At 37.8% G+C, this 144,179-nt stretch overlaps 5 protein-coding genes, 2 long non-coding RNA genes and 3 pseudogenes across 16 annotated transcripts; 7 read left to right on the plus strand and 3 right to left on the minus strand.

The window, feature by feature from the left end:
* Window positions 1-2,750: 2,750 nt before the first annotated feature.
* Window positions 2,751-68,684, plus strand: Rhogap100f (Rho GTPase activating protein at 100F). Of its 5 annotated transcripts, XM_071776543.1 has the most exons (22): window positions 2,751-3,202; window positions 6,354-6,461; window positions 12,271-12,514; window positions 43,120-43,233; window positions 43,893-44,075; window positions 44,813-44,971; window positions 45,389-45,618; window positions 45,953-46,214; window positions 47,187-47,198; window positions 48,566-48,821; window positions 49,183-49,443; window positions 49,824-49,982; window positions 50,061-50,224; window positions 50,696-51,044; window positions 51,128-51,346; window positions 51,563-51,951; window positions 52,090-52,222; window positions 52,315-52,434; window positions 52,508-52,668; window positions 52,798-52,990; window positions 53,179-53,438; window positions 55,490-68,684. In XM_071776543.1, exons 3-22 carry the CDS (start codon window positions 12,296-12,298, stop codon window positions 55,814-55,816), a joined length of 4,170 nt encoding a protein of 1,389 aa, XP_071632644.1. In that variant the 5' UTR covers window positions 2,751-3,202; window positions 6,354-6,461; window positions 12,271-12,295; the 3' UTR covers window positions 55,817-68,684. The 5 variants fall into 5 exon arrangements, with proteins under 5 accessions (XP_071632644.1, XP_071632645.1, XP_071632642.1 ...); XM_071776544.1 differs by lacking the exons at window positions 2,751-3,202; window positions 6,354-6,461; window positions 12,271-12,514 and adding an exon at window positions 41,221-41,329; XM_071776541.1 differs by lacking the exons at window positions 2,751-3,202; window positions 6,354-6,461; window positions 12,271-12,514 and adding an exon at window positions 41,342-41,875.
* Window positions 68,685-69,259: 575 nt separating this feature from the next.
* On the plus strand, window positions 69,260-76,934 carry LOC139811974 (pancreatic lipase-related protein 2). The gene is made up of 8 exons (XM_071776546.1): window positions 69,260-70,258; window positions 71,207-71,287; window positions 71,560-71,825; window positions 71,964-72,438; window positions 72,833-73,084; window positions 73,284-73,398; window positions 73,710-73,910; window positions 74,459-76,934. Exons 1-8 carry the CDS (start codon window positions 70,171-70,173, stop codon window positions 74,541-74,543), a joined length of 1,563 nt encoding a protein of 520 aa, XP_071632647.1. The 5' UTR covers window positions 69,260-70,170; the 3' UTR covers window positions 74,544-76,934.
* Window positions 76,935-79,184: 2,250 nt separating this feature from the next.
* Window positions 79,185-83,777, plus strand: LOC139811462 (uncharacterized). Its single transcript, XM_071775746.1, has 8 exons — window positions 79,185-79,367; window positions 80,607-80,710; window positions 80,863-81,237; window positions 81,340-81,441; window positions 81,552-81,674; window positions 81,751-81,952; window positions 82,036-82,182; window positions 83,369-83,777. Exons 1-8 carry the CDS (start codon window positions 79,185-79,187, stop codon window positions 83,540-83,542), a joined length of 1,410 nt encoding a protein of 469 aa, XP_071631847.1. The 3' UTR covers window positions 83,543-83,777.
* Window positions 83,684-117,876, minus strand: LOC139811178 (calcium and integrin-binding protein 1-like; annotated as a pseudogene).
* LOC139811179 (uncharacterized) lies at window positions 86,050-88,018 on the plus strand. Of its 3 annotated transcripts, none has more exons than XR_011731566.1 (4): window positions 86,050-86,225; window positions 86,699-86,890; window positions 87,018-87,189; window positions 87,269-88,018. It is a non-coding gene; the product is annotated as an uncharacterized lncRNA (long non-coding RNA). The 3 variants fall into 3 exon arrangements; XR_011731565.1 differs by having other exon boundaries at window positions 86,051-86,225; window positions 86,715-86,890; XR_011731564.1 differs by having other exon boundaries at window positions 86,053-86,225; window positions 86,732-86,890.
* On the plus strand, window positions 88,749-94,003 carry LOC139811176 (retinol-binding protein pinta-like). Of its 4 annotated transcripts, none has more exons than XR_011731563.1 (7): window positions 88,749-89,455; window positions 91,687-91,846; window positions 92,090-92,192; window positions 92,292-92,661; window positions 92,913-93,062; window positions 93,286-93,433; window positions 93,536-94,003. XR_011731563.1 is itself a non-coding variant. In XM_071775300.1 (7 exons), the coding sequence occupies exons 2-7, from the start codon at window positions 91,548-91,550 to the stop codon at window positions 93,366-93,368; spliced, it is 918 nt and encodes a 305-aa protein (XP_071631401.1). In that variant the 5' UTR covers window positions 89,313-89,561; window positions 91,521-91,547; the 3' UTR covers window positions 93,369-94,003. The 4 variants fall into 4 exon arrangements, 3 of the variants coding, with proteins under 3 accessions (XP_071631400.1, XP_071631401.1, XP_071631402.1); XM_071775300.1 differs by adding an exon at window positions 91,521-91,599 and having other exon boundaries at window positions 89,313-89,561; window positions 93,286-94,003; XM_071775301.1 differs by adding an exon at window positions 91,521-91,599 and having other exon boundaries at window positions 89,314-89,455; window positions 93,286-94,003.
* Window positions 96,904-103,879, minus strand: LOC139811469 (terpene synthase-like). The gene is made up of 7 exons (XM_071775750.1): window positions 102,858-103,879; window positions 99,266-99,417; window positions 98,541-98,682; window positions 97,957-98,077; window positions 97,710-97,849; window positions 97,394-97,487; window positions 96,904-97,298 (listed from the first exon to the last, which is right to left on the minus strand). Exons 1-7 carry the CDS (start codon window positions 103,050-103,052, stop codon window positions 97,030-97,032), a joined length of 1,113 nt encoding a protein of 370 aa, XP_071631851.1. The 5' UTR covers window positions 103,053-103,879; the 3' UTR covers window positions 96,904-97,029.
* LOC139811180 (uncharacterized) lies at window positions 114,122-117,555 on the minus strand. The gene is made up of 5 exons (XR_011731567.1): window positions 117,103-117,555; window positions 116,780-117,029; window positions 115,311-115,471; window positions 114,864-114,979; window positions 114,122-114,750 (listed from the first exon to the last, which is right to left on the minus strand). It is a non-coding gene; the product is annotated as an uncharacterized lncRNA (long non-coding RNA).
* Window positions 117,877-126,584: 8,708 nt separating the features above from the next.
* On the plus strand, window positions 126,585-129,114 carry LOC139811753 (BTB/POZ domain-containing protein 7-like; annotated as a pseudogene).
* A 2,790-nt stretch (window positions 129,115-131,904) lies between these two features.
* On the plus strand, window positions 131,905-133,668 carry LOC139811780 (uncharacterized; annotated as a pseudogene).
* The last annotated feature ends 10,511 nt before the right edge of the window (window positions 133,669-144,179 follow it).

A 144,179-nucleotide genomic window follows, 5' to 3' on the forward strand; every position in this document is an offset into this window, starting at 1 on the left:
GTAAACGGGCAGAAAAAAATCTTACCCGAATTAATCCATGCACCGGGGAAAATCCGCGAGCGAAAGCAGTCATGTGTATGACATTCGTTGGCCCCATTCTGCGAGAATGTGCAACACAATTCTTGTCGGCTTGATTAGCATGTCTACCCGCTTCGCGCTCAAGTTCCGTAATGTTTTGTTGTTGAAACTGATATACTCCCTGAAACGTAAGTAAGTGTCATCGATCTCTCTGAATAATCCCCGCATACCCCGCGACGAAACGGAGTCTCGTGCTCGACTTCTCTCTTCGCTATCGCCGGACGAATCTAAATAAAATTCGCAATGTTATACGCTTTATTTGCGCGTAATGTATATAAAATATGATTTTATATACATTACGATGTATATAATCTCTCAGGCATATTGTCCGAATAAAATAGAGATGTCTCGCTGAATAAAATATGACAGAGAGGTGCTTTTATAAATTTCATGCGCGAAGGACAAGGAAATCTCTTATTTTCGAAATCACATATTAGGCCAGTCAAATTAGACATTGAGGTCGAAAGTGATGCGAACTTTTTTATTCCTTTTTAGGCGTGTAGGGGGTGTTTAGAAAAGCTTATTTCTGAGTTGTCGGGGTATTTGACCCAGAGCTTTTTGAGGGGGGGGGAGGGGAAACCAAAATTTTCGCGGTTTTTTGCATTTATCTTGTTTCGATTAATAGATAGCACTTTTTCGCTCGTGAGAAAGTTGTAGGGCTTGAAAAAACGAAGAAAATGAGCGGTGATTCGTTCCGATTCGTCAAAAATTGAGCCCAAGGGAGCCTCTGGAAGTCGCGCGTGTCGAGCCGAGCGTTCGGAACTCGGCGCGTTTTTCGCTTCTGTCTCTTTTCTGATAAATGCAATCGAAAAATGACTAGTATGAAACTTGTAGAGGATGAAAATACCTACCATTTGCCGCATATTACATCAAAATTCATTGAATTTTTGGGGTCCTCAATTTTTGGAGGCTTGCCCAGGGGGGGGGCTCAATTTTTGACGAATCGGAACGAGTCACCGCTCATTTTCTTCGTTTTTTCAAGCCCTACAACTTTCTCACGAGCGAAAAAGTGCTATCTATTAATCGAAACGAGATAAATGCAAAAAACCGCGAAAATTTTGGTTTTCTCTCCCCCCCTCAAAAAGCTCTGGGTCAAATACCCCGACAACTCAGAAATAAGCTTTTCTAAACACCCCCTACACGCCTAAAAAGGAATAAAAAAGTTCGCATCACTTTCGAGCAAAGGCCTTTTTTTTGTCTAATTTGACTGGCCTATATCGATAAATTGTGAAACGGGGCCACTCTCAGCACGCGTCGTATTGTTTTCTGCGGGAGACATAATTTTCGGAAGTGTAATATTTTACGTCCTGTAACTTCCCTGAAAGTTTGAATTTTAAGCGCTATAGTCTCTCTCCTTCTCTATCGAAGGGGAACGTCAGTTATGGTGAAAACTTGGAACACCCCCACGTCGGGAGTCTATTCGGCAGCCCTTAAAGTTTCTTTAAGCATCCACCTTAGTAGTGGGCGACCTCTTAATAAGATGCTCCCGGTAATCAGTATGCAATAATTGACGCTGCGCTTCTAATGTCTTTCCGCGAAGGGAACGTCGAAAATTTTAAGTCGCTCCACACGAAGGTGTAATACTGTTACCCTACTTGTTTCGCAGTGAAGCGCGAACACCAGAATATAGAATAGGAATTTATCTCTGTAACACGATCAACTTAGATACTGAGATCCTACCAATTTTAACGACGTCTATTTCTTCCCTTCCTCACACAGAGCGCAGGAGCCGTGATCTTAATATTACGTCAAAATCTGGGGAAATGTTCAGTTAAATCTATTCTACAGATTTATACTCCTCCTACTAACATATAGGAGACCCACGAAACTCTCCTCCAACGACGCGCGAGATCGATAGGGTTTTTGGCACAATTCGCGATCGAAGGTCCGGCCGGCGAAAGGAAGAAGACCGGCGGCGTGTCCGACATCTATATACGCTACTGCGCGCGGCGACGGCGACGACGACGACGACGAAGACTACGGCGGTGGTAGTCGACGTCGTCGTCGCACCCGTCGCCACCCTCGCTCGTACGTTCGCTCGCCTGCGCGCTTGCGTGCGTATTCGCAGCCCTCAACATGTCCGCGCGACGGCGGCCGAGCGTATAGTCGTGGCTATGCGGCGGGGCGCGTTGCACCCCGCGAGCCGGTAGTCCTCCAGTTCCCTGACGCAGGGGCGGCTCGCAATTCCCGCGCGAAGCGCCTCCACGCGCCCCACGCAACTTTCACCCTCGCCCTCGCGTCGTCGCCGTGCGTGCGTGCGTGAAAGCGTACGAGCGTGCGTACGTGCGTGCGTATTTGAGCGAGCTCGTAATCACGGTCCTCGTGTCAACGCCTCCACCGTCGTCGCCGACGGTGTCATCATTGTCGTCGTCGTCGTCGAGGTGCTATTTCGTTCGCCGACCCTCCACGAGGAGGAACAGCCCCGTTCGAGGTTCGTGCTCGTGGCGAGGAGAGAGAAAGAGAAAGGACAAGGACGGACATACACGGTGCACCGTCCGAGTAGCAGGGGTAACGGGGAAGTGAAGGGGTGCTGCTCTTCAGCAACGTACGGCGGAGTGGCGTATACGAACACGAAGGGTGCGCTCGCGCGCGAGGAAGAGAGGAGAGGCGAAGGCATCGCGGGACGGAGTGCGCGGACGGTCGGCGAGGGTGGCCCAGCCGGAGGGTGGGTGACAGAGAGAGACGTGCGGGAAAGAGGGAGCGCGAGTGAACGAGTGGGCGAGAGGGAAGGGGGCGAGCGAGTGCGAGAGGGAAGAACAGAACGGAGGGTTAGTGGTTAGTGCGCGAGCGACAGGAGGCGAGAGCGAGCGAGCGAGCGAGAGTGCGCGCGAGAGAGAGGGAGAGAAAGAGAGCCAGGAAGAGGAAGAGAGAGAGAGAGAGAGGGAAAAAGGCTCGAGGCAGGCGCGCGTATTGATTCCCGCGTGGCGTTATACGGTGAGGTGAGAAAGCTGCAACCGGAAGATTCCTCCTGCCTCCTTTCGCCGCCGCGGGAGAAGCGAGCGAGGAGAAAAATAGCCGGAGAGGAGAGCGGGCCGAGTGTGAGGAAAGGGGGAGAGGAGAGCCGCTCGCGCCGGGACACACCGCTCTCTCGCGTCTCCCGCTCTCGTGCTCCCGCTCTCGTCAGGTACGTTTTACGCGCTCGCGAGAGAGGGACGTTCTTAAGCGTTACGATTTATCCGCGTTTTTGTGTCTCTCCCTTCGCGTTTTCCTTCAGCGGCGCCAGTCCTTCGCTCGTCTTTCTCGTCTTGGAGAAACGAGCAAAGCAGACAGGCAGGCAGGCAGACGGGTCGTCGGACTCTCTCTCGTCCCGAGGGTGAGGCGAAGTTCGCGAGCGTGAGCGAGAGATCAAGTGAAACGGATGAAAGAGAGACGGAGAGTGGCCAAGAGAGGGATAGGGAAAGAGAAAGATAGACGGACCGAGAGAGAAGGCACTCTCGAAAAAAGGGTATATCGATCGGGTTGGTCCGGGACCATCGGCTGGCACGCCACCACACGATTTTCGTGGTGGCTCCGTTCTCTCTCTCTCTCCTTTCCTTCTCTCCTCCGCTTCCTCCTCCCACCTTTCTCTCTCTTTCTCTCTATCTGTCTCTCTTTATCCAATATACCACCGGCATCGTGTGCACATCGCTTTTTCCCACGCGCCACCGGCTCGCTTTTCCTATTCGACCCGACCTCGAGACGGCACAGGTGTCGCTCGAAAGCTCCTTGCGCGCTTCGGACGTCGACGCGCCGCGCCGGTGTCCTCATCCTCGCGGGACAACGCGGTCCCCGGTGAGTCCCCGTCGCACTCGACTCGGCGTGTGCGGTTCCCCTTTTCCGGCATGCTTCGCTCGTGCGCGGTATACTGTGGTTTCATCGACGATTCCTCCGTAGGTTCTCCGTAAGGACCGTCATACGTTATCCCGAATGTGTCATCTCGCTTCAAGAAATTCGTTTTTAACGGTGAGCGATTTTCCGTCAGTGCATGACTCTCGAAAACGAATTCGACAATCTCCACTTTCGTCCGGCGCGATAAAAAAAGCCCTTTCCGCGATACTAGCCTTGTGCCGGCAATCATTTCTGTGATAAGCGGGTATTGAGAGTGATATTTCTCGAGAAAGTCGGTCCGATTGTCGGCGGGTTCATCGAGGAGAGATTGATCGCCCCCGTTACTTCGGATAGGTTCTTGTTCTCGACAAGGATCGTCAATACGTCAGTTATTCGCGCAGATCGTTAGTGGTACACGCTTTATTCTCGCGTGCGTTAAAGTGGAATATAATTCGTTAGTGGGTAAGACGGGATAACGCGGAGCGTCAAAAATTCTTTCCGTTAAAGTCGTTATCCGAAACGTGTTACGCTTCTTCGCGTAACGAGACGTCTCGCGAGAAACATGATTGCCTTTCTCGTCTTCACGTCAGACGCACGCGTTAACGACGAACGCTCTTCGACGTCGCGAACAGCGACGGATCCTAGGAAATGTCACTCGCACGTTCTTACATATAGTGAACGTCGCGAAAGACGTGCGGTTACCCGTCTTCCTCGTCGGTATTCCTGAGCTACGTTGATCCTCGGGATTTCGAACGTGTGTTCTTGCGTGCGTCCGCGTGCTCCGGTTCGCCGCGAGTGCGCGTACAGCGTTGGATGGAAAAGAGAAAAAAAAAACAAATATACCCGGCGTGTGCAATAAAATACCCCTCGTCTTCTCCCCGCCGCCTCTTCCGGCTGTCGGCCTCTCCGTCTTGCACGCGCCGGCGAGGTCCCCTCCTTTCAGCGTGGTGGCCGTGGATCGATATAGCATAGGAGGATCGCCACGGCGAGAAAGGAATCGAAGAGCGAAGTTCAAGAACCAGTTGAATGTCGGTTATGTAAATGGTTATGCCGACGGCGGCGTCGTGGTGGTGACGCGGCGCCGTCGCTCGATGTGCGAGCGACGCCGGTGCGAACGATCTTCACGAGATTTCGCTACGTCTTGTCTGACTATGTCCGTCCGTTTCCACTTCTTTAGGCGTCCTTAACCCCCCCGTGCCCTACCTCGTTTTCAAAGAAATATTATCATAGGTTCAGGGAACGAGGTTTCGAGTCACCGCATCGAAACATTCGTTTACCCTCCCGAATGATATTCTTCAAAGAATATTTTCTGCTCAGTTTCTTTTTATAAAAAGGGATTGAATGTATCACGTTGCGTATGATCGATGTTACTCCAATTTTCGATTTTTATTTGTTGCAAAAAGGCTTTTACTGCTTTGCTACACTACCAGATATATAAAAAAATGTAGAAAGATATATTTTACATTGAAATATACGATTCTTTTACAAACGTACGATTGTACTTTCGCGAAAAATATGAGTTTCGGTGCGAAATCGGAGTAAATGCCTAAATTCCGATGAACGGTCAAACATGAAAGAATCCAATTAGATTCCCTCGGCGAGCGGAATGCGGGCGAGTTAGACGAGCTAGAAATTAAATAGTTTCTTCGGCTGTGATCTCTCCGTGTATCGAAAGTTTCTCCGGATGCCTCTGCCCCTTTAACAGAAGCGCTAACCAACGTTTAAATGTATTTATAAACAAACAAATGCCGGCGCGCGTTCTCTCGCTTGATCCTCATTATTCTTTCACGTTGAACAACTCCGCTTTGTCACCGTGACGTGTGTGTGCACGTGGTTTTTGCGTTAAACATCGCACCGAACAAATCGAGAGATCGTTTATTGATACCGCAAACAGCTAAGCGATTTAACTGCTTGCGCGTTCAACTAGTTATTTCCAACGGATTCCGCCGTGTTTGTTGAATATCGGGCAAATGTTAGATCTCTCTACTAATCTGCATGTCATGCGAGCGTAATGTTACAAGGAAATTAGCGCAAAGGAAGGGCGAAAGGGAGGGAGAGGCACGGTGTTGCCAGGAACGAGCCGAAATAACATTTGCGAGAAAAAAAATCGCCGGGCATCGTTAAGTGTTAAGTGGCGTGTGTAAGAGTATTAAGATAACCCGTGTGGCGTGATAGGACGTAGTTAATCTCACGTGTGCGTAGAAATGATCGGTTTGCTTTCTTTGCACCTTCGATACGCCATTAGCGGAGTGGCGCCGTTTAAACGCCGATATACTTACAGGGAAAAAATTGCCGTAGCACGCTCTCCCTTGCCCTCTGCCCGCCCCGCTCTCTTCTCGCGTCCACCCCCCCCCCCCGCCCCGGGGGTAATCGCGCCTCTCGATAACGGCGATAATTTATTGGCCGCAATCACGTGGCCCTCGCGACTCGCGTAAGCAATAAACGGTGGTCGCTTTGTGATCTTTCAGGAGGACGGAACAGGGTGAGAATCGGCGCCCGGCAGAATGAGAGAGATCGTCAGTCGCCGATCGAGCAGGGACCCGCCGGCCCTTCGCACGAGAGATGGTTTTTAGAAGGTACGTAAAACGGAGGATTCTCACACACTTGCTCGCGCGTCCTCTTATCTGTTTGACGCTTCGCTCGTCTAATCGCAGTCCAACGGGAAAATAAATTATCACAATCGACCGCTATCCGGCAAAACAACCTATAGTTGGAACTGATTTTAGCGAAAGAATAAAAAAGCATAGCAACTGTAGCGGAGTTGCCGAATTGTCGGGACTGTGAAACTGATAGAAATAGAAAAGATAATAGAAAGCCCAGACGCGAAACTAGATGAGCTAAATGTGGTAAAAAAATGAAAAAAAAGAGAATGCAATTTCCGATTTTGTATTTCTTTTTTTGCACCGTCTCGAAAGTGTAGCATGAATACCGAGATCGAGCACGTTATTTTACGGAATCATCCTCTTTCCGCGCCGTGTTACAATTCCGCGGCAGTTCAATTTCTTTCTCTTTCACTTTTTTTTCTCTACTTCCTTTCGCAAATCTTCTTCTCTGTCAGCCGGAAATCGTGTGCCCAGAGTTATTTGTTTCCGACTTACTCTGGAAATATGAATTGCATGTAACGTGTCGTGAAACTGTAATAACGCTCCTCCAATGAAATCACGTAGAGAATTGGCGATTGAGCATGACAGAAAATTCGTGCTGGTCGATGTTTTTTTTTTCTCAAATAAGGTGGCTGTCACGTGGCAACATCGAGATCTGAATACAAAAAAAAATAATTTCTCTCGCTCGGGTCGTTTCCCCGCTTGCAGAAATAAATTGGACCGCGGCATCAAATGAATATGGGCTGTGCCTGTCCGCAGAAACCATACAGGATGTTGACTACAATTTGATGATATTAATAAATTTACTATGACATTTATACAACATAATTCCAGCCCAAAATGCTTCAATTATAGTTAAATATATCAGCGGCGACACAATATCGCAGTAATAATATGCCTTTATACGTCGCGATAAATTTCGCCACTTGGCGTAATCTTGTCCGAGCTGTTACAACGAGGTGAAACGGGTATAACGGTAATATCTTTCTGCGCAATTATTTTTTCTGCGTGACGTGAAAACGCGTAAATCTCATTCTTTGCTCTGAATCGCGAGAAAGTGTCGGCTGACAGTAACCGTTTTAGGTCGCCGCCTTTATTTTCCGAAATACCGAAAGAATGATGACTTGCGTAATTCGCCGAGTCCCAAGTTTTTCTGTTGCCGCTTCCGTCGTGCATCTCCCAACGTTCCAACGTATAATCAGTATACGGGCCTCGAGGAGTGTTTAAGCTTAATCACGGGCAGCTACGGCGAGGCTCCATAAAGCACGAACGGCGCGTTCTCGAAGATTTACGCGATTGCGACGAAGGGGACGGGTGGCGGGAGGCGAAAGGGGACGGGGGATACAAAATCGGTGCACGGCACCCTCGGGAGCGCGTGACGGTTTATCTTCCTCCGTTGCATGTGCATTATTATCATTATACCGTTCGTTCTTTCTCCCGCCGCCGCCCCCCGCCGCCCCCCGCCGCCCCCCTGCCCCCTCAACGTCCCGTCGTCTTTCGCTACGGAACGCTTCCCTGCAGCGGCGCGCACCGACTCGAAAGAATTTCGCAAGGGAACGATTGGCCGTTTACTCGCGAACTATAGCGACACTTTTACGACTCCGCATTACGATGCATAGTGCAATAGCCGGCGGGATAAGCCGCTGCAGCCGCGACCTCTTAGCGGTTACGGCCTCCTCCTCGGTCAGCGTTCGTTGTTCGAGCGGATCTCACCGTCTGCGCGGCGGATTTCGCGAGAGGGAGAGATCGCTGATCCATCGCCGCGGCACGCGAGCGATAAATCGAATGGGCTAAAACGAGATAAGGAACACCGAGGGAGGGAGAACACGGCGGCATTGCAAAGTTCCACAATTCACGTGTCCGCAACTACGGTAAACTAATTTACGGGACAGCGACGCACGCAACGCACGTTTTCTTTTTAAAAGCGCTTACTTGATACTTCTTAAAAGTGCATGCAGTTTAACAATATAACGAGACCGGCGTAACAAGAAATTTTGAGCTCTTTACCACGTAAAAGTAAAAGAATACGTTTTAATAATAACGGTTGGATTTTTTTGAGGTGCGTTTTTTGAAGAGTTTTCTTATTTTTTCCGAACGAGACTGCATGATAATAATAACGCTCTTCTATTCAACGGTTCAATTACGCAAGTAACGCCGGTCGTTTCAAGCCGGGACGACATCTGCGTTTCCTCACAATCGCGCCTCGGCGTGCTCCACTTTTCCCCGACATGTGCTCGTTTCAAATAAGTTCTATGAATGAAGTTCGTCTGGCTCTAATTAAATTGCGTGAATGAGTGTAGGCGGGGTTGTCACCAAAAGTGTCAAGGATAATAAAGTTTACCGAAAAGATAAACCTATCATGTTAGAGGGAGAGGGGGGAGGGGAATTCGCAGGAGGATCAAACTTGAAAAGTATCGTCGATTTATTTGCGATGCGGGCGAAGTAATACCGTCAGGAGTTGGGACAGGAGTTTGGTCAGACGCTCATATATCACGGGTAATATATCATTGACTATTGACACGTGACAAAAACTTCGTTCTTTCGCTAATAATACAATAGTATTTTCCTTTATTCTTAATTTACCGCGACACGCTATCGTTGCACACCGTTAAATGCCAGTATTAATTTGCTCTTAATTATCAGTATTTGAATTTTATTCGGCACGATTATTTAAATTCTGCTTCGGACGGGCAAGATCTCTAGCAAACTCATCTCTACAGCAAACACAGCCCGTTAGTCTACAAAATGCGTTGACTTAGTAGAAGTTTTCTTCACAGAATATTTTAACACTTATTATAAAGATAGCTTAGATAGCACTCTATTAAACAATTTTTCAACGAAAAACACAGCTAGATTTTTTTTTAATTCTGTCGATCAATCGTCTTTTATATAAATATTGCTAGAAGTGATTTTGCTATAAATTCCACGAGAGAAAGAGCTGCAAAAATATTGTGCGAATTTTTGCAAGGTAATATTGTAGCATAACATTTGTTCGTTTTATGGAGGATGAGTGCCTTTGCCTTTACTTTTCTTGCTAAAGAGAATTAAAGAACAATTTGGTGGAATTATATGGAGGGTTCGCGAAATCTCCCTTGAACTTGAACGAGAAAGGACAAACGGAAGGGAGAACCTTTTTAGGGCGAGGCACCAATAAAGGGTCAAGGATTTCGGCGCGCAGAGAGAAAAAAGGAAGAGAAAGAGGGAGAGAGACCGGTCGACACGTGCTTCGGGATTTCATTGAATCTTAATGAGCGAGTCTGACACAGAATGTCGTTAGAAATAGTAATCCGAGCGGTTTGGCATAGCCGGTCGCGACTGACGTGGTTCATGAGATTCCTGTCATGCCATACTATGACCCCAGATCAACCGTGATCGCATGTCGGCATGTACCATAGATTATCCGATCATGTTCGATATATAGGTTGTCCGACAAATTGGGTCACCCATCTCAGGTTGCAAATATTAGAAATCCAACTCCGAGAGGAGCGATATCCAGTTTATAATTCTTTTCACCCTGAGATAAAAATAAATTAGAAATTGTAAAAGTCAATGAATTTTTGCACATAATCTGGATAACAATTAATTCAAAAAAGTTTCACCGCTTAATTAATTCTATGATTAAATGATTTTCTCTGTATAATTTTAAATAGTTCGGATTTTATTCTCTTTCTTCAGCTTCTCTTTTCCCCTCTCTCCTTTCGTTAATTAATGATAACGCTTAATATAGAAAACTGGAAAATCGTTAATAAATTAAATGTTTAATAAGATTTTCGATGAGGGGGATTGGGAAGATTAACAAAATTTACAATTGAATCTGTGACCCGGAGCAAAAAAATTCAGAGAAATTTTATTTCTGCAGTGCTCCGAATTACCTTATAAATTATATTGTAATAAATTCGCAAAATCAAATTTTTGTTTCTTAATTATGAAAAAACTGCTCATACTAGAGATTATTATTTTTCCTTTAAATTTGGCAAGCTGGATAAGAGACGATCGATCTTTATTATTACGGACACTTTTGTGAAACTTGTTCCGATGAAATTCATCCTTTCCATTTCCGTCCTTTTAAAAAAAGAAAGAACGATTCACAGACGAAAGATGTCACGTTTAATTTTAGACTTTCGTGAACGACGCAGATTTATTAGTACAGTAAGTACGTGCCAACACGTAATAGTAGTATATCGATTGTCTTGAAACAACCAGTGATGTTTGTATTTTACCCCGAGAATCGAAAGCGGGCGGCGTTTAAATATTTGACAGACGCGCGCTCTCTCTCACTCTATATCCTTTGACGAAATTATATTTAGCTCGATTCGTGTTGTGCGTACTAACATCGGAAATAATTATTAAATCTGAATGCGAAGTTATATAAGCAATATGCCGATCACAATTCGGCCAAAATGCTTAATTTATACATTAATTACGTATGCAATCGAATTACGTCGAAATTATATCGCCGATTTGGGGTCCTACAATTTAATATTTATTAATTTATTAATATTTTAATCGAATATACGTTTGCGCGAGTGTTATAATACATCGACGATATGAAATGCATTATTTTCTCAGACTCTCTATCCATAACGCTTGACGTTTATTCTAAATTTCTTCTGCGGTCTCAGAATTTCAAGTGAAATGGTTCTGTGCGGCGTATTAGTTTCTTTTAAATAATCAAGGTTAAGATAAAGTGTTCAACGAATTTTGACAAATTGGTTCTGTGCGGCGTATTAGTTTCTTTTAAATAATCAAGGTTAAGATAAAGTGTTCAACGAATTTTGACAAATTGCAGCGAAGTCAAATTAGAGGGTACTGACTGATGTGGCAAATTCAGGACGACGCGATCGGGCGAGGCTCGTCGTTTTATCGAGCGAAATCGCGACATCGATGTATCTCGGAGCGCGTATTCAATTATTAATGCCGACATCACGTGTCACGATTATTCCTGAGAGGAAAAAAAAAGATGAGAGACATTTCGCGTGGCCGGAGGACGATATAATAGAAATGTAGAACGGGAACAAGGGGGAGGGGGGAGGGGAAGAATGAGAGAAAGCGGGAGAGAAAGAGAGAGTACACACGTTCTCGTGGATTTATATAACTGTCGCCGATCTGCGGGGGGAAGAGAAAGGGGATGAGCGGACGCGGGGGGAATCATCTGCATGCGCGAATCGGTAATCGATCGCGCGCGGATACAGGCCGGCCGTTAAATTAAGATAACCGCGAATCGGAGAACGAGAGGGAAAATGGGTTAATGAGACGCGACGGAGGAAACAGTTTTGCGGCAAAGGATGGAGGCGAGGGGAGGGAGGCGAACAGGAAAATGAGAAGAGCGACACGTGGGGATTATTACGGGGATCCATTACAAGTTTATGATTCGTCCGTGGATAAAATACGAGCGCGCGCCTCAATATTAACCGTATATTAACGTCGCCGTAAATTAACCGCGCGCCGCCTATAAGAACGTCGTCTACATATTCGATACGCGGGCAATTATACGGAATATTCGCGCCATTAAACTATCCGAATTCACAATATTCCACCATTACTTTACATACTTCCCCGCGCCCTCCGCTAATACTTTCTACGCTCTATACTTGCTACATAAATTTGCGCAACGGTTACCGTTCTAAAAAAAATATATGTATATATTATAAAATTTATTTTTTACTTTCAAGATAAGGTAGAGAAGAGAACTTTACTGATCTTCTTCCTTTCTTTAAAAAAAAAAAGAAAGGTCTTTCGAAGGAACGGCATATTTTGACCCGACTTATCGTCGTGATTTCAGGAAGAGGGCATGACGCACCGAACTCATGCAGTGGCGAAAACACGTGCGCATCAAGTACGGTGGTCGAGTCGGTGTCGGTCAAGGACAGCGGGAGCGGGAGCAAGGGCAGCTGCAGGTGCGCGTGGTGCAGCTGCAGCGGGAAGGGGGCGCACGACTCAGCTACGTCTGTCATCAGCCTCAACTCTCGTCGACGGCTCGCCGCAGCTGCAGCGCAGCAGCCATGCTCTGCTGCGGCCGCAGGAAAGTAAGTGCAATAGAACGCACGACTGACGCACACGCAGACGTACGACAGGGCAGACCGCGCGCACCGCGCGGTCACGAATAAACGGCGAGTGGTACCCCTCGGAAACTCCCCGAGGGTCACAACCGCGAATCTCTCTGCGGGAGAATCTCTCTCCCTCTCCCCGAGAGAGAGTCGTAATCGAATATCATAGACCGCTTAGAGATGTCTCAGAGATTTTCCAAGTCGATTCAGCGAAAATATCGACAGGACAAGTTTAGCTAGCAACTTTGTGTGTGTGTGTATGTGTATGTGTGCAAGAGCGAGCTTAGATCTTACCGATAAATCTTACGATGGATTCGAGCCAAATCGGAATGTGCCAGAGTCCATTTCCAGTGATCGAACTGGGTTCGCCGCCGCGTCATCATTACGTTAAATATCATGTACGTTGAAGTCTTGCAGTGGTTTTAAAAAAAGGAGACCTTTGAGAACGCCCGCGTACACGCGTACACCACGCATCGTGGAAATGTCCCTCGTGCGTTTCTATCTTTGATTCCCGCACGAGGATCCCGACGTGTCATGCCTGAATCACATTTCACGTTAAAGGGCAAACGTGAATCGTCCAGCATGTCCATCACGCGTTCATATCGCAACTTTTATCCGATATAATATTGCGCGCTGCCCACGATGCAGAAGTTATTCGTATGTGAGCACACATTTAATTTTACATTCTACGCAGAGCGTCCCCGTCACTCGCCGCGTTCTACTTTCTGTAAGTTTATACCCGGTGGGAAAACTTGCGACTCTCGAATCTCGACGTCAAATATATGTAATTGATACTATTCAAGCGTTAAATCAAGTTTCCGTTAAAATAACTCGGAATCATCTGTAAAGAGCGAAATTTTATCTACTCCCGAAGTTAAATCCGTCGAAAGTTTTACTTCTCGATATTAGATCTTCCGCGCTCCGCGCGGGAAGCTTAATTTTGGCGAGAAACTAGTTTTAACAGATTTCAAGTGAGTAATAAAATTCAATGACACGTAACGCCACTTTCATTTACAATAAGAATAATAAAAATAACAATAATAGTCGCTAGGTTTGCTTTTAAGTATTTAATAATATTTAACGTACGCTTCGAATTGTAACATTAAAGTTTTCTAAAGGCTTTATATTGATTTATAATCGTGAAACATAAATGACTGTACCATCATGAGGGAGAGATTATCTTCTCTCCTCTCTCGAACTAAACTTACGTCTTCCGTTACCATTTTTAAAAGGTCGGATATATTCTGATGCAGTATTAGAAATGAAGAAAAAGTATATTTATATACACGCGATGGGGCGCCGGGAGCGAGGAGGTTAACCGAAGTCGCTTTCGAACCCATCGTCCCATCTCCTCATCGCTGTATACCGCGAATTCTCGAAACGGTGACGCCGGAAGCACGATGCTGAAGTCGTTCGAGTACACCGCCTGTCGAACGCCGGCTTCGCATTGCCGTCCATTCAATTTGTCTCGATAAATCGCCCGGTGGGTTTTCATCGGTCGGCCACGCGATTTTCCCTTTCACAAGATCTACCCTCGAACTTGAAGCAAAATACATCGCGTTAACACTAAAAAAAAAATATTACGCTGCAATTTAGCACATAAAAATTAATTCTCTCTTTCCTCGGAATTATTTGAGCAGTATGAGATATCGTTTTTAAAATTAACACCGCTACTCTGTGAAATATGTTGAAGCTCGGAGTTTCCGATGGATCTCGCTTCGATAACGAAAAGAACGAGGACGACGCGACGATCTAAAATTATCCGAGAAATGTGCAGCCGTTAGAAGAAAGTATTGTTGTTAATGTATCGATCGCGCTCCTATCACGATTTAGTGCGACGCCCGGAAACACGCCTGATTTATCTAAGATAGGTCGTGCCCTCTCGTCGCTTGCTTCTCGCGATCGAGTGCGACCGCGCTCGATTTACATCGCACGGGACGCGTCGAACGGTCCACATCGAAGCGAAGTAGAGATTAATCGGGTTAATGTCACGGGCTTTCACGTGCGCGTTTCGCAGGTCGCCACGTGTATCCGCAGACCTGATACCGGCAGACGTTCCCCTCGGAACGTTATCCTCATAGCGTTGCACCTGGATTTATCACATCGGTCGCGCCATGTAAACTTCACAAAATATAATACGTCGCATCATATGCACGATATCGCATTATCATATACCGTTATAAAGTCGCGGAATTAACGTCAAGAGTTTACAGATTTTGTCAATCGAAAAATTTTTAAAAGCTCAGGCTTTGATTCTTTTTTTCCTTTTTTTTTTTTAAATGTCTGATATTAGTATTTAAGGCGGATCACTCTTTTATAGTCCCCAGTAGTTAGTTATATGAACGCGAAAGCATTTGCATATATCATTCGTGATTGTTCCGTAATTATATAATGCACCATTTCGCGATGGCCCGACGCGAGCCGGCGCGGCGTAACGAGAATTTAATAATTTAATTGAATCACGCGGGTTTATTTCCGAATAAACTTTATTAAAATTTAACAATTATATACGGCAATCATTGCACAGCACGCGCATCTACCGTGGAAGCTGCGAGGAACGAGAGGGCGAGTGCGATGATTTAATAGGGGAGAACGATATGTTCCTATCAATCGGCTTGAAAGAGGCTAACGTTTTCCGATATGTCGAGGGTTAGTTCGAAAGTTCAATTGTGAATAGTGTCATATTTCGAAACGTATGCATTGCGAGTCTCTGCAACGCCACGCCACGCCAAGCAACTATTAATCTTACTCTAATTAAAAATTTACTTGATTTGTGGACAACCTCCTGATTAACCGTGCGCGCCGTTTGCATTGTGTCTCAGAACACATAGATATAAATACCGACTGTTTAAAATAACACAGCTATTTATGACATTAATCGTTTGCCGCTTAGGTCTAGGAATATACACATGGATCTATAATGCTTAGCGAAAAGTTCAGGTCGTTAATATTCCAGGGAATTTCACCGTGTTTATAAAAACGTTCGTTATTTTGCAATTTAGCAAGCATTTGAATCGCGATTTTGCGATCGCGTATACTACGGAATCTGACATTCTCCCGGAAAAAAATTCGTCGAAGAATGCAAAGCTTTTGCAGGAGTCACGTATAGAAATATCTGCATTCTTGCAAAGCAGTTGAACCCTGGGACTATACACCGTACTTTTGTATGCGCCGACTGCACATCGGATCTCTCAGTGATATCGTACGTGTATAGCTACTTGTAACGCAAAAACCTCGATATTAAACTACCCGAAATCCCGAGTCACGAATCGATACGCGACGCGAGAGTGCGTCCAAGAGTTTTAACCCCTCCGGGGGGGAAAACTCTTTACTCGCAATGAAAGTCGCGTAGAGAGCTCTCGTCGATGGCTGGCGCGGCGGCGTGCCGGCATCCTCGAATTGATATCATCGCGGGGTACGCGCTCGCGGGGATCAAAAATATGATACCGGCGGAGTATCAGTTCGCGGTAAATCAATATAGAGAGATACGGAACGCGGCACGGCGCTGGGACGGGATGGGACGGACCGGCGCGCAGGACGTTGGACGGGGGTGAAGGCGACGGCGGTGCGGGGTGGAGGGGGAGGGGGGGCTTTATCTGATATATTTGTCACAGTTGCGCCCGCAAATATCCGGCAGGTTGCCATTATTTTGCATTCTATCGGCGCCCGGAGCCCGGACGAAATAAACGCGCATACATTTTCTATCCGGGCCCCGCGCTCCCCGTTCTGTTGGGGGGGAAAGGAGGGTTAGGGGCACGGTCGACCGCGTTTTCGGTTAGCGCGGCCGGAAAGTCGGCGAAAATAGCGGAGAGGCCGGGGGACGGGAGAGGAGGAGGGGAATTTATTTATATACACGTACATGCGACGTGATTGCCGAACGCAATTAAAACACGTACGCGCGTGCGGATTATAGTCGTTTCGTAGGGGGAGGAGGGGGTCAGGGGGGGGAGAGAAAGGGATTGGCACGTCAAAATGCATCGCCGAGCGTCTCGTCGAGGAGAGATTGACTCTAAATTTGCATCGAAGAAGCTGACATAATCTGCATAATTTGTTCTCGTGCCCTTTACCATTGGCGTTGATAGCCTTTACCTTTCTCCTCATTTCTATAGAATAATATTTCACAATAGTTCTGCGACGATTACTCTTTTTTAACTATTTAGGAAAATCCTGGTACAGGTAAACCCTTTCTCGCGATAAGTTCCTCCCTTTACATATCAATTTTCATTTTATAACAAATTTTTTAATTTTTTGCTTCCTAAAAAATTTATTTTTCAAGTTTAGTATATGGCTAATGTGGGACGTACCTATATTTTAACGCGCTTAATGTGACGAGGGGTGTCGCAAAAAATAAAAGCCATCTATGGCAAACTATGCAGGTCTTAATAATAAGTCTGCACGAATAAAAAGATAGAAAGACTTTTCCCATGACACTTGATATTTTAAGTCCTTCATCAACGCGATATTTTTCATCGAACCGGTCGATCAGAAGGACTTATTACATTGCGAGCTCTCAATGCGATATTCTCTATATGATGTATTGTGTTTGGCGTACGTATGTATATTCGAGTACGGTCGTCGTTCAATAAGTTGCCTCATAAAATTCAATTTTACCTTCGCTTCGAAAGGCACTCGATCCTATATAAGAGATCCTCGTTTTGTTTATCGCCTCATCCCTCGTTCTTATTGTTCAATATAACGATCCACCAGAAATTCGCTGTATGAGTAAGGATGAGATATAATCTCTTTTTTACTTCGTAATCTATTCAGTAAAATTTTGTGAAAATTAATATAATATTATATAAAAATAAGGCCGAAAGAAAAATGATAAAATATGAAACGTTGCTCCTTGACACGATGTTATTTTCTCTGAAACAATTTTTCAATTTCTCAAAAGAAAAGACAAGCATTTCCCTGAAGTTTATTCTAAAAAAGAAAAATAATAATCGGACTACTAAGACGAATTTTCCAGAATTCTACACTTCTATCTGTCACAAGGTGGTGCTCGTTTAAATACGCGAGTAGAAGGCACGAGGGTGTACACTCGGGGATACCCGAGCTCGGATTATCGTGAAATATCACGGCCCTTGGCATACGCCCCCGTCGCTTTCCAGTTTCCACTGACGCCTTGCCTTAGCCGTGGAAGCCGGCGAGGGATCACTAGCGTGTCTTTTGAAAGTGAACTTTGCATCGTGCAAGTTCAAGGGATGCGAGAGAGGAGGATGGTCGAGACACGTCGCGAAAGAAACGGCGACGCCGGGCGTCGCACGCTGCCCTTTGCGTCGCCGTTGCTACGCTCTTTTGTTAAATACCCCGAGGACGCAGTGAAAAAAAGACGTCTTTTTTTCCTGACTGCTACGGTGATTTTTAACAAATTATCGATGATGCGTCTGTGTTCTCGACTGTCTAGCTATCGTTATTCTTACTTATAAAATAAATGTTTTATATTCTCTTAATTTTTTTGTGTATTGCGTTTTCTATTATATGTTCTAATCTGTTTCATTGTAATATGTTATACCTTTATTTTATAAATAGGTAGAGCAATAGTTTATTTTAAAAAAAGCAAATAGAACACATATATAAGTTTAAAACAAATTATAATATAATATAATAAATTGACAAAGAATACGCTATTTATTTATGTATATAAATAAATAAAAACTTTATTTTGTTAAGTTTGTGAGTTTTTTGTTAAATTTATGAATTCTATCACGTTCCTCTTCCTTTTTTTCCTTATCATTTCTATTACATTATAATTTCACGTGAAAATATCGATTTTTTTCCACAATATCATTTCTACAAATTTCATTATGTTTACTAAACAAAAGATACCCGTTTGTGTGAATTTTTACTAACAAGTATCACGGCTAATTTAGCTGCGAAACGGTTAAATCCAGCCGACCGTGTAATTACCGTTATCTTCGAGACGTTGCGTAATCAGCGGTCGTTTATTATCACCGATTCTGTTTCGCCCTCCTAAATCACTCTTATCGCCGCTCTCATCGGGTGGAAGAAATCGATTTAATAATTCGCAGTTGTTGCGAATCGTTATTAAAGAAAAAGACGATCACGTAAGTAGCGAAACTCTTTCTCTCGCTGAAAACAAATGCCGCAATTTCCCTCGTACGTTCCGCTCTTCCATCGTCGCTAATACATTCTTGAATAACGCAAAAAATATCAATTTAAAAAACAAACAAACAAAAGTAGCGTTGCATAATGAACTTATATTTTTCACGAGAAATGCCCAGATAAAATTACACCGGCGATGTGTCAACCAGCGCGCCGACACGGCTTGGCGAGACTTACACCGTGCCGACCGGACGAGGGGGCAAGTTGACAACTTTAACTTAAATTCCACTAATGACATCATTAAAATAATAAACGACGTCGTTTAGAAAGTAGAATGCGCCGGCTCGAGGCACGGTCGCCCGCGTATATATAGCAGCCTCAATCCTCATGACGTGGGAAATCCTCGGAAATCGAAAAAGTTCTCATTCGTCAACACGAATTCCGTCCCGGCCACCGCGTCCCGATTATATTGGTGTCCGATACTCGAACGCTCGACTCGTCCGGCGCATAAAGACAACGAATCAAATCGGAAGCTAGATGTGCACTTTCGACTTGCGATTACGCGACTGCCAAATCCAGCGTGAAGAAACGTTATGCGTTTCATTTTCTTCACAAACTTTTCTTCACGTTTAATAATTCTCAGAATCGATTCTTTGCTGAGTTTTTCAAATTTTTTAATAAACATTCGAAATACCAACGACCTCTCTGAGATATAAATGATTAAAGAGCCTTCAGATATTAATGTACCTTATCCCTATTTCCTCCAACCCGCCCTTTCGTGTCCCACGAGTTTCTAACACTCGTTTGTTGCGGAAAACAAATGATCGTGACAAACAATTTGTTTGTTCGTGAGTTATGATTTTTTAAATAAAACGAGTCGTAACGTGTGTTTGTCAACATATAGTTGTTGTAAAAAAATATTTAAATAAATGATTTCCAAATGTTATTTACATTGATTTTTAGTCGAAGGTACAAAGATATTATAATAATTTTTGGAGAATTTTTCAAAGCTGTTAACATTTTTAAAAACACGTCTGACTTGAAAGTGCATGGTTGGAGAATTAAAGGGGCGAAAAAAACGTTGGAGGAAATAGGGTTATAACTGAAATTTATTAAAAATATATATATAATTGAATTATCAGAGATATAAAAATATAAATATAGATTTTGCCTAAAAATCATTCAAGAAAGATCTGAAAAGTGAATAAAAGATCTAGGAGAACTTTATTCATCAATTACATTGAGTTTTTCTACGTTATTAATTAAAAGTTAAAGCAACTTAGTAAAATAGCATTTTCAGTCTTCCTCCGTGCAAGGCATGTTTTTCCGAGGAAAACAGTTCATGGATCTTTCCCAGTATTATTTACTTTCCAAGTAAGTAACTGTAGTATCTTCTGTTTTGTCGCGCCATCCACTTTTACCCGACTTCTCCCTTGTACAACTCGTTTCCGCTGTTAGCCGACTTTGTTCGCGGTCCTGACGAAATTTGGCGCCGCGCGCTAAATGAAGCACGATAAAATAGATCTTGCCTGAAACCGACGGATATCGGCTACGATTCCCTTTGTGTGTGCATCCTGCTTGACGGCGTGCCAAGGAAAGGGTCCGGCGCGTCGTAAAAAGTAACTTCCGATTCGATATTACCATAAGCGAGATAGAGGCGGAGGGGGCGGTTGTATAAGTTTCCGGAACTCGGCTTTACGCTCCTTCCGCGTATCACGCGTGTCGGCACAGCCGGCCGGATATTTTGCATGCTTCTGCGAAAATCGTTCCCCCCCTACGGAGAGTAAGAGAGAAAGAGAGAAAGATAGAGGGAGAAGGGGAGTGCATTACGTGCAATCGAGTCCTCTCTACGTGCACGCAAACCGGATGTTTCGGCAAGGACGACGCGGCGAGCCGCTCATGCATAACGGGTGTCACAGAAGCGGCATGATTCGTTGTTACAAGAGGCTAATTTGAATTGTAATTGTATCTCGCCCTTTCTCTTCCCCTCCTCGACTTCCGCGGAAACGATTATTCCGCGTCAAAATCGCGCCGTTGTTGTTCCGCAACGCTGCGAACGTTACCACTTTTCGGGAGAAAAGTGTCCCGATTGCGAGTGGAAGGCAAGTGGGGGTCGTGACTTTGATATCCATAAATAATTGCGAAAGTATCCTCTCGATGATAAATTGCGCGCCGCGACATATTATTTAATGAAGCTTAATGTTGTCTTTTTACTCTCTCAAAAGTTCATAAGACTTCCCTTGTTGCAGCTCTGCCGGCGGAAAGAGACTCTATCTCGTTAATTATACACCGATTAATTATTAGTTTAACTTCTCGTACACGTACACGTCGTTAACTTTCGAGCGTTAATAATCCGTTGAATACCGGTCGTGGAGAGCTCCGCTTCGCGGATGGAAAACGAAAACGTTTCGTCGATCCGGGATTAGCCGGCTATCGATCGCGTAAGCGCGCGAGAGCGACGGTTTCGCCCGGCGTAAAATTCCGAAATTCTCGGACGTTTCGTTTGGAAATACGCTTTCGAAGTGCGCTCGTAGTACAAACGGCATTTTGCAAATATAGGTGCGACCTACTGGATCGAATAAATCATTCAGCGTGACCCGAATTCGGGCTGACGTAAATCGAATGCTCGATAAGAGAGGGAGAAGAGGAATGGGGGAGGCCGGGGGGGGGGGAAGAGAGAAAGAGAGAGAGAGAACGCATTCGCGATTGTACATACGTTCGCGTCAATGTACGCGAGCTTACGCGAAGTTTAATTACGCATGAATCCGGCGCGCGGATTCCCGTCCGTGGATAAAACTTTCGCGCGGAGCAGCGAATGATCATTCAAACTTTAATCTCACGGTCCTCTTCGTTAATGCACAGCTCGTTAATAAAAAAGAAACTGAAAAAAATCGATGTAACTTTATAGCTTGATCGTGTGTGTCTGTGTATATGTATATACACATATGTACACTACATGTGTACATATATTAACGTTCATAGATTATTGATGATTAGAGAAGATGGAAAATGCAATTGTAAGCAATCTATAAATTATATATTACATATTTTTGTGATAGCTATACGTGTCACTTCAGTGGTTTTGCATAATTTAACAATTCGATGAATAACAAACGTCAATTATTCGGTTTCTTTAGAAATCTTTAAAATTAGAGAATTAAAACACACACACGCGCACATGTACACGCACACGCACAGTCGCGTATTCATTTCATTAATATTAAATAATTTGTTCGAAAAAACAACTTAAAAATGGCACAACATATTTAAATTTGAACCTCAATTAAATTATAGAAGGTTTTTCATTTTTATGCAATTTCGGTTGTGAGTATTCGTGTGTGTTTTGTATGTATAAATTAGTCGTAGAAATTAGCTTTAAAAAAGCAGGTGACTGTCTTGCGTCTATTCTCAAAGAAAATTGATTAAATTTTACAGATAAACAATCGCGATGTAATAATAACGGCAAAAAATCTGTTGAAATTCTACACGGATAAATATTCAACCCGGAGATGTAATTTCTTTACTCCTCCTTCGTCTCGAGAATATTTGTTACGCCTAGAATTCTCCGGATTTCTGCAGAAACATCGGCGGGAGACGTGAAAAGCGGAGCGCAATGTGCCTGTATTACATCCAGCGAATGCGAATATAATCGCGAGGAATCCCTCTTTCCGGCCGATTCGCACAGATTACGTCCAATTTAAAGTCCTTGAATATTTGATCGCGTGATTCGCGAACTCTTCCTTCCTTTGACTATTATTACTAACCGCACGCATTTCACGTTCGCGCTTTTACTGCTCGATCATTATTATTTCAATCTGCGGCAGAGCCGCAATAAACACTTATCTATTCACTTATCCCTTGTTCGTTTATCCGTAAGGCTATCTATCTCGCGACTACGCGCGCTCCGTGAGCGCGTAAATATTGAAATACCCTTCCGAGAACAAAGTGCAGTGCCCTACAAAATCAACGACTTTGCACAAGTTCTCGGAAGGACGGTGTAAAAGCGCGCAGACTTCTTTCGCCGAAACCAGTTACAATAGCAGTCGTTACGGCGCGAGTAAACGGTTAATGCACTCAAACTCTTTCATCTAGGTAAATTCGATAACTCGATTCTTGTAATCATCTACAGGGAGGATTCTAATTGGAAATAATCAGTCTACATCACTCCTAAGTGATCTAGAAATAGTACAAAGCAATAATAAAGAAAAAGAATATACCTGTTATATATACACGACACTTTATGAATCTATAATTCTATACCCAGCAGTTACATAAATAGAAAGATCAACAACTTAAACAGAAAGTAGTTGTAAAGGGCAAAACACTCGATTTCTCTCAGTTCAAGTCTCTAAAAATATTAACGGAATATAAATGTTTCTCTTGGCTATACTTATTAACAAGAAAAAAATCTTCGGATTGAGTTATAGAATGTATAAGCAGAATGTATAAATAGAATGTATAAAAAAAATATATGTCTCGAATATCCCGATCGCAATATCTTTCATGTTATATGTTAATCGCTAATTCTTTCACGGACTTCTAACCCATCTTATAAAGTAATATTGCATTTTTATATTTTTGTACGAATAAACGAACAAGGGATAAATAAGTGTTTATTGCGGTTCCGTCGCAGATTGAAATAATAACGATCGAGCAGGAAGCGCAAACGCGAAATGTATTTTTTTTAAACTTTTAACCATTTCAGATCGTGTCGTCGAGATATACGTGTAATAATTCTGTCAAATCAATTAGAGTCACAAAGACTTAATGAGAGCGGAGTGTCTGGTCCTTTCTTATTCCGGAGGAAAGTTTGTTGCCGGCGACGTGATCGCGACAGATCACCGTCTAGGTGGAACAATCGGGCGACCTCAAAGGGAGATGAAGAAAAGGGCGAACAGAGGGAACGGTCGCGTAATATGGCCAGGAGGCCCTAGCCGGTCTTTGATTTTAATGGATCGACCAATGAGCGACGGCACTCGTTACAACACGTTAATGAATGGTCGTTCTATCTTAGCACGCTCTAATGCAAAATCAATATTTAATTATCCCTCGCCATCTGCCTTTGGTCTCTCGATCAATCCCATGCACGGCGTTTACGCCGGAATTGCCTGGAAATATCATGAAAATAACGAGCGAGTTGTAATCGTCGATATTAAATACTCGATACCCGCGCCGTGATATTTGACTGCGTTTTACAAATATTGTACTCGTCAGAGTCGGCCAGCGTGCGAATAAATATTTGCTCTTTCTCTTAACGTAAATTGATAGAATGCGTAAAAATATTGTTAATTTAACATTCACGGTTTTCTCCTTGTACGCTGTAATTGTATGACCGTTATCAAATTTTTTTTCTTTTTTTCATGCTAATTACAGTCCTTTATTATACGCGCCGTGACGTTAACGCGATTTCGACCAAGATACGAAATGGCGTGACGATTATGACCGTCGGGGCCGCCCGACGTGTTAATACGATATTAACCGGCAATCACCCCCGCGTCAGCATTCCGCGATTAAGCGTGCAATTATCAGAATTATTTATAACGCGTGCAACGGAATTAGCCGCAAATATCTAGCTGTGTGTATATATACGTATATGGATAGAATCATCCCCGAGTGAGTTATGTTCGCGCACTTGCGCGATTAATCGCGTGGCAAGTGATACTCCACGAGGTTCCGCACGAGGCGACGATGTAACTCGCCAAATGAGTGGCCTATTAATCCCGCCTTACAACGCCACCGTTATTATCTCTTTTTCATCGTCCCCGCTCGCGGCGTCTCGTCTCTTGGCACTCTCTTTAATTTCACCTACTTTGAAACGCGTAAAATGGGGGATCTTCGTTCGTGAGAACAGTGAATTCTTCAATTTACATGCTTTTTCCAGAATTTCACGTCTTGATTTCCGAGCTTCCAAGGTAGTGCATCTCTTTAAGTGAGTCATCGAATATCCTCTCTCTCTCTCTCTCTCTCTCTCTCTCTCTCTCTCTCTGCCCCAGTTTGCCATTCTCTCTCTCGCTCTCTCCCTTTCTCGTCTTTGTGCGCCTCTCACTGCCTGTATGCCATTATATTATCCGAGATACATTCTAGGGCCTCTCCGGCCGAAGCGATGCAACGCGTCGCAGCTGCGCGGCGGTCGGATTAAAGTTTCCTGCCGCAACAATGCGACGTAACCGCGCAAGCACGATCGTGCTCGCTTGTTCGCATTCTTGCTCGACATTACACGCGTGCCTGAACGCAGGTGTAATACAGGTAACCCCGCCGCGACGGACCCCCGACGAGGCCGCGCTCCCGTGCATGTCAAATTTGCGCGTAATAATTCAGAATTGGAATCACGCCAGTCGTCGATGTAACAGATTGTTTCGCGAGGGCGTCAGGTAGGTGCCGTATCGTTCTGAAATCTCAATTGGGTTGAACGGCAAATAAGGCGAAGTAAGGAAATATATTCGTAAAAAAAAACAAGAACGCGGAGGGAAAAATGATTACGGAGAATTGAAAGAATTATGTAGGTCCTTCGAACTTTTCTTTATTCAAAGGATACTTGGTTCAATTCGAAGTTGGAGGGAACAATCGATTCATCATTAACTATTCACCGATGAAGAAAGTCGAAGAAGAATCGGCCGCTCGATACGCTTGGGACGATAGGCACCTAACGTCGACGACCCTCCATTAGCCGCACCACATCGAAAAGTGCATGCATTCGATCGGTTGCACACGCGCGTGCGACACATCCTTAAGCGGCTCTCTCTCTCTGTCTCTCCCTTAGGCCACCCTTTCTTTCCGGGTCACGCGTTACCGCGCCGAGGGAGGTTTCATAATTGAGGACTAATTGTCGCCCTGCCTGTCGGGGTTCGAACGAAGAGAGGAGCGCTGGGAATAAAAGTGAAGGGGATGACAAACGGGTGAAGAACAGGGGAGACAGATAGGGGGAGGCAGGGAGGGAAAGAGATACTCGAGAAAGCGGACGGTGAGATAGAGAGGCGCGCGCGATTATGTACCCCACGGGTACATATATATGTACAGAGAGGATACCGTTAAAGGTACCGTAAACGCGGCTCTCTCTTTGAGGGTAACCGAGGTGGGAAAAATGCACATCGCCGGATCCGCCTTCCCCGATTTATTTCTTTCCTTTTTACCGCCATTATCTGTTTTTTATCTCTTCTTAACGCGAAGGACCCGCAGCTTGTTTCGCGATGCCCATCCTGCGATACAAATGTATACCCTTATGTTCTCGTTACTCTCAACCGGATTCAGCCCGTTAATTTCGATGGCGCGCTTAAACAAACGGTTAGGGAAGTTATTCTTGGCGAAAAGTCAATCGAGGATACGCCCGAAAATCTGCTCTCTCGCAATAGAGAATCGAGGATTCTAGAACGTATCGTATTTAATTGATATCTCTCAACGAGCGTGATTTCGGGATAAAAAATAATAGCGGCGCGAGGATCGGCTGGCGGAAAATTCTGTTCCTCCGCTCGCTCGTCCCGACCGAAATACCTCTTCTCTCGACGAGAATGACATCCGTGGATTAAAACGTGGACATCATCCTGACAGGCGGAAAAAAATGGAAGGGGGGGGGTAGGCGCGAGACGAAGTAACGTCGGACGGAAGGGAGTGCGTCCCTTTGATTTTCAGAGAGACGGCCCCACAATTTTCCCCCGCGCACTGCCCCTGGCACGCCGGAACTGGAGCAGCTGGATCGTTACGATGCTTCTAGTCTCTACCTCTGCTTTAGTTTTCCCTTCCGTGACTCGCACCTTCGTAGCTCTTCCGCGAGAATGTACGAAAGAATCCATCGGTGAGAAAACCGAAGGAATTGCCCGTTCGCGACGAATGATCGATCCTTATTTCGACAACATGTTGCGACTTATATGTCTCCGGTAACATCGATTTATAGTCATCGAAAAGCATCAGTCTCGGTTATCGAGGGAGACAGCTGGACGCCACGATTTCCTCGAAGACTTCCATATCATTTTTTGATATCATCGGAAATTCGTAGATCGATTTCTTTCTATCCTTCTATTTTTGGTAAATTTGGATCTGTGAAACTAACAGACTGGGAGAACTTCATATAAGAATGTAAATCAAATCGAGAAGCGTACGAGCAAATTAATTATCGCTTATTGCGTTATTGCGCGCCTCTATGAATCAGATTCATGCGATAATGCGCGATGTGATTTGGATAAAATCGTTAGCTATATAATTCAATCTAGTAGCTATACCGCGAAGGACTCCATCGGGAATATTGGTGATAGCAATCGGGTCAATTGATAATATGAGAAGAACGAACCTCGCGTGTGCCCCTGAATTCTCCATAGAATTGCTCGTAAATCATTGGACGCACGGCGTTTCGCAGGAATTTTGTGCAGGCGGTTTAATTTATTACATTATTCGATAATTGCCGTCGCGACTTTTACAGGCTCTCTCTCTCTATCCCCTCTTTCATGTTGGTCATTTTCATAGCGTGCCTATACGTGCTATTCGATTACGGCATATATATATATATATATATATATATATATATATATTTAAATAAATTACGCTCTCCAGTTATTTCATTAATGTCGTCGCCGCTGCGTCGTATCGCCGCGATGATACATCATAAACGAGACGTATCGTTTATTCATCTCGAATAACGTACAATATTATAATCAGTATACGTATTAATTATGGATTATAATTATGCTGCTTTATACAAGCTAATTATAACTAATTACGATGATTGATGATGATTGATCGAGTTGATGTAAAACTCGCTCGATTTACGTCGCATAATTGGGACGATTTCGAGTACCGTTTGAGACACGAGAGGCTAAATTATATGTCAAATTTTATTGTTGCCAAAAAATTGCGCGGTTTCTATCGCGTGTGCGTGAATTACGTATGCATGAATGCAGAAATAATCATCATCGAAGCGGGAAATTGTTGTTAATTTGCCGCTGCATTGCGTGGCCGTTAGCCTGATTATCACGATTTACTTATTGCGTTATGCTAACTCATAACCGCATGAACAAAAATATTATCAACTTGTGTTAATTCACCGATTTATTTTGCCCAATTTACCAGATTGCGCTGCCACGGCCGCGCTAATTATGATCCCTGATGAGACCGCTTCCAAAACGGGACGTACGATATAACGATAACAATTACGACGTACAGATTGGCCGGAAGTTCCGGACATGTTTGACATTTAACACAGACAGTCGCGCGAATGTCAAGTGTACGTGTAGCCGGGCTATCGACTTTGGGAACCGTCAATCGATCCTCCGGCAACAGTCTATAACCTTTAGCCAAGGCATTTCGAGAGTTCACTTTACATTAGTTATGATTCGGCTACGTTATGTAAGGGTAAGATAAACGCGTAGGGAAAATGTACAAAGATCAACGAGAACTGAATGGAACATTTGAAGACGTATAGTCCGAGATACAGAAACTTTAACACTTGAAGAAATGGAGATTCGCGAGTTTCCGGCCATTTAATTAAAAATTCGAATGCGTCTAGCAATTCAACAAACAAAAATTTCGAGAGTTCTTGATTCTGAAAGTCTCATGTTGCCGGCATTCTGAGATTACGTTGCAGAAAGATCGAATTTCTGCAATATGGATTATTCACCAAACGCTGACGTGTGCGCTACGAGATTTCGCAGTGAATCCCGCTTTGTACGATTTATAATCCGCGACAGAGAATTTCGAATAGGATGTGGATCAACAAAATACATGGCTGTGTGCATCAAAAATACGTGTTTGCACGCACACGTTGCACGCAACAAATAATAATAAACGTATTAATATAATATCCCGATTTAAATATTGAAATACGTATATTTATACGAAATACGTTATTAATACGTATTTCACAGAAGCGATAACACGCAATAACTTTTGTTCTGTAAAAATATACTATATATATTAATAATGCATATTTTCAAACCCTGGTGGAGAATTCATGGAGCTCGGAAGCGAAATATACCTCGTCGCATATTTCAGTATACCGGTGTCGACGCTGCTCGTAATGTTTTGCATTATTTACATAGGGAGATCGAGAGGACAATCTTTTTAAGGGAGACAGATGCGAGAAAGTGGTTGATGGAAACGACGCGACGGGAGGGTGCGCGGCGTTGCCTCGCGTGGAGTGTAGTCGCCGCGCGAAATCGTTATTATGCCACCATGATTTTACAAGGATACTCGCGCCTGACCTGTATTTTCCTACCTGTCAGCGCCAGGCTTTCCCATTTGTTATTGCGAGACCTCGCAATCGCGGGGGTGATATCGTTCGGAAAAGATCAGATACGTCATTTACTGGGACCCGAATCGCGGACACATCAAATTTGTTTTTATGTTTCTTTCTTCCAGGCTGCCGTGTACCGTAATGTCGTGAATTCATGTACATACACTTACTAGCAACGCAGAATAAACTCGATAAAATTGATCGAAAAATTTGGATTTTCTAATGTGGATTAGTTTAAAAGTTCTTTACGCAGTTCGATACAGTAAACGATACAAGCTTCGTAGAATTCTAAACGCTTCTCGAAAATTTGCTTTTCGGCGGAAAATGCGTCTACCGTATACGCCGGTTCTTCGATCACAAGGTATACTACGGGTTATACCGAGGTAGCGCAGAGAAAAGAAGTTGATCGACAAGGAACGTCGATACCGAATGCATAATTTATAAAACGCAAAGGAGAAGAGTATCCGCGTCTTGAATTTCCGTTGCTCCGATTGCACAATCTTGATCGACATTTCGCTTCTCTCCATATTGCATCTCGGAATATTTGTTCTTCGCGGCCCGAATGGACTGATTCGAAAAATACGCGATACGCGAACATCATGGCTGCGGAGGCTGCGAAATAGTATACTTACGATTAATTTAGTATCGTCGTTTATTTCAAATAAAATGGCTGTTTAAACAATAATTTTTAAATGTGTGATTGCATTAGTCGATTGAATAATAATTACTCATTACGCACGACACAATCGTACGAGCATTATCCAAACAGTTTAATGTAGTTAACGTATCCAAATAATTATTCGACTATACGAGAGTATTTTCAAATCGCATGCACACATGCAAATTGGCACATTATTGAGATAAAACATTTTCATTGCACTCTAGTTTCTTTTAGAACGCAAGGTTTAAAATAAAACTTTTAAATCACTAATATATTACCCTTTAAAAAGCTATTGACCTTATCAGAACGATTTGAAATACAAATGCTCAATTTTCATTTCCAAAAATTAGATTTGTAAATTTATGGTATTCAAATGCGGCATGCTCTCTCATCGCGCAAAATAAACTCGACACTCTATGAATTACGTTACACACGTTGATACTCTCTCGATCGTCATGCGGGATGCGCATGGACGGGAGAGAGCGCATCCTGGATAAAAATATGCGTGTTTTATGAATTTTAATATTTTCACTTTTTATTTAAATTACCTGCCTTTACAATGGAAACATTGCTTTGATCGACGCGCGCTTCTATATGGCGTCTAGCCCATCAAATAAATCTCTTTGCCGCTCGAAGTAGAATAAATCGATCCGTATAGAAGGCCGATATGCCGTGTACGTATATTTTTGTCGGCCCCCGACAGTTTCATTTACAAATAGGAGCAATCTGTCGTTCTTAAAGAACGTCGTAAAATCATTGGTACGTAAAATTGATCGAATTTAATATATCGTATTTTTTTTGTTCACCGAAGTGAGCGATATTTTCTGTCAAATGAGGGATCGCAAGTGAAAGATCCAATTTTTTCAGTCTTTTCGAATAATGTTATCAAATTTGGAGTTAGTATTTGAGTCTAGAGCATTTCTGAAACTACAGTTTATTGCGCTGGTTTCTCGACACCAGAAGAGCACGGAAGAATCTCCGTTCAACGTTCTTCGGCTGTTCTATAAATATGAGAAAAGACGTACTACTCAAATTTGAATATTTCCCTTTTATTGGATCCCTTTATAACGGAAAGCTTTCGCCGGCGCCCTTTGAATTTCAATTCTTCGGCCGTGTCTCTGGCCGCGCCTCTCGAAGTATTATAGAATAAAGCGATCTGTAACGAGCGTCGGACTAGGATAGGATGGATACTCGCATATTTGCCTTTCAATACGATTATACGTGTACTTTGCGCTTCGAGTGGCCCGGGCGTGCCCAATATAAGCCGCGCGTTTCTCTCTTCGCTTCCACGGATAAAGCCCCGAAGAGAGAGCGTTATTCGATTTCTACGGGCGATGTCTTCCGAGTGACCGACTCGATTTCGCCGTTTTCCCCCGGACTCCTCTCGTACCTCTCGGTTTGCGCAAAGCTCATTCAAAGCTTTTTCTCTCTCTTTTTTTTCGAGTCTCTCTCTCTCTCTCTCTCTCTCGTTCTCTATCTATCTATCTCTTTTATCAGTATGCCGGTATTTGTGTGGGTTCCGAGATTGTGAAAAGACGAACGCTGTACATGAACGCGCCGATGCGATCGATCGATCCCCCTATACATACTTCATAAACTGTACGCGGTAAAATCCAAACAAGCGACATCGTTAGACGGATTTAGGATCCATGCTGCGGCTAACTGGGAAACTATATGGTTTAACCCACGCGAAAGGTGAGGGAGAGAGTTTCCTCGCGGTCCTTCGTTCATATTTCACGGCCGGATTAGAAATTCATGAAACGGAACGCAGGCACGGTTACGTAAGATTTAGGGTATATTTCACTCCGCAGTTTTATTGGAATACAAGATGGCAAATTAGTTTTTTTTAACGTTAATTTCAAGCCTCTCGAAATTTATCCTATAAGGTACTCTAGACTTGCAGATTTCTATTTATAGCACAGATGCGTCTGTATATATAGAAGCGCGTCCGCTTACTTCGTAAATTTTATTTCGCGCATGAATATAGGAGGAGAAAAAAATAAAAAGGAAATGAAGGAGAAGCTCTTCAATGGAAAACGATGTTCCCGGAGGATATTTATGGCTAACGACGTTCTCAAGAATACGGCAATCGGGGGGGGGGGGGGTAAACAGCGGAATCGATGAGTCGTGGTTTTCCGTTTCTCGAGAATCCTAAGACGAAGATTCTCGTTTGCGACGGCGATTCGTCGCGCAAATAATCGTGTATCGCGTATCGCGGAGAAAAGAATCTCGTTATATCGAGAAAGAGAGCTAGGGAGAGAACAGTAAAGAGCAAGTTTTTTTTCCTCCTCAATTATGGCCCCGACGCATTTGGTTAAAAGTTGTGTCGCCGAGACGGGCGACGATTCGCAAACTCGACCGGGCGCGTTATTAAATTATGAAACATCGTATCGCGAGAGTCGTATCGCACGCGCGCGGGATCGGGAGGTTACCGGCAATTTACTTTGCTAATTACAAAAGTTCGTGCGGCCAGGTGCCGTCCCGCCGCCCCTGCTCTCTCTCCTTGGAGTCGTCGTCGATCCTGAGAACGTCGTCCACTCTCCGCGCGCGCCCGCATAAGTACCGCCGCGCTGCGCCGCCATCCACCGGCTTCGTGCTGGAGCATATAACTCGCGTACAGCTCCGTTCATTAATAGCATCCCTAATGGCATCGCGCAATTAGCATTATCTAACAACTTTCTCCCTCTCCATTTCTAAACTCTTCCGTGTGTCGTCAAATGTCTATTTGTGCGCGTGTGGGTAGTTGGAAAATGGAGCTGAACAACTAAAAGTCTACTAAAGTCCGAAAGACGTCTGGAAGGAGAGACTGGGACGCGCTTTAAAGCCATTTTGGATGGCTTACAACACACGAGAGATCACACAACGGAATTCTGTCCATAAATTTACATACAGAAAACGCACTTGAAAGCAAATTCTGAATAAGAACATATATGCGTAGGATTTACACGGCACATATAAAATTATAAGTAGGATTCTCTGAAGAATTCTTGCAAATTGTAGATTTTCTAAAATGAGGCTTCTGATAATTATACGTTTGTTTTTAGATGTTTGTGGTTACCGGTTAATTCTGTGTGGTAACTTTTTCTAGGCAGTAATTACTTTATAAAATAAGCAAAAGTAATACATATATATTCCATTTCATTATATATATAGTTGCGATAAAAACAATACGCTAATTTTGGAAAGTTACGCTAATCCGATAAAATAAAAAGCTTCTGGTTAATTTTTTAGGAAACTGGGTCAATCGTACTACTTTTTTCATTCGCGGTGGTTGATTATTTTTTCATACATTTTTCGCTCAAACATACAAAAATACGTGCATTTATATGCACGTATGAATAATAGAAAGATATTACGGCGGTAAGATGGGGGTAATGTTGCCATTAATAAACAGTACTATACCACCGTGCATCGACCCAACGGAAAGTACAGGCAGACATATGAGAAAGTGCTGTAGCGTGCATATAGAGCATCGCTGAGAACGTACGTAGAAGATATTCAAAAATTCGTGCCACATATTTCCTGATGTTTCATTTTTTAATATATTTTGATAAGCGTCGAACTGAATAAAATCCAAGTGAAATACATTTTTTCGCTGATAAACAATAAAGCAAATTAATAGAGAACAATTTATAATTTATTAACTAATCTCTCTTTTAGTTTGCAAAGCTCACATTTCTCGATTTATTATCAGTACTTCCAATATATTTTTTAAGAAAAATGTAAAAATTGATGGAGAAACCTTTCTCTCGCTTTCTCTCTCTCATTTTATACACCGCATGGGCACGAATTTGAGCCATCTTTTATACACGTATAGGCGCTATACATACTATTACTGGTACCGTGCATTAGCACGTGTTTAATATTCCAACGGCGCATATAAATAAAAAGTTCCTGTTGCACGTGACGGGAGAGAGCCGCACTCGTTACACCCGAACGTGTAAAATTCTCCGCACATCGCTACGCACGTCGTTACATTTTGCACATGGGAACGCGAGAGACCGTACACGCTCGCAGATAGAATAACGTAAGAAGGAGCGCGAGAATATTTGCAGGTTGCGGGCGGTGTGTGACTCTCTACGATGTGCGAGGCTCACTCTGGGAACTTGCATACGTGCGGCAACGGTGAAACGTATCTCTCTCGTGTGTACGAGTCGAATATTACGACATGTATGATGTCGTGCGGTTGCGTTGGAGCGCAATATTCGTACCACCGCGCACGCACACACATACACACACGTACACACGGTGCACACACCGATATCACCGATTCCTGTGCACATATGGGACACGGCAAATATAACCACGGCGGAAATTAGTTTGACGGAGCGGCTTCTGAAGGCTCTCCCCGAAAAATAACCGTCCGATTATGGAAATCGATTTTACGGGACCACGATTTTATGTAAATCCAAATGACAACTTACATTAATTCTCGCTTTAATTGAAACGATTGATTATTTGAGATATCAACTCGCAATGCGACGTAAATCTCTATTTGACACTACGGGGTGTCTTATAATGCGATTAGAAAACAGATGCGCACCCTCTCTCTCTCTCTCTCTCTCTCTCTCTGAGAAATAATGGATATTCTCGAGAATATGTGAATGTTCTTCGGAAGAGTTATATTTGGCACAGAATTCTCATAATATCCATTCGATATTTACACTCGATAAATATACGGTTTAACTACTATTAGCCTCAAATAGCGCAACTCCTGCATTTGCATACTTATCGATTTCTAGCATCGATGCCGTTTACGGGAAACACGTTAACGTACTTTCATTTTGCCGCCTAATGACCTATATCACCGCACCCCGCACGATGTCACGTTGTTTTATTAGAGTCCGCGTAAAACAATGCGCGTTTCTATTTCCATTTAAATTCCCTTTCGGCCGCTATAAAGCCATCGCGACGCAATAACGCGCACATCGCGCCAAGGCGAGATGCATAAAAACCGGTCGATCGCTCGTCAGTTTTAATGCGACTAGCCGCGATAACCGTCACGTCGATTTCCGTCCATTTCCGTACGTTGGATTCGTGTCGCGGATTTACCAGGTCATTTAATTAAATTGTGGAAAACAAACAATTGCACGAACAAACGAGCCGCTCTATCATTTACACAGAAGGTAAAGAACACAACCGCATGCGCTTTATAAAAAAAATATTGCAATTATAACTGAAAATCTTAGGAAGTAATTTTTTATCGGAGCCACTGATATCATTCTACTCGGCATTCAATGTATTAAACAAATATTAGTACTTTCGTTTGCAGAGTACGTCACTGCACTTGCACCAAAATCGAGGTCGTATAACAAATTAAAACTTGAATTTCTTCTCTTGGTAAAAATTTGATAAATTCAACGTGATATAAATAAAATAAGCAATAGCTATTTTTATGCGTTTACCGTGATACTTTAGAGGCAAGAAATAAACGGAGCATGCAAAATGCACCTGTATATTTGCGAGGGGAGATAAAGTCCCTTCATTGCACCGATCCATCGTGTACTTTTTATCGATCGAGTCTATCGGCGTCTTTCGGAACTCCTTCACGATCTTTGAAACCGGTACGTACTGCAATTTACATTTGTTACGGTTCCGCACAAGCTGTGCGCACCACGAGCACGTTGTTGCAATTTATGGCGGCGCCGACGCTTTTTGCCCCCTTGAATCACGCGAGCACTCCGCCCCGCTGAAACGTTCGCCACCTGACACATTTAAGTCACGTACCCCCGATGCTACACGGAAGCTACAGCCGGTGGTAAGCTCGATTGCAACCCCGGTTAACTTAATCGTGATTGAAGTCTTGGTTATCGTGCAGTCGAGCCGGACGGCTGGATAAGTCAATAGGACCGTTTGCGGGGGTCAATTGTAACCGGGAACAATTGTAACACCGGCGATAATTGGAACCCTTAGTGGTTGTATATGTCGACGGGAAGCAGTATAGTTGAATAATCGCGTAACAAATATCATGCCTCTCCTATAAGATCTAATTGGATTGAGATATAAATTTCCCTAAAATTGTTGCGACTAATCTTGGATTTCTCTTATCGCTAATTGGGAAAGTTGATTATAAACGACAAGTATTTTAATGATAAAGACTAATCTCCATAAAATATTACTTATGCCAAATCTTTTATCGGTGTAGGGGACAATTTTATCACGCCGTTAATTAATTATTCATTAAAAATATAATTATGCGTATATGCGCAATCTGCTCAAAAATCACTTTCAAGTAGTAATGAAGAATCTTTCCTTTATTGAAATTCCGTATGTTCCGTCATTTTCGACGGAAATCGATCACCAGCGCATTACGATTTACAATCGATAGCATCGCGGTATTCTTACCACGAAACGTGACTCGTAGAATTATTGATCCCATCAAATTATTCAGTCCGTGTACCGAGGCAACCGTCGAAGAAAAATGAGACGCGATTTCGCGAAAGACAGCGATCGCGAAGACCATCATCCGCGTCGGGGTTACGAACGAAGGGTGCATACACCTTTCGCGGGCGCGTCTCCCAGACGCAGACACATAAAACTCACACCAGCTCACATCGATCTGGCCGGAGGAGGACACACGCGCGTAAAGCCGCGGAGATAGCAATGTGTGTGCGGTCAAGCCGGCGGGGACGCGCGAGCGCACACGCGAATTCACTTCCAAACCCGCTCATTTCGGGACCGCGAAACGCAGGCGCATTGAACGGTTATCGTATCGCGGGATCCAGGTGGGGTATAGCGGAGTCCTTCATCCACCCTCCCTCGCCGTTAGTCGCTCCCTCCCTCTGCCGTGTATCCCGCGGGTCGTCTCTTTCCCATTCCGATGTTCTCTCGTTCACCCCCTCCTCCCCGTCTCCTCCCCCGTCTCTCTTTCTCGCTCGCTTCCCGCATTCGTTCCTCGTCCCTTTTCTCCCCCTTCACCCTCAAATCGTTCCTCATCCCCCTCGGCAGTCGACCGCTGATACCGAACGTGCGTACGCCTGCGTACACGTCGTTACTACTTACTACTACGCTTTACTACTGATGCTCGCGTACTACTACGAGCAGTGGCGTATCGACGACTTTTCGTCCCGACCTTCGCCCCGCGAGCAACCGCGAGATTTCTTCCGGGGAATTTTCAGGAGGGTAGGAAAGGAGACGCGTACTCCGCGACGACGCGATTTATGTACGCTATTTCCTTCTAGCTTCCTCGCGAAGTTACCACTGCAATGCGCACCGAATCTCGATGGCGAGTTGTTACGTATCTATTTTATTTATTAGCTTCCCCAATCTCTCTATTCCCTTCACTGGAATTCTATCTAACTGTCAGATCCTCCTGTTCAAATTGAAAATGATGGTTGAAGAACGCATTTTAGTTTCTAACTGTGCAAATTTTTTTTTTTTTTTTTGATAACATAAATTTAGTTCAATCTTCATTAAAATTTAAAAGTAGCATAAAATTTTCATATATTCTCGTGGGCATGAGCATTGCATTCGTAATTAAAAAGTTTTGCTTGAAACCAAATTTATCTCGCGAAAGTAGGACGGCACCGTTATTAAATTATAGCAAGTATTGCAGCAGTGTGAAATTCGATGCATATTACGAGGGGTTAAAAGCAGAAATCGCCAGTCCTTTCATATCATCAAGATACGGTCTTATCGCGGTTTTCTATTTCTGAGAGAATCTGGGTTGACTAACGAAAACTCATAGGTCAAAATATTCGTACCAAATTGAAACGGAGATCGGGCAAATCGACCACTACGGATTCGATTCCATTAGGATATATTTCTGGACTGTAGGCCAGACTTCGCCCTCGTTCCTCATTCTTAACCCCTTAAGCAAAACTTTATTTTCTGCTTGGTTGCGAGTGTAATTTTTCCGAGCTCTCTCACGCGCGAAACGAAAGTAATTCATTTAAAGGACACAGAGATTTAATGAAGCGTACAAATTCGATAATGAGATCTTAATCGAGTTATTTCTTCGACTCACGATGTCAGATATGGTATGTTTTCCATTATATATGTACACTATGTACATATATCGAGGAATGTACTTGAGCATTGCGGTAGGGTCCGCAATATATCGCATTGAAGATATATTGATACATCTTCCGCATGCGTTTCACGTGTATTTCGATTTGTATCGGAAATAAGGATCTCCAGTGTGGCACTAGATGTACGGCGTGTGTACAAAACTCACGTCCGAACTTTCCATCCCGTAGCGGTAACGCGAGACACGAAACCGGAGCACGAATTTAGTACCCGTTGTCAAAAGTTGCACAATATCCATGCTGCCACTTTGCCAACGAGTAACTCGACAATACGAGAGTTTGGCGGGCACGTTTGGGGTTGCGCGTAGGTCGGGAAACATTAAATTCAAGCGACCCTTCCGCGAAGCAGATTACCGTTGACTTGCGCCTCCCCCCCCCCCGCGTAGGGAAGATATAAATTTGCGGGAATGCTCGGTAGGCCGCGTTTACAATAATATCTGACGGGATATTAAGAGACGACGTAACAGGGCAAGGCCGATGAATGATGATCATTATTCATCGTCCTTCGCGTGCTATCACGAAAGCGTGAACTACAGAACGGAAAGACATGATTTAATTTTGCGTTATCGAGATAAGATCGATTACTGTGATACGATATGAATAACGTTACGTAGTTGGAATCTAAATGTTAAAGGTGAACGTGATATTTGAACAGTATTCTAATAAGTGTAATATAATCTGCGATAATCATGAAAATTTTGAAAAATTATCGTCATTAACGAAATCATATAATTTTTTACAATAAATATAACTGTCCTTACATCGTGACAGATAATATTGGTATAATTTGAAAAGCGCTGCCATTCTTTACATGAAATTTATGACATCTTTCCGTAAAAATTTAAGTAATAACGGATGGCCATGCGACGGCGCGTATAAGTAGGGAATTCGCCGTATAAAGAAATCAATTTTTCCTCGCATTAAGGATCCGGCACATCGTTAAGAGAGTTTCCGCTCACTTTATAACGTAGGCGAGTGTACCAAGGGAGAAAAAGATAAGGGGAAGAGGAGAGAGAGAGAAAGAGGACGAGAGCACACTGAGGGTAGAAAAAGCGTTGTGGATTAAATTGAAAGCGGAAAGTGTGCGTGGAACGCGGCATTAATATACCGTGCATACGCCATTACAACATTCCCCGATGTCCACGCGTTACAACGCGTTACTACTGTTACTACCATCGCTATATTGTCACCACCGTCCATTACGCTCACGCCGCGCCGTACTCCTCGCGCGCTTGGTGGGGAAGAATCCGGTCGTCCGTCCGTTCCCCTACCTCGTAAATCATCGCGATGGGCATCCACGTAGGTCACTGGACACGTCGGCGAAATAACGACGGGGTGGGCGAGGGTGGTCCGACAAGGATGGAGATCCAGGAGGGGGAGAAGAGCAGCCGTTCAGTTCAACGAGAGGTCGTGATTTTCGAAGCGGATGTTCGAAGATCGCCGTAACCCAAATTATCGTAATGGCCATTACCAGACCTTCCGGAAATCAACGGATTATGTTGGCGGTGGAAATCAGTTTATTTCGCAGGGAGGTTTTTGTACCTTTCGATGGATTTTTATCTGCAGATTTTATCGCTGACCATTATTCGCGAAGTTTCAACGAGATCAATTTTTCAGCTCGTGACCTTTGATGTTTTCGACATGGAATTATTTTGCTAAAAGTGACATCGTTATTACATTGGCTTTTCGCTCTTTCAAGAGCAGATGAGATAAAATAAAACAATTAATATCAAGGGAAGCTCTATATAAAAAAAAAATCTTTGTGAGATATTTCTCGTATTTATCATTTTTCTACATTTTACCGGACTGCTTCCCGTATTCGTTTTGATATTTCGTTTTTCGCGAGAGAAACAGCGTAAGCTTGCTGCACAATGTTTTTCAATAAAAATATTATTGTATGTACATTCAATACCGGCGATCTGCTCTTGCTCAATGTCGCTTCACGTTCTACAAAGAGGTGACCCTCCGGCTGGAAAACGACTTGCATTATGTCAACGCGAGAGGATGATGATATAGACTACTTTGGAAAGTGCATTACTGGCGTTTCTCGCGTTTGTTCCTCGCCCGGGGCTTATTTATCGCTCCGGGGGCCGAGTCGCGCCGGCTTCAAGTCGCAGCTGCTGTCTGTAATGGAGTTGCGTACCGCCGTCATATGTGGAGCAAGAAGTTGAGCGCGATGGGGAAGTAGTAGCCGAGAACAGACGTGATGGAGGGGTGAAGAACCTCGAGAAAAAGTAAATACTCTGTATATCGAGCGTATACGGGAACTGCACACAGGGGTAGAGCGCAAAAAGAGCGAACGCACGTTGGGAAGAGGGGTAGGGAGGGAAAAAGTACCACTCGGGAAACACGCGAGATGACACGTGAAATAATACGGGAATGTGCGACGTGCAAACTGATATCGTGTGCAGAAACGTGTCAGAAAAGATGCAGCGATAAAACAAGGGGAAAAGAGGACGCGGTGAAGAGATACACGCGGAAATAACTCGGGACATTATCGTGGTAGAAGAAACCGGACGACCGGAACGACACTTTGATGCATGAAGGGTGAACGCGAGCGCGAGTACGGATCAGAAAGAAATCCACTCTCATGGGTTCGCAAAAATCCGTCGTAACGCCGAAAAAAAGTGCGAACGCAAGGTTGCCGCTGTCGTTTGAGGTGAGAGGTCGGAGGAGAGAATCCGCGCGACCACTGACACCCGTAAGTGGAGTGGCAGCGAGCGCAATAAGAAGTAAGCGAAACGGGGAAAATCCAATTGAAGGGAGCTGCGACCGCGCGGGCTGAGAACGGAACGCAAGTTCTTGGGGAAAGGGAAGAAAGAGCGACAGGGCGCGCGAGTGGAGGAGAGGGAACGAGAGCGCATCGCAAAGAAAAAAAAGAAAAGAATTGGAAGACATGCGCGAGGTGAGAGAAGCATGAAAAGCGACGCTTAAAGGGACATAGAGACAACGGCGATTTGCGCGCACGGTCAAGAAAAATGCGAGGAACGTGAAGATAGATAACAGGAGGGAAGGAGACAAGGAAAGAGGCTTAAAAAGAACTAGAACTACGCGAGTAGCTGACTCAGTTGCTTCAAAGAGCGTCCCGAAAGCAAAACGGGACAAAATGAGCTAGCAGGGGGTGTTCATGCGTAATTCAGTCCGAGTAAAAAAGGCGTGAACGAGATTGCCGAAACACCAAAAAATACCTGGAGAGAAGGAGAGCATTTTGTGGGGAACCGCGAATACGAAGAGTCAGGAAGCGCCGTCCTCGGGGGATGAACGATGAGAGAAAAGAGGCGAAGACAGAGGGTCAGAAGGACTACGCAGACGGGAAGGACCAAGATAATGAGAGAAGAGGATGACGCGGAAAGAAGCGGCGGGCGCGACAGAGAGAAATCGAATGGGTACACAGAGGGTGAGGGAAAGAGGGGGGTGAGGATGGCGGAGAAGCATTGGAGGTACATTGCGAGGTAGTAGGAGTGCTCGAGCGCGTAGGAAGAGGGGGGGGGGGAGGCAGAAGAGGACGAAGAGAGGCAGACCGAGTGAGGAGCGCGGTGAGATGGGGTACGTCGCGGTGGAAAGAGAGCAGAGGCAGAGGGAGGGCACGTCGAGGGAGGGGGTGAGGTGACGTCACGCCGGGTCGATACTCACTCATACTACTCCTCCGCGTGCGGCGACACGATAACCCCCCGGTGATGGCGCACGCGCGCCTTTTACCCCTTACTCGTACCGCCGACACTCGTACTCGCTCCTGAACGCCGCTTCCCGCCATATTAGCCACCATGGGGTAGGCGAGGATGTGCGACAGGGGTGGCTCGGGGTGCTTCTTCTTCCGCAAGGTAATCCACGCGTTTTCTCTCTCTCTCTCTCTCGTTCTTGCTTCCTCATTCTCCGTCTGTCTATTTATCATTTTCTCACTCTGTCGCACTCATTTCCTCATCGGACACCTACCTACTAATCATCCTACGCGCGCCCTTTCGCACCGTCCGGGCGTCCGCCAGTCATGAAATCGAGAAGGGGCTAGTGGTTTGGCGCTTGTGAGAGAGAGAGACAGGCCATAAGGGAGGAAAACCGGCCGGCGTCTTCTTGAACGGTGCTAGCCGAGGACGACTCGTGCACGTATGGGACCGCCGCGACGGGGTAGCGCGACACGCGCGGCGGCGTTCGCCCGGCAGACGGGTGAGACCGAGAGACGGAAAGAGAAGACGGACGGAGCACGGGGGTGGTGGGCTGCCGGCAGGAAGGAGCTCCAGGAGCCGCCGCCGCCGTCGGCGAGCGAAAGGGGCTGCAAATCGGCCGCGGCAGCGTGGATGTCCCTGCTGTCGCTCTGCGACCGGATGTGCGGCACTGCCGCGTGGCTCGTTCCGGTTACATGCCTCCGCGGGGTGCGTTTTTCTCACGGTTCACCCTTTTGTGCTAGTTCTTCCGTCGGCGTCGCGAACGACTATTAAGTGTGCTGACAGGTGGAATGAGCTTGCTCGAGGCAGGCGCGATCGATTAAAGGTTTTATTGTCCCGCAAAAATCTTAGTCCCCTTAGAAGCGAATAACCCTTCCCCCCCTCGGGTATCTTCTGACACCGCGGTTAACGAATGAGCGCGAAGATTTACGGTGATGTTCGTGACAGGTAGATGAGCTCGCTCGAAGCGCGCGTGGCTCGATAAGAGTACGTTTTTCTCGATAGTCTCAGTGAGGTGCGAATCTATCCGAAATCACGGTCAACGAGCGCGAGGATTTACGGCTGGTGCTTGTGCGTTGTCGAAGTGACAGATTGATGAGTTTTCGCGAGACGTCGCGTGCTTTGTTAGGGCTCCCTTCTGCCCCTGAGAGGATCTTAGTTTTACATTTACACGTCGTATTTGTCTCGAATAAAAAAGTGCTATTTTAGATAATTTTCTGTGGAATATATTCGGTAACTTTATTACGGTTTATACATTTTAATAATCAAGATTGATATGAGATATTCAAGAAGTAGAAGCAGAAGTTTAAGTGTGTCTGATTTTTGTCACTTGCTTTTATCAGATTGCACTTAACAATAATTTTATTGATCGTAGTAACAATTAACGATTTGAATTTTTCATTTTAGTAAATAATTTTTTCTTTGTGAATCCTTATATGAAATCTCTTCAATTTAGAAATAACATAAAATAAAATTTTGAATTACTTAAATAACTCTACAATTAAGTTTTGATTTACAAAACACAAAAAAAATACATAGATGATATTGCTACTTAAATTACATAAATCTATTATCAGTTATCATTATCATCATAATCGCGACTTTCTAAATCATTGCGATTCTATATGACGTAAAATGTGGGGAAGCCAAGTTATGTAATTGCCAATGGAGTATGCGATATATGTAGCTGACCCGTGACATATGTAGTTTGGTTGCTGTGGTTATCATTGATCTAGACCCTGACTAATCCGCTTTCGATGAGGGGCTACCACTCGGACGTTCAAATTTTCTCGATATCGCATGTCGTTGCCCACAATCGCGCCTAATATCTCGACGACCGAACTTACACGATCGTCATTTTTCATTTGTCGTTCCGTTTTGCAATAATTAATCCTAATCACTTTAGGAGTAGCCTAACCAAACGGCGAAAATAATCGGTTATTGCTTTACAGGAGGGCCGGGGGGAAGTGACAGACATAAGCGCAAGTCCTGGGAGGCAGGCACCTGCCAACCAGTTGCGCCCCAAGGAACCACCCCCCATGGTCATTCAAGGAGACTTCAGGAAGGTAGTGGCGACACTTCATTAACTCGTTGCCGACACAATGGACGAATTTAGTGTTGGTTGTGTCGGCAAACTTCAATTGCCGGACAACGCGACGATGGATTCCGAAACCCGGGACCCTATTGTGTTGCTCGTGAAACTGTCTCGACGACCGACAGAAACGTATCGGCGTGTGCTTTAATCGTCACGTATTGTTCACGTAATCTGATCGCTATTATATTAAACATGTCAAATTTAAATCAAACTATCCTAAATCTTTGCTTGAATAAGCAAAGTGAGTAATAAAATATATAAAATATAATAGCGATATCTTACTAATTGATTATTAATACAAAGCCAGAAATTAATTTTTGTGTGTGTATGTTTGTTTCCTAAAAGTAAAAATGTCTTGTTACATAAAAATCATATAATTAATAAAATCATATATATTTTAGAGTTGACATATTTCTCTATTTATTATTTATATCAAACACATTATTGCTATGTTATATCTTTTAATTAATGTTCGTATATTTTGCATGATAGAAATGATATTTAGTAAATAGCAATAAATGTGAAAAGCATTACTTATTTCGTCATCGAGACAATTCCACCGGTCCATGCAAACGACGGTAAAATCTCGCTATGCGTTTTCTGAAACGGAAGGCTGATGTACCGTTACAGGTGAGCGGGATCAGTACAGAGATCTTCAAGCAGATCGAGACTGTCGAAAACGATCATGACGCATCGACAGCGGCGGCTCTCGAAGCTGTTGAGCGGAGAGGCGAGATGGTCGTGCGTGTCATTGAGCCTCGGCAAATGGGTAGACAGGCTTCCGAGGCGGCGAAAAAATTCATTGCTATGCAGGTACGTTATCGATGAGCCGTCTGTTTCCGACAGATTGTGATTCATTTGCGTTGGAACGAAATATCTCGTCATAAATTAACACGACGCGCAATTCTTTCGTTATGGTCAACATATTAACCCCCTGTTTATCGTATATATCTCCTTGCTTTTTCACATAAATCTATATTCAATTATAGAATAGCATTGAAACCTTTGGATATATTTTATCGTTTTTGTTTTACTAGTGCTTGGGATATATAAAAATGCACGAATATTTATTATTTTACTGAAAGACTGAGTTATACAGATATAATTTCAGAAACTTGCTAAAATCCAATATAAAGCAGGTCGCATAATTTTAATATTAAACTCGACTGTTTCAGTTAAAATTAGATGGATTTTGTGCGATGTATTTTTTACTTTATTTTACTTAATTTTCAAAATAATCCTTTGCTACGTTCGTCATGATTGTAGAAACTGATACTGTTGTTAAAACTATCGAGCAAATTATCCAGATATCGAGAGATAATAATTCTCCGCGAATTTAACTTTGCCACACAGAGTTAGACGAACAGAATGTAACAATCTGCTCGCACCGCGACTAAATTTGTACCACCCGGGGATTCTGGGAGAAAATTATTTTCACGACAACGGAGCAATTTTGCGCAGGGTAATTTTTATTCGGGACGCGCGCGCGAACGCTGTGAAATATCTCGACGGCACGAATTAAGAAAGCTCGCCGACGATCTTCGTTTCAGGATCCTAAGCACCCTATCTACTTCGTCGAGATAATCAAACGACCGGGACAGACCCTCGGCCTCTACATACGCGAGGGCAATGGCGTCGACAGGAACGACGGAGTCTTTATCTCCAGGATAGCCCTGGAGACCGCCGTGTACAACAGCGGCTGCTTGAAGGTGAGTATCGTCGTCCTGTAAGTTCGTCCGCCCGGGACGACGACAGTGAGAAACCGACGCGATGGAGAAAACGAGGGAAGCGAGTAGAATCGAGATACATCCGTGAATCGTCGCCTCGTCTTCTTTTTATCAGGCGAGAACTTAATTGCCGCTGGTGCTCGGAACGAGCTCGGAGCAGCCATTTAGGATTGGGAACCTATTTCGAGAAAAAGAAAGAGAGAGAGAGAGAGACGTGACAGAGGGGGGGAGGGGGAGTACGCGCCGAATTAAATTTATCCTTTTGCACCTTGACATTTCGCGGGTCTCAGGCATCGATCGGTCCCGCATTCGGGAGGGATATTTATCCTCTTGTTCGCCGCGGTATCGTTTCTCGTCTTTATCGGCTACTCGCCAGTCAACATGCATTCGCACGTGCAGGTAGGTGACGAGATCCTAGCGGTGAATCTGGTCGATGTGACGCATATGAGCCTGGATGACGTTGTGATCATCATGTCGATACCGAGGCGACTTGTCCTGGCCACGAGGCACGGTCCACATCAACCAATTTCGCACAGCCGCCAGACTGAGCACAAGGCACCGCCGGTAGTAGTCATCAAGAGGGAATTGAACGAGGACGAGAGTGACCACGCAACAAGTAATCACGTCAGGTATTATCTCGGACTGATTTCTGTATGTACTTCTTGAATTAATAGTCGAAAGACATCTCACAAATTGGCTATTTCAAGACACCGTGTGGCTGGCTTTACTGCTGACGTCATTACAAACCTTTTTATCTTTCTTCTCGTACAGAAACTTGTTGAGACTATAAATTGGTTGTTAACGAAAAGCCGATATTCCAGAACAATCCTCCAATTACAACAATAGTACTATGTTAGTCCCGATATTCGATATCGTTTAAATCTTTTTTTAAATAAATTAAGACAGTAAACCCTATTATTAGCGACTTCGAGTAATGTATGGAAGTCAATTTTTTATGTCTAGGGATGGCAGTAGCCGTAGACGAGGCGACGGGCGCGAAATGTTGCCGTCGCGTTCGAGACTCGGCCTCACGGGTTTGGGATCGAGCCAAGATCTCGGATCGAGTAACGGCGATCTGTACTATAATTCACGGCCGGAGGGTCACTGGTCCTATCAACCACCACCGCCGCCGGTTATCACGCACCAGCCAAAACCTTCGTCGGCGCAACACTTTCAGCCGTACGAGCGCGGTTATCCGAAGACGTTAGAGAGCTTGGCCGAGAAAGTAAGTCTTGGGCGATGTTTCAAGTGCCAAAATACGAAAATCCTGACGCGGATCGAGATCTATCAGAACGACGGAGAATATCACCGAAGAACAAATCGTTCTTCGGGATAAGTTAAAAATTAGAGAGTAAAGGATTTTTGAATTTTATTATCTAATTGAATCGGTAATTTAATAATTAATAATATTTAACATGGATAATCATAAAGTATTAAAAGCAGTAAAAGCTATAAATATTCTTTCTTTTTGTATTAAATACTAATTTGAATAAAATGATAATAATTTTCCAACAATGTATATTTCTAGTATTCATGATATGAGAAGATTATTATTTAATTTTAATTATTACAGAATATGACGATTCTATTATTCGTCGTAATATTGACATTAATTTTTTTGAAACACATGTCGCTTATGTGATCTCGATCCGATGTAGTTCACGCATAGATGTTCTAGACGATGTGGATCGAGCACCATTTCACACCTGTCTGCACCAATTCGATACTCGTTTGTCCTTCACTGTCTCCAATGAACGCTATTTTACGACTGAAAGAAAGTGGTGAACTCGTGGCAATGTCTCGGGACACTTGCTGTCTCGCGATCTCCGTGTCATTCGGATTGTCGGAATTAAAAAAAGTAATTCGCAAAATAATTTCTCGATGCGTTGCAAAACGGGAAAATTAAATAAAAAATGTCAGAGAATCGCGTATTTCGCGATGATCGAAATGTCACTCGCATAAAATGTCGACTCTTTGTAAGTTCGCTCTGTGTATCGGATTTCTATCCCGATTCTATCCCGATGATCCCGAAAGCAAACACGGTCGTGAGAATAAACGTCGAGAAAACGAATGTCTGACAATTTCAACGAATGCATTTCCGAACGACGCGGAGCGTCGCCGATCCGCTCGCGTATCGACCACGTGCTTCAAATGACTAATCGGTTCTATGAATGAATGCTACATTGAAATTAACCAGGATTTTACAAAGGTAAAGACAACACAAACTCTATCTTGATATCTAGACTTGTGTATGACTGCAATTTTCTGTACAATGCCTTTAATGGACGAGTATAAATATATTCTCCCTCCCTTTCGTGTATATACTTGGCGACGAACGAATGCCTCCACCCCACGCAACGCATTTTACATTTCAATCATCGTTTAGACCCTCAGTTCCTTAAAAAGTTTAACGTAGATTCTTTCATTCTTTGCTGAGATGCTAGTTTTTAAATGTAAAGCCCGAGATCGAGCCAGTAAAATGCGGAAGATTAAATATACATTTTGCCAGAATAGTAAAAAAGATGTGAAAAATTGTATCTTTTCTTTCATTGAATAATCAAAGAAATTACGGAATAATATAACAACGATTTATAAATATAATTATTCGTTAATCAAATTATTCCTCTTATTACAATCATAAAAATTGCAAAAGCTTGAGACTAAACTTTGGTATTAATAAAGAATTAATTTAAAAAAAAAGTTTCTACACTCGCGGTACAATAAATTATCCGGCGACGTGTTTAAGAATTAATAAACGCAATAATCGCGGGGGGCGTTTAATAACAAATGAGGGAAATGTTTAGTCGTACTCTCGACGGTGCACCGGTGCATTCATTTAGAGTTCTACCTAGAAAAAGCGTAACGCGAGTTAACGGATATTTATGTGCGTTCTTAAACCGTAGTAGTCGCGTACACCTGCCGCTGTTTGCGACGTGAACCCTAACTTTATGTTTCCTTGTTGCAAGCTTGTTGTCCGTTTGTTCTTTCGATTGCGTTTTGTGCCTGTGTTCTTGGATAACGTTAATCACTGCCATGGCTAGTGTTATCGCGTTCGATCGATTATCGATTGCCAGCGCTTTGCTCAGCATCGTTCAGCTGTTATAAATTTTAATAATTTATCAAAGACTGCACTTGAAAATTTTATATATATATATATATATATAATTAAGTCTTATAACATTTTAAAGAAATTTTGGTACATTTAATTGTGCACAGATCAACGTATTTACATTTCTTTTAAAGTTTAAAATTTTTTTATATTAATCTATTTTTTATCAGAGCTTACGAAGCATATTATAAGCAAATATCATCGCTAAAAAAAGGTAATCGATGTCGTCGATCGACCGTAAGAGATGAGACGTTGTAATTGCCGTTGACGTTATTTTTTACGCAAGAATCTAAATTCCAGAGTTGTAATGTATAAAAAATTACAATTATTGACAATAAATTGGCAATTATTGATTAAAAAAGAAACGGGAATGTTTGCGAGTCACGGCGATCGACAACTTAAAAAAAATCTACCTAAGGAATGACGAACGAAGTATACTCAAAGGATTCGTGCGATCATGCAATTAGGTACACCCCTTCTACACGGGGCCCATGATGCCCTCGAACGGCGGCCGGCGTATGTCGACGGGTGGTGGAATGCAATCAGTCGGCGGCAGATTGTCGGGCCAAACCACGCAGTCGACCCATTACGGCTACGGTCAGCACACCGGAAGCGGAAGGATCATGCCGAGGAGTGGTTCCGACCAGCACCTACCCCGAGTCGATTACACGAGCATCACGACGCCGGCGCGACATACCCTTCTTAGATCCAGCTTGAAATCAGGTCCGTAATGAGTTTACCTATCATCGAAGCGTCTACTTTATCTCTCTCCCTCCCTTTCTCTCTCTCCCTTTCTCTCTCACCATCTCTTGAGATGTACACATGGAAATTTCCTTCGATAAGAATTATATCACTCTGTGTCTCTCAAGTTCCTAAATTCCGCAGAAAACACAATTTATTCAATTCGAAATCATTGCAATGGTAATGTAGTTTCAAGAAGATTTAGAGAAATATGAAATGTATCAAAAAAATTCGGCAGAAAATGTTATATATTACAATAAAGTTAAAACGTGTGAAGTTAATATTTTCTGTCTTTGATAATAGATGCATTTGCTATATTCTAATAGCATTGTGTCGTTATTAGGTACGTCAGCATTACGTTACAACCCGAGGTACGGACAGACTGACATAACATCCGCCGCGCAGAGACAAGGACAATTCGGCACCTTGACGAGGCGGCATCGACCGTCGTTGGACTATGCCTCCGACACCGAGGCTACGTGCTCCAGTTCACCGAAATCAGCGTATTACTATTATAGGCACAATATGAACAATCCATCTCAAAGCAGCGCCGTGTCGCATTTAGCTACCCTATCGAGGTCACAAATCGGTCAGAGTTCCTCAGGTAAGTTAAGACATTTATCGAGCTTAATTATATTCAGGCACTTTCAAAGTTCCGGATTTATTCGCGGTTGATAATCTTTCTACGAATCAATTTCCATGGAAATAAGCCAAATTTAGTTAAGCGTTTGGTTCTTCGACTTATAATTTGAAGAATTCTATATATATTTTAAAAGAGTTTGCTAATTATAATCATTGAGTATTAAAATTTTATGTGTAAGTAGTAAGCAGTATCTAAATACTACTGATAATGAGATAATAAATGCGGTGCAATTACGTCCAAAGGACGTAAGATTGCAGAAAATTATAACAATCTTAAATTCAATTATTCAATTTGCTTTCGGCAGAATGCATTTCTCTTTAAATTACAAGATTTTGCCGTAGGTTTAAGGTCGAATTCATTACCACGAAGCGGTCGAACGTTGCCTCAACAACCTGGTCTCAGGTCGGGCCTCAGCACGGTCGCGTCGGGCCTGATCGATCAAGAGGACAGCGACGGCGCTCTATCAGCGCCGGAATTGCCTTCCATCAGACGTGACAGAGGTAAGCCCCAGATAATCAAGACAATAACCGGCAATGCAATTGGCTGGGCTGTACTTAACACGAACCACCGTTAAATAGGCAGGATACCGTCCTCGCCGAGTGTGTTCACGTCGGACGAGTATCGCGCCTGGCTGAGCCGCACGCCGAGTACCAGCGCCCTGTACGAGCAGATCAGGGCGACCACAAGTAGACCACCCCGTTACACATACAGCGCCGAGAACATTCATGCAGCTGTTAATCAGGTAAAATCGCAGCGAACTCCGATAATCGACCGATAATATCGCTAGATTTGTTATTACCACGAATAACTATAGAATAATCAATTTTGCCTAGCTCTTCCTGTTATTCTATTAATAGTTCACTAGCTTACATTTGATGAATAAACTCGATCATAATTTCTTAGGATAGAAATGGATAGAAATAATGTAAAATATGAATACGCAAAATGTATTTATATGCATGTAAAATAAGTCAATCTAAATTTAAGACGATATAAGAATCAATTAATCTGTTTAATTGATCTTTAAATTGTTTCGAATTTAGATTATTAATTTAAACTATTACTTTTAGTATTTCGATAGATATATAGATTTTCATATAAATTGTAATTTTATCTCAAACTTAATATCGAGGTATTACTCAATCGAGCAGACACTTGTAAAGTCATGAATGCATGTAATGAAGTATTCTGTATCTCTTCCTGGCTGATGCAGGGTGACTACGGCAGTTACGGTGGATACAGGCCGCTCTCGACCACGCTCGATCGCCTGTCGACGAGATCGGCCTCGGCCCAACAGGTCAATCTCGCGAATCTGAGAGCATCGACGGCGATCAGTTCGACGTGTCATCGCGGTACAACGAATCCGAGGCCAGCCTCGGTGGCTTCGAGCGCGCGCTCATCGCTCGCGGCCCAGAAAGCGTCGCTGACGAGCTCCGCGAGTCAACGGGCGACGTCGGTCAGGAGGATCAGGAACCTGTTGGACTTGGAATCCACGAGGAGCATACCTACCCCAACGCCTACCAGAACTCAGGGTCAAATACTGCTAGATATTAATCCTGCGGGTGATTAGACAGTCTATCGCGTATCTGTCTACCGCCTCGTTTCGTAAAATTGAGAGCGTTAAAAAGATCGTTTCGCTTCGCAGAGTTCCTCAAGTATAAAATAGAGAAGCCGCCGACCGTGGGCACTCCAAGCTCGACGAGCTCGCTTTTGAGCTCGCTCGGGGATGCGACCGGCGGCGATTTGGCAAGCGGAGTCAGCGGATTGTTATCGGTCCATCTTTTAGCGGGGCGCGGTCTCCGATCGACTACGACCTCATCGGCTGCCACTACACCTTCCACTCCCTCAGGTCAGCCGAATTTAGGTGCGTTAGATGAAACAGTTGTATGCCTGCGCGTCGTTCGAGATCGGCAAATATTAATAAAATAATTTCCATATTTTTCTACTGGAAACTTCGCTTGCTTTACCCTAATCTCATATACTTAAACGACATAATGTTCCGTAATGTCGCAATTGCCAATCTTGGATATAACAATTCTACGTTATATAAATATACTAATTCGCAAAAAAAAAACTATAGCTAGTTGCGGCTTGAGAGACTTGTACTGCGTATTGGAGTGCGACAGGGTGCACAAAGCGCGCACGGTAGTGCGAACCGGTGATCTGATGTTTGACTGGGACGAAACCTTCGAGCTGGACCTCGTAGGCAATCGGCAGCTGGATCTGCTCGTTTACTCTTGGGACCCACAGTACAGGCATAAACTCTGTTACAAGGGATCGGTACATTTGGCGAGTCTGCTGAAAGAGTCGCCGGAACATCAGCTAGCCGTGAAGGTCGAGCCACGTGGCACAATTTATTTAAAACTACGATACACCGACGCCCAACAAACTTTCCGTCGAAGGGGTCTGCCGGTCATATCCTTAGCTACGAGGGTAGCGCCTCTCTTCGGGGTTGATTTGGATACAGTGGTAAGCTCCCCTTCTTATAATGAGAAATTATAGCAATCTTTAATTTTTAGGCAAAGAGGTTTAATATTTTCTAGATTGATCCATTTAAATCTTAAAATATGTAATAAATAATAATCTTTTTTTTTGTTAACTAAATAGGTGAGTCGAGAAACTAAAACTGGTGGAGTTCCTGGTGGAGTTTCCACGGCTTTGGCGATGGGAATCCCGAATGTTCCAATTATTGTGTGGCGTTGCGTCGAAGAAGTAGAGAGAAGAGGACTTGACATTATCGGTAAGTATCAAACAAATAATAGAAAACGTCTCGAAATCGAAAGTGTTCATGTGTGTGCACCATAAAAATTTTTGCTTTATTTGATGCAACAGGTTTGTATAGACTCTGCGGTTCGGCGACCAAAAAGAGGATACTTAGGGAAGCTTTCGAGAGAAACGCACGGTCCGTGAATCTGTCGCCCGACAATGTGCCGGACATCAACGTTATCACTGGTAACGTGTCGCAAAATATGTAAAATCATTCCAAGAAAAACGCGAGACGACTGATCGTGACCATCCTTTTCAGGAGTATTGAAGGATTATTTACGGGAACTTCCGGAACCTCTCTTCACGAAGTGCCTCTACCAGATGATGGTCGACGCACTGGCCGTCTGTTTGCCGGACGACCCGCAAGGCAACGCTAAGCTTATGTTCAGTATACTAGATTGCCTGCCTAAGGTCAACAGGGTACGTATCCACGAAGTTATTTTTAAATGCATTGACCGTAGCTAGAAGAAGTAAAACTACATACGCGACGAGGCTTTTTTTCCCGCAATTATACTCAGATTCTAATTACATGTGTTCTTGGTTTAATAGTGCACGTTGATTTACTTGCTGGATCATTTGGCGATGGTGGTGTCGCAGTGCAATAAAATGTCACCCGCAAGCCTCGCCGTTTGCTTCGGCCCGGTATTGATGTTACACTCGGAAGAAACCGGACCCCCATTGGATTTCCAACAGCCGATCGCCGTGCTCAAATACCTACTGGAGATTTGGCCGGTAAAGTCAGGTAATGTACTTGTTCTTCATCAATTTACGTAAAACTTGCTCTTTCGTAGATTTAAGTCGATGATATATTTCCATATATTTAACTTGATTTCGTTCTAATTGTTATACTTGGGCTTAGTTACTGACGTGCGCGTTAAGAAAGAAACGTCGTCTAAGAACCGAGTAATCAGTAGCTAATTTCACAGACAGTTCGGAAGACTTCTTCAGTCGGTTCAACACTTCCTCGAGTTACGCCAGTAGTCGAGCGCAGCAGCAGTCAGCAGCATCTGCAGCAAGCGCAGCAGCAAGTGCAGCAGCAGCTGCAGCAACAGGTGCAACTGCAGGGAACATTGGGACGCACAGGGCTGCCTTGGCAGCAGCCACCCTCACTTCATCATCAACCCCAAACTACGGTAGCCGCAGTCCTCGGACCTTCCATTCGTCCTCCACCACCGGTCAAGCCTCGTCAGGTAGGCCACCGATACGTGCGTTTCTCGCACGATTCGAACGTTGTGTCGAAATGAACGTTAACCCTAAACAGTTCTGATCTTTTTTCGTTACAAATACTTTATTGAATTACAAATGCTTATGATCTTGAGCTGCCTATGAAAATTTAAACGCAGGAAATGTAGAATATCATCAAAGACTTTAAGAATATACGACTAATAATATTCTTATTAAATTAGAGAGAGTCTGTCTCTTTAGTACTTTTATGTAAATTATTTTATACTGTTTAGGGTCAACTGCATTAATTTTTCTGGTTCTTGCAAATTTGCGTAAATCTTTGCTTGAGCAATTAAAAACTTCGGGACCAGAAAAACCGATCGAGAAAACGCTCGCCAAATATTCTGAACGTATATACTCAGTTTTTCTCTATTCTCGCTTTTTGTCATATCCTATGCATATTGAAACATTGTTGAACAGCATGGTAGGCAAAGTACCGATTCTATTTCTCCTTTGTTCGCTTCGCAGACAACCTCAATCGCGACGCGCTTCCACGAAATCGAATCTACGCCATTTAGTGATTATTCGCCCTGCTTATGTGTTTTCAGTCACGATGAGATTTCGATCAAAGAACTTCCACTTATTACAAACTCGCAAACGTTTTCGCATGTAGTGTTTCGAGGAGTATGTAATTTGAAAAGTTGTATCATTTCTCTATCAATATTCAATCATTTCTCAATCAATTATTCTCAAAGATAATTTCAAAAATTGTCACGTCAAAGTAAAAAAAATTACGATATAAAACACTATAATAATTTATATAATTAAAAAAACTTATCCAATTAAATATAAATTTTTACAAAAAGTAGAGAGAAAAAACTGACTAGAAAAAATTTATTTTTGAAAAAATTATTCTTGGTTAAGAAAAAGTCAATTTTTACTCTGGGAAACATATTTAGCCGAAATAGTTTGCGATTGTCATTCATTGTCATTAGTCATTACCATTAATCATTATTATATCTCGCGATAGAAATTTCATAAGTTTATGTACATATATTCCGTAGATAGATATCATTTATGCGAAATACCTTCGTGCATGCTCGATGTCATTTCTGTATCTTTTACGGGCATATATTGGGTCGATATAATTTCCATTTTGTGTATATAGTTTCGACGTCATTCCTATTATAATGACAATTTACGTTGTCTTCTTTATCTTTTTTCGTTTGGGCACGTATTCTTCAGAGCAAGCGCAAATTGCCGGCTCTACCAAACCGCTGACAGCACAGAGACGCCGCTTCTTGCACAGGTATCATCGTTATTATCGTTTTCATTATCGTGTACATCAGCCGCCTTTAGTTCGTTGTCACATGCATGGCCCGACTCAGATATCAGAGAAACGTTCATCATTCATTCATGTAACTCTCATTCTACCTTCATGCTATTACGTTTTATACGATCTAAATGTCGCCAACATGCCGAGTATTTGTAAATACTTTTCTACGTTGATGTAGCACATATTTTAGCGTATGCTCACAATTGCATTCCACTTCCACGACTCTCTGGTATCCGCGAAATTACGCAGAACCGACTTGAAAACGATCTTGCAGAATTATTAATTTTCTTAGAAAATACACGTTGGATTTCGTTCGTAATATAAATCAAATATTTTTTTTAAAAAGGTATAAGTACAAAATGAAATATAAATTGCAAGAATTTTTGACGATAACACACAAGTTTTATATATTATTATCGAGCTTATGGTTGGAAACTATCCTTCCGTAACATATGTATCAGAGAATATATATACAGTGTCATCCACAAAGTTAATCAAATGTTTCGAACATTTCAAGAAATTATCTAGAAACAAATTATCTAGACAGATGAGAAAACTATATTAATTGTAATAACTTTCGGTAGTAAGGATTCTATGTATATGCTTTCTCTCTCATTTTTTCTATTTTATTATATTAAGAAATTCGAAACGTCTGATAAAACTTCGTAAATTTCAATTGTATACGACGTCGAGCGCGACTAACCGACGCACCTTGACGGTGGGTCCATTTTGTTCGCGCAGGTGATAGTCTCGTCTCCCGGTTCACCTAGCAGCGAGGAGTCGGAGGCCTCGCCAGAGCCAATTAACAAGGGCCTCCTGGGCAACTTGGGATACGAAAAGAGCGACGAGACGGCGACGACGACGACAACGACATCGAGCACGTCGGGCGGCATTAGCGTCGGCGCCGGCGCCGGTACAGGTGTCGGCGTCGAGCAGGTGACGCCTACGAGCAGCGTCGACACCGAGGAGGGTAATCCCCAACATCCCGAGGAGGGCGAGAAAGGCGTCGAGGGTGACGTTGAAGCGAGCGACGACGATCGACACCAACATATGTCCAAGACGCACTAATTGTGGCCCGTCGTCGTCGCGCGGGTGTGCGCAGTGAGTAACGGAGAAGCCACGGAGATGACCATTCCTCGACAACGTAGACGAATTAAGGGCTGCTTCGTCAATTCTTACGTGTGGTATTGACGGACAGAAGATTGAAAGTTAGACCGATCGGCTCGGGAAATAAAACAAATTTGCAGAAAGCGACTTAGTTAATTTTATTAAAATCGTTAATTTTGTAGAATCGTAAATATTCTCGGATTATCAGAGGCTGATAACGTTTAGCTAAATACGAGATAGGATGAGCATGTTAAAGTGATCTGGACGAAAGTCTCGCACGGTGCTAATGTTCGAATGTCGATTCGTAAGAATCTTCGTTGCGCACCCCTATCGAGAGTTACGGTAGTTGATTGATTCCAGTCTATTCTGTTGCAATGGGCATGCTCGCTTGCGAGGAGTTGTTAAAGTTAAACGAGAAGAGAGCAAGAAAGGAAAAGGCGGACGGACAAATGGTCTCGATCAGTGTTGCTACATTATGCTGGAGCTACTATGTAGTAAAATAGAAACTAGCGATAGTAAATATCTCCCTTGAATGTTACGTCTCGATTTATCGCCTCTTCTAGTCGCAATTAAAATTTCGTAAGGAATAAAATGCGATACGTATACTTACGACTGTATTTAATTAAATATAGTCATAAAAAGGTAGCGTTACACGGAGGTGGTCGAGCAATTAAACGAAGAGACGTGATACTATGATCGTTATTCGTCATAGGAAGATAAATCAGGGATCGATATACATATATCTATTCTGCTAGAAGCAACTACAATTCGAACCGAAATGCTAGACAAGTAAGGAGTTGAAGATGGTTTACGTTACGTTATTAAAAAGTCGCTGCTGGGAAGGCAACTCAAACAATTCAGTCCTCAAACACGTTCAGTCCTCCGCACGTCACGAGAGTTTCCTTGTTTCGAAAACACTCGATAGCCTTTCACAAGTATAATGGTCTCTCGGAGCAAATGTTAGATCGCAGATGGATCCATCGCGCACACTTTGCCCTCGATGCTCTCGGGCCACCAAGGGGGACGAGGAAAAAGGAGGAGAAAGGGAATAGTCCCTCCACGTCGTCATCGTCGGCATTACTAACGTCAACACGACTCACATGACACACAACACACATAACTTAAGCGAGCCGGTCAACGAAGAGAGGCGCATGTGGCATACATAATAATCAGTTTATATGCGATATACTATATATACATATTATATATACATACGTAGACTAGTCACGATATTACGTGTGTGCTTTTGATAAAAAACTATTACTTGTAGCGTTAGCTAGCTCTCGTATACAAAAACAAAGATACATGAACAAACAAACCGACAAACAAACAAACAAACAAACAGCTGAACTAGACGATATACATAATATATATAAAGATGTTATACATACGCCGGGGAAGAGGGAAGCGCGAGGACATGGTGGTGTTTCTACATGTCGACAATAGGACACATAGGCGGATTCGTTCGGACATGTTTGCGCATAGATATAGTATCGGGCAATCAACTGGCTATTGTATCAATACCGGGCGATCGATTGTCCGAGATTGGGTCGCGGATGATTGGAACAGGAGGAGGAGGAGCAGAGGAGAAGCCGCCGCGGGAGGAACTGACCGAAAACGATAATAATTACGAGTAAACAGAAATGCTACCGTTAATTATCTATACTTTTAAAAACGGGGAACGTAAAAACGAGTAAAAAATAGCCAGTATTATTATACGTCTAAAGCAGTAAAACGATGATCGAACGAGAGAAAGAATGCGAAAATGCAATGAGCAAATGAGAGCGCTAGAGAAGAGAGAGAGGCGCGAATGAACTAACGTAAAATTAATAAACGATTAGGGAAGAAAGGAGGAGAATTAAACGTAGACGCAGCCGTGTCGTCGCCGTGATTGTTGGAAACGATCGAGCGACGATAAAATTACGCACTACGATTCGGAGCGAAGCCACGAGCGCCGATCGCGACTCGTCATAGTTATCGCCGTAACACACTGTTATCACACGATCTCACTCGTGGCTTGGTTCGCGATGAAGAAAAAAAGAAAAAGGAGCACTGTAACCTGTATAAACACGCACGTATAAATAGATATTATACACATCCGCGTAATCACCTCTTTCCGCACAGTTATAGCGTTACCGCGCGAGAGTTACCGTACTCGAGGGTTTAGGGCGAAGGGCAAATCGACGGGGCGAGGAGATAGGGAGAGAGTAAAGTTTTAATTGAAGTAGCCACGAAACCGAGACTAATTGTATAGCTGAGTGTAACGTGTACATATATACGTATACATATACGAGCCGCCATACGCAATCCTAGCTGTATTTCCAGCCCCAGACTGTGTGAATGTCGTTCGATGTGTTTGCGTGTGTGAGTGTGTGCGTGCGTGCGAGTGAATGCCGGGTACCAAAGTATCCTCTTTCGTTTCCCCGCGGATATATCAACGGATTTTCCGGAGAAACAAAGATCCCTTTTCGTAAAAATAGAATTCATAGGTAAAAAGCCAATCGTGATCCTTTCATCTTCGAAGCAATTTCTTTTAAATTATTTGCGGGATGCTGGCGTTACATTTTCACTACGAATCAATGTTTACAAGAATCGAATAATAAAACAATACACATTTACGAATAAAGTCAAATATTCATACAATCCATTTCCGTGATCGAGCGTTGTGAATTTTTAAGTGCTTTGTTTGTAGATCATAAGTTTTTAATTTGTACCCGCATTGCGTCAAACTTCTTCAATTGTAGATTGTGCTCTACTTTTGATAGAATTCGTACACTCCATAACGCATAAGCTTATAGGCCCATATGAGGTCTTGGCTTTTCAATATGATCGACTTAATTCATCATGAAGAACAGACGCAGACACAAAGTATCCAGTGTTCCTCGCCGTCCTGATTTTAGTAATAAATCAATTATGAAAGAAAGAGAGAATGAGAGTATGATTAACATTAACTATTATACGTGAAAGCACACTGCCGCAATTTTATATAATTGACTGTTGTTATACCTATAGCTACGTACATATATATATTATATACATTATATACATACACATTATACATATATACATATTAATCGAGACTTAACGAGCCGCGATACGTGTCGATCGCAAGGAGTCCAGGATATGGCCAGTGATTTAATTTAAGGTAGTTTCTTCCGCTGACGCGCGGATCCGAAATGAATTGAAATCTTTCGATGGCGGCGAGAGTCACGTTTGATCCCTACTAAGATTTACAGAAATTCTGAGGCAACGCGTTTCCACAGAGTGTAGATATCTAAGAGATACTTATATCTAAATACACCCAAAAACAGTTTCCAGATTTCTGTATCTTATCGAGAAAAACATTATCTAAAAATATTCAAGAATATTTAAGAAAAATAATTATTATTACACATGTTTGCCTGTATAAATTTGCGATTATCGATAAATGATAAGATATGCAATTTTTCGTAAGTTTTTCTCCTTCGATAAAAAAAAACGTGACAAACGCGGCCGGAGGATCAGCAGGATAGCGGAAGCTCGTTAGAGGATATTACTCATCGGGATCTTCGCGCGTTCTATATCCGCAATTTGGTTATGTAATAATTTTTCGAAAATATCCCTCTGTTCGCGTGCGCCATAGACTGGATGTAACGCGAGGTCCTTCGAGAGTCCTCGTATCGCTCGCGCAGGATAACCCCTTGGTCAAATTGAGCTAAGCAAAGGAACAGGGACGGCAAACGGACGCAGTAAATCGTGCTCTCGACTTTCCCACACAATCGCAATCCCCACATTTTATTTATCATTTTTCTCCCCTTCGTATCTCTTCCTTCAATAAAAAAAAAAAAAAAAAAACAGTAGGTATTAGGTAACAGAGAGTATTCCGATCTCGTGCTATTGATTGGCCGTATTAAACAGTCGAGTTTCGAATTTTAAAAAATGAGTACACCTCCGAAAGAAACGAGTCGGAATAGATATAGAAAAGAATAAAAAAGATCGGAAAGATACGCGTAATAACAAAATTCGCGGGAACAAAAGAAAAGTCAGTCAAGAACGCTCGAGAGTCACGCTAGAAATTCATAGAATTTGCTTACGACTTGCCAGGAGATGACGCAGATATCGAAGGATAGTAAAATAATGAGAAGAGCAAGGGGCATAACGTCGATATACAAATATAATTTTTTAACCCGCTTTACCTGATTCTCTTGTGCACTTGCATTTTATTAATCAAGAAATTATTATTATTACTTATGGAGGAATTCGCGTTAAACAGATCCAGAGACTTGTATTCACGATTTTAGAACTCTCGATCGAATGGTTTTGCAAGCACGTTTATATAAAAAAATTTATATACATACATATATATAATATATACATACATATATTAGATATAGTTTCTTTTTTATGCTAAATCAATAATCGCGATATATATGTAAAGGGCACAGTTTTATCAATAATTGAAAGTTTTTTATAAAATGTATCGTATCTCTAATAAGACCCTAATTAAATTTTATAGTGACAAAAATATGACACTTCTAGCTTTATTTTAATTTTTTAAGCTAATTAAGGTAATTAATTATTCAGCAACAAATTAATCCTAAGTATTAGTTTATTATTTTTAAGAAATGCAAGAATTTCTGACTAAACAAATCGATTTTTCGCTGTAAGGGACGGAGCGCACAAGTTTAAATATTTCTAACTTAATAATATACTATTGCTACTGCACACATATATTGTTTATAAGTTATATGTATAATCGCACGCGATGTTAGCAATTACATTATAAGATATTCTCAAATGACTACCATGTCATGGATACAAGTCTACTGGATCTTTGAATCTTAGCACTTACATATAAATATATATACGATGGACCACGTTTGTCATACTAAAACGTTTCTAAAAAAGAGAGATAAGGAAAGAAAGAAAGAAAGAAAAACTAAAAATTTTTTCATGATTTTTCTATAAGTTAGAAGCAGAACGTAGCGGAGCGCATCGGTTTTTCTTCCGCGCTCCAACACCATAAATTTCATACGTAAATGAACCATAATTAACTTTCTACAAATAACACTTGTATACTATACGTATAGTTTTAGCTATTTCCCAAAGCCGAATCGTCGCGAGGTTGACAAACATTACATCCGATACGGCGATCGATCCTTCATAAAGGAAGCGGAAGGACTCGTCGCACACATCAGCCCTTTCGTTTTCTTTAAGAACGATCGATCAAGTCCTTCCGATTCCTTCCAAACAAACGGGATCGTTTACGATCGGCAAAGCATTAATGTCCACGGTAGTTTTATCAAAAAAGAAATTTAAGAGATAATTCAAATAAATGGATGGATCGATTACGAATGCGGTTAGCTTAGCCGACGGAAAAAAAAGTATTTTGCAAAGACCATTACCGCGTATTCTTTGTTTAAATAATGATGGCGGTATCCTCGAGGAATCCCACGCATAATTTGAACCGTAAGATTTTTCCGATCTGAGAAAAATCCGAGAATCGCCAGTGCCTCCAATTTCTTCGTGTTACAAAGCGATCTAAAAGCGCTTGAAAAAGAAAACCTCGAGACGATTTTTAGCACAGCTTGGCTACGATTTACGTTGCTCTTCCTTCGTCCTTCCGGATGCCGGGCGATCTGCGGAGAATATTTTCCGCGACATACGTATGCCGAAGACGCGCGAGAAGATCGCGGAAGAGTCGAATTCCTCGAGTCACCGATCGCGACACGACGTGTGCAGAGTATTAGCATTGTAAATAGTCGCTGGAATAGTCATTGGAAAAGTAAAGCAGAGATTAATAATGTACTGTCATTCCTTTTTGGTGCTCAATGACTCTGAATAGATAATAATAGCTAACAGTCGGTATATTAATGATAAGCGTCACCATCCCATCTCGCCGCAATCGCGTTCAGTTTTATGTCGAAGGAAATTGAGGTTGCGATGGTGAAAACGCAATACATAAGATCGGACATCCCTTTGCACTTTACTGTTAAATATATCAAATATTTCCAAGCTGCGACATAGTTACATTATCTGGAAATTTTTATTTGACTCGGAATTGTTATTTCTAATCTTCTGTAATTGCTAATTATATTTTAGCATCAATATGTGCAAATTTTTCGACTGGAACTAGTAAGATTGTTTTCATCATCTCGCGCGGAAATTTCTCTCAAGCTCGAGCTGCGACGTCGAAAGATGACGTTCCTTTCCCCGAGAGAAGCGTTTCTCGAGAGACGAGACGCTGTACATAATAGCGATAATAATAATAATTTACATAATCGGGGGGCGCAATTCTCGGGAGAGTTTCGTGCATAAAAGGAATCGAGGTGAACTGGACGAGGGAGGTCGAGGAGGGATGTGAAGACGCTGCTTGTAAATAATGAATTTCAGTCTCAGTTGTCACGTGAGCAAGACTTGAATCGCAACATGACTAAAGAGGAAGTAATTACACATATACATATATATATATAAAAATGCGCGCAACACACACGTCATGTATATGTACACCTGTATTTTCGAGCGTAGCTTTTCTCGTGTAATTATCGAAATATGTATATCATTCGAAATCGCTCTGAACACACATATCCCACCCAGGATGCATCCTACTTAGGCAAACGTGTGAGTTGTAGATAATAATTGTGAATAATGCCGGAGAAGATTAATAAAACGATACTCTGAACACGATGGTTACGTATTAAATCACAAGAAACATTAATTTATAGGTACTTTATTTTACTTTGAAATTTTTATTAAATAATTATTCAAATACTATTGAATTTATATACATTTATATATATATATAACTGAGCTGAAAGCAGTGCAGAGGATATTTAATAAAATTTCCTTAGAAAACTTAAAAGAGCAATTAAAACGACGTAGTCTCAACTTAAGTGATTTAAACAATGTGAGACCATCCCCGTTTGAAGCAGCGTTTCTCAGGATTTTTCTCATGGCTGGTGTGCGAAAACGAAATTAATGAATGAATCATATGTCTGGTCGTTTCCACCCTTTATCGAGCAGGGGCATCATTAGGTCATAGGGTTACCCTGAAGCTTTCATCGTCCTACATATCATAGGGAAACAAAGAGGAAAGACACGTTTCTTTTTCCAGACAGAGAAAAATCAGACGGGCCTATAAACACAAAGGAGAATTTGCGAGCCCTCGATATGTCGATATGATTTGTATTTAGGATCGTGAGAAGATGGAGAGCGAGCGAAAGTGCGTTAGGGGTAAAACAAATAAAACAAAATGGGCCTCACAACACTGTATTAACTGTTAGGGAAAGCGAATTGCGTTTCGTATACGGTCCGGTCGAGACGAACGAGAAACACGCTTTTAGAATTAGTCGCAGCTTCGACCTAGACCCGACAGTCAATCGGGAAGCACGTCTTGTACCTTGAACGAGAATTTCCTATTTTTTATTTTCTTGCTACGTAGCATCTTCTCATTCTATTTTCTTTTTTGACATACGGAACAGTAGCGTAGACGTGACGTGCAAAACTCGGCGATTTAACTAACGTTCGTAAGGTTTTCTCATCGAGACAAATTTCACGGAAAGTTGCAGCCTTCTTTAACAACAAACACTTTAACACTTATCCTTTTCTCAATATTTAAAAACATTTTTTCTTACTCAATTTTTAAGGAAACGATAGCTAGGCCCATCTACATTTATTTGCAGCATTGGAATTACGGCACGTCAGTAAACGAATTTCTACAAGCCGATTTTTGTACATCGATCCTATGATTAAAACCCTACTATAAATATTATTCGAGATCAACAGTGACGCAGAGATTAATGCCGCGGCCGAATTTCCACATACACTTACGATGTATAAAATGCGAATTGGGTTGGACTTGGATCGAGAGCCAGTACAAAATAAAATTCTAAATTATGTCATTAATATCCTACTCGGCGCCGATCTTCGTTTTCGTTTTCACGCTTCATTCAGCACGTAGCTCGCACAAATCTACGACTTCCAGTTTACGTGACGGAACCGAGTATGTTAACCGTTTCGACGATCGGAAATTTCTACTTCACTTACTTCTTCCAATTTTATAAGAAAACAAGCGCGGAAAACCTAGAAAAATAATTCGTTCGGCGTTCTGCGAGGACAACAAGTGTCATCTTCGCGCGATTGGCGATGATCCTCATTCTTGTCATTGCTCGTTTCGCGAAAAACGTCGCTTTTCGTGGCAATCGTTTTCACACATCACAATCTCTTTTCCATACTCGCTGCAGTGCTGTATGACTTGCCGCATCGTTTTAGCCGCGTTAAACATACGTAAACCACAGAGGCGCGTTCGTTCTCCCGTAAACACACTATATCAATGCGTGCATCATTGCGAACTATATCATTATCGATCATAATCGCGCGAAGAGGAAAGAGAGGGGCGAAAGATTGATTATTCTTAGTGCTTAGGGACAAGCCTGTAAACTCTCTCTGTTAGTCGAAACTCAAAGATATAGTACGAATGTACAACCACAGTTACTAAATGTATCATACACGACTACTGAAGGGGAATATGCAAGACGTTAATTACCGTCGAAGATCTAAGGCTATTTTCGATCGATCCTTCCTATTCGTATACTCGCAATTCAAATTTTCTTTTCACTCAAATCGCGCCAAGTTTGACGGAAAATATAAGAAATGACCAAAAATGAGAGAGTAGCATAACGATAAGTACAATAATACAATAAATAACCAGCGATATCGGGGATTGCAAAATAGAATTATTTTCTATATAATTAGAAATACTCCGAAAATTAAAGAGATCTTTTCTTATATAATTTTTTTATCGTAATAACGATAAATTATCATGAAACTATACGAAAAACTCAATTACAAGTAAAACGGTTTAAAAATATATTGCAAACAAATATAAATTCATTAAATTTAAGTAACAACGTCGTCAAATTCTTTTATACCAAATATATCAGACTGCTAATTATAATATCAGTTATAATAATTATACGGAATACAAGGATGATATATGCTGTCAAGGATTGTAATTGCAAAAAACGGTTTGAAGTAAATCATGGTAATCGGCGAGTAATCGACGTCTACAAGACTAAACGACTATAGTTGTTAATGTAAATTGAAAGCGCGAAAGGTAGAGAATGCATCTGATGAGAGAATGCGGGACAGGTGGCAAGAGTGATCGCGAGAAAAAAAGAGGGAAGATACAATTTAAAAAAAGAAAACAGAAGTAAAACTGCATGATTGAGCGATTAAATCGTTCTATGAATTGAAAATTCTAAGTCTACAAATATATTTATGACGGAGAGAGAAAAGACAGAAGTGGAAAACGAAAAGGGGAGCGAAACGGAGAGAGTAGAAGCGACAGTAAGAAAAGCGAGAGATATAGATATAAATATATAAATATTAAAAAAAATATGAGAAAGGTATAAATACGACAAAGAATAAAAAAAAAACGGAGACAGGGAGAGAGAAAGTGAAACGAAAGTGAAGTGAAGAGAAAAAGATACTCGACGAGATACTAGAAGATGGTGGTGCAACGTAAACGACAAACAAGTATATCTATCAGTATTTACGCAGTAATCGAGAACTATCGTCGCGACTTAGATAAATATTATTGCCAGCATTTAAATAATTTTACTTGGATCTTCTAATCGAAACTGCAGCATTAAAAGTATACAAAAAAGGGGCGAGAAAGGGAGAGAAAGAGAAAGAGAGAGAGAAAAGGCGAAGATATATGCACGCGTAAAAAAAAAACGGCTGAAAAGCGAGAGCGAGTGGGGCGAACGAAGAATCGTAGTAAAGAGAGAAAGGAAAAAAGAGGACGACTATCGTTGATCGCTATATCAAGCAAGTAGATGTATATTTAAACGAAAACAAACAGTAGCGTGTCGGTATATTAGTGTTATAATTGCGAGGGTGCGTCGCCGCGTCTCATGCCAGATCATTGGCCGCTTATGCGAACCGATAATACGTGAGAGAGGGAGAGAAAGAGAGAAAAAAAATATGAAAATTCTCTATCCGAAAGACGAGGATCGATCGATTGCGTGTTGTGCGTGTACGAGTACATGGGAATATGCGGATATGTGTCAGTAAACGAGATATACAAATGCGTCAATTGTAAATCATGCGTTCAGCTTTAACGCGAATCTCATAAATTACGATTCTTCCCAAAAGCTTATACGAACATGCCCTTTGATTTATCTGTAAATTCAAATTGGAACTAGGATAAGGGTATTATGTTGAAATATACTTCAACATAGAGATATGACGGCAAAGTATTACGACAAAGAGTTATGATATGGTGTCGCACTTCGTAATTTTATAATCTATATGTAAAATATTTCGTAATTATAAAAATAATTGCCGTCATCAATTTATGTCTCTTTAATTTTGAAGTTACTGAGATAAATCTGCTTGCCTGAATTTAGAATAAAATTTTGCAAGTTCAAGCGACACATTTTTCTCCAAATTATTTCGACGGAGAGAAGAGATCGGGCTGATAAATAAATAAACAATAATTGTCGGGAAAAATGTTAAGGCTGAACACATCTCAAGAAAGTGCAAGAGCGCAGTGTGCGGATACTAGTCGACTTTAACACCAAAGAAACGAAGAAAATTACTTGCAATACGAAAATTATGCCTTTTAGAGGCTTTTCTACGATTGATTATCTTGTGGTCGAGCGTTTTGATGTAACGAAAAAAAATCGACGATTCGTTAAACGAGATTCGTTGTCTCGTAAATTCGCGCGATGCGCCGAGACGTAAATTTCGTTTTAGATGTAGCATATTAAACGTTTCATTTTTTTCGTCGTTATTGTTATTATTAGGTTCGTTAAGTTTGGCAATTCGGAAGCGATCGCTGCATTTCGTTGCGAGGAGAAAATCGTCAATCGGGAAAGTTACGCCGTCGCGATTCTCGAATGCTTGAATGACTGATTTTTTTCTCGATTGTTAATCTGAGTGAGCTTTGTCGAGTAATATCGTGTGCGACATGATATACGTAGGACTCCAGTTTCGCTGTTGAGCGACGCTTAAGTCGGTGTTTTAGATTCGCGCCAGTCCGACGCGCGAGTCAACGATACGCGAACGAGCGATTCGTTAACCGATTATACATATATATATATATAAAAAAGGAAAAAAGAATCAACAGTAGATATAGTAGAGCGTGACAACTTCAAAGGGGTAATACTACCGTTGTTCCGTTAATTGTTTTCATAGATTTTATTGCATCGCGACCGCGTCGAGTCATCCGCGATCGGGAAGCAAGCACAAAAATAAAATCGCTCCTTAATCGCGAGAATGATTAACTCATCGCCGTTCTCAATAAATAACACAACGCGCGCTGCAATATGTGTCAATGATTCTGTTCGATTATGACCATGTGTTTGATCACTTGATATCGGAACTTGGTTATGCCCGGCAATAATTGACAATCGCAAGAATTTATAATGTTCTCAAATTGGAAAGGAAACGAAACTTGAAAATCCGAACATTTTGTTTATTAAATTATTTTAGCGTCTAACTTTCCTAGCGTCATTCGTAAAATAGGAAATAATCATGCCTTTAAGTTAGAAGGAAATGTTATTTATATGTAAATCGACAAAATTCGATTCTGATAAGTAAAGGGGAAAAAAATGGAAATTTAGAATTAAACATCGATAAAATGAAACATAAAAATCACGTATTTATAATGTCGCTCTTAATTTGTTGTGTTGCACGACATTGATTATATTTTACGAGTGACACAATACGACGTAAAATAGTGAAAGACACATTGATTTTTCACTGGAGCTGCGCGTTTGTTAAAAAAAAAGATCGCCGATCGCCTATGCGAAATAAATTGAGGGATCGATAGAACTCATAGATAACCACTTTGGAGGAGAGTTTCCTCTGTATCCCAGAAACGAGCGATCGATTTCGATCGGTGGATTTAGTCAATTAGAGAATCCCTTGGAATATTTCCCATAAGTTGATCTAGGCGACCGCGAAATGCCCCAAGAGAATTAGAAAAATGAAAGATATATAGATATATATATATAGATAAATGTATATGTAGAATATATGTCGGATGTACACAGGCATGTAACAATATCGAGCGCTTTTGAAGGATCGATCGCGCGAGAAAGCGCACGCGACGCGGCCGCGGCTAGCCAGGACTATTTTTCTAAGTTGCAAAGTATAATAAATTAACGACGTGTTGCATTATCGTTACTAGAGTATATTATAATGTATATTGATATTTTAACTAGGCGAGATAAGTATGAGATAATGTTACGAGCGAGTAATATAAACGAGACTATATATCATAATAATTATCATGATTATCGCGCGATCCAGCGATAATCGCAATTAGCAGAGGTTCGCGCGTGCGGTCGATACGCGTGTGACGCGCGCGGCGCAATTAATTAGTCGAATGCGAGTTAATCGCGGGAGACGAATCGACGAAGTGCGGGACGAACGCGAGATGCCGGTCGAGAGGCTGCAATGGGAAGTGACGAAAGAATGTTCGGGCGGCTTTGTCGATTCGCGAAAATGCGAGAGGAAGGAACGAAAGAGACTGTAGTGGAATAAATGGAGCAATTAGGAGCATGAGTGTACGTAGACGAGTACGGATGTGTGTTTCAATATGTGCGTATGCGTGTGTGCGTGTGGACACGGGTATGAATGAGCGTGGGAGGGAGCAATGAATAAGCGTGTGTCGTTCTTCGGCCGCGGAGAGTAATAAAAGAAAAATAATGAATCGTTCTGTCAGTCACCTCACCTATATTATACAATATCATAATAATATGCTGCCATACGATATAAATATATGTCTACGGTAAGGAGTATATTAATAAAACATTACAAATAAATATGTTATAAGTAATTGTCTGCTATGTCTCTGTCCCTTCTTCGTGGTCAGTTTTCAGCACAAAACTTAATTGGAAGCGTGATGTTCTGGTCTAATTTTGGTAAAAAAATTCATTAATTTTATAAAATCGAAGGTAAGTAAAACTCAGATGTTTACAAAATAAAAATTTCATCTTAACATTGCGAGAAGTGAACAAAAAATTAATAATTCTAAAGAATAATAATTATTATACAATTTCTATTTTGCTGTTTTTATTATTTCTTTATACGTTTGTTAAAGAAGCGAAAGTATTTGACATTATCAATTTATATAGCTGTTTTCACATCTATCACCTAAGTTAATTGTTTTGAAAGAGGCAAGGGTTACAATTTTTACGCGCGTTGCTTTAGAATGATGTAAAATCGATTTGAGCAAAGCATAACCGAAACGTGCATAACTTATAATTAACTTGTTTTCGGTTTATGTAATTTCAGTGTGTACACTTGCATAATCGCGAAACTGACTCGGCCGGTTGCGAGTAATTTAAGCCGAAGAAATTGACCGTACTGACCCGTAAAACAGAGTTCTGCGTTAAAAACGCCTAGAATTATTTAAGAGATTCCGTTTCGCAAGTCGTAACGCTACATTAATTATTCGGCGATAATTCATACGCGATATGTATGAGATATATGAACGTAAAAAAGAACGCGCACTTACTCCAACCTGTTTAATTGCTTGTCCATATAGATGGGGCAATCGATCTGTTTTCTATTTCGTCCGGTGTCAGGTGTTTTATGCAAGAAGACACGTCGCATATAATTTATTTGAGTGAAAGCGATGCATCGTCGCACGTACAACGCCGCGCATGCAGTTTCTGTCTATATTGGAGGATGGTATGACATAGTTACATCATGTCAAGGCAGTCGTAGTTATTCAGCGAAAGCGTACTCACACGCCAATGTCACTGAACTTTACCGATGGGAGATTATCAATCGAGAACATATCTAAATTCGGCATATTTTCTGTTTGACGTAAAAAATTAATTTCTAAATAAAGAAAAGGAAGATTCTCCAGATTAAAATCATAAAATTATAAAACTGACTTATTCTTTATTTAAATCTTTTAATATCTTAAAAAAAATACAAAAATAGGAAAATACGTAACGTAAGTGAAACAAAAACGAAATAGACGACGTCAAATAAATTTCTTTGTCGCGAATTGTCGCAAACTTAGACTTATAATGTTGGAGCAGTCGTCAGGCTCTGGCAAGCGGAAAGGTGATTGCGCAAAAAGAAGGCTGCTCATAGAAGGTGCGCTTTCTACAGTTGGGTAGAGCTTGTTCCTGGGCGCAGAGTCTGGCGGTAGGCAAACAAAAAGCGTACAGCGACAGAAACGCGAAGCAATTCGGCGGGAGAAGAAGAGGACCAAGAAGAAGAAGCGGCAGAAAGCGTGGGAGAAGGAGGAGAAGCGGGATGCAACGATCTCCACGAAGGACGCGAAGTTTCGACGATTCAGTGGCAAGATGCGGTCAGTCAACGTTCATCGTGTTCTGCTTGCTTTGCTGATGATCATTGCTGTTATTACGTCAATTGCCGGAAAATTGCAGCCTGGTAAGTACTCTAACGAATATAATGCTAAACGTGTTACGCATCAGAATAATAAAAATAACAATCAAGTGCGCGGATTAAAAATCAGGTATTGCGCTAATAAAAATTGTCAAAATTCTTCATCATTTTCGTATCTATTAATGTAGATTACGTGATTTTATACACACTGTGTATTTGCCAATTATTTTTTAATATTTTTCTAAGTAAAAAAATGATTTTGCCGATGAAACGTAATATTATCGTGGTTCGTTAAAGTATAAATGGATAAGTAAAAGCCATATAGTGGTGTAAGTAAATATTTTAAAAAATTTGACTTACATCACTAAGGCTTTACCCCTCCAAATATATCGTGCAACTTTAAATCTTCACTGATCGGACCACCGCGTTTATGGTTCATTAACTTTAATATAGGTTGATACCAGCATAATTTGCTGATATTCGTTACGTAATTGCTGTAGACACGTGCGCCGTGCACACGCGTATATAAGTCGCCAGAAGCAGAATATCTAAATTTTTCCGCCGTGAAATGTCATTCAACTAAAAAAAAATCACGTAAACTCCAAATACCACACACGCTCACTATGCGCACGAAACAAACATTCGCACGATGAGAGATACCGACGTACTTTGCACCTTAAGGTCGCATTTACATATGACACACTTTCACAGCGCGACTATCATAATAGGGTTACATGATGCAATATTGCAATGTTGTGATAGATTGAAAATTAAATTATGCGAGCGCAGACTATATAGCATCCACCGGCGCGCAAATCGTACTGAAGCGATGTTGTGCCAATGATAATTTGCGGTGCTCCGCGGGTGAAAGTAAAGTATAAGTGGGGCGATCAGGCAAAAGAAATGTTAATAACGCGCAGATGTACACAATATCGCGATTGAAGCTCCGTTATTAAACTTTTCCCGTTAAAGTGATACTGTATTTCTTTGCAGTCAAACGTTTCACGGCGCGAAATCGTGGTATGCTAAGACGGATTGCCATTTCTCGCGAGGAAAAAAGTAAAATTTGTTACGGTAAGATAACACAGATTTTACTTTTATCTAGAATAATTTTAATACGTTGACATAAACAAATTTAATACAAATTCGATATTTCCGTTTGCAATTCGTTTTCTTTTCAAACAAGTATATTTTAAAATAATTTTTAATTATTTTCTCTTAATACAAATGTTAAAATTGTAAAGAAGAAAATTTTAAACCAGATAAAATAACAAAGGGTTAATTTTCCGGAACTTTAACATGTCTTAAAATAAATATTTATTTCCCGATATCGTCAAATATTTCAGATCTACTCGGTTGCTTTGCGGATCCGCCGCCGCATTTATCGATAAAACGGCCACCCGAGCATCCTAACGTAATTCAAACCAGGTTCTTCCTCTACACACGTGCGGACCGGCAAAATCCGAAACCCTTACAGTACGGGGACAACTTAAAGTCCATCGTTCATTCCCAATTCAATGTCAGCAAGCCTCTCAGCGTGTTGATACACGGTTTCAAGGGCAGCGGAAGCGACGTCGGCGCACTACTTGGCATAAATTTTCTTCTCGATATAGTAATCTTCAGCAGTTTATCTTTCAGTTTTAACAGTTTAACTAAACATCTTTTTCTTTCGATTTACCATTATAAAATTTTCAAGCAATCACTAAAGAAATGTTAAGATCTTCAAAATTCTGTTCAACTTCGCGTACAGGAAGACGTAAACGTCATTATCTTGGATTGGACGAAGGGGGCAGGCAGTTCTTACGGAGCTGCGGTGGCAAATAGCGAACTGGTTGGCCGTCAATTGGCCTTGGTGCTTTTAGACGCCATTAATTTGGGGGTCGATCCCGTCAACATCCACGTGATCGGTTTCAGTCTCGGCGCACACGTGGCTGGCTGCGCCTCGGAACTGTTGAAAAAGAGAAGTCTGCTTTTGGGTCGCATAACGGGTCTCGACCCGGCGTCACCCTTCTTCAGGCATCATCTGTTCCGGGAAAGGGCGAGAAAATTGGATGCCACCGATGCCCGTCTCGTCGATGTCATTCACACCGACGGCTCTCAGGATTTCATGGATGGCTTTGGCCTACTTAAGCCGATCGGACACATCGACTTTTTCCCTAACGGCGGCAGAGAGCAGCCCGGCTGCACCGATATTAAGAACTCGGTGATGGTCAGTCACTTGAAAGGTAAAGTAAAAAGTGATCCGCGAGCGCGATCATACATTAACAGGAAGTAGTCCAATATTTAATTATGCGTTCCATTTAATTATGTTCAATTTTGACTTATTTTCAGTTAAAGTTATTATAAGATGCAAAATATTTATATCGTGTCTAAATTTTAAAATATTTTATTCCCATATAGTTTTTTTAATTTTTCAATACACATTACTAGCAAATTGTACTGATTAATAACGTCAAGAAAAAAGTTTTAGATTTATTTTGCGATTATCATAAAGTATTTAATCCGTTTCTCATTAAAAAATGTTTATTAATTATATTTATTACATTTATCTTACATTTATCCGTTTTTATTAATTATTATCTTTATTACATTTATCTCTTTTTCGATAATTTGTTTTAGAGGATTTATTGGACAAGAATATAGCGTGTAGCCATTTAAGAGCTTTTCAGCTCTATATAGAGACCGTCCGCTCGCAAAATGAGAAATGCAAATTTATCGCATGGCCCTGTCCACAAGGAGGAATATCCTATGCAAAAGGGACATGCTTCCCTATGGAATCAACGAATTGGAACCAAGAGATGGGTTACGCGGCTAATCGTGGAGCCTTGGGAATCTATTATCTGGCGACTAAAGCCGAAACACCGTTTTGCGGTATCAGAATACAAGGATATAATTATCTATTCATTGGAGTAAATGGAGTAAATATAGAAAAGCAGAAGAATATTGACATTAATACTAATTTGTTATACAAATATATTATTAGACAATTGTTATACAAAATTATATTTAAGCAAAATTATACGTTAAAGACCTTATTATTACGAAACTTGGAAAATGTCGTAAATTTCAGGTCAACCAGTCAGAGCATCAGTGATGACGTCCGAAAATATGCTAAAAACATCTGGTATATTGCTTTTCAAAATCTTCCTTGCTAATTCCACAACACTCTTCAGAATTCCATGCACGTAAGTAAAAATTTCTATATAATAAATATCGCATGAATTTTAAAAGTTTTTGTTACATATTACGTTGGCATTTAATTCTACAATTCTTTTTTTCAAAAGATAGTGATTTAATTATATTCTTTTGTAACGTACAATTGCACAATGTATGCATAAATATTTGAAAAAAAAGATCAATCTTGAGTTTCGTAAATTACACAATTTATCTATGTGTAAATATTTGATAAAATCAGATAAATATTTGAATTTTGTAAATTGCGTTAATTTACGTAGCAGAGCCGTTAAATATTGTAATATTCGAAATATTATTCAAGCTTGTCCAAACGGATAAACGAACAAATGGCGTTTTATAACATTGCGGCAGTGGATTTTGACACGTTAACGGAAGATGTTGCATCGATCGTCGGTGTCGTCTCGTATCAGCGCACTTTTAACATGACCGAGGAGGACACTGATCCGGATACGGACGTAATACTTTTCAATAAACTGGCTCTCGAAGATCGTAAGGGCCATAGGTAAATGCGCAGCATATAATTATTTCGATAAAAACTCGCTAGCTATCAGATTTATTCGGAAGAAAGAGGATTAATTCTCTATCGCGTCTCGTGATTAAGTTCATGTTTAAGCCGATTATGGACAATTTATAATTTGTGTCAGAATTCTGGAATTCTATTTATAATTTTATGTGTCATATGATACCAAAACCAAGAGAAATTATATCAAATACGAGCGTTGAAATTATGTAAAAAAATGTGTATATAATTCTTTTATATTATGTTAATATATATTTATCATATTTTATATATTAATTATCAAAGATATAAAATATTCCTTATAAATTTAATTAAATATATAAAATATATCTTATAAATTTAATTATTAAATACATATATGACATGTTTACTTATTTATATACATATTTAAACGTACAGCACATAAAATTATAACTAGAATTTTGAATTAAAATCTGATGCGAATTACAGATCGTTCAAGCTTTATGCAACAAGCCGAAATAAATTGTACATACAATAATAATTAATTAAATAATTTTATGATCGATCAGGTGGGAATATTGCAGAACGAACACCGCAATCAATTCGCACGAGATGTACGTGGAACTGAGAAATGAACGCTGCACGCCATTGTAACAACTCTACCACGACAGTTTTATATTATCGAATAAAAGTGGTCCGCGCGTGCAAGCGGCCAGAGAAATCCCAAGTTCTTGTTCTGCGACACTTTTCTCTCTCTCGCATGTGTGGGTTAATTTAACCTACTTTCCACTTATTTGCCGTGAACTTGTATCGGCAGTCGAGTGCCGACTCACGATCTCGTCCCGTTAAATCGCGTAATTAAGCTCGCGGCGAAGATTAACGAGCATGCGGATGCAGCAAATAATTTTACTCACCGATCCGTCGTCGACCACCATCGATGCCGCCCCGTCCTTCGCCCTGCTCCGGCTTCCGGCTGCTCCGTTTCGTCGTTCTGGATACTCGCTCATCCAAACACATGTCCATTCGAGAAACACGATTACCCACGACGTGACAGTCGCTCGGAAGTTTGTACGACACTCCCGATGGCACGTACGATCCGCTACGAACGAGTAAATAACGCGAAAAGATGACCGGTCGTTGCACGCGACGCGACAGTTATAAACGGACGAGCGATGACCGATGTGCGCTGGCCGGCGAGAAATTCAAACTACGCGCGGATAACTTCACACCGATGCCCGACAATCGACACCGCGCGACGCGGACGCGAAGAATCCGCCCGTGCGCCGTGCGACGAAGTACTATCAGAGATTCGAAATTGTAGGTTAAAATCTCGTAATTTTAAGACACTTGTTGAGCGAAACCGATGAGAGGAAAGATAACTGAAAATTTTTACGTATTTTCAGTAACAAACGTGCTCAAGTTTACTCAAATCGTTGCTCATAGATGGCAGCGACAACTTTCTCACACTCGCGTCAGCGACCTCAACAAAGTTTAGCCCCCCCAAGTGGATTATTGATATATTTTTTTTTACCAATCGTTTGGTGGTTGATTGGTAGTATTTGGTACCGTATTCAAAACGTTCGGTAGTTTCTCGTTTTTCTAGGAAATCAAAAACAAATTTTTGATCTTTTTTTAGCCCCCCCATTTTGACTGTGGAAGTTTTTTTTTTTTTTAATTGATTGGCGATTGATTGGCAATGTTTAGTACCGCATTAAAAACTTTTGGTGGTTGCGCGTTTCTTTAGAAAATCGAAAAAACAAATTTTTGATCTTCTTTTAGCCCCCCCACTTTGACTGTGGTAATTTTTTTTTTTAATTGATTGGCGATTGATTGGCAATGTTTGGTACCGCATTGAAACCTTTTGGTAGTTTCGCGTTTTAAAAAGAAAGAATTAATTGTCAACAAATTTTTAACCTTCTTTAGCGCCTACACTTTGACTGTTGGGAATTTTAAATTCTTTTTTTACCAATCGTTTAGTGGTTGATTGGTAATGTTAAGAGCTGTAAGTTATTGAAAATTTTATTTTAACATTCCAGTTTTGTATAGTGACGATTGCACACATTGTGGGCATTCAGGAGCGCATACGTATGTATGTACACGCACTAGGCTCTGGGGTCACATGCGCATGCTCTAGGGCTTAAGTGGGGCGCACACACTTCTGCACAACGCATAATGCGTAAGCATAAGAAAATTGATTGGTCTATTTCCTTATGCACATGCATATGGACCAATCAATTCTCTCATGCTTATATGTTTATGCGCTCATTATAAAATTTTGTGTTCATAAATATATTTATGAAAAAAGTATATTTATAAAGTTAAAACATTCTTATCAAATCCTTACAAGGACCTCACTAGACAAAAATAAGGAAACCTTTCGTTAATGAAACTTTAGAAATAATGCAGAAACATAAATTGCTGATGCACCGACTAGGGCTAAAATGTGTCAATCGACATGGCAATTGCATACAAAATCTTATTCAATACAAGTTCATTCCACCTGCAGTATACAAAGTATAATTGCAGCATCAAATTATAATTCACTATTGATTATCCATTAAAAGCTATGACATTGCCATATAAACGCAGTATAATAATACTTTCATTAATTAATTATAATCTTTAATAGAAATTACGTGGATGTAGATTTATCCACAAACTATCCACATGGATGCAACGTTCTTTTTTCATCACTAATCTTTTATCCTCGAAATGTCGATAAAAATTCCCTGTCAGTCGCCGCCAATGATTCCTTTCCTGAGGTATTCTTATGTTCCCCCTTTATCCCAGGAAAGGAATCATTGGCGGCGACTGTACATATCTCTTAATAGATATATCCACAGAGAATCTACATTGATATTTCAAGGATAAAAGACTTCGATGTAGTGATGAAAAAAGAACGTTGCATCTATGTGGATAGTTTGTGGATATTTACCTTCTTAACTGTAAACATTAGATATAGTCATACTTCATAAGTAACAATGTAATTATAATTTTTAAGGAAGTATTTTATTTTGATATAAAATAAATTGTTCCCACGTGATGCAGAAGAGCGGATGTGTTATTTTTTAAAATCGCCTTATCGTTTTAACTACAAACATCAGGTTTCTTAATTTAGTTATTTTATATGTGCAACTAGAAAGCAATGATATAACTATAATCTTTTAATATAATTTCAGCACATATGCATTTTATTTAAAATATTAAAAGCGTAATGTAAAGAATATAGAATTTAATATTTTTTCGCGACTTATTTTCTCGAGGATAAGTATCAAGTAATTTATTGGAATCATCACCGCGTCTCTATACTTCGTAGATGGCATTGATTCATAATAGCTGAAATGATTTGATATATACATTTGATATATATTCACTTAAAAAAAAAAAATGAAAAATGATGTAACATCAAGTGGCGTTTAACTTTGTTAGCGAAAAGAGAAGTGAGAGTAAAAGTGTCAATAAATAATAGTAAATAGTTTCTAAAGGTGCGATTTCATTGACGCTAGAAACCAGCGGCAGCGTCAAGAAAATGTAGTGGGGGAAGAAGTTCAGACCGTCTCAACTTTTTAACGTACCGCAAAATTCAACGAAACTTCTTCCCCCACTACATTTTCTTGACGCTGCCGCTGGTTTCTAGCGTCAATGAAATTGCACCTTAAAAGTTTGTTCTCGCAATATTGTATTTCAATATTTTTTTAATCAAGCAGTTTTTCAATTAGCGATTTAATTAGTCAAAGAAGCAAGAAAGAATATCTACATTTAGAACAGAAATGTGCATAATATAATAATTTTGGTATACGTAAATTTTTGAATGTGTGGAATATTTGCGCAAACAAAATATAGGTACCTAATTAGATTCAGTTTTATGTTTCGGGGAAAACTAAATTATTTCTCTCTTTTTTCCATTGCGGAGAGAGATACTTGAGAGCATAGTGTACAAAAGCGAATGTATGAAATTAAGGGTTTAATTAAAATTTTTTGCATTCCTAAATTAAAAGAATAAGAAAAGAAATTCATTTTACTCGCTACTTGGAACTAATTTTTGTTTACATTATTTTAACTCTTTAACTAGAAATTAGACTTATATTTTAACTTATTAATCTTTATATGCTTAATTTATAAGTAATAATATAACTATATTTTTTAAATATAACTTTGTTTTATATATGCATTCTATTTTTAGAAGATCTAATGCGTGTTATACATTGTAAGAAATTTAGAACATATTGAAAGAGGGTCAACAACAGGGGGGCACGGGCGCGCGGGCGGGGTAACCGCGCGTCTGTCGCAAGAAACCCCCTAATGCGAGGGGTGGCAGGTTGGGGCTGGTGTCCCCTTTAACCCGCCACGTAGAGTTAGGCCTGCATAAGGTCATGGGGCATTAAGCCCCGGGATAGGCGCCCAGTCATTGGGCGCGGCGCGGGTGGGGTCCCGGAAGAATCAGTGCGTTTCCCGGGACTCCCTCTCTTATCGAAAAACGCGCCGTGAAGGACACTCGCGGAGTTTTAGCCGGTAAAAATCCGGCACTCCCCTCGTCTCTCCCCGGAGGCGGGGGGGTCTTCCCCCTCCTCTTAACAGAGGGGGCTACTGGGCAAAACGGGCTTTACGACCTAGGATCCCAGTAGTGAGTAGTAGATTTCCCCGCGAAAAAAAAAAAAAAAAAAGAAGTATCTATCAAGTGTCTATCAAGGTCATTAAACCGAATCATGGTCGGCTGCAGATGGCACAATTTCTGATTATCGCAGTTGATTCAATAATAAAGCTCTCTGCATACAGCGCAGAGTTGATCCGTGTTATTTGTCGTGATACATAATTACACATTGCATTAAACATTGTTGCATTTGGCATTTGTTTTATCTTACGCGTGACAGTGCATCTACTCTATTTGGTGCCACGACCGGTGGCCCGACGACAAATGATCCGCGACACTTGAACCACGACAAATGAACCGTACGACAATTGGTCCAACGACGAAATAACCGAGGATAAAATAGCCGTAGGACAATCGAACCGAGGGACAAGTGATCCTGTCGGGGGGCATGTAAGTCAGAACGTACGTGCACGAGGGCACTACATGTAAAGCCAGCGGCACACGGAGCATGTTTTCGTAAATAGTAATGTACTACATCGCAAGCAATCGAGAAGGAAAACATGCACCGTGTGCCAGTGGCCTAATGTCAAACGTACGCGCACGAGGCTACCGTTGATCGGACTGTACCAACCGGCACGAGCATCGGTCGTATCACAGCTAGAAATATACCTAAAAAATATATAAAATGCCGTTAAAATTTAGGTATGTGGAACTGTTATCAAGCAGTTATCGATGGTTTCATGCGTTCGAACAATGGCGTTGAGGGCTGGCACTGCTCATTTATTAACAAAGTTCGCGTAGTGCATGCAATATTCAGCAGTTTTATGGACGCGAGTAAGGGCGAGCAAGTTCTCACGGAAACAACGATTGTTCAAATGAATACAGGGGTAAATGTAGTCGCCAAAAAAAGAAAAAGGTATGCAGATAGAGACGAGCGAATCAAAAATATTGTGACCAAATATGAACCGGCTACAAAAATGAAATATCTAAAACATGTAGCGTCTGTATTGTCCGTGTAATAATTAAGCGTTAATGGTAACGAATATTTATTGTGCTACTGTTACTTCGATGTCTAAAAGATGTTACTACAAATATATATTTATTATTATTGTTCTACGGTTACCTCGATGTCCAAGATATTTCAAATATATATTGATCAACAATGAAATATGATAATCACACAGTTCTTTTACGCACATACGTTCCACGCCGAAACCTGAATTTGACGGGCGTTTAGTCGCGGATGTAATTGGTTCGGACGAATTGTCGTTCGGATCATTTTTCCTCCGGTTTTTCCGTCTTCCGATCAAATGTCGCGGATCAAACGTCGCGGATCATTTGTCTTTGGGCCACCTGTTACGACACCCTCTATTTGCAGAAGCGAATCTCTCTCCTATTAACTAAGAACCAGGCGTTGTAAATGATGCGCGAGAGTTTCATTTTTATTGCTACATTGTGCGCCGACTAAATTCCACAAAACCTGTTTTTTCTTATCTGCGTCTTTCTAAACCCCCCAGGTACGGGGTCCCGGAAGAATCAGTACGTTTCCCGGGACTCCCTCTCTTATCGAAAAACGCGCCGTGAAGGACACTCGCGGAGTTTTAGCCGGTAAAAATCCGGTACTCCCCTCGTCTCTCCCCGGAGGCGGGGGGGTCTTCCCCCTCCTCTTAACAGAGGGGGCTACTGGGCAAAACGGGCTTTACGACCTAGGATCCCAGTAGTGAGTAGTAGATTTCCCCGCGAAAAAAAAAAAAAAATAGAAGTATCTATCAAGTGTCTATCAAAGTCATTAAACCGAATCATGGTCGGCTGCAGATGGCACAATTTCTGATTATCGCAGTTGATTCAATAATAGAGCTTTCTGCATACAGCGCAGAGTTGATCCGTGTTATTTGTCGTGATACATAATTACACATTGCATTAAACATTGTTGCATTTGGCATTTGTTTTATCTTGCACGCGTGACAGTGCATCTACTATTTGCAGAAGCGAATCTCTCTCCTATTAACTAAGAACCAGGCGTTGTAAATGATGCGCGAGAGTTTCATTTTTATTGCTACATTGTGCGCCGACTAAATTTCACAAAACCTGTTTTTTTCTTACCTGCGTCTTTGTAAACCCCCCAGGTGTGCGTGATATGTAGTGATTTACTGGCACCATCGGACGATGTTTTCCAAACACCGTGTGGACATATTTTTCACTTCGCGTGCTTAATACAGTGGCTAGAAAGGTAAATATTCGATACTATCAAACATTTCTGCATTCCCTTGTAGTTCTCTTTCTTTTTTTTGCCTATCATTCAAAGAAGCTTTTTTTATAATTTTTGAAAATTTTGTATGTTGCTTGCACGTGAATGCAGCTTGATCTGTGGAATTGTTGCAGATCAAAGACCTGCCCACAATGTCGGGACAGGACAACCGAGCGGACGATACGCAGGATATATTTCAATTTTTCGAACAGCGACAATATCGCAGAAGATGCTGCATCACTGCAGAACAGAATTGATAGCTTGACTTTTCAACTAAAGTTGAGAGATGAAAATCTCAATAAACTCACAGAGGCAAATGGAAAATTGGAGACGCAGATAGCTGGCTTAAGACAGGAAGTACGAAATGTTGAAAGTGAAATGAGAAGCAAGAATAGTGCAATTCTTGCGCTTAAGGAACAGATAAAGTTTTACAAACAGCAATGTTCGGATGCGAACAATTACAGGAAAAAGAATGAACATCTGAAGAAAAATCTTCAACATTTGAAAAAGTATGTTTTTTTTTTCATAATATTTTGTTATATAAGTTTTAAATATATACGTGTAATTTTTAAGTTTGTACTTAATCTTGCAATTAAATGTTTATCTTACAGCGTACAGAGTCTTATAGATAGTTCTACACATGAGATGGATGATAAAATACTGATGACGAGTGATCCTTCCAAACTTGCAACATACATAGCAGTATTAAAAAGGTATTTTATATTTTAGTACTTTATATATTTGATATATATGGAGGTATAATATGGCAATAATATACTCATACATGTGAATGTATCATAAATTTAATTATTAAATTTTCCAGGGAATTGAAACACATGTATAACAAGAGCAGAGAGGTTAGAGAGAAATATAAAAAATTACAGCAAGATTACACCCGTGCCTCTACAGAAAACAAGGTTTTAGCAGAGGAGCGTACTAAGCGAAAGTATGTAAATTTCTTGATATATCAAATTGTCTTAAAATCATCGTTCTTAGATTCTATTAAAATCTTATTTTTTTAGAGAAATGGAAGAACGGTTAATGATCTGTGAGAGCGAGAAGATATCTCTGCAAACGCAGTTTTTTGAAATGCAGGCAAACGCGAACGCGTATAAATGTGTTAGCTGTAATAAAACAGCCACGGAAAAGCTCAAGGAAGAGCTACTAAAACTTGAAGATACTGTAAATCTCGAAAAGAATGATAGCTGCATTATTATAAATCCAGTAAGTAAACTATAACTTATTGCGTTTAACTAAAATGTTTTATTTTGATTATCAATATCATAAATTATTATTTCTTGTTGCAGGATAGTACCGAGGATACTCCACAGATCATAAAATCGCAAGGTTTCTTTTCGATGAGAGATAACGGTATAAAAAGACAGAAATCCAGTAACAGTTTGAAAGAGACTTCGATACTTGCGAAAAAAAATTTTATCACCGAATCAACCCGAGCAAATTTTGGATAGGCCCTAATGGGGACCTAATAAGCATGCCCTAACGCCTGATTAGGAGCTCATCAGGTAGTCCTTGTTAGGCCCCGATCGTAAATGTAACGTTGAGAATTAAAATTACCTGATCATGTTTTCCTTATCAGGGCCTCGTGACTACCCCTTGTTGCGCCTTACATTTTCTAACAGAATGCTGGTACACCCCCAAAAAAAATATTATTACTATTTTTTAACTAAATTTGTTTCTTAAGATGCAGTCTATGATTATAAATATTTTCTCGTATTTGAAAAAAACACTTACCTGGTGGGATTCGAACTCGGGACCTCTGGATCGTGAGCCAACTGCCTTACGTGGTAGACTACTTCATAATTTAATGTAGTAAGTGTTATATAGTCTACATATGTCATAACCAGCGCAAATATATAATTTTTCAAACATCATCTTAAGAAACAAATTCAGTTTAAAAAGAGTAATAAAATTTTGAATTGGATATATGATATAATATTTCATAATGTCGGGTGAATGTCAGAAACCAGTGTCGGCTCATTACGAAATTTTGTGTTCGTAAATATATTTATGAAAAAAGTATATTTATAAAGTTAAAACATTCGTATCAAATCCTTACACAAAAGCCTCATTAGACAAAAATAAGAAAATCTTTCTTATAGCATCCCTAATAAATAATGATCGGGACCTCATCCGGTTAGCCCTAATAATTGTTGATGTACGAACTATGATCGAAATCTTCTCACGCGAATTCGTGTCAAAAAACGCTCTTTATCACAATTTCTATTCATAATAAACACTAATTAATATTCACTTTATTTACTAGATGTTTAATATACTTTGCCACCACTTCGATAACAGATGCAGATTTACGAAATTGTAGGTTAACATATATTCAGGCTAACATTTATCAAACCCTATGAGGGAAATGATGGGGACAAGAAAATCAGGCCCGTATAACAATAACCTGAAAAATGTTTGAAAAGAGCGTCCCCGTTGCGCACCGGATCAGGCCCATGTCGGGAATTTCTTATTAGGGCATACCTTACTGCTTCCCGATCAGGCGCTAACCATACATCGGGCATGCCTAATCTAATTTCTGCTCGGGAAGTGAGTCACTTTACACTTGTATTTAATATATTGTTATCCGTATTTGTTGCAATGTTCTCACATTTATTTCAGAAAACTGCCAGCGGCAGTGGTATGAGTTTTGATGGCTTCGGAGGACATGCTAGGTACGATAAATTTCCTAATCCGATACCCAGTTCACATGTAAAGAAAAGCAGAGAGGATTTAAGAAAACCGAAACTTGATACGGGTGACAATCAGAAACTCAATGATATACTGCATATGTAAGATGTATAATGATATAGGATGGTGCCTAAATTACAAAATAAAATTATAATAAAATATAAATTCCAAGATATGAAAAGACGAATTTCAACTTGAAACTAGAATTGCGTTATTTATTATTACGTTTAAGGGAAAGAGATTAGATGGTTGTAAATTTTAAATTCTTGATTGTAAAATATAAACGGCCCTATTTTTGTATCAAATTTAATTTTGTAATAAATATTCTCTTTGTACTATGTATTATTCTACTGATTATTAAAATACCTATTTTTAATCCTATCTAATCTAACCTATGTGTGTATGTACATTATTATTTCCTAGATATATAAATATATAATCGATTGTTACTTGATCTTTTGTAATTTAATAAAAAAAAATATATAAAATAATTCTTTACTCGAGTGTGTATATATGTATGTATATATCATAAATCAATTATAATTATAAATTTCTCACGTAACAAAATAAGTTAGTGATAAGCGCGATTTACATCGCTTACAAGTGTCAACTGTTGAACGCTAAATCGAGTTGTATTGAAAGTTTATTTTGTTGTAATATATTTATGCAATATATTTATGCAGTAATACCTATACATATGTATATTTGCGAGACGTGAAGAGTGAAATAGCAAAATATAATTCAATTATAAAATTGTATCGTAACATATAATACGATTCCTAAAATAAAAGTGTGAAGAAATTTTTGCCTCAATTTCTTTAATAATTGAAAATTTTCCTTACACATAAAGGAAAGTAGGTACTAAAACGAATCGGTGTCGGAGAGTTCATGCGCGACAAGTTTTGCTAAATTAATTAATTTTAAATTGGAACGTGTGTGCGAAGTCTGGCATTTTGGAGAACACATGTATAAATTCTTGCGGTGGTAATGTTGCCTGTGCTAGAGAAGTCCATTTTTTGCAATATTTAAAACAATAAGACCATTGAACATAATCGTATATTTATTATACAGTGTCCATTGCGATTTCTACAAAATGTAGGTGAACTAAGGAATTAATAGAAACTCTTCCAATTTATGTATATATATATACTATATATAAATTAAATCTTATTGAGAAATGTGTGCGTGTATGTGTGTATACTATCTTGAAAAGTGGTGTATTATTAAAAAACAAAAGTTTTGCAATTCAACAGTAGAATGTAAAAACAATTCCTTTTTTTTTTCGTTGAAAAAGGTGCATAGCAGAGAGAATTCACCGAGTTTTAGAAGCGATTCCCAGCTTTGAAGATAGCGAGTGCAATTTTACAGAATTAATTTCTTCTCGCAGAAGACAGTTCCTTTCAATTCGCCTACTTTCTGCCGCGGAACCAGCAACGGCCACCGGAAATTCGTTGCAATAGAAAGCGGCCTCTCGGCTTTCGGCAAAAGGATTAATCGCTTCCCGATTCCTTTTTAGATGCGTCGAGGACGCACAGCAGGAATGTACACCGACCATTTGCGCGCTACACGTCCTCCGCGCGTTGCCGATCGATTCGGGCCTGCATGCCCGCGCTCGTCCGTCCCGCCAGCCTCCGCACCGTTTCGATCAGGTCATCGAGAGAGACTTGATTGTCGCCGTCGAAATCTGGAAATGAAGATGATCAGCGTGATCGCTGTTTGCGTTCACGCACTCGAAACAGACGAGTTGCGAGTACGCACGTGTGCGTGTGTACAACGTTGATGAATAAAATTGGTAAATCTAAAAAAATAGAGCCCAGAGATCGGTGCAGAATGAGAAGCAATCTGTATACACAATGGAAAGTAGAATATTTTTTGGTATTGATTTTAAAATTCGCGTTTTTCAAAATAAACTCAAAATTTAGTTTTGATGATATATTAAATTAAATAATAATTTGATCTATCTGATCAAGAGACACGGTAGTGTTTCGCGCCAAGTACACGCGGAGCGAGACCGACCGTGATATATGACTCTTTTACGCGACGCGACGAGTTGCGAGTACTCGAGATGTTGAGATCTTAATAACGAGTAAACACGGATCAAGTTCTAAGCAGGCTTGATCAATAGCTTGGGGTCGATTTGGGGGAGGAGGGGAGGGTACGTGTTTTTATTTTTCCGCTACGTGCCCTACGAGCGGAGATATTGCGACGTAAAGTCTAAATGTGAAAATTTTTTATTAAGATACGTCTACTCTCGTCGTCTCTCATCTATATATACCCAGGCAGCACAAAAAGTCATTTTGAAGTCAAGATGACGTCAAAATAATGTCATAATGACTATCAAAAGTCATATTTTGATCATGACGGAAAATTGATTAAATTATGATTTTGAAATTTAGAGATACTGTCGGAAATAAATCGTGATAATTTGATGTTAGATTATTTCCGATATTCATAATTATATGTTAGAACTTAAATATAATGGTATATGGACGTAAAATGTTATTTTTAATGAAAATGATACTATCATGATAAGAACATGACTTGCATGAGATATATATATATAGTGCACATGCGCAGTGTGCGTTTCGTACGCATTATTGTTTTAACGTTTTCTTAACAACTGAAGAGTGAAGTGGCGCGTCTTGATCGCACAGTCATCGCAGACGCAGATCGAGTGAAAACGTATATGTGAAGCGTGAAGCGTTCAGAGCAGAGGAAAAGTTTCTTTATTTAATAAGTGTCTCGACGTAATCTTTGCAGTTCTCTGAAGCCCATTATCATGAAACCAGTAAGTTTAATTTATTTAACACTTATACAATAAATATTATTGTAACGCAACCATAAATCATGCAACATTGTACGGATTTTTGGCTGTAGAAAAGTGATGTTTTTAAGGTTAAAATAGGCCGCAGTTCGCAAAACGCAAGACACACGCACAGTCTACATGTCAATCTAACCTCTATACACAGAGAGGTTAGATTGACATGTAGACTGTGCGTGTGTTTTGCGTATTGCCGAACTGCGGCCTCCCAGCGAAAAATCATGATTTCGACGTTGATTAGACGTCGATTCGATGGGGACCATTTCTCGCTGGGCTATGTACACCGGGCTTTATATCTTATACCTCGGTATAAGAGTGTAAGTAGAGTATGGTACAGATTTTCTAACATTAAAAATATCATTTTCTATACAGTCAAAAAACTGTATAGCATTGCATGGATTTATGGTTGCGTTCCAATTTACTGCCATTATTGAAAATAGTTCACATATAACATAGATTTTTAACACTGTAAGTGAACTTCAACCTTTGAAACTTCACATTTGGAACTTCTGTTACCTGAGGAGCCAGTACCCACAAAACCTAAAGACTTGCCTAATCTACCTCTCAAAGATGAAGAGGCCTTTCATACTTTCGAAAAATTTCTACAAGACGGTGATAATTTTCTTGCAACGGTATGTTCTTTTATTTATTTATTTATATTATTATTTATATATTTATTTATTTATATTTGTTACTGTATTATACATTTTCAATTTCATTTATAATCTCGTAATTAATTAAGAGAAATACGTGTTTCAGATCGACTACTTTGTTCTTTTGATGCCAACTGGAAAAACGGAGGAGACATTACCTGTAGGCAAATTATTAGCTAGAATATTCTCAAATTCACTTGCCAGAATTGTCAGTTATACAGGTTCAGGATCTATAAAATTAAAACTTCAAGACACGAACATTCTCACAGCGATTCAATGTAAATTTTGAATGAGTTATTAAATCTCATCTACAGTAATATACTTGAAATGAAAACTCTGATTTATTATTTTTTTCAGGTGCTATTGTTAAAAAGTTTCCGTCAAGTGATGTAACACAAATTCAATCAAAAATTTTGCGCTGGTTCTCTACAAGCAACCAAAGAAAAATGAACACGATTGAAATGACTTAAATTGGGTCCGTACAATCGGTGGGATGAAAAGATTATAGATACTGCGTTACTTTTTGATTTTCGTTTACTGTCGGATCTTCTCTCATCTATTTTAAAAAAAAGATACACCTACATGATAAAATAATTACTCCATTACAACATATTTTACAAGATTTATTTGAAACAAAAGCTGTTCACATTTCGCATATGCGATCAGTTCTTTTAAGTTACCAGTTGGATAAACCATAAACCAATATCAATAAACTGTAAGTCACTATTTAGAAAGAAATTCCATACTGAAATTCCACTATATTGGAATGTGAACTGCCATTTTATACGAAAAAGACGGATTAATTAGGGACTATTTAATTTTTTTTAACAAGTATATAAAAGCTGTGCTTTTGTCTATTAGCAGTTATATTTTCTCATCCTTCGTTTTATTTTTGGAGTAATAGTATATTTTTTATGTAAACTTCTTGTTAAGTAACTCAGATTATATAGTCAGTTTGTTAACTTGCAAGAGCAATTATTCTATTCCTTTATGTAACGAATAATAAGATTATTTTATTTTATTTTAATGTAATCAAAGATAATTATTTTTTATGTACTCAAGACTGACTTAATTGTTTAAGAAAAAATAAAAAATTAATTAATTATATTTTTATTGATTACTTATTTATTTTATTGTATTGTTCTCTATTGCTCTCTAGTAGCAGATTATAAAACTTTATATGTTGTAGGTACAATTCAATGTTTACAATATCTCACAGGTATTATTTTTTATGAATGTGTGAGAATGTTTTGAAGCATTCTGATTTTTTATTGTATTTACAAAATTTTAAATATATTTTATAAATATACAATATTTAGTGAGTTTGTATTCTTGAGCTTTATTCTATATCTTCTGAATAAAAAATCAATGCTTCAAAAATCAAATATTTTCACAAATTCGTAAAATGTTTATACCTGCGAGATTTTAATCATTTTGCACGTACGAGCGATTCTCGTTTTCTCGACAAAACTCATCGAAAGGTCAAAATACAGTCATAAAAAAGTCAAATGGTTCATTAAAAACATCGAATGATATCATCTTGACTTTCTAAAAATGATTATTTTTTGACATCATCTTGACTTCCAAATGACTTTTTGTGCTGCCTGGGTATATATATCTCTCATATAAATAATATACAGCAAAGGCCATTGCACGTAACAAAGTTTTAGTCATAATCGTAAGGCCGTAAGAAAATAGACCAGTCACATTCGATTATTCTTCGAGGAAAATAATCGACTGTGATTGGTCTATTTTCTTACGGCCTTACGATTATAACTAAAACTTTGTTACGTGGAATGGCTTTAACTGGTGTAAAGCCCCTTGCACAATGCCAGGCAACAGGCAATAGGAACAGGAAATAACCAAAAAATCGTTAATTACAACCTAAAAAATTCAAATGCTATGATTGGTTGGCAATAGGCAATAGGCACAGAATTTCCAACGTGACGGAAACTTTGTGTCTATTGCCTGTGTCACTGTTTATTCTGCATTTATACATGATTTCTGATTTCTATTCCCTGTTCCTATTGCCTGTTGCCTGGCATTGTGCAAGGGGCTTTACTTCCACCATGACCTCCATTTCCTCCACCTCCTTTCCACTTTCTTCATGCCTTCCACTCCTCCTCCTCCATCCTTCTCCTTCCTATCACCTTTTTGCACACACTCTGTTCTTCTCTTTATCAACCATACTGTTCTCCCGCTAAGCGCTACCCATTTTCGCATAATCGCGTTTATATATTGCCTATTGATTGCGCGTCGCTCATTACAGTATTACAGTGCGCCATTGTGACTTGTATTGTACACGCAGTGTCTTTTCGCGGTGACGGAACTCCGCGAGACGTTCACCAGCGTTCACTATCGTCGTAATGGCGAGCAGTTGCAGCGATAGCGTCATGCATAATGATTGGACAAAGCTGTCCAACGACGACAAGTTATATGCAGCGACACAGTTGAACGAGACCGACAAGAATAGAGAGAACTCCATTGCGGAGATAAGAAACTGGATTAAGGAAAAGAACGATGACTTATTGCGCGGACAACTCGGTAAAAAACAGCAGTCCCATATGTGACACACGCGTTGAAATATCGCTAGTTGAAATTCAATTATAGCTTATTAATTCCGCAGCGATAAAGCAAAATCCGCGTCAATGTAATATTAGCAAATTTCAATAACTTATTCCATTAAAAATATAGAATATAATATACATTAAATCTTATTTGTTATTAAATGTTACATCTGTTATTAATTTATATTGTTACTTTGTAGTGTAAATAGTTTCACCACAAAGATCGCTTCACTATATCGATACACTATAAATGTCGATTGACAAAGATTAAAATTTAATAATTATATTCAATAAAAGTTATTCGCCAGTGATGAAATAATTCGATATAGTTAAACGGCCTGACTGGTAAGTTTTATTAAGCATATCACAACGACGTTTCGACCACTATTTTGGGTCCTTTTCAAGTTATTTTAAGGCTCCTGGGTAGTCACCGCGGCCATATTGGATTCTTACTATCGAGGCGAGGAAAACACCCAATTTTGTTGTGCATGCCATTTTCAAATAAAAAGACATTTCAATAAAACATCACTATAGATCGTTTCAGAACACTTCCAAAATTGGTCGAAAACTACCCTTTTCCCTCGACAATAAACAAACAGCCATAAAACGAAGCCTAAACATACGGGAAAAACAGCTGTTTAACGACTATCGAAAGGAGGTGAAAACGTTCCTTCCGCATGCAAATCTTACTTTTCGGCCAATTTTACGACTTTCACGAATACGTTAAACGTTAGAGCACAAGCACAGAGCAAATAATAAAGAAATAGCACGCACAACAAAATAGGTTGTCAACATGTCACAAGACAGAATTCTCCATTGGAGAGAGTGAGAGGAGAGAGTGGCAGCGCCACCGTCAACGCAGAGTTCTCGGCTCAGGGACCAGGAGCCTTAACAATGATGGATCATTGTGCGTCAATCATATAAAATTCGTGGCGGGTCAGAAAAATACGACGGTCTCATGTGAAGGCCGAACAACTAATAAATTGTGAACATTAGTTGTTCGGCCTTTACATGAGACCGTCGTATTTTTCTGACCCGCCACGAATTTTATATGATTGACGCACAATGATCCATCATTGTTAAAATAACTCGAAAAGGACCCAAAATAGTGGTCGAAACGTCGTTGTGATATGCTTAATAAAACTTGTTAGTCAGGCCGTTTAACTATATCGAATTTAATAATTATATAAACAAATTTATTCGTAAAGAATAGAGAATAAAAATAATTTAATTAACATATTTTACGTAAATGTAAACATATTACGTAAAATATGTTGATTAAATTATTTGGATTACATATTCTGTAAAGGCCAATTAAAAGTAAAGTAAAAAATTCTAACATCACAACTCAATCAAGATTGCAATAAACTCAGAAATAATTAGACACTATGAACAAAGTTCATGCGAGTGATGCTATCATTATGCAAGCACAGCAATTACATTGTCAATTTCCATAACTTATCTGATATTATTTTTTACCATTCAACTGTGTTTACAACTCTTGAATTTTTTAGTCGATATTGCATCAGTCTTTCATTAAATTGCAATTCATTAATTTGAATTTCTAACTACTTCCTTTTTATGCACCTTGACTGCTATACATATATGTAAAGTTTAATACTTTTATTATATACCATTTTAGACAAGAGATGTGAAACTTCTCTCTAAATTTCTTGGAGTGGGAATACTGCCACTCCAGTGAGATTTTACTCTTTTGGAGTAAGATTTCACTCTTATGGAGTGAGATCTCACTCCAAAAAGAGTGAAATCTTACTCCAAAAGAGTGAAATCTCACTGGCAGTATTCCCACTCCAAGAAATTTAGAAAGTTGCTACATTTGTACAGAATATTTGTTAAAACAGAATTATAAGTACACATGAAAAAATATATAACTATATAAATTCAAAAATATGACTAAATTTAAATACGACTAAATTGATTTTAAATAAATTAAAATATAACAAAATTAATAACTAAATTTAATTCCATTTAGAGGCAGAAGTTATTAAATGATTGAACAATAATTTTTCTTTGTTTCTTAGAATGTAGCATAATAAAACAAATCTTTAATGTTTTCTGTTAAAAAGACGATAAAATTTATTCCTAAAATTACTGCTCTATGTATGTAATTTCTAATATTAATAATAATAGATTTAGTACTGTTTTAAGTAACTTTTCATTTGAAAGGGATCTTTAATCTGTACACAGATGACTTCCTTATCCTGCGATTTTTGAGAGTTTGCAAATTTGATCTTGAGAAAACCAAGATCAGGATTCGAAACCATTACGAACAACGATCCGACTTACCAGAATGGTACATGAATAAGGATCCATTTCTTCCAGAACTGCAAGAGCTGCTTGATATGGGGTAACGATCACTATTTCGGAGTATATATGTAAGAGTTTATTGGAGTTCGTGGTTTCGTGAGATTTTGCAGTAAATCTGAGATCGACATATAATAAAGCGTTTTATTTTATATAATTAAAAAAAAATTCTCTCTTTTACTCCACTATTATTATCTTACACACAACGCATTGCGGATTATCCGATTATAGTAGAATGAAATTTCATAATTTTTCGAGAAATCTGAAATGCTTTATTTACGTTTAGTTTGTATTTGCCTCTGCGGAATCCGGATGATCAAGGAAGATTAGTTATTATTTTACGCCTTATTTATAATCCGAGGAAACATCAAGTTGCAGATATAGCTAAGGTCAATATGAAACTATACTCGAACGATTTATGTCGGATGTCGTCACCATGACATATTTTTAATTCGCATCCATTGTTTCTCAACGAACAATCTTTTTAGGTTGGAATGATGGCGCTAGAAACGGCGACAAAATATTATCCCGCGGCATCCATACATGGCTATACATTATTTATAGATTCAGCTAATGTGTCTGTAGGTCACATTGCTCAATACGGACCGTCCATGTTAACGAATTCGGTTCGTTTATGGCAGAACTATCCCATGAGGATCCAGTTAATTAACATATTTAACGCCCCGTTAATCTTCGATTATACGGCAAAAGTTATAAAATCTTTCATGACTGAGAAATTGAAGAAGAGATTCAATGTCCACTCAGACAATACGGTGCATAATTGTTTGAACGATATTCCAGCCAACATCTTGCCCGTCGAATGTGGCGGCACTGATGGTACAATCCAAGAATTAACAGGTAATTGCGATAAATTAGAATGTAATAAATACAACGCGTTTAGTGAAAGGACGTTTCTTATTAAACTAATATGTGTTGAAGAGTAAATGAACTTTTCTCATCTAAAATTGCAGTAATTCTGAGCAATCGAAAATCGAACATTAACTAAAAGTTTGTCAGTATAGTTCATATAGTCAATTGTTCATATGTGTCTAAACTGACGTCAACATTATATAATTCAATATATGTAAAGTAAATACTTATTTTTGCAGAATACTGGAAGAAACTGATCGAGGAGAATCGCGACTCGCTTTTGAATGAGGACGACAAAATCGTTTCAAAACACTACATGCAGAACCGTTTGAAAAAGGAAGCTAACATCGAATATGACGGCACTGATGGTACAATTCAAGAATTAACAGGTAATTGCGGTAAATTAGAATGCAATAAATGTAACGCATTTAATGAAAGAATGTAACTTATTAAGCAAATATATGTGTCAAAGAGAAAATTAATTTCTCACATTGCTTCTAAGATTGCAATAATTCCAACAAGTCATACATTAACTAAAAGTTTGTTAATTGTTTATCTAATTGTAATATGCGTATCTTTCAATATATGTAATGTAAATACTTACTTTTATAGGACGCTGGAAGAAGCTGATCGAAGACGATCACGACAGTCTTGTGGTCGAGGAGAATGACGAGGAAATTATTACAAAACTCTAGAATCAACAAAAAGTACTTGCTTTTTTAACATATGTATAGATGTACTTATGATCGTTATATAGCTCGTAAGTTTTATCTGTTTTGTGTTTTGAGATATAAATAAATGAGATAATCTTTTTTTTCTCTTTCTGCGCAAATAGACTTATCGGTAATATGAAATTTTTAAGAGTTTTATAGGTGGACTTTTTTTAAAGGCGATTACGGGGATCTTTAAAGGCTCAGCAACGCTAGAGAACGTTTGCTTTTATAGCGAGCTTGATTTTCTTTTACCAAATGTATGCCGCGCTTCGTTGTGTCCTTTACACAACGAAGCGCGGTGTGTTGTAGGGAAAATAAATTTTTTCTCTTTTTCTTTCATTGTGCAGAGTATACTCTGAGAGTATAATGTATGCAGATGTATAAAATTAAGCTTTTAGTTCAAATTCTTTGCATTCTTAAATTAGGAGATTAAGAAGATAAATTCGCTCTACTCGCTTTGCAACTTAGAACTCATTTTCCTTACATTGTTTTACATTTACCTTCTTAACTGTAAACATTAGATATATCCATACTTCATAAGTAACAATGTAATTATAATTTTTAAGAAAGTATTTTATTTTGATATAAAATAAATTGTTTCCACGTGATGCAGAAGAGCGGATGTGTTATTTTTTAAAATTGCCTTATCGTTTTAACTATAAACATCAGGTTTCTTAATTTAGTTATTTTATATGTGCAACTAGAAAGCAATGATATAACTATAATCTTTTAATATAATTTCAGCACATATGCATTTTATTTAAAATATTAAAAGCGTAATGTAAAGAAAATAGAATTTAACATTTTTTTGCGACTTATTTTCTCGAGAATAAATATCAAGTATTTGTTGGAATCATTACCGCGTCTCTACTTCGTAGATGATATTGAGTCATAATAGCTGAAATGATTTGATATATACATTTGATATATATTCACTTAAAAAAAAAAATGAAAAATAATGTAACAAGTGGCGTTTAACTTTGTTAGCGAAAAAAGAAGTGAGAGTAAAAGTGTCAATAAATAACAGTAAATAGTTACTAAATAGAAATTTTTTATAATAAAGTTTGTTCTCGCAATATTGTATTTCAATATTTTTTTTATCAAGCAGTTTTTTAATTAGCGATTTAATTAGTCAAAGAAGCAAGAAAGAATATCTACATTTAGAACAGAAATGTGCATAATATAATAATTTTGGTATACGTAAATTTTTGAATGTGTGGAATATTTGCGCAAACAAAATATAGGTACCTAATTAGATTCAGTTTTATGTTTCGGGGAAAACTAAATTATTTCTCTTTTTTTTCCATTGCGGAGAGAGATACTTGAGAGCACAGTGTACAAAAGCGAATGTATGAAATTAAGGGTTTAATTAAAATTTTTTGCATTCCTAAATTAAAAGAATAAGAAAAGAAATTCATTTTACTCGCTACTTGGAACTAATTTTTGTTTACATTATTTTAACTCTTTAACTAGAAATTAGACTTATATTTTAACTTATTAATCTTTATATGCTTAATTTATAAGTAATAATATAACTATATTTTTTAAATATAAGTTTGTTTTATTTATGCATTCTATTTTTAGAAGATCTAATGCGTGTTATATATTGTAATGAATTTAGAACATATTGAAAGAGGGTCAACAACAGGGGGGCACGGGCGCGCGGGCGGGATAACCGCGCGTCCGTCGCAAGAAACCCCCTAATGCGAGGGGTGGCAGGTTGGGGCTGGTGTCCCAAGATTTCTAATCAACATAACAATACGATTTGGTCTTAAACGCAACTCGTGAGGAGAAAGACATGCTGGAGAAAGGCTATTTAAATATTTTAGTAATAAAGAGACTCAACAATATCATTATTATCATTACAATTTGTAATGTTGATTAGAAATCTTAGCATTAATGAAGGTTTTTGTAATGGTACTAGATTAATAGTCCTCCGATTTTCCGTTTTAACCTCCGTTTTAACCTGGACGGCTCTTCTTCGATAATCCAAACACTTAGCTGGCCGTACCTGGGGGGTTTGGAAGGACGCAGGTAAGAAAAAAACAGGTTTTGTGGAATTTAGTCGGCGCACAATGTAGCAATAAAAATGAAACTCCTACCACTTGGCAGTATCCGTACAGGAGGGGTTTAGAAGGACGCAGGTAAGAAAAAAACAGGTTTTGTGGAATTTAGTCGGCGTTTTTAATATTAAAAACTCGAGCACAAATATCAGGTCTATCAGAAGGTTGTTGACCAGGAAGAAGATTTTCTTCGATCTCACACCATTTCGGATTACATGTCATCGTGATGAAAAGATCAGGTTTACCAAATTTATTTACAATTGACATTTCATCTTGATAATTTTGTAACATATTACGTGGAGATCCAATAAACGTAGAAGGAAGTATAACCATTTTTCCCACACGACCATTTACATTATTTGCCATATTTTGCATATAATCTACTAAACCCTGATATGTTTCAACACGTAATTCTTTTTGATGAGCTTTACAATAATCTATTCTATCCTTTTCAATTTTTACATAATTATCTACAAGCCATTATGTTGAAATAAACGACGTCCTAATAACAAAACATTAAATTCATTACGAACCGCCATACGATATTTAATATATTGTTCTCTAGTTATTTTTTTATTACTATTTAATTTCATTAAATTACGAAGCCATTCTTCTAGTTCCATATGGATAAAATAATGGATATATTTAAGGTTCTATATTCGGATCCATAATATATACTAACTTGTTGTAAAACTTTAGTATTTTTATTACGTATGGTAACGTAGGAATCAGGAATTTCTCCTTCAGAAGTTGTTTTAAAAATTGCGGCAACTTCATTTGTTCTTTGAGCATTATATCTACGTCGATTCATCTCTGGTTTTAATGTAAATAATAATTGTAACTCTGATGACAACTTACCAGACTCCATTTCTAATCGTTGTTGATTTTCTAACTCTTCAGCCATCATTTGATATGATTGTGCGAATATATCACATTTTTGCATTAAATTTTCAAGATTTGTTACAATATCAAGATCTAAATTTGAATTTTGATTAAGACGATGTTCTATTGCTTCATTTGAATCAACAATAAAAAGTTGTCCATAAGTCGGACTCTCATTTTGCGCAGCATGTATAATGCTGTGTTAACTTTATAATAAATTTGCCCTTGGATTTTAAAACAATACGAACCAGGACGTCTTTCTTGGAAATTAATTAAATTTGCATTAAATGATGCAAAAGAAAATGAACTATTATAACTACGAATACGATTAAAAAAATCAATTGATTTTACATTACTACCATCAAATAAAGATCGAAGAAATTGAGGGATTTTAGGCAATGGTTCAAGATATACAATATTTTAATATTATAACGTACTATATAATATATAATACATAACATGTACAATAACACTATATTTTAACGAAAAAATTACTTAATAATAATAAAACAAATTATAACATTAAATATCAATATTGTTATATATAATAAATAATTTCCGATATCTTGAACGCTTCCCTGGAGGTTTTCTGAACGTCATCCTGAAACAAAAAACAATAACACTAAGAATTAATGTTTATAATAATAAAATAATAATAATAATATTTTTAATCAGTAATTATAAATCTAAAGGTACTTTTATAATATATAAATATAAATGCAATTTTTCGAAAAGCTAGCATTAATAATATTTTCACCTTTAATACCGTGGCACAGCACCTCGTTCTCATATTTCTCCAGCATATTTATGAATAGTGGATTGCCTCCTAAACGTTCAATTTCAATTTTTATTTTTTTGTTTAGTTCTTTTAATACATCCCTTGTGTATTTAAAAGAACCTAGTTTCTCTAACAACTCCACAAAATGATTTTTAAGATTGATGTCCGTAGTTCGTTGTTTTAGAATATCTATAGGCTTTATTAAGGATATATATTTAAATTTTATAAATTAAGATACAAATTTTTCGAACGTAAATGCGTATATCATGTTTTTTAAAGGATACTTCTTATTCGCCGGTCATCATCGTGTTTAATGGCATGTATAATAGGGAAGCTGAATTTCCCTTCGGTCAGGTCATCACAATAATTTTTATCGTCCTGTGATAATAACAAATTCAGTTAGTTTACTTAATTAACCCTGGGAACGGGCACTCTGAATGATTCTTACACCCCAGTGTCGAGAAAATAAATCTCACGTCACAGTAATTTTTTTTATCGTTCGAGAATCTATATCTACCTTTCATTCAAGAGGTTCCGAGACCCAATTCGCATAATAGAAAATTAATCAAATTAATAATAAAAATTAAACAAATTACTTACCTTACCAACACACAAATTGCAATAATCATTATGTATCTGGTGATAATAGCCCATTAAATTTAAGACCGATGAAAAGTCTTTTTCGCATGATGAAAAAAGTTTCATCAATTTTACCATTAATTTGACAAGCCAGCCAGCCTCTATAAAATTAATTAATATACGAATTTTATATATGTAATTTAATTTTTAAAATGGAGTTTCTGCTTCAGCAGATAATAAAAGTTATCGCAAAATCATAAATATTTACTTCTTATCGCATTTTTTTCATACTGGTCGTCAGTTGGACATATTGAATTGTTTCTCCAATATATATCTTTTCTTTGTCCTCTGTTAAATTCCACTAATTCTTCAGTTAAGATTTTAACTGCCTGTTAATTAAGATATAAAAATAGATAACTTAATTTATGTTCTATTTAACAAAATAATATATTGGCTCGATTTTGTTAAGCTTCGAATTAGTACTGATTGTAATCAATACAGTGCTGATTGTAAAGAAATATGTATACAGTTTTATACGTGGTTAATTGCAAACATGTCGTGAGATTTTTCAAGAATGTTATATCTTTTAAATACACACACACACACACACACATCGTCTTTATTATTTGTAAAAGTTTTTAAATTATTTGAGGAAAAACTTGTTAAAAAGCATTTAATGCTATAAATTCAATTATCTATGATATAGTATTGCAATTCTTGAAATATAGTAATGTGGATACTTTAAAAAATATGACATTCTTGAAAAGTCTAAATTCAATTCAATAATGAGGGATATTGAATTTACGAAAAGTATCTATTTCACATTTTTTGATTTATGTTTTTAATACTTACTTCGGGATGTAATTCAATTGCTTTTTCTAAAGCAATAGCCTGCATATAATTTGTGGTACTTATTGTATCACAAAGCCCATATACGGAATGGGTAACGGGAATGCCATCCCGCCAAATAGATCCATCTTGTATATCGTCAAATCTAAAAAATTAAAAGAATTTAGGCAAAACTTCCGAAAATGTCCGTGCTCAGATTTAGGTCAAACTTTGTGAATAGGTTCCTTTTAGATAAAAAACACATATACCAAAAGGATTTTTTGCGACTCCAAAGTATAGCAACTTTTTTAACATTTTTAACTAGTTTAAGTATTTAAGTATTTATCTCGTTTTTCCGAGAAGAAACGAGAACGAGACGAGACGAGAAAAAACAAATGACAGATAATAATCTCGAAAATATTATCTTAACAAGAATATTATCTAGACGAGAAATTCTGAGACGAGATTTCGAGATTCTCGTATCAAAATGCATCACTAGTCAAAACATATATTATTAATAATTGGAAAAAGAGAAACTGTAGTATAAGTAACAGAATTTAATTTTTTTGTAAAATATTATGTTTTACTTTTTGTCGTGCGCACTTGATTTTAACATAAATAAATACAATATGCAGAAAGCAAATGTAACTATTATATTATCTACATGCGTTTAAATTTATAAAATTAACAACGCACATACACACACATAAAAGTCGATGATGGATGCTTTACAATAAAATGTAACTTACAAAATGCACACGTTGTAGACGATGCTTATTATGTCATTGATTTGACGCAGTTTATCAGGTGATATCCTTAGCCAATGGTTAAACGCCACCGTTAATTTTGTGCATCTATTATTTTCCACAGTTTGAATGTATTCGAACGGCTCCAAAAGTTCCTATATGAATTGAACGGAGAATTAAAATATAAAATTACTAGCTGATGTCCCGGGCTTCGCCCGGGAGTCGTTTTTCTTTAAACTATTTCATTTATTCAGTAAAATATTCAAAAATGAGTATTATTATTAAAGAAATGTTGTTCATTAATACTTATTATTTCTCGAAAAATTTTAAGAATTTTAAAATTCTCTCAAAGAATTGTATATGAAACGGGGATAGAATTTTCCGGGGAGTGCTATAAAATGTATAATTTTTCGTTGCCAATCTTTTTGGAAGCCGGTATTAGAAATTTTTCCAATTTTTCGGGAATTAATTGACCGAATCGCAAAGAATTGTATATGAAGTAGGGGTAGAATTTTAGAATTTTACGGGAAGCGCTGTAAAGTGTATGATGTGTATAGCTTTTCGTTACCGATCATAGAGATATAAGAATAAAGTGCGCGAGTCATATGTTAGCACGTAAGAGGCTGCGATATAGGAATAGAAAAAGAACGCTGCATATAGGCCCTTTCTGTCTTTGTCTACGCGCGCATGCGATCTCTATGTTACCGATTTTTTGGAATAAATTAAAAAAATTAACAAATAAGATCGTTCATAAGTCGAACAATTTTAAGTGAATTATATGATAAGTTGCTACTTTCATATATTATCTGTCAAAACTAATAAATCAGGCATTTCAATTCGTGACTGTCGCGAGCAATTAAGAAAATATTCGCACATTATAAGAAAAAGAGAAAGCGATTAAGAGGATATCCCTGGTAACCATCTCCGATAGAAAACGATAAAAAAATTTCTTATCGTTTTTAATACGGTTAGTGAATCGTTTATTTACGGTACTCTATCAGAAACTCACGTTACAAAATACTTGGGATCCTATCGTAAATGTCTTATCAACTATACATCAGTTTCTATCGTTTTTAATATGGTTAGTGAATCGTTTATTTACTTCTAAACAATTCGGTTAATATCGTTGATATACGATAGATAACGATTAGCTGTTGTACAGAAGATGATTGTCAGTCGGAAAATCCTGATAAGAAACGATAGATGTGTCGGTTCGGTTAAGTCGTATAAATATCGACGAGATGTCTATCGTATTAACCTTATAAAAACATATGCAAAGTAGAAGGTTTTCAAACGATTCAATTTATATCATTAATATACGATAGAAAACGAACCGATTTGCTGCCGTACAGAAGATGATAAGTTGTATGTCGGAAAATCCTGATAAGAAACGATAGATGTGTCGGTTCGGTTAAGTCGTATAAATATCGACGAGATGTCTATCGTTTTAACCTTATAAAAACATATGCAAAGTAGAAAGTTTTCAAACGATTCAATTTATATCATTAATATACGATAGAAAACGAATCGATTTGCTGCCGTACAGAAGATGATAAGTTGTATGTCGGAAAATCCTGATAAGAAACGATAGATGTATCGGTTCGGTTAAATCATATAAATATCGACGAGATGTCTATCGTTTTAACCTTATAAAAACATATACAAAGTAGAAAGTTTTCAAACGATTCAATTTATATCATTAATATACGATAGAAAACGAACCGATTTGCTGCCATAAAGAAGATGATAAGTTGTATGTCAGAAAATCCTGATAAGAAACGATAGATGTATCGGTTCGGTTAAGTCATATAAATATCGATAAGATGTCTATCATTTTATTCTTATATATCCGTATTAATGCATACGGTAAAATTATTACCATAAATAACGATACATATTATATCGTGTATATACGATTGATTCAGACGGGCAATAATTGTACATATAGAAAACGATTCATAACTATAAAATTTTTATAGTTATTTTCTTATTCGGACCTAAAACGATAGAAACCGATTCGATTCGATTAATGTTTTATCTGTCTTCTAAATATGCAACGATAGAACCGATAAGATACGATTAAAAACGATACAGATATAGCCGTTTTTAATCGTTTTCTATCGGATATGGTTACCACCGATTTGCACGTTATAAGAAAGAAAGAGAGAAAGAGAGAAGGAAAGAGAAAAAAAAAGAGAAAGAGAGAAAGAGAGAGAGAGAAAGAGAGAGATAAAGAAAAAAGGTATGTATCTTAAATATTTTCTTTTTATTTCATTACATCATATCATACTATAATATAAAATCCGACTGTTTGTCTGTCCGTCCGTCTGTCCGTATATAATATCTTATTGACTTCCGTTTCTCATTAAAAAGAAGGATATTTGTACATTATAAGATATCATGAAATAAAAAAGAACTCTCTCTCTCTCTCTCCCTCTCTCTTTCTTTCTTATAAGAATGAAATAAATATAAAAACATACATTTTAAAAAAAATCTGAAATTTCTGAAGAAAAAAGGTATGTATATTAAATATTTTCTTTTAATTTCATTACATCATACTAAATATAAAACTCGACTGTTTGTCTGTCCGTCCGTATATGATTGTAGAGAGAGAACTTTGTTAGAGAGCGCTTGTGTGGCTTGTGAGAGAAAATTACTTATTTTTCGAGTGGTTGGCAGGCTTGTCTCCTGTGTGGTATGAGTGTGTGCGGGCAGAGTTCGTTGACATGTGCTAGCGACACGTGCGTTCTTGAGAAATCCCGAATAAAGATATCATTCCTTACATATCCGTGCCTTATTTACGCATCTATTCAGTTCAAGTTTTGAACAATGATATTTTATTAACTTCCGTTTCTCATTAAAAAGAAGGATATTTGCATACTATAAGAAAGAAATAAAGAGAATAGAATTTGCGATTCGGTCAATTAATTCCCGAAAAATTGGAAAAATTTCTGATATCGGCTTCCAAAAAGATCGGTAACAAAAAATTATACATTTTATAGCACTCCCCGGAAAATTCTATCCCCGTTTCATATACAATTCTTTGAGATTCGGTCGAGTATTTCCCAAAAATTAAAAAAATTAAAAAAATCAGTTTCCAGAAAATCGGTAGCAATAAACTATACATATACACAAATACACTTTACAGCGCTTCCCGTAAAATTCTAAAATTCTACCCCTACTTCATATACAATTCTTTGCGATTCGGTCAATTAATTCCCGAAAAATTGGAAAAATTTCTGATACTGGCTTCCAAAAAGATCGGTAACGAAAAATTATACATTTTATAGCACTCCCCGGAAAATTCTATCCCCGTTTCATATACAATTCTTTGAGATTCGGTCGAGTATTTCCCAAAAAATTAAAAAAATTAAAAAATTTGGTTTCCAGGAAATCGGTAGCAATAAACTATACACTTTATAGCACTCCCCGGGAAATTCTACCCCTATTTCATGTACTCTTGATAAAAATTCGGTCCACTAACGAATAAGTAGTTCGCGGACAGACGAACGGACGGACGGACGGACAGACAAACAGTCGGGTTTTATATAATAGTATGATAAAAGAAGAAAAGGGAGAATGGTATAGGACTGACCTTATCCTCCTCCGGGTCACCGCTTGGCGAACAATAGTATGGTATGACTTCCCTTGAATCCGTCATGTTGCGTGATGTCTCTTCTCTGATTGACAAAAACAGAATAACTAAATGTATATGCCAGTCTACGGGCTTATATTGTATCTCGATGTTGCAAGAGTAACGGGGAATAATAAACACGGATATAACCCACATTGGGACCCACGATTGCGCGTGGGCTATTAACTAAGGAACCAGGCGCTGTAAATGATGCGCGAAAGTTTTATTTTTATTTGCATTTTATACAACCTTATCTTCCAACCTTGACTACGCGCCGACTAAATTTTGTCACATAGTTGAAACATATAGTTCCGGTTGGAGTAGTGAAATCTCCCGAAAGTTTTATTTTTATTTCTATTTTACATATTTTTCAACCAGTATCTGTTAATTACATTTCTTGGAAGATAAGGTTGTAAAATGCAAATAAAAATAAAACTTTCGCGCATCATTTACCGCGCCTGGTTTTTAGTTAGCCCGTTTTCTACATTCGTGAATTTTTATTGGCGCCTATACTTCGAATTTTAAATCACGCTGGCTGAAAGTACGCGTAATATTACAACTAATAATAGATTATTGTGATAAATATCACTACATACGTCTCGGTGGTCGAATTGGTACGACCGACACCTTCACGGAATGAAGGAAGTTTCAGGTTCGAACTCTGGCTGAGGTAATACTTTTCGCAATAATTTCTTTACAGTTATTTAGATGCATATATAGCATCAAAAATTAAATCGAATCGATTTAATTAAGGATGTATTGCACCTATTTTCAAAGCGCTACCAAGTGGATAAAAATTTGTAAGAATGTTCTTTTAGTCTTCCTGATGTGCTACAAAAAAAGTAGAAACGAATCCACTAAACGGTTGCTGAGATATAACGATTTTAATTTTCACTGATTTTACACGTATTTTTATGAAGAGACGATTTTGACGGATAAAACAGCTAAAAAAATGTTAAAGGAGCGCTACCAATATTTTGAATTTTTTTGTACATCTATATACGAATAGATGAAACTATCTGTCAAGTTTCAATTGTCTTCACTACACCGTTTTAAAGAAATAAATTAATAATTAATGATAATTAATTATTAATTAATAATTAATAATTAATAATTAATTTTATTAATAATTTGACGTTATAAAGTTGAAATCAGGGCATTTTTACTGCCAAAAGTTTAGGCTCATAAATTACAAAAATCGCAAAGAATACTGGAAAAAACATTTGTAAAGTAAAAAATACCTTTGTAGGAGTAAAAATAAGACTCCTACTATCATTTGAGTATCTTACATCTAGATTTACTATGCGTTAGGCGTAGATATTCAAGTACCCGAGAAAAAATGATTAGATATAATCACATATGATTATATAAAATCGACATTAGATATAATTAGATATAAAAAATGGCCCGATATAATTGTATATAATTATATATAACCACATATAATTATGTAACCATATATGGTTATATATAATTGTATGTGGTTATATCTAATTATATCTAATGTTGATTTTATATAAAATCATATGTGATTATATCTAACATAATAAATATTTTATATATATTAAAAAAGAATTCTGTTAACTTCGATTAAGGAATAAAGCATTGATAAATTAAGTGTATATTTTTTTCAAAAGCCAGAATCAAAAGTGAAGTGATTTACATATAACTTGGCGCTGCTTGACGTGAGATACTGCCGTGTCTCTTGATACCATTCTTATACCATTGTTTGTCAAATTTTAAATACGAGAAATAAATCCTATCGGATGCCATTTATCGGATAATCCGAATTTAAGTTTATATATGGTTATATATAATCATATATAATCTACATGGATAAATGCTTAATTCATATATATATATATATATATATTTTATATATAAATTATATGAACTTATATATAATCATGTCAAAATGTATGTGAAACTTTATATATATATATTCAATAGGATTCGTTTCTCGTATTTAAAATTTGACGGACAGTGGTATAAAAACGGTATCAAGAGACACGGCATTATCTCATGTCAAGCAGTGCCAAGTTGTAATATATGCATGAAATAAATCATTTCTCTTTTGATTCTATAGCTTTTGAAAAAATATACATTTTAATTTATCAATGCTTTATTATCGTTAACAGTTCTTTTCCAATATATATTGACTATATATGGTCATGTATGGTCATATATGATTATATATAATTATATATGATCATATAGAGACAAAATTCATATATAATTACATTATATATAATCATATATGTATATTTATATATAATTATATATAATTTTTTTTCCGGGTACGCACACATGACCTGCAGTAATATTTTATAATATTGAATTATATAATATTATGTAACAAATTTTTGAATTTAATATCTATAATATATATAAAAACGATTCAAATAAAGTTTTAAATTTAGGATTAAATATCTACAGTATATATGATGACTTGCGAATCTATATCTATACAGATATAGTGTTATATCTGGTTGTACATAAGACAAGATTAGGCATATTAATATATCTGGCTATATATGACTTTATATATATATTTGTATATAATGCTATATCTAGTTATATGTAGGGTGCACTACTCATATATCATTATATCTGGCTTCACATACATTTATATACGATTAGATAAGCGCTATTTCTGGTTGTGTATAGCGCCAAATTAGTCACATTAATATATCTGGCTATATATGACTGCATATATAGTTGTATATAATGCTATATCTTGTTATATGTAGGATGCACCACTCATATATCATTATATCTAGCTTCACATAAAATTATATACATTTATATACAAGTAGATATGGTGCTATATCTGGTTGTATGTAGGACCACTGATTGCACATGTGGCCGTGTATAATTACATATGACCCCATATAAAAACATATATAATTATATATAATTATATATATACCAGATATAATTATATATGATTATATCTAATCATTTTTTCCGGGGTATTTCAAATTTCATGCACTTTTGTCTAAGATTGTACCAGTGATACATCCTTAAGTGTAGAGGGGGATTTTATTACTCCAACCGGAACTGTGTTTCAAGTCTGACAAATTTTGTTATGAACGTTCTCGTAATGTCAGGATCTCGGGGTAGGATACACGACTCGGGTCAGTACAGAGAGAGAATAATCTTTATTATACTTTCGAGGAGACCGATAGCTTTCGTGGTCTCTGCTGCTCGTCGCCGGGCGAGCACTCCCCGCCTATCTTTTGTTTACAAGCGATGCCCCGGGCGCATTCTTTCTATTTTTCCAGGACAAATTTAGTCGGCACGCAGTCAAAGGTTAATAAATATGTAAAATAAAAATCTATTAAAATAGTATAAGGACCCTCAAAATTGAAATAAGAGAAGTAAAGGCTATAATTAAAGGTTAGACGCAAATCTCCGTGCGTAACATCAGAATAACTGTTTTATTGGTCGTTGTGATTTACATCAATCCGTACGTTTCGACTCAACTTTGTGCCATCTTCAGCGGTATAAATTAAAATAAATTAAACGTTCTCCATACCACACTAGTGAGCTTACTGATTCGATGTTTAAGAAACTATGTTGGAAAAATAGACCAATTGATCTATATCTGTAAAAGTTGTTACATTAATGCTGCGATATTAATAACTAAAAGAAGAAAACCTTAAAAAACTCACCAATCAGTCTAAAAAACGTGGAATTCAGAGCCATACGCGAAATGAATATAAATTATGGCAGATAAAAATACTCTCTACGAAGAGACTTGACGATCTTGTCGATACGACACACAACAATGATATGATTAGATATTGCAAGAAGAGGCAATAAATCGTAGGTCAAAACAACGGTGAAGATTATAAATTGTAGGTCAAGCCGATAAAACAAAATAATAAATATTTAATGTACCAATAGTAAAACGCGATTTGACAACGACAAAATGTTTATGAGCATGGATTACAATTTGCTTAAAACCGTCACATATGCATGATGTAAAAAATCTGTGTCAGTTTGAGAATTAAGACTATTCATTTGCAACTTGATATGGGTCATCTCAGAAACTAGTGTCCTAGATAAATATTTTTCTTTATCCAAAATTTCGACAGTCTCCCAATCAAATTCGTGATCGAAATTCATTCTGTGTTCAGTGATGACAGACTAAGTAGTTGTATTTCTGTGGATATGATTGCGATGTTTTGAAGTTCTAGTCTTTAATTGTCTCATCGTCTGACCAACATATGAAGCGTCTCAATTTTTACAAGATATTTTATATACAACATTTTTATTAGATTGCATTGGGAGAATATCCTTCTGTACTTTAATAAATTTCTTAAGTTTGTTCAAACTGTGTAAAAAGACAAGTTAACATTTTGATCTTTAACAACCCTTTTAAACTCCTCAGAAATATTTGAGACATATGGAACCGTAAATCAAGTTCGTCGTAGGTGGAAGTTCGTTCTGTTTGCGAGTACATTTATTAAGCAGAGATTTAATTCTGGTATTAATTGTGTTAAAGATAAATGCTAACGGGTAGTTATTTTGCAAAAGATTGTGATATGTAGTTTACTGGATCTATATGGCCTTATTCCGGGCCTATTCTATAACTCCCTAATATACCGATAGTTTCGTTATCGTTATTGTCGTTGCGCAGCTTTTTTACTTTATACATATAATATATATGCAAAGCAAATATAATAACAACAATGAAATTATTAACAATTAAGGCCAAAGCACAGCTTGTGTTGTGCGAAAGTCTGTGCTTCGGTCCTTACAGAATAGGCCCACTATAGTCCAATTATTTTAGACGAAAATATGGCTTCTGTGCAAAACAATTTGAAACTACTTTTTTTATCGTTTTATTTCGTTGTTTTAAATAACATATTAAAAATAGAGAACGATATCGTCAGGGCTAAAAAAGTTATTCAAGATCAAAGGTCACGAAAATCAGTTTTTTGCGGAAATCTTGTTTTGTATGGCTCGGAGGTCAATTAAGATTATTCCAAAAAAGAAAGATCATGAAATTCTGTACAAAAATGGTTATATTTATTTTTCACGTACGATAAACATTTTTAAGAAAAATAAGCGGTAAAGTTTCCGCGCAAGGCGTATATGCTCTATTCCGTATAGCCTATATACAAAGAATATGTGAGTGTTCTACGTTTAGTATATGTATGTATGTACGTGTGTGTGTGTGTGTATATATATACATATATATCACGGAGAAAATTTTATAGTAAATATTACTATGGTGTCGCACTAGCTGCGGACCATCAAGACGCACAAGTTTAAATGCTATAGTCTTATAGTAAAATTATTATGTCCATAGCATTTAATGCTATAATTACACCGTCGTAAGACAGGTTAGTTTTACCCTACTGATGACCAGTCATTGCGATAGTAATCCTGCTATAATTATAGCATTGAATGCTATGATTGTAGCATTAAATGCTATGAACATAGTAATTTTACTATAAGACTATAGCATTTAAACTTGTGCGTCTTGATGGTCCGCAGTTGGTGCGACAGCATAGTAAAATTTAATATAAAATTTTCTCCGTGTATATATATATATATATATATATATATATATATATATATATATATATATATGTATATATACTTTTTCTCTTTCATAAGGTAAATACATTCTTTACTTACATTATAGTATATGAATAAAATTCATTCACATTTTATAATTACTTAGAAAAATCAAGTTTTATGAAGATCGAATTTGTTACGATTGTCCCTACTCCTAGGGCTGGTTGTAACAGAGTTCAAGGCTGATTTTAATAAGGTAAAATAAAATAAAAACAAACATATAATCAATGTAGCACAAAACGTTTTATTTTTTAAAAACTTTTTTAAATAGTTCTAGACATTTTAAATTATTTTAAACAGACGTTGCTAAACCTTTATTTGTTTTTTTTTGTATAATATTTGGCATTTTAAAATAATAATAAAAAAATTTTTTATTTAAAAAATACATGTATTATACGCGAAATGGTGTCATTATAAAAAGGGCACACCGTGCCTTGTCTCGCCCGGCGGGTGTTCGGCCGGGCGGCATCCGGCTGATGCTCGCCGGGAATGCGTTTCGGAGCGCATCGTTACAAAATAAATAGAAATCAACACCAATAACAAATATTACTTTCGAGTCAAAGTAACAGATTGATACTTTTGTCTTAACTTATATTTCTGCCACAATTGGTTAAATACTCATTATTATAAAATAAACTAACCTCTAACTAAAGGAATAGTGACTTATTTATAATAAACAATAAATAAACGGGTAAACTAAATTTCCAATGATTTGAAGTCGGCACTAAATTAATAATACTTTTAAGAATTTTTTTCAATTCTTGAAGTTGGCACCAAATTAATTTAATAATTATTAATTTGACGCTGACTTAAAAAAATTGAAAGAAAAGAATTCTTAAAAGTATTATTTCATACTTTTTAGAGCTTCTTTTATTTTTTATTTTTTTATATTTTTAATGCTTTTTAGAGCTTTTTTGTTCAAACGTTTCTTAATATTTCTTTATGGTTATAAAACCATATGTACGTTCAAAAAACATATATGAAACTAATATGTGCTACCTGGGAAAAGTTTTCCTTAGGTGCGGCGTATATCGGAGTTACTCTAAATATACATATGGCTGTGTGTGTTAATAATCTAATTTGTGTTGTTATAATATATAATATACTATTCACCACAGAACTGAGAGAATATTAATTAAAATAAATTAAAATAAACTAATAAACTGACAGAATACATATGTGCATTCCTATAGTATATATAACATTTTTTAATGTTTTATTTTTTTATAATAAACTTATTTTGTCTTGTTTATTATATATTATATATAATTTTAAATTGTTGTATTAAATATTTATACATACCGATTAGTTTTATGTTGTAATTCAACATAAATTTTTTCTAATATCATGTTAAAGTTTTTCTTTGATATTGCAAATCTTCTTTTTAAATGATCATCATCAAAAATTTCTAAATTATTTATACGTGGCCTGATTATACGTGGTTTTCGTCGATTCCTTCTTATTGGAAGATCATAACCCTCGTATTCATCAAATAATAAAAAATTAATAATTCTATCCATGTTACATAAACACGTTTTCGTAGATATTTTAAATAAAAATCAAAACACCTTTATTCAAATTAAAGAGAAGTAGTATAATATTTGAAAAGATTGCAAGAACGACATACACAACGACAAATATCTTGTTGTTGGCGACACTGCTGATTGAGTTAATCGTCAATTAAAGTTAATCGGCGTTGGTCGAAGTGGCCCTTAATCGATTTACACGGAATATTCGTTGCACGTGGCATTTTTTTACGCGGCTGAGACTCGCGTGTAAATAAGCTTTGTGCTGTCCACAAATTAATAAATATTCAAGTTGTTAAATAATGTTAAATAACTATTAAGTAAATTTTTTAACAAATAATTATTTTAACTCTTAACTAGCACCCCGCGTTTTAGTTAAGGGTTAAGCGAAATTCATAGATTAACCAATCTATGAATTTCGCTTCCAAACACAGTTCGAATCAGACGTATAGAATTGCTGGGGTGCTGAACACCCTAAGGGCAGGAATTTTTTTGAAGCCTCAAAACTAAAAATTTCATAGTTTAGGCTAATGGGTATCATTTTCCAGTGTTTAATGTATGTACTTGATTTTTTTCAAGCCTATTGGAGCCTCCATTTCACCGTACCTAACGTTCAAAGTGTGTGGGTACGGTGTACAACACCCCGTGTGCAGATAACGTTCGATCGCGGACGTGTGCTAGTTAAGGGTTAAATAATTAATGCAAAATAGATATTAAGTAAATGTCACATAAATATTTTCTCTACATTATTTAAACAAATGGTTCATGTAAAATAAATTTCAAAAGAAGTCAGATTATTGTAATAAGTACGATCGAGTAAGCGGAGTAACATTTAGCTTACTGATATACATATAATAAGTTTAATAAATACGATAAAAAGATACATTTTCTGCCCGCATATAAAAAGCACCGCGTAAAAACGGAAGAATTATTTACCGTGTAAAAAAACTGCGTAAAAGAAAAACCGCGTATAAAAATCGCATACTGCTTTGTGTGTGGCTATATTTTATTAAAATTAAAATTTAACAAATGTTTTGATTTATTAGGTTATTTTCAGTGTGATAAAAGTTATTTAACAACAGAAACCAATAAAAAAGATATGAAGTTCGCAAATTTGCATAACTCGCATTAAGTAATTATTTAATTATCACAAACCATTAAATGCAAATCGTGTTCCCTCAGTATAAAAAAACCAAGCAATAAAAAATAAAAACTGTTACATAAATGGTTCTAATATTCTTTGTAGAAGGTCTCTCTCATGTTTAGCTCCTTTTTCATCAGTAAGATAGGTATATGTTTTCCAACTATTAAAAAACCTTTTAAATGTAAAACAATAATTAAAAAAAAAATGATATATATATATATATATATATAATATATAATATATAATATATGTTTCATTAAAATTTTTTTATATAAATGACCGTTTCTCAAAGATTAAAAGACATTTGTCTAAAATGTTAAAATAATTGTTCACACATCAAATATTTAAAAACGTTTTTCCAAAATTTTTTTAAAATAAATGTTAAAATAAACGTTCTTTTAATAAATAAAAAGGAATGTAACTCATTACTTTTAACGTTTTTGAAATCATTAAAAATGTGTTTCAAACACATCTGAAAATCTTTTTAAAAATATTGTTCGTTGATTGGGAAATCTTCGATTAACTTCCCGTTACACAAATTAGTGTTGTAATTGTACCATTCTCTCGCGTGCGCATACGTTATACATAAATTCTCCCATGTTTAATACAAATAGATGTTGATTATCTGCTAATAAAGACATAAAAACGTGTAGTACAAGTAATCTATTTTTTCTTACTTATTCATTTTACATTGTATGTGAATGGTATATGTCTGTTATATAACGGAAAAAATACCTGCATTTTATTTTGTATATTTAATGTTAATGTGATTATCTATTTAATTATGAGTCGCAGTTGCATCGGCAGATTGCTGCGAGAGTGCGTTTCCATTTCTACGGTAATTGACGTAGCTCCGCGAAATTAAACGATCCCGATTAACGAAATCGACTGTGAGCCGCTGTTTACTATTATGCGAATGTTCGACGACAGTCTGCAAACTTGTATCCCTTACACGTTATCGTGTAATTAAAATGTATTATATCGGAGTACCTTAATAAATTTTATTAATACAAATTAGTCGGTGCATTTATAAAGTAATAGGCACAATTAATTTTTTAAGCAGTCTTTAAATTAAATTGCCATGCTTTGTCCAAGGTGTGTGTTCCACGAATTTGGTGAAATGTATGTGTATTTTTAGAAAAATGCCGTCGAGACAATTCTTCTCTTTCCTTAGCAAACAACGGTACGGAGTTTTGTAATTGTATTTTTGACGACTAAGGCTTTGTTCGCGGATATGTTTAATAAGCATGTAGAATTGGCGGATGACAAATATTTACCGGGACGAAAGTTAGAATTCCGCGCACACAAAAAACCGCGGATGTAGATTCAATTGTGTCCGCAAGCTTACCGAAAATTTCAAAAGCCCATGCAGCCCGAATGCCCCGCGGACAATTCGCGGAGAAGAGGTCGCCGAGCAGAGGTCGAGGGTATCCTCGAAGCTCAAATATCCGTCCCGTCTCGACGAGAATATACGCGATCACGGAATGGATTGCGCTGAAAATATCACACGCTTTGTGTTTTATGATCCTTTGTCTTCCTCGAAGAATGAATGAATTGCATTAAGAAATAAGAACATTTGCGTCACACTTTTTCGTCACTTAAGAATTTTGGATTCACACTTACTTTCTTTCCTGCTTGTTAAATACAATCAAGAAATAGATTGTAATATATGAATTTTGAAATGGTTATTTAAATTAAATCTGAATTATAATTAATGTTGATCTCTCTCTCAATAAGGATGGCCATCTAGAGACTTGAGATATCCTGTATAATATTTGAAGAACACAATGTTTCGTTCTTTGTATCGCAGTTAATCATCGCCTCGTGTAAATAACGAAATTTCTAGCTCGCAGAAAAAAAATGGTAACGGCTTACCATCGTTCTTCCAAAACGCGATTTTAATTCAGTTATAAAATAATCCTTCAAAAACTACAGAAATGTGTTCCGCATATCAAGTAGTAATAATAAAATAGTAGTGAAATTCAGAGCTTACGCGAATCTGCGGAAGAATTTTGTTGATTTGCTCTGCAGAAAAACGATAACAAAGATTTTGTTTAAGGACGCCTGATGGCTCCAAATTATCGAGAAGTTCATAAATCCTGTCAATGATAAATTAATAAATTAAAAATACATTACAGTAAATTAATTGTGAGTTATACTTATTCATCAGACATAAGTAGAACACAGAAAATAGGAGCCGTAAAAACGCTATTATTCTTATTGATTGTATTTATGAAAAGAATCGTGTCTTATTAAGAAGTGTCCTGCAAAAGGATTACTGAGGTTCTCGATACACTTTCGAATCACTTTCAGAATGCTTTCCAAATTGCCCGTTGATGTGATGTGTTTCATTGACATATATCCCAGTAAGCAAAAAATCATTATTACAATGTTATTGCAACGATATTCTAGAACTTGTAATGTTGTTAAATATGTAGTTCTTAATGTTGTATAGAACATCATTATGAACATACTTTGACGATGCCGAAATTTCAGTAATGTTGAAATTGGAGTGCCATAACGTTGCAAATAACATTGCGCTAAGGTTTTTCTATCATTCCTGTAATGTTTTTGAGATAAAAATTTAAACGTACTATCAACTTTATTACAATATTATATTAAGATTACCGTAATATTAATTCTAACATTTATTTAAAGTTCTTATTGATGTTTTATTTCTATTACAGGCAACATGTTTTCAATAAATATGCAATAATAATAAAATATCTCAATATTTATTGTCTAATTAATATTTAGATTGCTTTTATAGACCAGGGTTGGACAACTTTGAGCTCCAGAACCACGACACTTCTCTTCTATCCACGGAAAGTAGGGGAGTGTCGTGGCTCCGGAGTTCGAAGTTGCCCAGGCCTGTTATATACTAATCTGCATTGGGGAATAATTCACTAATTATCATAAAAAAACTTTTATTTATATAAAAATAATATATACTATATATTACAGTTTTCAGATTATCACAATAATATCTTTGGTGAAGATCACTGATCCTAGCGGAAGGTTTTGGGATAAAACTCATCTTTCAAATAAAAAAATCAGATTTCTGTCTCAAATCCAGGAAAAAATGCATTTTAAGGCAAGATCAGATGTGATCTCACATCTTCGTCGTTGATCCTTGAACAAAAACTAAACGTGATACTGAAAAAAATTTTAAACCAAATAATTTTATCAAAATCTTCCTTTTTTATTCGAAATGTGTCCCCTCGAATGAGAGTGTTAGTGCCTTCGATCTTATCCTTTTAGATCATATAGCACAAATCACTATTTCTAATGTATAAAAACTTTCTTATTACTATCGCCTAGACCTATGTATTTTTCTTTTTACAAACTTTCTAAAACAGATTATTAAACCACATACAGGTCTTTTAATCCTTAAACTTTTGGATTCTTAAACCACAAATCCTTAAACCATTTACTTCCTCTTAATCACTTTCTCTTACAGGGAAATAATAAGTTAAATGAGGACTGTATATGCGGGATGCAGACTGAGTCGAGATCAAACCTAAGACCCTTTTGTTACTATAATAATCACTCGCGCGGAGCCACGCAAGCAAGATAATATATTTATCACTTCCTGAAAAATAAAAGTAGAATTAAATTAGTAAAAAAGTTACTTATAAATTATAACGCGGCAAATTATAATGATTTTATTTTATAGAGAGTATATACCGAAATACATTACATTACCTTTTTAATATTTTTTTCTTTCCCTACGAACGTTTGCGAATCTGAACCACTCCATTACAAAGTGTTCAAAATCTTTTTCTGTATTCCGAGGGAATATTGCTCGAATCTAAAAGCTTCTGGAATAAGAAAAATTCAATACAGTTTATTGTTAGATGAAAGAAATAAATAATGTTAATTTAACAGCAATTAAAACTTATGATAATAATTATTGAAATAACACAAAAGTTTCCGGAATAGTTTACATACGTATATACTAAATCGATCAAAAATATTAGTTTATGGATATATACTTTTCTTTTATTTCGTAAGAATTTTTAACGTGTATGTGTGTCCTGCTTTTTAACGATGATTGCCACAAAAAATAGGAGACAATTTTAATAAATTCTGAGACATAAAACAGCATTTAATACTGCAAGTAATATATACATTTCTTAAAAAATTACTTACTTTTAATGCTCAGAATTGTGTGTGTGTGCGTATCTCCAATTTTATAATTATTATTTGGCCAGTCCATGAACACATGGAGGCTAAGTCATCAGAAAATGTAGCACTCAAACTTCTTCTAAATCCTTTTCATGTTTCCCTCCAATTAACATAACCTTGTTCACCTGAAAAATTTATACTTGTAATTCTATATAATGCAGTTTATTATTATAAATTGCAAGGAAAATAATTCAGAAGACTTTTAAAATATAATGACACATATTATAGGATATTATAGAACATATTACAGGACATATATTAATTATTGATATAAGTTTGTAAGATTAAGAGTCAGAGTAACCATTTTTTGTTTTGGACGCATTGGGTGCTCCTCCTCAATATACTAATCCTCAAGATTCTATTTGATTGTTTTATACATAAAACATACAGTTGAATACATTATAGAGATTAATTCAAATACATTTTGATTTTTGAAGGACATACGACATACCATATTTGAAAACTTTACCGACAAAATTTTACCTTCTTTTAGAAAGTTTACATATATCGTATTGGTTGCATAGAATTACAAATGCTTTTACATAATAAAAATAGGTGTAAATCAATTAGAGCATTTGCTCAATATATCACAAAAATGATTTAAAAATTTCAAAGTAAAGATCTCGAGCTGTCAGTGTAAATATTTATCTGTTACAAAAATTGTACAACTTTTATATATTATCAGTATGTTTGCTCCGTTAAAGAAAATTGTAAAAACATATTACTGTACCATTTCCATTAAATTTAAAAGCTTAAAAATATATGAAAAGTTTGCAAAAAGATTTTTATATATAAATACTTAAGCTTTCTGATAAATATGGTAAAACAAAGCAATACACATTTATATATAGAAGATCTATATGCATAAAAGACTTGAACAATGTAGTGTGAATACGTTAGTGCTTATTTGATATGACGTTTGGATGATTTTGTCTGTATGTTACTGACACTTTTAGAGTTTTTCATCTATTTTTTCATCTAATAAATTGTCATAAACAAAAAATATATGCATATGTTACGCCACAATCAAATAACTATAAACATGGTAGATACAGCAGATAATGCGCAATTACTATCTTTGCTATGGGCACTACATTGAAAATAACACCAAGAAATCGGTAAAAATTACAAGTTCTGGTAATCTCTTTGTCGACTCTAAATTGCAAATATTATACTTACTACTCTTGGAGAGAAAGGGAGAAAGAGGGAGAGAAAGGGAGAAAGAGGGAGAGAAAACGGCAGGAGAGGGAGAGAGAGAGGGAGGGAGAGGAAATATCTCTTACAGTCTTTTCTCTTAATTCTTAAATTTTCAAAGTCTGATTTTATTCTGTAAATTTATATCTACTACGATTATGTAACTACTAACCGGAAATGTTATTTGTGAATGTTTATAGAATTAATTAATTATAATTGTGATAAGCAGCTTTACTTACAACTTGCATGAAAGCTTCTTGATCAGTTTTTAGCATATCTTCAAAAGTCAGAAAATTGTCAATAAAAGATAAGGGGAGATATTGTCCAATTTTTGTATCTTGTACAATACTTTCCTTAGAATATTGCTCAGCCTTCGCGGCCCGAGTACATCAAAAATACGTTCGATCCTTAATACTTTGGTATATTTCTTTTCTTCTGCAAATCTCTCTCTTATATAGGTCGAAAAGTAGATCTTGAATCACCAGCTACCTATTTACAGCACATATAGATAATTGAGTTTTTATCATTAATATGCAAGTTTTAGAATATAATAATTACTTACCCATATAAAAATGTTGTATACAATTAAAAGCGCTCGACAGCACAAGCACAAACATACGTATATATGACACACTCACGCATCATACGTATGTAAGATAATGCGACTACAGTCTCCAGAACTATTATACTGCATGCTTCCGATTGGCTGTCGCGACAAGCGTGCGTCTGCTCATGATCTCGACGCGCTCAAACAGCTGAAAATAATCGGCAGTAAATTGCAAGAAAATAGCAAATAATTCTACTATATAGCTTCTACCGATACCCAAAGAACGTTATTTGTCAATTATTTGTAGTTAACCTAAATTATAGGTCGCGATAAGCGTTGCGCACAATATAAAACAATAGCATTCTAACAACAGAAAATTAATATACTACCAACGTTATTTCCAAGTCCAAATTACAAAGAATTTTGAACTGTTGCATTAATTTCAAATAAATGTCAGAGTAATTAACATTTGAAAAATATTTTCTGTAACGTTTTTAAAATATTTTAACAACATTCAGAAAAATCATATTACGAAATAATGTTTTTCAAATATGTGTATAATATTATTAAAAAACGTTTAAAAAATACACATAAAGTCAATATTTTTAAACGTTAATTTAATGTTCCTTGCTTACTGGGATATGAATCGAATATATTCACGCACTGACGAATTTCACTCTTGCTTAACGACGTCAGCTCGACGTATTCGTCGAGGGTATCCTCCAAAATAGCGTCCTCGTTAGAACCCGTATTACCCATGGACACAATTTTGATTTAATACGTCGAGATAGAAGCAACCGACCAACCTATCTGACAGATAACGCGCGTTATCATTTCAATATGCGGCTGTGAAAAAGAGCTGCCGATATCGGCACTATCAATTTTATGCGGGAGCACTTAACTGTTGAACGACGGTAGCGTTTACGATTTCATTGTAACATCAATTTAACGATCGTAGTTACAATCCGGATACAATTTTACAGCCAGTTAAATAAACGCTGTTAATTCTGGAATTGAATGGAAATAAATTTAATAAAATAATTTATTTGTCTTATGTCTTTGCCTATACTTTCTTTAGTTCAGATGTTCTCTTCGTTAACACTTTAGCCACGGAAGGATCGTTTACAGGTTTGTCGAGAAATATTTCAATTGATAATATAAGACAACTTGTATAAGAGAGTACGTGCGCGTTATTTGTTGAGCTTTGTGGCTTATGCGAGCGGAGTGTATTAATCATTTCTCCGGCCGCTGAAATAATTAATAATCTGCGGACGATCAATTTCGCGACGGCGTTTTAATTAGTTGCTTAACTAGCCGCCTGTGTGCTCCCTCGGGTTCATTACCACATCTTGAGACAAATGCATAGTCGAATACATATACATTCACGAAAGCGATTGCGGAAGACCTTCTCAGAGTCGAGACTTGCCAGTAGGAATATTTTGACCTGCAATAGATAACAGAATGGTTATAAAAACTACCAGTTTAGAATAGAATAGAAATGATACTTTATTACCCCAAGGGGTCTAAAAGGGCGTTTTGTAGGGACGTACCCAACCCTGTACAAACATAATTTACAATCTTATTTTCCGATCTAGCCATTAAGCGACCTTACAATTTATATCCCTTTGCTCCCTCTTCCATCCTGCATCTCTCTGGCCATCTTCTTTCCCTGATCAGTATCTCCTCTGACTTCCTCGCAGCTTTTCTCTTTTTTCGGCTCCCTCCTTCCCCAGTACCCTCCTTCCTTCTTTCCTACTCTGCCTTTCATTCTAAATATAAAATAGCGTTATACTGTAGCGTTATAAAATAGCGTCTTACTGTCTTACAAACTTACCTCCTTCTCCTTTTCCCCTCCCTCTCCTTTAACGTTTCTCCCAATATATCTCTTCGCATCTCCTTTCCATCTTAAATTTCTTCTATTCTTTTCTTCCTATCTGCTTCGTCATCGTCCGTATCCACTATTAGTCCAGTCAAATTGTCAGGAAACCAATGCTTTACTTGGAAAAAAATCCAACATTCAAAATTCCTTTTGGGGGGTGTTGGGGGCATGTAGAAAAGCTTAACTCTAAGTTGGCAGAACAAAATATGCGGAGGCTTTTCCGCTATCTTAAAAAAACAAAAAAAAAATCGTTTTTTTTTTCAATAACTCGGCTCCCTGGAAAGCTACAGAGAAAGTAAGGTGACCAATTTGTAGCTTTTTTACGCTCTACAATTTATGTTATATGACTTTTTTTCCTACGATGCATATTTGCCGACATATTTGACGAAAACGACGAAAATAAGTGGGTAATCGATCTTAAATCGCTTCTATCTCGTCTCCTACTACGTTTATCGAAACAATTATTCTTGGGGCCGACCTGGCGACTTTGCGTCGCTCTGTAGAGAGTTCTTTTCAACGAAATGCAACGAGTCACAAATTGGTCACCTTACTTTCTCTGTAGCTTTCCAGGGAGCCGAGTTATTGCAAAAAAAAAACGATTTTTTTGGTTTTTTCAAGATGGCGGAAAAGCCTCCGCATATTTTGTCCCGCTAACTTAGAGTTAAGCTTTTCTACATGCCCCCAACACCCCCCAAAAGGAATTTTGAATGTTGGATTTTTTTCCAGGTAAAATGACAATTTGACTGAACTATATGTTTCAATCGCGGTGAAAGGGCCACGTTAACCGGTTATAATAATCGTAGCCAAAAGTTTCGCGCGCGTTCGGCTGTCTTTCCGTACAGCGCGACCTTCTCTCCACTCTACAATTTTTAGCGTAGACTGTACAGTTGCCTTCTTCATGGCGACACACTTCTATTATATTATATAGACTTTACTTCGTTTCCCCTCGGGGTTTGAAAGGCGTTTTTCTCGAGGAACGGTCCCAAATTTCTTACATAGAACACCTCGCTTATCCACATACATATATGGCGTTTTTCAGGGATGTACACAGTAAAAAATCGTGCGTCCAAATGTTAAAATTTTCTTGTGTTACCAAGATTTGACTATTATTTCAATGTAAAATTAACATACAACAGCTATGTTATTATTTTCGTAACATTTTCATGTGTTATATTAATGTCAACGTGATAACTTAACACTTTATGTATGTCATTTAGAAATTGAATATTATTTTGAGTTATTTTAACATAATTATTTCAAAAAATCAACACGCCTTAAAGTTATTTTAACATAAACAAAAGTTAAAGTAAATCTTCAAATAATCGTAAACTTTGACATACAAAATAATCAAATTTACTACAATCAAATGTTCAAAACAACATTTCTCTTAAGTTGAAATAACATATTTATTCAAATATGTTATATCGACATTTTTTACAAGTTATTTTTACATTATACTTAAAGTTAAAAGAACAAATATAAATGTAAAATATAGTGTCAATAAATTAACATTTCTAATTTGTCAACAAGTAACACACGATGAATGAGTTATTTTAACTCAAAATTTAGAGTAGACTTTCTGCGACATTTGAAAAATGTTACGATTAACATTTTATTTTTTACTGTGTACCCAACCCTTTACACAATCTTTCTTATCCCGACCTGGCCATGTCGGCCTCTTATGGCGTTTTCGATTTACTACTCGACCCGACTCGGGTCGCATCAATGGACGTGGAATACATACATAGATATGTATGTATTCCACGTCAATGATGCTAGAGTCCTGTATACATGATGCGACCCGAGTCGGTTTGAGTCGCAAATCGAAAACGCTATTACAATCTAGCTCCCTCCCGCCCCTTCTCGCCCCTTCTCCGACACACTGTGGCGACACACTTCTAAATACCATTAAAATACCGTAAGCATTTGTTTGGTGGTTGCGTACTGACGTTTGGTAGTCCATTCTTGTTGATTGTTGGTCAAAACTGTAATTAATAATACGAAAAAGACATACGCGTGTGAAATTAGTCCGGTCGGACTAATTTAGGAAACTTGATAGATTTTATAAAAATATCGATTTAATTATTATAAATAATTGCAGATATGTATATGCCCGTGTATATGCAAAGAATGTAAAATATTTTACAATAAACCTATTTTTATAGAAATATAAAAATTTATAATAAAATTGTATAATCACATTATTATCAGCTATATAAATTGATAACAAATTTATATCAGTTGTACCTGAATTTTTTAAATGTTGTTAGCACGCACAAAACAAGGTGTAATCTGTTAAATTTTTGTCTATATTATTCATTTCTCATTTATTTTATATTTTTGTAACTAAATATTGTTTAATTATATTAAGTAATAATGTTACATATTGATGAGGTACGATGTCGGCGGTACGCATTCGACAATTCTCCCTTACTTGTTTATGTTAATAACGAGGTTGTAAAAGTGCTAATAAACTTGTTTGAAGAAGCCTTTTTATTTCTCCGGGGAATTTCTCATGGAAACGAGAATAGTCGCATGACCATAAAAGAGCAAGTTTTCTCCTACGGCAGTGATCGGCAAAACGTTGAAATTGGGCACGGGCGCCCGTCAGGTCTATCTTTTCAAAAGTCGGGTTGCCGTAACTTCTCTTGGAGGATCTTGCCGCACCTACGCTATTGTACGCCGAAACGCTGTCGAGGCTGTAGGCGTCCAAGGATACCGGCCGGCACCGTTCACCGTAATTGAACCTCGTTTGCCTTTCTCATTATGAATAGAAGGCCGGCTAAAAGGACCAGGCAAATGAAGGCCACGGAGGAGACTACGACGACCGCTATGGCGTTACCGGAATCCGCTTCCGATACCAGAAGAAACTTGTGTATTCTCACTGGGAAGTTGAGAGACACCTTGTATAAACTTGGTAGGATCTTCGTCATGGCGGCGTCGAACTTGTTGTCCTCGTCGACAACGTAAATCAGGATCGGGATTAGGGAAACCTTTGTGGGTGTCGGCGATAAGTTCTGCTCGGGCTGTTGTGCATACTGCATGTCTACAACTTCTTGCACAACTCAAGAAGCGCATTTTGTTCTGGATGTACTTTCGGATATAAATGAATAAAATAAATGAATAAAAGAAAAACTGTAGCCAAGCGACAGTAGCGATAGTAAATTTTCTCTAACCGTCTAGTCTAGAACTGTCAGTCACGTTTATGTTTGCGATCTCGTAATTTAATTTAATTTGTTAAATGGATAATCAAAGTGCGAAAAGATCCTTAAGTATAGGTTCTGAGAATTTATGGGAAGAGAAGTGGTTCACAATCAAACATAATAAACAAGCACAATGTTTGATCTGTAGAATGTGTATAACTACAAAAAAATATAATGTTGAAAGACATTATAACACAAAACATGGAACTACTTATGACAAGATAGAAGGATTAGAGCGAGTTAAACTTGTGCACGATTTAAAATTAGCTGTCGTCGATAATAAAGTAATTTTTGTTTATAATATATATTATCATGATATAAAATATGTGTATTTTACTACATTCAGAGTTTTAATTATTTAATTTAATACATTACATTTAATTACACAAAGATATAAATATATAAGTAGAAAGGGCTGTAAGGGTCACAACGCGGATCACGGTGCGTTCAGATATAAATGTGATTTATTCCTCGAATTACAAAATTCCAAACGTTTCGGCTCCTGTCCGAGCCATCCTCAGTGGTATAATATTAATATCAAAAATATATATTCTCCTTTAACATGGTGAGTTTACTGTTTCAATTTGACAGAAACTTAGTGAGACTAAAAGGTCCAAATCTGTAACGTAATTAAGAGTTACATCCTTGTTTTAAATTAAAATTCTAGAAAAACTCACCAGTTAGTCTGGAGAAAAAATACATCGCAGTCAAACCGAATAATAAGAAAATAAGGCAAAGAGAATGATCTGTGCAGAGCAATCTGTAAGACGAGATCCCATCGACACGACGCACAACGAAAGACTGATTCGGTAAACGCACGCAGATAAACGTCTTATAACAAACTTGACAACGTGTAGGTCATAAAGTAATAAATAATATACGGTGGTCGACGATAAATACAAAAGGTATATAGTCAGGGATGTATAAAGTCAAATTTGTACAAATAAATATAAAACGTCGGTCAACAGACAAAAATAAAAATTCAAAAAATATAAATCAGCGGTAATAAATACATAAAATTGTAAAAAAGATTGAGAACTTGTGGAAAAGCAAAGCGTCATGGACATGGTTTACATTACAAATAAATATAAAACGTCGGTCAACAGATAAAAATAAAAATTCAAAAAATATAAATCAGCGGTAATAAATATATAAAATTGTAAAAAAGATTAAGAACTTGTGGAAAAGCAAAGCGTCATGGACATGGTTTACAGTTTATCCAAGATAGAAACATATGCATGGTGCAAAAACTCTGTATTGGCCTGAGAGTTCAAACCGTTCTTTTGCAATTTAATATACAGCATCTCTGATACCAATCGCTTCGATAAAAACTTTTCTTTATCCAGAATTTCGACGTTATCCCAGTCAAAGATATAATTATACAGTCAAAGATATAACAAAGATATAATTTTTCTAATATAAGAAGAAGAATCGGAATTAAATAAGCCTGCTTTTTGTATGTTAGTTACAAAATTGCTCATCTTATTGCACGCGAATCACGTCCATTTAGCATTGGTCCATTTGTCAAGCAATGTCTCGAAATTGCGGCAGAGACAGTATGTCCTGATAATGTAAATATATTTAAATCAATTAGTCTCTCTCCTCGAACTGTGGCACGCCGCATTGAAAAATTAAGTGGAGATCTCGAGCGACAATTGCTATTAAAAGCAAAGAATTTTATTGCTTTTTCGTTAGCTCTTGATGAAAGTACTGACGTTGTTGATACCGCACAATTGGCAATTTTTATTCGTGGTGTGGATAGCAACCTCTCTATTACTGAGGAACTTTTAAATATAATACATCTGAAAGATACTACAACTAGAGAAGACAATATATTGTCTAGTGTTGAAGAAGCAGTGGAAGGCATAAACCTATCTTGGGACAAATTAGCTTCAGTTGCTACTGATGGTGCTGCAGCAATGGTTGGATGTAATACAGGCTTCTTAGGACGTTTGAAGTCAAAATTAATGGCGCAATCAAGACAAGAAATACATTCGATCCATTGTATTATCCATCAAGAAACTTTGTGCACAAAATCTTTAAAGTATGACAAAGTAATAAAAATTGTTATTAAAGTTGTAAATTTTATTAGAACTACAGGATTGAACCATCGTCAATTTCGTTAGTTTTTATCTTCTTTATATAAAGTCGGACTATATTGATATCCCCTATTTTTGTGAAACGCGATGGTTTAGTCGAGGTAAAACTCTTGAGCGTTTCTTTCGTTTACGCGAAGAAATAACTATTTTTTTTAGAAATATAAAAGATAGATCTGTGCCTAAACTGTCACAGCCTTTCTGGATCGCCGATCTTGCATTTCTTTCGGATATCACTAATCATTTAAATACATTAAATTATTCTTTACAAGGCATAGGATAAATTAATTATTCATATGTTTGAATAAAAATTCGTTCTTTTAAAATGAAACTTAATTTATGGATTAATCAATTTCAATCCCGACAGTTGTTGCACTTTCCAAATTTATTATCTGTTGCCATGCACATTGAAGATGAGCAATACGAAAAGTATATATAAATTCACTTCAATTATTGCATGGTGAATTCGACCGTCGCTTCAGGGAAATGCATGTTTTAGAAATAGATGTGCTTATTTTTATCACACCTTTTACTGTTGATATTAATATCGTTCCCGCAGATATACAATTAGAATTAATTGATTTGAAATGTGACACTTCCCTTACGAATCGTTTCCACACGACAACTGACATCGTACAATTTTATTCACATGTACCTCTAGAGCGTTTTCCTCGACTACACGCTCGCGCCGCAAAAATAATGAGTATGTTCGGCTCCACATATTCATTTGAACAATTATTTTCTATTACAAAATTGAATAAATCACGATTACGCGGACATTTAACAGATTCACATTTAAACGCAATACTTCGTTTAAGTTGTGCCAGGACAATAACACCCGATATATCGCAAATAATATCAGATTTCAATTGTAAATCAAATATAAATTAAATATTTGTTATTTGTGTTATACTTTTTAAATTTCTAATTAAAAACAATTAACATTAACTTTTTTTACAATTTACATTTAACAATAATTTGTAATAATTGTTATTATAATATTATGTGTTATATTATTAATTATATTATAATCTATAAAACTTTTATATGCGTTATTATTACAATATATAAGAACCGTTTATTCAAAATATACATCGTTACTATTTCATGTTAATTTTGGGTCATCTGATTTTGTATAGCAAAATATTCTTTGATGCTCTTCTGAACTTCGCGACGCGACACTCCCCCCACCCACTCCCTAACGCCCAGCGCGCTCAGCTATTGCCCGCTGGCAGGAGCAGTTCAGTCTTCAGTGAAGTCTTCGAAGTGAAGTATGTGAAGTACGTGAAGTCAAAGACCGTTCGAAGCCTACCTGTGGCGCGCCTCCCTTTAATCGGCTGTACAGTCGTAAATACTTTGAATTTTACATTCCGACAAAAAGGACTTTATTTTTAAGACTATATATTATCGTTTAAACGGAAAAAAATTTTGATTTTTTGAAATTTTTAAAGTGGTGTAACCCCTTAATTATTCGCTGAGTAATTACAGTTTAAAAATCGGCAAAAATTTACGGAAAAGTGATCTTTTAATTTTTTTCTTCCTTTCGCCCTCTCCTCCTTCGCCTTCTCCACAATCCTCCACCTCGTCTTCCTTTTCTCCATCGTTTCCTCCTCCTCCGCTCTCTCTCTCTCTCTCTCTCTCTCTCTCTCTCTCTCTCTCTCTCTCTCTCTCTCTCTCTCTCTCTCTCTCTCTCTCTCTCTCTCCTCTCTCCTCTCTCCCTCTCTCTCTCTTCCCCGCTCCTGCGTCACACCGTCACCCTTCTTATCTCATCTCTCTGCTCTCCGATCTCTGATTCTGCTTTCAGTCCGTTCTTCCGTCTCTCTTCACCTTTCTCCTCCTCTATTATTCTCCCTTCGCCTTCACCTACTTCTTCTCTCCCTTTCTTTCGATTCTTTCTTATCTTTCCTTCGTATCCATTGTCTTCACCTCTCTCCACTCTCCCCCTCTGCTCTCTTCGCCTTCCACTCGGCCCATTCCCTCCTCTATCCTTTCACCGATCTTCACTCTCTACGCTCTTCTCTCGCCCCTTTTCGCTCATCCCTTTTCACTCTCCGTATTCCTCTCTCTGCTTTTCCAGCTTTTCGCTATTTATGCTTGTTCTTTTTGAACTGAAGTAAAGAAATGATATTTAAAACGATAATTTATGGATATAAGTATATTTAGCTTAATTCTTCTATTTAAATCTATCCAAGAAACAAGAAATAACAATTATTGAGAAGTTAACGTTCGTGAATCTTAGAATCAATCACTTCCGTGCTTCTTCACATGTTTATCGCTAATATATGCTCCACTTATTTGTTTTAGGCTGTCGTCTGGGTGAGCAATGAATGTATTTCGTATTTTGACACCGTGTGTGTTACAACGCAGACGCATAAGGGGTATAGATAATACTGAAAAAGGGACTCCTGGTTCATGAGATGACAGCTTGGTGATGCCTCTCACATGACACATAGAATGGGTGCTTCTGCATCATCAAGCATCACCAGTGTAGGTGGAGATTCGGTCCAAGCAGCCAGACTCTCGGCGTCAAGTAGTCCGGAACAACATGGCATTGCAGTTAGGTACATATTATCAACGTTTTATACAATTTGCAATATTCGTAATGTCATTTTGCTTAGCGCTTAAGTTTTTAAATAATAAAAGAAATATTTAGTTCGTGTTTTACGAAGCGCGTAAAGCTTTGAACAATGACTATCTTTAAGAGTATTATCTCAAATAAGAAATGCAGAGAAATAATGAGTTTAAACAATAAAAGTAATATGCTGTATCATATTTTATAATATATAAGTAGATACCTAATGATTGATAGATGAGAGTTATAGATTTGATCGCACATCAAACTTTCTATAGTTGTTTATTCATGAATAGAGAGATAAAGAAGAAGATGACAGGATTTGCGACGCTGCGCAAGAAATTTATTAGGAGACGCCGCTCCTCTAAAGCGTGTGATCATGGTAGAATATCTCTTATATTAGAGACCTGGTGTCCACATGGAGTCACTTAGAAGCGACAGCTTGGTTGAAGAGTATGAGGCGTTAGCTGCGTTGAAAAATCTTCATGTTCAAGCCGAATTAGCTAGACCGCCAGCTGCTACTTCTAAGCAAGATCTGTCGATGTTATATGATTACAAACATTGCTCCGATGTGGATCTTGTATATAGAGGAGCGTGTTTTCCCGTTCATAGAGCCGTGCTTTCCGCCAGATGCCCATACTTTAGGGATTTGTTGGCTGGTTGTCCTGGTATATATTTTAACGATAGTTTACATTCTCTTTATAAACCAATAAAAAATTTTCATGGCAATTTTTCTTTTACAATTTGAAAATTAATATTAAACGAGATGCTGTTATATTGTTCACACATTATATGTACATTTCATAAAAAATTGCAGGATATGGTGCTAGAATATGTTTGGCGCTACGGACTCCGCATCTCGAGGTGCAGATGTTCTCAGCGTTATTACAATATCTTTACACTGGTGATATTTGTCCGCACGATGCGATTTTGGAAGCGAACCTACTCCGGCGACTCGGAGAAGAGTTCGGAACTCCAAATCCACTGGAACATGATCTCAGATATTTGCTGGATACCGGTGATTATGCGGACGCCGCTCTCGTATTCACATCGGACAGTGATTATCAAAGACCGGATAGAGGAAGCTCGGAGTACGGATTTCGCCCCAAATTAGAGCTGCCATGTCACAAAGCGATACTTTCCGATACTCCTTTCTTCAGCAATTTAATACAAAGACGGACTAGATCGGGCGAGGATCATACAGAAAGGGCGCTTCACATATCTACTAGAATAGTGTTGGACGAAAGCGTGATACCTAAACGATATGCCAGAGTATTGCTACATGCTGTGTATCTAGATACCGTTGATTTGTTATTAATACTGAAAGGAAGCGGTTATGGAAATAGTGCTGGTAGTTTGTGAGAGGTAAGAAAATCTTAACATAGAAATATTCCGTACATTACATGATATACGTTAATTTTATACGTTAATACTTTTGTTTAAATTTACAGGTTCAAGCTCTGACACATATGGGCCGAATGCGAGCAAGCCCATTAGAGGAAGCGATGGAATTGTATCAGATTGGACGGATATATTATCGCAAGGCTGCGAGGATCTTATTTTAGAGTATCTCACCTTGGAATCACTACCGACTGTTCTCAAGTAAATCTGATTACTAATAGATCTTTTACAGCCATTAGAAATTAGATTGTTACTAAAAAAAGGTACATTACGTGCAGGTGGGGCAGTCAACCTCATGGATCAGCATGGGTGCACAGACAAGCGTTACATTACTTAAGGGAATTTCAGCCAATTGCTTCGTCCTTGATTCTTCATCAGTTAGATCACGCCCTTGCTTAGCAAATGTTTTACAGAGCCATTTTTTATAATACAAGCGAGCAAACTTGATCAAGTACTGCAGGCAGTGCTCAAGTGGGGCGAACACGAATTAGTACGTTGAATGGAGGATCGGAAACCTAATTTGCTTAGCCATACTGTGCACTCGGTGACGAGAAAGGGTATTAAGAAAAGAGATCTCAGCGACATCGAATTGCGGGAAATACTAAGTGAACTTTTGCCGCTTGTCAGAATAGATCATATATTGCCGACGAATAGCGAAGCATTAACACATTGCAGGTATATTTCTCACAAAACATTTTTAAATTATTTAAAAGTAAATATATTTCTTGTTAATATATATTTTTTTATATTGATAATTTAGGCTATTAGGAGAGGACTGGTTTCAACCCCACCAAGTCACATGATAGAAGACGAAAGAGATAATTTGAAGGTGAATGCTTGGATAAGAGGCGGAAAGAAAAATGGATTTTTTGTGCGACCAAGGCTATTTATGCCGTATTACGAAGAAATCAAGGTGATAATAATTTAATTGTTAAATAAAATGTTAAATCAACATTTTATTTTGCTCTAGGGTTCGAAAATATCATGATATTTATATAAATATCAAAATATCCGATATATATCCATATATATCGGATATTGGATATATAAGATATTTATTAAGATATTTATTAGCGTACGGACATCGACAGTTAGCGTATGGACATCCATACACACAGAAAAATATTCTATAGCCAAGAAAAGCAATTACTCATTTTATTTTATTTGGTTTGAGTAACAGTTTTCTTTAACAAAGAATATTTTCTTAATATTAGTTTCTTAATATACTCATCATAAGTATTAGAAAAGCTTATCATCATGTGCTTAAAAGAAGAATTTATTCTTCTTTCAAGTATATTTCGAAACTTTATTTAAGAAAAGCAACATAAGCTTGATTTGAATATTTACTGATTTTTTAGGTAAGAATATGAAATACTTGGCTGTAGAACGACATTCTTCTAGGTTAGGAGGTTTTCGTGCGCGGTCCGGAGGGGTACAGTTTAGAATATTGAAATTCCTGTCATCAGGTGGACTTGAACCCGGTTCCTCGTGGTTATGAGTCTGATACTTTATCACTAGGCCACATCTATGATTATATTTTTAGTGCTGCAGTATCTAGTTTTGACAGAAAGTGATTCATTAATTTCAAATATATTCTGTAAACTTTATCTAAGAAAAGCCACATAAGCTTGATTTGAATATTTACTGATTCTTTAGGTAAGATTATGAAATACTTGAAATCAATAAATTACTTCTGTGAAAACTAGATACTGCAACACTAAGAATATGATCAGAGATGTGGCCTAGTGATAAAGTGTCAGACTCATAACCACGAGGAACCGGGTTCAAGTCCACCTGAAGACAGGAATTTTTATATTCTAAACTGTAAGTACTACCCCTCCGCACCGCGCACGAAAACCTCCTAACCTACATTCCTAAGAACTAAAGAATTAAAGAAAATTAAAAAAATAAAAATAATATTAATTGTAATCATCAAGAATACAAATTTTTTTTTGAAGTAAACGATTATTCTAGATGAATAAAATTTTTACTTGATTCAAATAACGGATAAACTTCTCTCAAGAAAATGTAATATCTTTATTGAAGTATATGCTTCTCTTCCGTGGACTCTATATTGTAAGTAAACAAAATGTTCGTATTAATTTAATATTCTTGTTTCAAGTACTAAACTTGCTAAGATCTAGAATATGTTTTGAGTAAATGTGATACTTATGACGACTTTATGGTAGATTTGCTCATATATGAACTTATCAAATACTTGAATCAAGTAATATTAACTTGCAGGTAGTTTATATTTTTCTGTGTGTACGTGCCGTTTATGTAGACATGAGACACAATTTTGTTGTCAAAGTCATCCAAGTCTGGTAAAAAGAAAAATTTAACATTTGAATGTGTACGAAGTAAATTTAAAAAATTTCAAAATATTACAATGTTATATATACACTCGTACAAAAAAAATAGGGAACACTTCATGAACCCTAAAAATTAGGCTATTTTCAAACTGCTGTAAGTCGGCGAAAAATTATCGTAAAACAAATCTAAAAAAGCATTTTGAAGCTTGAAGTTTCAACTTTAACGCACTTTCGGTGGATTTAAAAAATTTTTTTATTTTCTCTGTTGTACGCCTTAAAAAAGAACACATTGTTTTGTTCCTTAAAATTAACTTATGTTTGACTACTTGAAACTCAATTAAAAAATTTTTTTTCAAAAAATTCAATTAACGTTTCATAAACTACATAATTTTACCTACAAAATGTTTTTTTTTTTTTTAAATCTTCCTACGATTTTTTTTGACCGATTTACACGACTTTGAAGCAAACCCTGTATTTTTTAGAAAAAATGACGTAACTCGATGAAAAATCATCGTAGAACAAACAACAAAAAAGCATTTTAAAGCTCAAAATGTCAGCTGTAACGTGGTATCGGTGACAATAAAAAATTTTTCTGTCTTTCTTGTTTGGTGCTAAAATTAAAAATGTTGATTTATTCCTTAAAATTACACATTTTTAACACTCTGCAGTTTGATAAAAAAATTTTTTTCACAAAATTCAATACAAATACCACAAACTGTAACATTTTACCTACAAAATGCTTTTTTTAAAATCTTCCTACAATTTTTTTTGACCAATTTACACAATGTTGAAGTTAACCCTTTTTTTCTTGAAAAAATGACATTTATCGCCGACATTAGCATTAACCAATGTGCACCACGTGGAGGTTGTCGGTCGGATTTTGCACATCGTGTGTGTGTGTGTGTGTGTGTGTGTGTGTGTGTGTGTGTGTGTGTGTGTGTGTGTGTGTGTGTGTGTGTGTGTGTGTGTGTGTGTGTGTGTGTGTGTGTGTGTGTGTGTGTGTGTGTGTGTGTGTGTGTGTGTGTGTGTGTCACAGCAGAAATAAGGACTCCGCAGCTCGTCATTTCTGCAGTATTTAAATGACTCCAAACCCTCTCTGCTGTGCATGTGTGCGTGTGTGTACGTGCGCGTGCGTGCCTTTAAAATTGTGTATTACCTCTTCTCTGATTAATTACTGCTTGCAATTGCTCTTGCATGTTTATGCATCTTTCAATTGCGCTTTGTGGAATTTTGCGCCAAATTTGCCTAAGCGCTTCTCCCAATTGGTTCAGATTATACGGCTGCTTTAATCGTCATTCCATTTCGTCCCAAATGTGTTCAATGGGATTTAAATCGTGGAATCATTTAAATATTGGCGAGATTCTGCCACATGTCACAAGTCACGTATCACGAGTTCCTTGATTCCACAAGAAACGAAAAATTATTGGAAATTAGCAAATATGTCATGAAACAGTTTCAAAATGCACATTTGAAGTTAATACCAATTCATGATATTGATATTAAGAGATGGTCTTTAAATGCAAGAAATGAAGTAAAACTACCTCGAGAACTTTTCACGGCTTCATCAAAGTGGATTCACAATTTTAAAATAAAACACGGAATCGTATCCAGAAAAATTAATAAATTCACTACCCAAACGCTCTTATCAAAGAAAGGTGATTTAGTACAAGAAGCAAATCAATTTGTATCCAAAATTAGGGAGCAAATCTCATTATTAGGAGCTGACAATGTTTATAATTCAGATCAGTCTGGTTTTAATTATGAATCACATGCAGGACGAACATTATCTATTAAAGGAACAGCAAAAGTTGAATGTTTAACACAATCGAAGAATTCATTAACACATAGCTATACCATACAACCGATTGTATCAGCTAGTGGATTACTCAAGTCGCCTTTATTTATTGTTTTACAAGAAACGGGTGGGCAGTTCGGACCTGTTGTTGAAATGAACATATATAAAGCAGAAAATATTGTCGTAGTACCTTCAAAATCTGGGAAATTATCATCTGACCTGGCAGTTCAATGGTACAAAGATATTTACTTATCTGTGATTGATAAACAATCGGTTTTATGTTTAGATTCGTGGACAGGACAAACAAAGAAAAATATTGACAACGTTTGTCTAGAAGGCAAAGATGTCAATATTTTTACAATTCCTGCTGGGACAACTGGTATGATTCAACCCCTAGATGTTTATGGTTTCAGACCATGAAAAAATTTTTTAAAACATTTTTCAGATCTGGTTATTTTGTATGGCTTTGATATCAATTTACATGCAAGAAACAATGTATTAAAACTTCAGTCGCTGATTCATAACCAGTTTTCTTCAGCCAGATTTGTAAACATGTTTAAATATGCATGGTATAAAAGTGGGTATATTCAAGAAAAACCACCTAAATGCAAGACTCCTGTCCAATACTGTTTTGAAAATTGTGATACATCCTGCAAGTATTGTGAAGATAATGCTTTAATTAGGTGTGCTTGGTGTACACATTATATATGTTTTACTCACTTTTTTGATCCCAGCAATCAAAGCGTCCCTCATTATTGTAAAGACTATAAAGAATAGCCATTAATTAATATCACTAAAGTTACTTATAATGTAACATTTAATTAATTTAAGTTTGTTTAAAATTGTTAAAATACAAATATAAAAATTAAAAAACAACATACAAATAAAAATACAACAAAATTACAAAACAATAAACAAATAAAAAAAACAAAAAACAAAAAAACAAAAAAAAAGAAAATAAAATAAAATGGGATCCACGCGGTCACGTCCCCGTCGTGATCCTGGGTAATGCTAAGGGCCGCGATCCTGGTTTTTTACTCTTATTAAGGGTAGGTTTTCCCTCACCCCCTTATAGAATTGAAGGGTTGATCAGACTAATTTGTAAATATTAATTAATTTGACGATAAATGAAACTGTTTACCATTATTTCGGGATAAATTTAAATGTTACGTAAGAAATTCGATAAAAGGGTGGTCACCCTTAAATCCTCAAACAGTCTCACTTTTGTTTTGGATGCGAGTGTAACATATATTTTTTTCAAAATTTTTGAATAAAATTTGCAATTATCTGGGCATTTTTTAAATTTTTGTTTCAAATACAGGGGGTGGTTTACCCCCTAAAAATAATCGAACCGAGTCGAAAATTTTTCATTTTTCATATTTCTTGATAATGCAACTATTTTATTTGGTTCGGGCCGAAAATACTGAATCCTTATACACAAAACAATTAAATCGATACCCATAAATTCAAAGGGGTGTTTCACTAAATATGGTTTTCCGCCGATAAAAAAACGCACCATTGCAGTATTGGCTCAGAGATGGTGTGAAAAATAGTCAAAAGATGCACTGTATGTTTAAATAAATGTTATAAATAATGTGAATAAATTTTTTAAAAACATTTTTTGAGTTGAAATAAGACGACGAGTAGAACGAATATAATGTTTTTCTAATTGTTTATAATAATTTTTAAGTAAACAATTTGTTAATAAATAAGTAAACATGAGAGAATGTGTTGAAAACGGCTTTGCAATATGGTTCAATAATAATGCGAAAAATTACGTAAATTTTAATAAAAAATAATTATTTTAGTGTAAAACAAGCGTTATCCGACCTATGCGCAATATTAGATAACTTTGCGCGTCAATAAAAAAATCAGCGTTTGTCGTACGAAGAAAATACAAGGGTCCTTTTTTGTTGCAAATTTCGTCCACAACAAGATGCATACGATAAAATTCGTCTCAAATAAATTCTAAGGTCTGAAAACAGCGAAAAACTAAGAGTAGTCCAAAAAATCAAAATTTTTTGCTTACATAGCTACAAACTAAAGAAAAAGGGTCTAAAAAATCGGTTACACCCTGAAAAGTATTCTTTGTAGTTCTCAGATGATGTGTGATTTTTTGAGAATTTTTAATTCCATTTTAAATGACTGAAAAAAATCACCAACGCAACATAAAAAAAACGATGAAATCGAGGGTTTTCGAGATCCGAGTCTCGGACTTTGACGGCGCGTGCAAGCTAAACGACTGACTTGACGATAAATGTTGTTCAGATCATTATTGTAGATAATTTTACGCTCTACAAAAAAGGTACGTATAGTTAGTTACCCTATCTTGCTTAGTTTTCGAGATATTTGAGAAAAAATAAAAAAAATCGCGTTTTTTGTTGATAATATTGTTAATAACTTTTTAATGCGCATTAATTATGCGAAGCAAAATTACTCCCACTTACAGCACCTTAAATCAAAGCGATTCATGGTGGTTGCAACCTGAAAAGAGTAATTGGAAGGTTCGATGTCTAATATGACTGGCCTATTAAAAAATTATCCAAATCGGCGATTTACACTTGGGTAGTGTTACTTGTCAGTCATGAGAGATTTTAAAATCCTCATCGCAGTAATATCGAAGATTAACGGAGCGTTGAACATGTTAATTGATTGGATCCTCATGGGATAGTTCTGCCATAAACAAATAGTAATAAAATTTCAAAATAAATAATTTTTTTTATGAGGGCGGCGGTGTGGTCTAGTGGTAGAGCGCCAGACTCGTAATCTGAGGAACCAGGTTCGAGTCCACTAGAGCCATGAATCATGGAAAAGTTTTTTCCGAAAAAACCGCGCCCCTCCGTGCAGATGCGGAGAAAACTGGGCTCCGTCTTTCGGAAGAGACGTTAAACCGTTGGTCCAAAGTAGGAATAAAGTAGGAAACAGTAAGGTAGTAGGATGAATTGGAGGTTAGGGTTGGGTACGTCCCTTCAAAAACGCCCTTTAAGGCCCCTTGGGGTATATAAAGTAAAATTCTTTATCCTTTTTTTTTTTAATTTTTTTTATGTCGGGTGAATATTAAATGGATACAGAATATGCGATATCCCATTTTTAATGTTCCTAAAATAATCTATAAATGTTCTATAAATATATTATGGATATTAAGGCTATTAGATAGTGTTTTTTGTATTTTATGGCTTTTGCTTTTCCTAAAGAAAGAGGAGTTAAATTCGGCATCTCGTTTCGTTTGAAAAGTTTTTGTGATCCCAAGTCCAATGGTTTTCCGTTAGTATTGACAAAATATGCTATGTTATCTTTGCGTAGAAATAGTAGGATTGCGGGTTTCTATCCCCAGATAGCACAGTGACATCAAATGCCGTCATAATGCCGTCTTAGTGACGTGTTGCCGTCACTTGCCGAAACTTGACGTGTTGCCGTCACTAAGACGGCATTATTACGGCAATAGCCGTCACTAAATGTCACTTTGCTATCTGGGTCATATTATTTTTGAGTATCTGAATATCGGTTACAGTAGGTTTCATCTGTAACGTATTTTGGTCTCTGTTTTCGTCTGATTCATTTATTTCATTTCCTTTGTCATCTCTTTCATCGTCCTCGGTGTCGCTTTCTTTATCTGGAGGATCGTTTTCATCCTTTATTTTTTCGATTTTATCTTCCTGAACTTGTGAGTCGTTAGGTGACTCTTTTCGTCGAGCGTTATCTTTCGTCGTCTGGCTACGGGTTTGTATTCTATTATAACTAGGGGAATCGTGGATTAATGCCTTTTTCACAATTTCTATTTTCGGCGGTTCACTTAGTTCTTCCTGTGTGAATGGTATTGAGTCTGTATCTTTATCAGGTTGATCGTCAGGTAGTAAGTCTTCTATTTTTTCGTCGTCTGAGAGATATAAATTGAAATTTTCATCTTCTTTGTCTTCGTCGGATTCTTCTAACATTTCGGAAATTATGGCTGCGTCTTTCGGGTTGTTGGAATTTAGAAGTTTTTTACGATTAATTATTTTGCAATCTGCTTTTTCGAAATTTGCTGGATTTCTTGATAAAGCATCGGCATTCACGTTGGTCTTGCCTGCTTTATATACTACGTCGTATCCGTATTCCTAATTTCAATCTCCAACGGAGGATTCTCATGTTTAATTGCATCTTGTGAATACGTAAACAAATTTTTAATACTCACACAACTTTGAATATCTCTCGCAATTGCTTTGTTCCAAGTGGATTCCTATCAAAGAAAAATTCTGGCATGTGAGTCTTGGAAGTGCAATATTCTTCGATGGTGTTCTTAGCAGCCTCGATACGATAGTAATTACTGTGCAAGAACAATGGATAGCCTTTCCTTCGCTATCCGTCGAATATACCTAAATTCTGGGGTTCTGACGTAACAAACCTTAAATTTTGGGGGCTCGTCCGGGATGAAAAGTGCGATTTTTCGAGAGTGGTGATGAATACGAGGTCAAAATCTGATAAAGATGAATTTGATGATCTCTATAAACACAAGCCATAGAGAATCAAGGCAAAATTAAACCCGGTAGTTCTACACCATACACATCCACTCCTTTTCCTAACATTAAAAGGGAGGGGGTATGGGAAGACGTAACGAGATCTTATGGTATCTCGGGTTCACGCTAGAAGGGCGCGTGCCTCGAGTCGAATGCACTTTTCAGGAAAACTTCAGTCGTGGGTCAACGTCCAGAAGGGACGCTATTACGCCTACTGAGAGTTTTCGTGCACTCGCGGTCCTTTTTCGGTCAAGGATATAATATCCCTATTACCGGGGATCGGACCTTGTGCGATTTTAGGGAGGTAGCGATTTTAGGTAGTGAGAGGTGAGGTTTTATTTATAATGAATAAACATTGAGTTTAATTTTATCAAAATAATTAGAACATTTATTACAAGAAAAAAAAGGAAAAGAACAAAATATTATTACAAATTAAAAATCATTATTATATATAAAGTACGTGGGAGTGTGGTGTGTGCGTGTGGAGTGACATTTGTTCCGATACGGGTGTTACACAGATTCGGAGGATCGGGGAGAATTTTTATAAAGATCGGTATTCTCCCCGTCAAAATACATTTGATGAGTAAATTAATATTTTACATTAGATTGTGGGGAATAAGCACGGGCTATATATACGTGAATATATAAAAGTAATGTATAAAAATAAAATATAATTACAAGCTAGATGTTTATATAAAGTATGTATACATATCGAGGAACTATTGTAGTTCTAGTTATATTATTTTAATGATGTTCTAAATTCTAATCTAAACTGCACAATGCAATTGACCGTTTAAAAGTATTTAAAGGTAGTTGTCATGTAAAATAAATTTCTTAAGAATGTTTTAAAATTTTAGCTGTCTATACGTTAATTTAAACATTATCTAAATGTCTGTACAATTTCAAAAATATTTACTATTTAAAAACCGAGATAATTAAAGATACATGTACTACGTGACCAAACACTTGCACTAGTTATGTTCAGTTTTTAACTGTAAAACACATTTAAGATTTTAATTAAGAAACGCGATTAAAAGAAAACATTTATATAAACGTAACTAGAAAAAATTCAATAATGTTTACCGTATAGTTTACCAAATTTTCAATGAAAAAAAAAGAGGGAAATATAGTTATGACTTACCTATTTATCAATGCCAGAACTCTTCTTTTATCAGATAAGCCGCTTTCTCGCCGTTTGTTACTCTATAGAAAAGTCTGTTTCAGAACGCGGTTATTTAAATTGATAGAACACTTTTCTTTAGCTAGATAATTAGTGTGTTCTATTTAGTATATGTCAGTATATGTATCCAAAACAGAAAACAGACATAAATGGAAACTCTTTTATGCATTCACTTTCTTCTCCGTATGCTTTGAATTTTTTCAAACGCTTAGTCTTGAAAAACTCTCAAAACAATTTCTTTGAACTTTGTTGTCAATGCCAGAAAGGTTTCAAAAACATTTCAACTTTTCACATTTCATGTGCAACATCTCTGAAAGAATTCTGCAATATGTCATATAAAATGTTGCAATAGAAATGTTTTTTAAACCTTTCACATGAAGATAATTTTTCAAAACTTTTAGTTGAGTTATCTCTGAATCGTTTCACATGAAACAATTTTATAAATCTTTCAGTTGAGCTGTTTCTAAAACCTTTCTCACGCAATAAATTTGAAAACGTTCAGTTGATTTATTTCTGAATTGTTTCATATGAAATGATTTTGTAAACCTTTCAGTTGAGCTGTTTCTGAAACCTTTCTCACGCAATAAATTTGAAAACTTTCAATTAAGTTAGTTCTGAATCGTTTTATATGAAATAATTTTGTAAACCTTTCACTTGAGCTGTTTTTAAAACCTTTCTCACGCAATAAATTTGAAAACTTTCAGTTGATTTATTTCTGAATTGTTTCATATGAAATGATTTTGCAAACCTTTCAGTTAAACTGTTTCTGAAACCTTTCTCACGCAATGAAAATTTTTAATTAAGTTATTTCGGAAACATTTCATAAAATATAATTTTGCAAACCTTTCACTTGAGTTTTCGATGAAACTTTATACACATCTAGGAGAAGTAAATATAGACGAATTTAGAAATTTTTAATTGCAGCCCTAAAAACCACCCATCATATGTAGGGCTTTAACAGTTGCCATTTGCATTCTTTTTGATGTATCCACTCAAACCTTGAACTGGAATTTAGTTTATGACTTCCTCTTTATAATCCAATAATTTTTAAAAATTTTTTATGTTGAAAAAACGCGAAAAAATTTTTTTTTTTCGAGAAATTTGACTTTTTTTACAAAAATATTCAAGAAATGTTTCAACCTATCGAATGAAACATTTCTTAGATATTTCTGAAAGGTTCTTGTGCTGTATGGGCGGGTTGTCGGACTTTGTTACCGGCGGGTTGCCGGACTGTTGCTGCCGACGGTTGTCAGATTTCGTTTCCGGCGGGTTGCCGTACTTTTGTGGTCGATGATTGTCGGACTTTTTGCTGCCGACGATTGTCGAACTTTGTTACCGGCGAGTTGCCGGATTTTTGCTGCCGATGGTTGTTGGCATAGGTTTCGTTACCGGCGGGTTGTCAGACTTTTGCTGCCGACGATCTTTGAACTTTGTTATCAACGGGTTGTCGGACTTTGTTACCGGCGGGTTGTCGAACTGTTGCTGCTGACAGTTGTCAAATTTCGTTTCTAGCAGGTTGCCGTACTTTTGTGGTCAATGATTGTCGAACTTTTTGCTGCCGACGATTGTCGAACTTTGTTACCGGCGAGTTGCCGGATTTTTGCTGCCGATGGTTGTTGGCATAGGTTTCGTTACCGGCGGGTTGTCGGACTTTTGCTGCCGACGATCTTTGAACTTTGTTATCAACGGGTTGTCGGACTTTGTTACCGGCGGGTTGTCGAACTGTTGCTGCTGACAGTTGTCAAATTTCGTTTCTAGCAGGTTGCCGTACTTTTGCTGTCGACGATTGTCGGACTTCTTGCTGCCGATGATTGTCGAACTTTGTTACCGGCGGGTTGCCGGACTTTTGCTGCCGACGATTGTCGGATTTTAGTAATTGACTCGTTTATTCAATTAAATTGGCAGATGAAGGTTTAGCATCTTTGTCCATAAGGGTAACGTGGATCTGCATCCAATCTTCCAGTTCTTTTTATCAAGAGCTTTGTCAGCTCAATGATCCTACGGGATCATCTTGTGATCAAATTTATAATTTTAAAATTTTTTCCGAGGATGATGAGAAACGATATTACCAATGTGAGAGAGAGGGAGAAAGAGAGAGAGAGAGAGAGAGAGAGAGAGAGAGAGAGAGAGAGAGAGAGAGAGAGAGAGAGAGCGAAGGAGGAGGAAACGATGGAGAAGAGGAAGACGAGGTGGAGGATTGTGGAGAAGGCGAAGGAGGAGAAGGCGAAAGGAAGAAAAAAAATTAAAAGATCACTTTTCCGTAAATTTTTGCCGATTTTTAAACTGTAATTACTCAGCGAATAATTAAGGGGTTACACCACTTTAACCGTTTTCAAGAAATAAATTAATAATTAATGATAATTAATTATTATTTAATTATTTATAGATATTCAAGTATTTCAAATTTCATGCACTTTTGTCTAAGATTGTACCTGCGATACATCCTTAAAGAGAAGCGCGCCGACGCGCTACAGGTAGGCTCCGGACGGTCTTTGACTTCACGTACTTCACTTCGAGACTGAAGACTGAAGACTGAAGCGGCAAGTGAGCATTAATTTAAAATTAATGATACTACCACTTGGTTTTGTTGCCTTGTTACGCGCAAGATGAATAGGACGGACACGATGTATTCACTCGCGTTTAATCATTTCGCCCGAGCTCGTTAAATATTCATCTCTTCGGCGATCGGCCGTTTTACCCGTAACGAAATAGACAGCAACACAAAAATAACGGTAAATAAATGTAATAACCGTACGTTATATGGTGAGGAAGCTCATGGTGAAACGTATAGCGGTTTTCAACGTCTCTCGGATGCTATATAGAAACCGTGCGACTTCTCCCGAGAGCGAGAGAAGAAGAGGAGCGTGGCACCGTGCTTGATGCACGCGTGCTGCCTCGTGGCAGACCGACCATAACTTATTTTTGCTTCTGCATATTACTTACGATATAATATAGTAAAGCAGCATCTGCATTGCTAATCTAGACATACTTGTCTTGTTAGCTCGTAAATCATTTATTGTTTTTTTGACTTCTTCAACTTTTATTTTTTGCAAGGGCGTTTCCGCTTGCGATGGCGTTGCTAGGTATTTCATGATTGTTTCTTCTCTTTCTCGCTTTTCAGGAGACGCGCTTGCAATTGGTTCGAAGACTTTTTTGAGATGGTCTGCAAATACTCTAGTTTTGTTCTTATTGGTTCTTGCCGGCCATTCGCTATTTTCTTGTTTTATAGGTGAAATTGTTTGTTGGGGGGTTTTTTTTATTTTTCTGGTCAGTTTCCACAACGAGTAGTCTGTAGCTTCTGTGGAGGTTAGATTGAAACTCTTCGATTGATTTGTCCTGTTCGTTGTTTTTAAGTTCCTTTAGTTGTTTTATCACCTTGTTTAATTTAAATTTGTCTTGCAAAATTAATTCAACGTAGATACTTACCCTGCTTCTTCGAAATTTGCTGGATTTCTTGATAAAGCATCGGCATTCACGTTGGTCTTGCCTGCTTTATATACTACGTCGTATTCGTATTCCGCTAATTTCAATCTCCAACGGAGGATTCTCATGTTTGCATCTTGTGCATTTTTGAACCAAAGCAAGGGTTTATGGTCTGTAACTAGAGTGAATTTCCGTCCGTATAGATATGGTCGGAAATGTTTAACGCAATATATATTATCGCCAAAGCTTTCTTTTTATATGTGTCGTACTTTAATTCGTTGTCGGTTAAAGTTCGCGACGCGTATGCTATTGGTCGATCTTTGTTTATTTTTCCTTGCGATAATATGCCCCCTACGGCAGTTCCGGAAGCGTCGGTAGTTAAAATAAAAGGTTTCGAAAAGTCAGGATATTGCAATACTGGTTCTTCGCATAATTTTTGTTTCAACATTTCGAAAGATTCTTCTTGAACAGATGTCCAATTAAAAGGCGTATCATTTTTTAATAAATTTGTTAAAGGTTTAGCTAGTTTTGAAAAATTCGCACAACACCTCGTTCTTGAATTCGTTCAGCATCTTTACTAGATATGGATTTCCTCCCAAACGTTCGATTTCTCTCCTTATTTTTTTGTCCAGTTTTTCCAGTGTGTCCCTCGTGTATTTGAGAGAACCAAGTTTCTCCGACAAGTTCACACAGTTATTTTTAAGATTTGTCGTTTGTCAGCAGAAGTTATGACGTCACGATGACGTCATTAATCGATCCGTAAACGCTTACAACTCCAAAGTGAACGACGTGAGTAACGCTCATAAGCGCTTACAGCGCGTGAGCGTCCAAACCAAACGCACCCTAAATTTGAAATTGGTCGTCAAGCTTAAGGAGCTTGGGAGTTTTTTCAGGTAGTATAGTTATTGCTTCTTTCCTCAGTTTTTCTTGCTTGTAAATCATTTATTGTTTTTTTGACTTCTTCAGCTTTTATTTTTTGCAAAGGCGTTTCCGCTTGCGATGGCATTGTTATTATAGGTATTTCATGATTGTTTCTTCTCTTTCTCGCTTTTCAGGAGACGCGCTTGCAATTGGTTCGAAGACTTTTTTGAGATGGTCTGCAAATACTCTAGTTTTGTTCTTATTGGTTCTTGCCGGCCATTCGCTGTTTTCTTGTTTTATGGGTGGAATTGTTTGATGAGGGGTTCTTTTGATCTTTCTGGTAAGTTTCCACAACAAGTAGTCTGTAGCTTCTGTGGGGGTTAGATTGATAAGAAACTCTTTGATTGATTTGTCCTGTTCGTTCTTTATAAGTTCTTTTAGTTGTTTTATCATTTTGTTTAATTTCGTCTTGCAAAATTAAATCAACGTAGATACTTACCTTTTATATATATTTTCATTATATCAATCTGGGAGATCATTGGATATGTTACATCGGTCTGATCTGGATCGATCACACTGTTATTTTCTAGGAGTAATTTGAAATTCATCTACCGTCTGCGTTAGATGCGGTAGATGAACATTTCAAATTACTCCTAAAGTTTATATGTTTTCTGAACAGGTTTCAGTTCGTTTTAGCGTTATATAGAGCCAGAGGTTCCTCTTTTTTCATTACGCGCGCAGATCCATTGAGGGTGATTATTATGTTCCACATGGCATTTTGCATAAATTGTTGACACGTGAATAAGTGATTTTAAATTTGGCATGTGCTTTGCAAGTTTTAAGATGGTGGCGGTGGCATTAACGTTTATTATCGTAGAAATTTTTATGCTTTCGTTGAACCATTCTTGCTGTTATGTGAAAAATTATGGATACCTGATTTATCAGTATGTTCTTGTCATTTTCTGACAATCCGAAGTCTTCTATATCGAGATCACCTATTATCGGTACGATTTTTTTGCGGAAATTCGGTACTTCTTTTTTTACTCGGTCAAAAAGAGGTTTCTCAAACATTTCATCCAGTCGACTTTTGGGACATTTATCTTTTTTCGGACGTATTAGCAGATACATCGTTAAAATATCGGGGTAACTTCGTAACAGTTTCTCAGTAAAAAAAAAAAAATTTTCTGTGGTAAGATGTTTTTTGACGCATTTTACGCATTTTGAGGTGGTTTGCAAATACTCTAGTTTTGTTCTTATTGGTTCTTGCCGGCCATTCGCCGTTTTCTGATTTTATGGGTGGAATTGTTTGTTGAGGGGTTCTTTTGATCTTTCTGGTAAGTTTCCACAACGAGTAGTCTGTAGCTTCTGTGGGGGTTGGATTGATAAGAAACTCTTCGATTAATTTGTCCTGTTCGTTCTTTATAAGTTCCTTTAGTTGTTTTATCACCTTGTTGCTTCCTCATAGAGAAAGCTTTGTTTTCGTAAAAAAAAAAATTTTTTTTTGTTTTTCTGAATGTGTTCAGAATGTTCTAAAACGTCGAAAAATTGCAATTTTAAAAAATGTCTGTATGTATGTATGTGTGTGTGTATGTGTGTGTGTATGTGCCAAATTTACCGAAATTTCTATAAGTCCAGAACTAATCAACCAAATCTTAACGAATTATATATGAAATAGGGGTAGAAAAAACTGAAGAATATAATAGAATTAATAAAAATTGCTAATAATCAAAAAATTATTTTTTAATAAAATTTTGAATTTTTTCAGAAATGTTTGTTTATGCTTTAATTTCCGCAAATTTGGAGATATCGATCTATTTCTAATTTTATTATATTTTTCAGTCTTTTCTACCCCTATTTCATATATAATTCTTTAA

Source organism: Temnothorax longispinosus, chromosome 4, assembly GCF_030848805.1.
Source record: "Temnothorax longispinosus isolate EJ_2023e chromosome 4, Tlon_JGU_v1, whole genome shotgun sequence".
NCBI lineage: Eukaryota > Metazoa > Arthropoda > Insecta > Hymenoptera > Formicidae > Temnothorax > Temnothorax longispinosus.

Bases quoted from the DNA above. Each gene is read 5' to 3' on its own strand.
- LOC139811462 (XM_071775746.1), top strand. From the start codon at position 79,185: ATGTGGAACTGTTATCAAGCAGTTATCGATGGTTTCATGCGTTCGAAC. The intron at 80,711-80,862 runs GTAAATATTCGA...GAATTGTTGCAG, and splicing joins TTAATACAGTGGCTAGAAAG to ATCAAAGACCTGCCCACAAT. The intron at 81,442-81,551 runs GTATTTTATATT...TAAATTTTCCAG, and splicing joins TACATAGCAGTATTAAAAAG to GGAATTGAAACACATGTATA.
- LOC139811469 (XM_071775750.1), bottom strand. From the start codon at position 103,052: ATGTGGGTTATATCCGTGTTTATTATTCCCCGTTACTCTTGCAACATC. The intron at 98,683-99,265 runs GTAAGTTACATT...TTAATTTTTTAG, and splicing joins GTCTACAACGTGTGCATTTT to ATTTGACGATATACAAGATG. The intron at 97,850-97,956 runs GTAAATATTTAT...TTAATTTTATAG, and splicing joins TGAAAAAAATGCGATAAGAA to AGGCTGGCTGGCTTGTCAAA.
- LOC139811974 (XM_071776546.1), top strand. From the start codon at position 70,171: ATGCGGTCAGTCAACGTTCATCGTGTTCTGCTTGCTTTGCTGATGATC. The intron at 71,288-71,559 runs GTAAGATAACAC...CAAATATTTCAG, and splicing joins AAAAAGTAAAATTTGTTACG to ATCTACTCGGTTGCTTTGCG. The intron at 71,826-71,963 runs GTAATCTTCAGC...CTTCGCGTACAG, and splicing joins TAAATTTTCTTCTCGATATA to GAAGACGTAAACGTCATTAT.
- LOC139811176 (XM_071775299.1), top strand. From the start codon at position 89,278: ATGGCGAGCAGTTGCAGCGATAGCGTCATGCATAATGATTGGACAAAG. The intron at 89,456-91,686 runs GTAAAAAACAGC...ATCTGTACACAG, and splicing joins CTTATTGCGCGGACAACTCG to ATGACTTCCTTATCCTGCGA. The intron at 93,063-93,285 runs GTAATTGCGGTA...TTACTTTTATAG, and splicing joins TACAATTCAAGAATTAACAG to GACGCTGGAAGAAGCTGATC.
- Rhogap100f (XM_071776540.1), top strand. From the start codon at position 41,612: ATGGGACCGCCGCGACGGGGTAGCGCGACACGCGCGGCGGCGTTCGCC. The intron at 44,076-44,812 runs GTACGTTATCGA...TCTTCGTTTCAG, and splicing joins AAAAATTCATTGCTATGCAG to GATCCTAAGCACCCTATCTA. The intron at 51,347-51,562 runs GTGCGTTAGATG...AAAAAACTATAG, and splicing joins CTCAGGTCAGCCGAATTTAG to CTAGTTGCGGCTTGAGAGAC.